Here is a 129,062-nt window from a genome sequence, read left to right as displayed (position 1 = left end):
CACGCAAGGAGTTCTATGGCTCATATAAAATATACATACTTTTTAACTTCTTCCACTTTTTATTACTTGTCTTTCTCTGCACTTTCATATTCATTCTCCTGCCTGCTATTCACACCTGGTTGCTAGGGTAAAATGGACAATCACAGCCAGATATCAGCTGTTTGCCCACCATCATCTGTATACATTTTTTGCGGCAATAACCCTAATTTATTGTATTTTATTGTAGTATGAAATATTTTCAGACAACTGGTGGGTAGACAGCCATAAATGAAATTTGTCCCTTAAAACTTAAAAGGACGGTATACACCTAAAATACCTTTGTTAAAAATGAGCACAGTATATAAAACTTGTATTAAAAATGCATTCTTCTTTTAATAAAAAGTAATCCATCTAAAGCACTATAACGAAAGTTGTTTTATTCACCAAACACTTTCCCCCTTCCCTTTATAAGGGGCAATTTGTTCAGAGCTCCCTATCCACCTTTAAACAAACAAACCAAGCAACCAATGAGATGTTTGTTCTATCAGTACATGCTGCCTACTTATTGGTTGCTATGGAAATTGCACCTGGGCAAACTTAATAGTAGTCTGTCAAGTGCAGCAGAAGGTGCAAAGGGGAAAATATTGGCATAATCCAATGTTTTATGCACTTTAAAGAAATTGCACTTCAAAATGGAGTATAGACCCCCCTTGAATACAGTAGCTGCCTGCTATGTAAAGCATTAATGGGACTCGCACGGCAGCCCCAATAGCTGTACAATAACTTATTTATAGAAACTATATAAAAGCTTCAAATACAAGCTCAGGGTAATGAAATTCTATTTATGTGTGCACAAAACCCATTCATTCTTTTATTTTCTGTTGTGGTGTTGCTGGATCTTTAACCCTGTAAGGATCACTGTCACCTTAAAGAAACTGAAATAGTTACTTGCACAGTGCATAATGCTTGCCGGTATGGTGCTTTCTGTCTCAAAGTAGGTGTAGAGATTTGATGTTTAGCATCTGTTCTTCAGTTAATGTGCTGATCGTCCCTAAGTAACCATCTATTGATAAGGTGTCCAGACGGAGAGTTAGTAAGACAGTAAATCAGCCCATTGATCCCTGTTAAATCAATTGAGTTACAGAGCTGATCAGCACAATGAGCAATTAACAACCTCTCTGATCGGTTACGTTCATGTAACATCAAACGCCTCACTGGACAAATCCAATAGCCAGATTGATCGCTACCGTTGTTATTCTGTACATGCCATATAACACATTCAGCCATGTGACAATCTACATTAGATTTATTCACTATATAAAAGAATAAAAGCACCTGATTTTATCCATGCCTTTTGGGTGCAAATGGTGGGGGGCACATGCAAATAAACATGGCAGCATTTTCTACTCCCAGTACAGTTTCAGTAGCAGGGATAACCAGTGTAACTGCAGCAGTTGCTTCACTACAACTCCCAGCATCCCTTGGCAGACAAAGGCTGTAGCAGAGTGCTGGGAACTGTAGACCAACAACAAGAAGATGAACCTAGAATCTGAACAATGACTAAGAGGTTAAAGGGAATATAGAGCAAAAAACAAATCTATTTTTATAAAATGACCTTATGAAATATCAGATTAGGGTGATTGAAATTTACAGCAGAAGATCTCGATTTCTGGCATAAAGCAACTTAAAAGGTTGCCATGTTGCTAACTGGTTATTTGTTCGTTTTAATGCGTAATTTTCAGAGGGTATTTTGCCCCTGGAGGCAGACCAAACTCTATGGGAGTGCATGTAACGTGAAAATATTGGTAATTATTTTCTATCCCAGGCAGCAATTTGTTAGCTACCGAGAAACTCTTCGCTGTGTGGAATCTCATTTATTGCTGTGTAATGAATGGCAATTATTTATCAGCAACAGATACCAAAGCAGATTTATGGCTGTCACATCTCTCTGTTATACTTCAGTTCAGACTGGCTGTGCCCATCAGTGATATTAGGCTCAGAAAGGAAGAACTAACAGCTCCACTTACTATCAAACACCCAGCCTCTTATAAGTAAAAGGTTTTATGTGATGTGAAGTCAAATAAGGTAGGTGTAGGACCCCAGGCCCAGATCTAACTACCTCTATACTCACAGTCTGACTATAGCAACTGTCCTTAAGTAATGAGGATTCTCTCAAATACCCTATAGAACACTGCCATACCCTACCCTACAATGCCCAAAAAAATAAGGCTTCAATTAATTTTCCAACCTGCCATTCACAACCTGGTTGCTAGGGGAAAATGGACAAAAAAAACCAGCTGATATTCCACAAAGTGCTTTTTACAAATAACTGTTTGCCCATCATTTTCATACCTTTTTGCAGCAAAAATCCATATTTCCCTATTTTTTGCTGTTCTAAAGCACTAATATGAAAGTTGATCAATGCTCCCTACCTACCTTCAAACAAACAAATCAAGCAACCAATGAGATGTTTGCTTGATGAGTAAACTGCTGATTATTGGTTGCTGTGGGTTGCTGTGCTACATTTCTTTATAGAGCATAAGTCTTTAATGTTGTTTAAGCTATAAATATGTATTGCAAGCACTTTTATGCTATAGGGATATTATGGGCAGGATGTTCAAGGATGATGGGGTACACTGACAAACTGGCCATATGGGGCATAAGAGGCAGATGAGATTCATTGTCAATAGATTTATTCACTTTGGATTTCAAACTAAAATATTTCATGTACTTTTTAAATTTGTCTCTATTCACCCTGCACCTACATATAGACTATTTCTTGGCAACAAATGTCCTATTTTAGATTTTAAAGAGTTCAGTCTATACAGAACCATGAGTGGCATTAAACCCCTTTCTATCTTCATATGTAAGAACTAAACTAATTGTATAGTGTATTTTGTGGCTTTTTTGCCACATTCAAATGAATGGTTGCCCCCATGGCTACACAACAGCTTATTTATCTAAACTGTAGTAGTGTTTCTAATGTAAGTACAGTTTTGTTTTATCAATGCAAGTTAAGAGTACATTATATTAAAGTGCATATAACAATTACATTTTTTTGTATTACTGTTTTGTTTTAAAGGTAGACCTAAATTCTCATGTGGAAAGGGAGTTCTTACTCCCTCTTTACAAAGTCACATCTAGAATCTGGAGTGCAATTTTGCTGTCTAGTATTTACAGGGATTATTGAAGAGGAATGAGTTCAGGTAAGAGCAGCTAAGAAGAAAGAAGGTTTCATCTTAAGGCTGGGAAAAGGATTTTTACAGTGAGAGCTGGGAAGTGGATGTATCCAGAGAATACATTAGCTAGTTTTAAGAAATGGGTAAATCATTTTAAAGCAAGCAAATTAAGGTTATTGATATTATTACTTTCCTCTGGATCAATTAGAAGGTTTATTAACCTCAACTACTATGTAAAACTATATACTATATACTCACTGTGCAGTTGCATTTTAGAGGGACTGTGCACTCCTGAGATAATAGGAAGGTAAACCAAAGAAATGGGTGGAGTTTGGCCTGTGAGTGGCAGCTGCTGAGCCTATATCTTGGGTGCAGCCTGGGGCTCTTTACTTGACTACAATGTTCAAGGTTATTCACTAATCTTCAAGGAACAAGTTCCCTAAAAATAGATTATGGAATTAGATGTTACTTTATGTGCAGATTGACTTGTACTGCTTCAGTTTAGCAGAACTCATTCAGTAGGAATCAAGCTTGAATCAGCCATAAATCAGAACTACTCAGGTTTGAATCAGCCATAAATGAGTGCCATTCTGCCTCTAAGGTGATTGACGGTGATTGAGATTCATAGATGTATGCCAATTCTTTTGGCTGTTCGCCCATGGGCATAATTATAATACCGTGTAAAATATTTAATGCCAAAGATTCATGTGAACTACATTGTGTTTTTCTAAAGCTCATTTGTTGTCATTTGTTGTAAATTAACGCTATGCATTGTTATTGCTGAAATAATCCGAGCAAAGTGCTGGCTGCCGTGTTAATATTGTATGTATAGTTGTACACTAAATTAATGCCAATTGTTATACCAGAATGTTAAACCACCTCAGACTTGGCGTAATCCACTGAAGTTAATGGGAAAACGTAACTCTGGGTAATATTAAGCTAACACCTAATATTATGCTCGATATAGTCACACATAAAACATAATCCATTACACAGCTTTAAATTGCGCAGCATACCAATCATACCATTTAAGCAGCCATATGTGGTGCATTAAAATGCCACTTTTCAAAATAACTTTATAATAAGACCCCTGTGTAATAGGAAAGTTCCAGCTGATTTACTAACATAGCTCCTAAACTGCACCATTGCTGTTACCAGCCACAACCAATCAGATCTTTTGTTTAAGGACCCACGAGGCGGATTGCCAGACTGCGTATAAGCGCTGGATGAGACTTTACATTTGTTGGCGGATATGGGCTGCGTGTTCCTGCACCCAGGCAGGCACAATTAGAAGGTTTTTCAAGCATACGAGCATACGCATATGCAAAGGCTTACCCTTACAGTAGGCTGTTCAAAATGAATTGCTATTTAGATTAATAATTAATTGCCCTGGTGGATTTAGAATTTGTGTTATCCCTGGTATTTTTAAACCGATTGCTAAAATGATGAATCATTTAAAATGCATCGCTTAGTGGTCATTCAGCAAGCTCTTCTTCCCCTAGTCTTGCTGCAGTCTGCAACTCCTCCTGGATAAAAAAAAAACTTGAGACGTGAGATGCAGATGCATCAGGAAGTGGGGACAGGGCCCTTGTTGCGGCCTGCACCCTCTGCATCCATGTCTGAATGATGTGCAAGTTAGGAAATAGCAACAACAGAGGAAGGGTGCAAAGTGCAAAAAATAATCCTGCATTTTCAAACTGCCTGTGGTTCAGTAAATGACCCCTTTAATTTCACTTTCTCTAGGACACTTCAAAGACTTTTTTCCTGCACAATAGGATTCTGGGAAAGCTGGACCTTTAATATATCTTTGCAAGCACTATATTCACCCCTTCAGATATATAATTAAAGCATAAATCCAAATTAGATTCCCTTTGAGCATGACTGTCCCTGGAAGTAAGATAACAGAAAAACAAGAAACTTGGCACATGTGGAATTCTTTATACATATAGAATTTAGAAAAGGTTTAGGAGCACAATTAGGGGCTACTGAGTCTGTGCTGAATTACGGCCTACTGTACTGCTGCTAATAAGCAGTAACTGGCATTAGTAATATATGCGAATTAACGTTAAGCTAAAAGAACTTGTAATACAGATTGTGGGCACTAGATGTCACAAGTGCTCTCTATGTTCCTGATCTGCCAGCTTCCCTGGGGAAGTACTACTCTACCAATAAACCTTCTCTTCACATATCACATCTCTCAGAAATCAATATGCCCAACAGGTCCTTCAACAAGTATCAGTCTGTGAGGGATATAATGGAAGCAAAGGTCTTACTAACAACACACAGGGAGATATGAGGACACACGCTGCTCATCTAATACAAAGACACCGGGGCACAAGCTGCTCATCATCTCCTAGTACCCAGGCATAAAATCACATACCGCTTCAAATTTGCATTTCCTTTTTTTTCTAAAATACAGACACAACTATTTATACTGTCAATGTATAATAATACTCTTACACAAGTCATTATGCCAGTCGCCTTACAGTAATATGCAAGCGTAAGAGCTTATATTCTTCCCCTATCCTGCTGCACAGGCGCAAGTGACATAATGACACACAGTGTAAACACAGATAAGGGCAAGTAGGCACAAGTATTATGGAACTGTGTTTTGACTGGTGCAATTCTGCACTAATAATAGCACCTAGTGCTGCTCTTTGTGATCATAATGAGAATTATAATGAGTAGTACATACTGCTACCCTTTATGAACACATTCTGCTGCATTTCTCCTAACATAATAGAAAACTGCTCATGACCCCCATCCCTTCCTTTATCAAGCATACTGCAAGATACTTTCAGACATATTGTAAAACATTTATGTAATGCATTTATATTAAGTTTAATTTGTTTTTAAACATGTGACCATTAAATTGGTTGCTATTGGTTACTAGACTGCAACTTTAATTACATTAATAACGATGCCTAAATCTATACACAACATTTCTAAAAACACTAAACAAAAATGTTGCTCTCGTTTTCTTTCATTTACACCACGGAAGGCAGTGTGCAAAGTGCAAAAAGGCCACAATATTATGTATACAGTTACACTCCCCTTCTTGTACACAGACTGCTGGGCCCGTAATACTAATACATAGATTTTAGGTTCTCAACTTCTCACCTCAGCTATCAAGCTTGTTGCACCCTTTTGCTGCACCAGTTCCCATAAGTCCCAGTCTGCCATTGAAAGTCTTTTCTTGTGCGGCATCACCAGTTTCAGCCTGACAAGTCCTCTTTAAGCAATGCTTTCTCCTTGTCTCTCATACCTACGCCAGCCCATCCAGTACTGTTCTAAAGCTGCCGATTCTGCAGTTGTTCCATGTTGTTTAACATGTGACCTCAGGGCTCAACCTAAAGGGTAAGTTTAGGGCTACAGGGATAAAAGTGTGGGACAAGACTTTGGCCAATGCTTTATGGCAGGGCTGTCTGAAAGGTCGGCTGTGATCTACCAGTAGAACTTTATCACAGAAACTCAGAACTGTCCCGGAAAAGCTACATTTGATCACCCTCCAGGGTACTTCCCATTATTCAGGTTATTGAGGCAATGCCTGTTTCTCAGTGTAATGCTATGAAGTCTTAACACTTGCAGTAATAGACACTGATGTTATAACTTCACTAAACATAGACCCACCACACAAACCGCTCCAGAACAGCTTGGCAAGACAACACTGGGCGGATAGACCAGGAAGAATGGGAAGAAGCCCTAGAATCCCCCAAATATGCCTCCCCATATACAAGGGAACGAACAATCCAGACCTATATACTGCATAGAGCATATCTGACACCTCTAACTCTCAAACACTTTCGCCAAAACACAAATGCAACATGCCCCAGATGTCACTCAGATGACCCCCACTTCTACCACTTAATATGGTCTTGCCCAATCCTCATAGACTACTGGAAACAAATAACACAATTCATTCATGACGTGATGGGATCCCCAGTACCACTGGACCCTAAGGTGTGCCTACTGGCCATCCTTGAACACCTTTATCCAAACACATACAAAAGAACAGCAATAACTGAACTCCTCCACATAGCCCGCAAACACATAACGAGTAAATGGCTATCAACTGAATCCCCAACCCTAAACGGCTGGAGGACACTCGTAAACCAAGCACTCCCCTATAGAGAAATTACCTACAAAAATAGAGGACACCCAGACAAGTACGACAAAGTCTGGGGCCCATGGCTCGAAAACCCCCGAACAACAACACACTGAGAACTACCATGCACAAACACCCACTATATAGAAGCCAAACCTCTCCGAACGACCACGGTGTCTTGCATTACCAACCTATGTTACATTACATGACCCTTTTTATGAAACATGTATAAAATTTTGTGCAAATACAAAAAACATAGCAATGTGCCTTGAAAATATGGAAAAGTTTTTACATTGTATAAACAGAACAAACTCAGATGTCAACCCAGTTTATGTTGTTTTTATTTGTAAACTCAATAAAGTATTGAATCAAAAAAAAACATAGACCCACAAGTCGCAAACATCTGTGCCCCACTGTTCTGTGGGGTTAAGGACACAAAGGGGGTCAAAGTTAACTATTTGCTGCATTTAGAAGCATATGTTCAATCTGCCATGTGCCAACCCCCCTCACTAAGCCCACTGGCTCTGTAGTACAGAACTTACTGAGCACAAAAGTGACTCCCCTCAGGATTCAGGACATATATTTTCCAGTAACCGTACTTCTTTATCATCCGTACACAAGCTTCAGCAACACACTTTCAATAGATAATGATTCACAAAGATCAAAACAAATATTATACTCCCGTTGAGACATCAAGTACTTGTAGATTTGCACTGGATTTTAACTGGATCAGTGTGGAACAGATTCAATCAAAAGCAACACACAAGACTCCAACTGTGAAGAATCTTAATGCAGTCATCACTGCCCCTTAGAGCTTTTTCCTTTCTGTGTTCATCATAGCTACACTGCACCAACTTATATATATATTTAACCATCTGCACTACTCAATCACTACGGCCCCATCTTTACATATCTCCTATTTATTGTTCCTTTGATTTCAATCTCTCATTACAGCGCTGCATGTTGGGCTCCCTCTTTGCATTTGATAGCACAGTTCCTATACAGTATATAGCATTCAGCTAAAGCACAGGGATACACGTTACACTACAGCATTTGTACTAATAGCGTTTATTCAATATTTTTTAGTTGCCTAAACAAGTGTTAGGACAAAGGTAGCGAGTTCCAAAAACTTGGTATTTTGTGCAATTAATTTCAGCATATAAAGTACAGGTATCGGACCCCTTATCCGGAAACCCGTTATCCAGAAAGCTCCGAATTACGGAATGCCCGTCTCCCATAGACTCCATTTTAATCAAATAATTCAGAATTTTAAAACGGATTTCCTTTTTCTATGTAGAAATAAAACAGTACCTTGTAATTGATTCCAATCAAGATATAATTAATCCTTATTGGATGCAAAACAATCCTATTTGGTTTAATTAATGTTTTATTAATTTTTTAGTAGACTTAAGGTATTGAGATCCAAATTACGGAAAGACCCCTTATCCGGAATACCCTTGGTCCCGAGCATTCTGGATAATTGGTCCTATACCTGTACCATTTATTTTGGTCTTGGCACCAAACACACAGGTTATGCAATCAAAAGACCAAATAAAAGCAGTTACTGTGTATTTAGATTGTAAGTTCTTTTGGGAAGGGCCATCTTTACCTCTTGTATTAATTATTGGTTGCATTGTATGCTATCTCTGTGTTTAGTGTATGTGCCCATTTATTGTACAGCACTGCAGAATATGTTGGTGCTCTATAAATATGTCATAATAATGACAATACATGAGTGCGGATCTAGCTCTTTTAGGGTTAAAGGAGTAGTTCACCTTTAAGTCAACTTTTAGTATGTTTAGAATAGTTCTAAATAACTTTTCAATTGGTCTTCATTTTTTTTATAGTTTCTGAATTGTTTGCCTTCTTTTTCTGACTCACTTCCACTTTGAAATGGGGGCCACCGACCACAGCAGCCTCTCTGTGAGGCTACAATTTTATTGTTATTGCTTCTATTTATTAATTATTTTTCTATTTAGTTTCTCTTCTATTCATATACCAGTCTCTCATTCAAACCACTCCTTGGTTGCTAAGGTAATTTGAACCCTACCAACCTGATAACTGCTGCAATTACAAACTGGTGAGTTGTTGAACAAAAAGTGAAATAATTAAAACTAAAGTCCAACTGGAAATTGTATTAGAATACATCATACCAAATGTTAATTCTAAGGTAAACAACCCCTTTAAGGGTTAAGCTTCATTGCATTGATCACTGTGTTAATCATTTTGTGAGACACACTATGCCTTATATAATATATAGGCAATATACAAAGTCAAAAAAATAATAAAATGGCCCATGTTTTACACAAAATGCATTGCTTTTTCTCAGATTCCATCATTTTTGCATTCACTGCAACATTTTGTACATATGCTAGATACAGTCATGCACAAAGTACATAAACATTAATGGGGCATCATATTGGTATGCCATGGGGATTCTATTGTTACAGCTTCCATTTAGTGCTATTAAGTTATATAACAGCTGAGGTTCAAAAAAGAAATGTCTATCAAATTCATGAGAGGAAGGTATCTGAAGCTGACTCAATTGGCTCAATTGGCCTCAGAAGATAAAGTTATCTGTTCCAGACTCCAAAAGGGACTCCCATGGACCAATGTATCAACATTGCATTAGTATTATGTATTACCATCAATAACCTTATATATTATTACTTGCTGAGAAAATCAACTTTTCAGCTATAGGCAGAACAGCTCAAAGGGACTTTGATGCCCTTTTTGCTGAATACTGAAGACTGTCCTTCTATTACATTTGCATTTAGTTTTGGTGTCCAGAACACAATCATGGCCAGATTAGCTCCCACTGATCCACCTGTAGATACAATTTAATAGCAAAGGTATATAGAGAGCACTTTGCCCAAAAATCCTATTGACATAGTAGTAAGGAAATGGCTGTGAATTTGAATCTTTATTTATAATTACAATTTTATGGAGAATGTGTTTGATTTTTATAGCATAATTAAATTATTGAAATAATAAACTGGCTAGAATCATGTGAATTTGTAATATATTTGCCTGCCAACAGCATTACAGAGGCAACTCATCAGCTCATGAAACATCAAGATTGTGTAACCCATGAACTGCACCCATCTCAGTGAAGGAAAGAGAACACAGCATGTATCAGCACAGCAGTTTTAGATGAAGCCTTATGGGGAAACAAGAAGATCAAGGCCAATTTGTTGTTTTCCATTATTTGAAATGTAATTTGAATGTGTATGATATTATAATAAGCCTCTGGTATTTTCTCCATTCAAAGTGCAACAGGCAACGCCAAAATTGTGTTTATAAACATCAAAGCATTTCTTTCATATCAGACTGGTAAAAGTCAGCTGAGTGAGGATTTGTTCACAGTGCATTAGAAAGGGACCAACTATGCCAGAAGTTGTATAGCAAAAACAACATGCTATGTACAGGGAAACCATTGCACAAACTCTATATTACTTCCCAGACATCATGTTTTATAGTGAAAGTGTGTTCAGAGTTGGTGCTCTGGCTATAGTAAATAGGTTCCCCATTCAGTAAATTCTAATATCTGGAAGTGATATGTCTTTATAGAAAAGTTGAGTCCTAGCCAATGGCTCATTGCTGTAACATGGACAAGTATAGTATATTGTTGCTCTTTACTTATCTTGACATGTCATCGGTGGTTTACCTATATATAACCAGGCTGCCATGCAAAAAAAACTGCCTTGATTCTTCACCCACCCCCTTTCAGTTTCCGTATGCAACAAGCTTTCATGCCACTACAATATACGCTGGGCTAACAGAGCCCCAAGCACACAAAACAGTTCATTAATTATCTTTATCATGGACAAGAAAGGAAAACATTCTATTTTTGAACAGATCGTTACCCATAGAATAGTAGCTAATAAATGATTTGTAAGTTATATAAAATAGGTGTACTTCAGCAGCCCTTAAACGAATGAGGATGGTGTTTTTCAAGTTATCCATAGAAAGGAAAGATACATAGCCTATTCATAGTAATGATTTTAATACTTTCCTATTTGAAGGCAGTAGGTTACTGATGTTGTAAAGGCCATTGAGTTGTGAAACCTAGGCCTCTTCTGTGATAAAATCAGGTGACATAAGCAGCCTTTGACATACAGTTTAACTCATTATAGAGGGATTATCCGTGGACTAGTAATTTATTTTACTACCTGCATCTCTGGAAACAGTGACTCAAAAGAACCAGGAAGTTAGAAAGTGATTGTGGTTTCATTTTTTTGTTTACTTAAAGAAATAACAAAAAAACACAGATTTCTCCTAATTATGAATAGGCAAAGAGTATTTTTATGTATTCATTAAGCTCATGTTGAAAAAAACATGTATACTGCTCCTTTAACCTATTTGTTAACACAAATCTTATCCCATGTGGAAAGAAGCTGAGAGGGTTAGGAACACATGATTATCTGTGTTTCATATATACTGTAGGCATAACTTTTAGAACCAAAGCAGGCTCATTCTGCCAAAAAACTGTTTTTATATCAGACCACCAATACTGCTATATCTGCTATTGCCTCTGGACTGGTCTGTGTTGCACGTTAGCATGGCACAGTAGGAAGGTTTGCAGACTGTGGCTATTAATGGGCGTGCACGTAGACTAAGGATCAGTAAAATGTATGAAGACAAAGTTTGTCCAGGAGCAGCTACCCATAGCAACCAATAAGGTGTTTACTTTTAAACAGATGACCAGAGAATTGTACCTGCTGATTGGTTGCTAGGGTTTACTGCTCCTGGGCAAACTTAGTGCTGTTTATTGCGTTATTACACCTCTCCACTGCCAATGGTAGTAGTAATAAAAATAGTATGCCAGAGGTTCTTTACAAATAACTGGAACTTGATTTATTTGTGAACAACAGTACATTTGCAGGGTGAATACTCACAGCAATGAGGTAGTACAGCAAAATATCTGTAGCAGTGGAGACTGATGTGAGAAAGTAGACTAAAGTCCCAAGGGTGTCCACCCTAAATGAATCAGGGAGCTTAGCTAGGCCTGAATTCCCTGTCACTACTGCAGTCCCTTAAGGCAACAGAGCCTCAGGAGAACTACTGCCACTAATTTCTCCTGGTTGGAGCATGCAGCTGCTTTTTCTAAATAATCCTGAACCAACTCTTGGAACCTGCCCTCACAAATAATCTACACACTGACGTATCCTCAATCATACAGTAACAGCAAACTAGAAAGTGGTAGGGAATAAGACCATAGGTACTGTTATCCCTATGGGTCCTTAAAATGGTACGAAAATCAAATGTCTCTTTAATTTCAAGAAGACAGAAGTATACATGTATGTATACAGCCAGGCTAGAGACTAATCTAGAATTAAACTAAACCCAAAGATGAAAATGTAATATGCTTGTTATGATAATTCCATGTTGGCTTTTATGCCACTCCAACCTTATGCAAACATTGTTAATACATGGTGTTTCTGTGTAGATCACTGCAGTGCTGCTAGGCTTGTGTTATTAAGTAGTTACTGCTCTTCACCTTATATGTCACTGGAGCTCCACTAAGATCCATCTTTAAATTGTAAGCTCTTGTGAGCAGGGCTCTTTTATCCTATTTAATTCTGTAACCTTTGTTTGTAAAAATTATAACCAACCCCAACATTGAAATGAATATAGAGTGCTGCATAACTTGCTGACTCTGTATAAATAAATGATGATGATAACCTAGCGGAAATGTCATTTCTTTTATGCAACTTGCAATGATTTGGCTAATCATTTTTAAAAAAGCAGCAAACCGGTGATAATATCTCACTTATTTAGACAAAGGACACTATTTAAGCACCCACAGGAAATGATGATTTCCATCAGGTGCAGAAAACATTTTAAAAAGAACATTTCTGTCAAAATTCTTATAACTCCCGCCAGTTCTATGAGATATGCAACTCCCATTACATATGAATGGAGAGATGTATGGAAATATAGTTATTAAAATGATGCTCCTTTAATAATGTTCCATGTAACTGTGCAGAAAAAGCTGCTGGCAGTGTGCTACAGTACATGTGGTGTGGTGTGAGGATGAGAGTGATGCGGGAAGACTTGTTCTTTAACTTCCCAGCATTAAACAGCAGACCGGCACTGCACTGAGCCAGCAGAACACTTTTTTAGCTCAGTCATGGGGCTCCATGCTGTTTCCATCACACAGGGAGCTTCAGCATGTCTTGGCTTAGTTCCTTATCATGTCTAAATCCAGTCCTCTGTTTACAAGATGATCTATGTAAAGCTAATAATATTGTCACACAGTTAAGCACCATTACACAACTTATCATGCTTATTTTCTGAAAGTGTGGGTAAAATAAGAGATTCACAGTATGGTAACAGAACCCCATTAAATCACATGTGCCACTTTAAATGTCTTCCTCTTTGCCAAGTCACACTAAGCAGCTACCAGAGCTGAATGAACGCCAGACCTACAATTAAGCAGTGTTGCAAGGGGCCTGTTCTGCTGACGTGGAGCAGCACAAAGTGAGGACAATCCCGTATCAGACCGTAATCTGTAGGAAACTTAATTACACCACTCTCATAGCAGTTTAATTAGTGCCACTTAATATGAAGTGTTAAACCATGTTTTAATATAATGCCAAGCTCTGTGGGAAGGCACCACTGGGGTGAAGGAGGAGGACCATGTATATTTTTATCTTTACACTGCTGTATTTCTTTTGTCTTTTGACATTGGGTGTTCTGTTGGCAAAGCAGAGGTGTTACAACAACCCTTTTGTGCCCGGAGAGGAGCAAGTCCCAGCAATCTGGCCTTCACATCAGGGAGTCCTTGTGTCAAAAAATATAACCATTATCATCACCAGGAAAGAATTCTGTCACACTGTTCTGTAAATCTATAAAACGCAGAGCTTTAAAACCTCAAAGCATTACTGGTGCTTTTGGAAATCAGGCAAGTATTTCATTTTTTAGGCAGGGCAGGATTTAAGGATACAGAATGAGGTATATGCCTTGAGTCACCAAACGAGTGAATCTTTCCCCTGTTATGCCCACCTTGGGTGGGTGATATTGTGCTAATGTAATTGTTTGACCCGAGGGCCAAACAATTGCATAACAATGAAGGGGATACAAAAAGTTGAAGCGAGGACCACATCAATGAGCCAATGAGGTCCTCGATTCAACAAAAAAATCAAGCCTGTCCAATGAACACCTGACCAATTTTCATTCAGTCAGTGGGCCCCATACACAGGAAGATAAGCTTCCAAATCAGTCTGAAGGACTTGAATCAGAAGCTTAAATCTGCCTGTGTACGGCCGCCTTAATTGTGCTTAAGGGAAGGACCAGATCTGCAAGGGGTGTTCATTACTTGAGTAATAGTCACATGTATATTGCTTGTCTAAGCTCAGAAGTAAATCTTTTAAAATTACACTTTATGCTTATAAAAACCTATAAACACACACACATTTATGCTATTCCTTTGTGCAGGCTTTAAGACAGCATATGGAATTGTCCCACCTGTAAGCAGTGCAATTTACAACCTCAGCAATGTTATGTCCCCACCTTCTGGTTTAATGTGATGACGTCACACAAGTTAGAGAGTTAGAATCTGGGCAAGTTGGGTGATTCCTTCAGAAAAGCATGAGCATACTAAAAGGAAAACTAATACACATTTAGCTTTTCAAATTTAATGCACTGGGAAAATAAAAATTAGCAGACAATATACAAGCATAGTAACCAGTTCCTTACAGTAGAAAAGAGAGGAAAGAGAGAGTAATTACAGGCAGAAACATCAAGTAAAGCTATACCTTGGCAAAAAGAATTAGTCACCTTCCCCAACACACGGGAGTATTGCTTTCTGAAACAAACAGCATTTCCACACAAGAGAATCTGACAGGAGAATCCAAACTTATAAAGTGGCCACTAAATTTTATATTTCACTCAATACTTCAGTCTCTAATATGTTCCCACGATCACTGCTTGACTACAGCCCATACTCTGTGCCCATGATCACTGATTAGCTGCAGTCCATACTCTGTGCCCATGATTACTGCTTGACTACAGCCCATACTCTGTGCCCATGATCACTGCTTGACTACAGTCCATACTCTGTGCCCATGATCACTGCTTGACTACAGTCCATACTCTGTGCCCATGATCACTGATTAGCTACAGTCCATACTCTGTGCCCATGATCACTGCTTGACTACAGTCCATACCCTGTGCTGATGATCACTATTTGGCTACATTCCATACTCTGTGCCCATGATCACTGCTTGACTACAGTCCATACCCTGTGCTGATGATCACTATTTGGCTACATTCCATACTCTGTGCCCATGATCACTGCTTGACTACAGTCCATAGTCTGTGCTGATGATAACCACCTGGCTACAGTCCATACTCTCTGCCCATGATAACCACCTGAATAGAGTCTATACTTTGTGCCCATGATCACCATCTGTCTACAGTCCATACTCTGTGCCCATGATAACCACCTGACTATAGTCTGTACTTTGTGCCCATGATAACCACCTGACTACAGTCTGTACTTAGTACCCATGATCACCATCTGTCTACAGTCCATGATCAGTGAAAGGAAATATTTGTTTACTGTTGGCTGCTGCACTACAGCACATTTTATACTATTTTACTACAAAGGCTCAACCCCTATTGATATTATCAAAAGTACAAAAGATAGAAACAGTTAGGCTCACAATCACAACATTATTTTAATGTGTGATGTCATCACATTAAACCAGAAGGTGGAGATGTAACATTGCTAAGGTTGTAAATTGCACTGCTTATAGGTGGGACTATAAAAGCTGCCTGTGTGTGCCATACCCTGCCTGCGCTATGATGCCTGTGTGTGACATACTCTGCCTGCCCTACGATGCCTGTGTGTGACATACTCTGCCTGCCCTATGATGCCTGTGTGTGACATACTCTGCCTGTCCTATGCTGCCTATGTGCCATATTCTGCATGCCCTACCCTGACTATGTGTGCGCCATACTCTCCCTGCCCTATGCTGCCTGTGTGTATGTATCATACTCTGCCTGCCCTATGCTGCCTGTGTGTGTGTCTTACTCTGCCTGCCCTATGCTGCCTGTGTGTGCCATACTCGTCCTGCCCTATGCTGCCTCTATGTGGCAGGCAGCATAGGGCAGGCAATACACAGTGAGAGAGTTACACAAGTTGAAAATGCAATATGAAAACAGAGACACCACGATGTGATACTGTGAGGACAGGTTTAACCATAGACATATATGTAAGCAGTAATTACCCTTTAATCACGTCACCTACACAAGGAAACAGGAAGGGTGCTGGGAGTTGTAACAATCAACACTTTCTTTCTTCAACAAGGTTGTTCTTCAACCACAGGCACACAGATCATAACACAACAGGATATAGTTTACAGTTACCCATGCCAGATTAGTGTACCAGTCAGGTTGAAAAATCTTTTCCCCAGGCAAGTTCACTTCCTGGTCCCTCCAGTGTTCCCTTCCACTCTTACCATCAGCCTCCAGTGCCTTCCTAGGCATCCAGACAGCACTCCCCCCTTTACAGGGCTTAGCCCAAAACACCAGCCTTGCCAGGTGCTCTGCAGTGGAAGTCCAACACTGTTCGCCACTACTTGCCGAATTCCAGAAGGCCTTAATACACCCTCACTATCCACTTCAACCCTGACTGGTGGGGTACCTGCTGGGAAGCTACTCCCACTCACTCCTTGGTGGGGCTGTTTAGCTGCCCATTCTTACTAACCTGGGCTTCCTCACACCAATACAGTGTGCTATAACACAAGCTAGGCCCTCACTAGCTAGTTTGCCTACCTCTTCCTGTTTCAGGCCCTTCTGCCGGTCACATGACTTCCTGCATGTGCCTGTTTCCCATGACGCATTTCCCATGCTCTGCCACTCCCCTCCTTTTATACCCTTTTCAACTCCTCCCTCTGGGACTTTCCCAACACTCGCTAACTCCCTCTAGCTCCCTCTAGAGGCCCCTATATTGTAATTACAACTAGAACTTTTTTACATGACCCACTAGCTACACCTTGTGGCCACAGCTAGAAATTGCCCTAAAATTAAACTAACACCCTTTTAGAGCTTTAGACTTTAGGCCTACTGGTATATTTAAGGCCTAAAACAAGCAAGAAGTTGTAGAAGCATTTTGAACATTTAATGTCGTTTACAGTTGTTTACCGATAAGGAATGATTAACTGCTACATGCTGAATCATACATCGTCACCCCACGCTATCGAAGGACCCCAGATGTCACATGATGTTTTGGAAAGTCCAGAACTTCTGTTATCACAAGTGGTCAAGCGTCAGGAGAAGCTTCACGAAAGATGGACAGATAAAAAAAGGGAATATTGGACTCTGATTGGACAAGATATGGGGGCAGTGGGGGCTTTTGGAAATCCCACACTGAAGTGTATAAAAAGGCATGATAGAATGTAAACAACTTGAAATTTAATGTACAATATTGTATCGTATATTGTTTCCCCATCGATGTAAATTAAATCTTATCTGATTTCCTTTGAGCAGAATCTAGATGGTGTTCTAGCGTTATTCAACCCAATTTTGGGCCTGACAGTTTTGGTCCTTGGAGACGGAGGAAAGATGAGATTGTGGCAGTGCCCCGCAGAGAGACTAGGAACCCACACTTGCAAAATTTACTGAGCAGGTAAGAACTCTTTTTGTTCTGATATATTTTGCTTGTAGTGGTGACCTCTGTCAGTCAGGGTGCTATCAAGACTGACTTTCTAGAACAGGTAACAACATCTGGAATAGACTTAATGACTGTACCTTTTACCTAGAGCCTTTGCCAGTATTTTGTGTATTTCTGATAGCCGTAATTCAAATTCTTTTAGTTTGCTGCCACTAACGCTTGCATTTAAAACTAATATTTCCTGAAAGGAAGTGTGTGAGGGCGGAGAGGAGAAACAAAAAGAATTTGAATTCAAAACAACTTATATTAAATGATTAATCATTTTCTACAACTTCTTGCTAGTTTTAGGCCTTAAATATACCAGTAGGCCTAAAGCCTATATGTCTATGGTTAAACCTGTCCTCATAGCACCATTTGGAGACAGCTTAGGGAATTTAAGGTTCACCTTCTAGGGTTTCAAGGCCTCACGTGGTCCAGACCCCATACAGATGAAAATGGATCAGGGGAAGACTATGTCTAATTCCTTCATCAGTGCTGCAGTCCCTTCACTTCCTCCTATCAATCCTTGTTTCAGCACAGACTGCAATAATTACCTGTCACTGGCTAAAGCCTTATTCACGGGGATTATGTAACTCGTAAACACCCAATGGCACAAAACATTTTATAAAGATCGTTGTTTGCCTATATTCGGGACCTTTAGCAGAGATCTACTAAAACAGACAACTTTATGCTTTAGGTGTACCTTTTCCTCACAGGTAGCCATAATAAAGATTTTACCAGGGGATGAATAGGTATCCTCTTAGGAGAGTGCAGAAGGATTCTAGTTGCAGAGTTTAAAATTGATTGCAGGAAAGAGGTTTGAGATCACTTTGTATGAGGTTGCATAAGTCTAAGCAGGACAAGATAAAGGCATGGGTAAGTTTTAGCTGTTGCTAAACCTGTCCTGTCTTCCCAAGACAGAGTGTATGAGAGGTATGAGGGGGACTCCAAGTAGCAGTGGGTGAGTAGGTTCAGCCAATGCCCCATGACAAAATGGGCAGGACCATTGCTCTATATACCATCACAGTCCAACTAGGTTATTGATCTCTAGGTTCCTGTGCAATATGCACCCCCACCAATTCTTGGACGGGAGACAGGAGAACAGGCCTCTGTATTGTAATTGTGCAGCTGTACAAGAATAATATTTTCCCTGAACTGGCCCCACTGTATTACAGATGTAAAACAATACATTTTGTTTCTATATACTAACCTAAACAAAATAAATCATACAGTAGGATATATTGAAGATACAAGTTTAAAAAGTATGCACCTTTTTACAAAACATGCCTTGCTCTTTAAAATCAACAAGAACTATAATTAATAATAACCGCGTGCTGCGTTTTAACCTTCATTTTCCTTTAGCATTGCACAGTTTGTTGTATATGAGGCAGATGAGAGCAGGGGAGGCGCCTCAGTTAATGTAGTCAGTAAATAAATAACGAAAGCCTTAAACTTAGTGTACTGCAATCAGCTGGAACTATGGGATAATTAACACAGCAGGGGTTCAAAGTGCTCCGTACTCAGGTTTAAATGAGCAAGTTCACTCTGAATGGAAGAGCCGCTAGCTCAGCTTCTCTGGGGGAGATTACTGTCTTACAAATTAAACAACCCCGAACTACAGCTTCTGTATAAGGGTGTGAGATCACAGTATTGCAGCAGCAGATTCATGGCAGTTCTGTTTTCTTCCACCTTTTGCCTAAACGGATACACAACATAATGGCTTATATATATATATATATATATAGTATGCCAGCACTCAATATTCTGTGAGGTGCACTACTAAAATACATGTAGTTAATCGCAATGGATCAGCACTCTTATAATTAAAAAAATATATATTTTATTACAACGTGGCCAACGTTTCAGTTCCACCTGGGGACCATTCTCAAGGATATACCTGTATATATTTATATTAGATATTTCATGACACATTTATCAAAGGGTGACCTCTCATTTTATAGAAATACCCCTTAGTTCTTTTATACAGTGGTCATTCTAAGGCAAAGATGCCCGGTTCAGGGGTGGTTTCAGAATGATAACTTTGGCTATGCCCCTGACAGCAACATTTTCTTGAAGGATTCTGGTGGTTGAAGAGGGCCACGCAGCATCCTTGTAAGTACCTACAGTATTTGCTTGGGCAGTTTTACCCGCAGGGAGTCCATCTTATGGTTGAAGGTATGTTGGGTGATTTGCTGCTTTAGTCACGTGCAAGTCCCACTTTCTATTCCTGGAGCCTTTCCACCTAGAGGCTTTTTCATTCAGAATTTATTATGTACTCGCCATTCTCTATAGGCTCAGCCTATAGATTTCTATAGGTTATTGCTATGATATTTGACAGCAAGCAATCCCTGGAACAGGGTTCTGCAACCTGTGGCTCTCCTGATGTTGTTGCAATACTAGCTAGAGTAGGGAGGGTGTAAGGGCTATTACCATGTCCCTGTTTATTACACATTCATTAGAATATGATAATAAATTCAAATTAGGTTCTCCCTAAAAAAAGTAATATCCACAACCACCGTTTTATGTGTATTGTTGCAGGAATTATTACATTTTCTACTTTTATGGGATAACACTTACAAAGCTGAACTTGTTCTCCTGTTCCCGATTTATACAAAGGCTTCACAGGCCATTTCTTTTTCTACAAATGCTACATATTATAATAATAATAATTAAAGTGGGGGTTTCCATGTTTTCTTTAATAAAGAGAGCTTATCAGTTTTAGAGCAAAATGTGCCCTCTGGTCACTATATTGTTATAGAAAATTAAAATTTTTTCAAAACCATACATAACAGTTGCTGTACCCTTTAAAAGAATGGGCAAACAAATATAGACTATTTGATAGCCCGATGATAAGGTGGCTATCTGCTAAGGGTCCTTCTGACATGGCCACCTGTGCTCCTATGGGAATATTAGGAAACTAGTTGGTCTGGCTATTCGGATATAAATGTGTGTGTTTCCTTGATCAACCTTTTTCCTTTTCTAGCCTTACGGTTTGTCAGGAGTGCATTGCAAATTGGTTACCTATGTTGTAATCAGCCAGTTAGAGCAGGTAAAAATTTGTCAGTGGCTGAGTTGTTCGTAGCTGGGAAAAATTAGGTTGCAAAACACCAAAATAAATATATATTACACAAAAGCCATGAATATCTTGTAAGATATCCTTATAATCAGTGCTTAGTAATGTCATTTTTTTTCCATGACTTACTGAAACTTGTGTATCATAATAAAGTACCCCCTGTACTCAGCCATTGGCCTTATGCTTTTATACGGTCATGGAACTCCTCTGTGACTTATAAGATTCTTATATTTTACAATAGGGGGTATTATTCTCTATATAAACAGTCTTAAGGAAGAGTGTGAAACACATTTATACTATAGTTTAGCGGACATTTTATAGTGGTGATAGTTCTCCTTTAAAGGATGATTTGGTCACATTTTCCAGTCTATGGAGGGCATAATGAACTTTATCATGCTATAGGATATTGCCTAGATGTTTTATCAGATAAAAATTGTAGATGTCATTATTATCCACTGCTAGCCTTCCCCATCCAACAATGGGATTGGAGGCTTCCCCAGCCCCTCCCCTGTCTGTTGAAGGAGCTGTGTGGGTGCCATGTTAGAAGAAATTGACAACACAGGTGCTTTTATTACCTATTAAACAGTTGTAGCATAGTGGAAAGGAGCTTCTCAAACAATGTAGGGTCCTGTCAAGGACCGAAACGTTGGACTACTTTTGTGCAATGTGTTCACAATAAAGTTGTAATTTTTTACATAGGGTGTGCCAGTCGTGAAACAATTTTGGTGTGTATATATATATATATATATATATATATATAAATATATATTGCAGAGCTAAAAACACTTTTTACTGCAATGTAATGTTGCCTGCCCTTTGACTCCAATAAATTTCAGTAAAATGTTGTGGTTTGTACACGCTGCGAGTTCACTCATCACTGGTGGAGGACTTATGATGAATTGCACCACACAAGGCCATATTTAGATCAGTGCAGATTCACAATGGTTTTTTCTTAATCCCCCATTTTGCCACTTTAATGACCAGGGTTCTACAAATGAAGGTTCCACATCAGATAATCCAAGATCTTTGGTGTTACAAGCCATTCAGACTTAATGCAGACATCACATATTTGGCAATGACTTAAAACATAATGCAGGCATTAGAGATTCTGAATAATTGTTTCCAAGATCTTACATTTTGGATAACATTTTATCTGTATGTTTTCCTTTATGGTGACTCCTCTGAGCCAATATACTATAATGCATTCTGTACAGTTTTTTTTTTTTTGTTAAAGTCAACAAGACATTTCCCACAGGGTCAGCATGGTTCATTGATTCCTAAGGGTCTATACACACAAATGAAGGCACCTTTGTTAGTGTAGGATAAATGGGAGATGATGACTTTTCTGCAGAAGACCTTTATGGGCATCCAAACAATACAATATGCACAGAAGACAGGATCACCCCCCTTGTGCGAGGTCACTAAAGCTTTAAAGCTGAAGGCATGGATGCAATAGGTGTACAGTCACATACAGCAAGTGTACATGTATTGCTACTTGTCTTTTCCCAACAGGTTATAGCCACAAACGCTACATGTTTTATTGTGTCTCCATAGCTAATATTAATCACAGATACTGTTTTTGGAATGATGCAGCGCTGTCTCATGTCTAAACCCAAAGCTTGAGTTTTTCTGTTATGTGACAACATTTTTAGGCAATACTTTATGACACCAATTTCCACTTCTTTGGTGTCCAAAGACAATGGCCTGTATGAATTACTAACTAAAGATATTTCGGCCTGCAGAAAAACAGGTCAAGAATTAGCCCCTATACCAGCACCAGCCTCCTAACTAGCCTGCACCGGGAAGCACTGTCTCCATCCAGGTGCAAGCAGAGACAGTAAATATTGTCAAACACAAGAGTTCGCATTTCACAGCCAATATCTGCCATTTCTGCCTGTACCTAGGCGGAGACAATGCTTCCAGGTGTAGGCAAGGTAGTAGGTTGGAGCCAAGTAGGGGCTGATTCTCGGCCTGCGGTAAAATGCGGGCCATGTGACACTAGCCTAAATGGTTTTAAAGTTATTATTAAATGTAATTGAGGTTAAAAAAGCATTGTTTGTTTATCTTTCTGGGTCTGACTCCTAAAACAATGCAATAGAAGTCAGTTCTCTAGGTCTTTTCATCAGCTGGCATGCAACATCATTTCAGCCAGAGCCAGGAGTGCAGAGAATATAAAACAGACAGACTGATATTGCATTTTCAAATAGCTTTAAAATGGCAAAAAAAAATAATGAACGGATTGCAGAAGTGTAAAAGATGCATTGGAATGTTGCTTAGAATTTCATTTTCTTTAGCAATGCAAACAATAGTTTTTGGTGGAGTAATAAAAGCCAGCATAACCCAGTGTAAAAGAGGGAGCATAAAAATGCTTTAAAATTAAAGCACATGCTCTCAAGTAGGTGTAGAGCTTTGTATTTGCTATTCTATTAACATAATAGACAATATTTATTAACAGTACAGACTGGACAAAGTCATGGCACTGCCAAGCTGTCATTTTTTGTGACCAAGTTACTAAATAACATGCCCAGTCACACCCAGTTTGCTGAAATGGTGCCTGGTACTGCTGTTACTACCATTTGTCAGATGTAGGTAGTAGTAACATATCCAACAAAAAGCTATATTATGGCCTTGTGGCTTCTGAATAAGGTGCAGGCCGACATAACTATGCAGCACCCCAGGATGTTGCCCTTGTAGCCAAGGATTCAGCTTATTGCATAGGCTACCAAACATGATGATAAAACTGCCTGGCATGCTTTGGGAAGCAATGTGGCAATGTTCCAAAGTAATGGGGTAATGTCCAGAAAATAAATGAAGTTTTTGCTCTTACACATTTAACCTATGTTAAGGCAAACTTAAAGCTGATTTTAGCACAGTCTGCAAGAGGACAATGTGCAAAGGTTATTTAAAGGAACAGTAACACCAAAAAATGAAAGTGTATAAAAGTAACTAAAATATAATGTGCTGCTGCCCTGCACTGGTAAAAGTTGTGTGTTTACTTCATAAAGTCTACTATAATTTATATAAATAAGCTGCTATGTAGCCATGGACGCAGCCATTCAAAGGAGAAAAGGCACAGGTTACATAGCAGATAACAGATAAAACACTATTGTATTCTACAGAACTTATCTGTTATCTGCTATGTAACCTGTGCCTTTTCTCCTTTTTTCCAGCTTGAATGGCTGCCCCCATGGCTACACAGCAGCTTATTATATAAATTATAGTAGTGTTACTGTAGCAAACACACCAGTTTTACCAGTGCAGGGCAACAGTGCATTATATTTGTATTACTGTAAAGCTCTTTCATTTTTTGGTGTTATTGTTCCTTTAAGGTGAGGGGGCATACCTAGCCAGATCCAAAGGCAGCTCCCAAATACTTTTTTTTTATAAATATTTAATGTAGTGCTTGCTTTTCATGGTGCATGGGAACAAACTAGTAACTTGGTGCGCACCAGCTTTAGATATATATTTTTTCCCTTGCATGCATCAAACCACTTAGCTATATATATTTCCACTCTAGCAACAACATCAAAAAGGAATAAATGTATCAATTTTTAGATAAAAACATGTCATAGCAGAGTGAAAACATTTCCCCAACTGCATGGAGTGCCCATCCCCCTCTACATCCCATGCTGTCTAAATACAACATAATAAAGGGCATAGAGGCATTGTTTGGCTTTGAAAACTTCTCTGTGAGAAGACCCCTTCCCATCCAGAAGATTATATCTGGGTCAGAGAGCAAGCACAGATACAAGCCCCTGGACTCCTGACAAAGGCCTTTCATACATTAGCAGGTCATCCCCCACTATGACCTTTCTAGCTCTTCAAGCCTTTTCCTTTCACATCCATCCAAAGGCAGAACCTGTCTTGCACAGCTTTGGTGAAAGCCTCTGATCTCTTCCATCCCAGCTTATACCCTACCTGAAATTGTGAGTCTCTGTCCGACAGAACCAGTATGAGACAGGTGGACAGATTCCTACCTCTCATTAAAATGACTTGTGATGGATATCTGCTATGTCCAGAGAAATCTAAAGGCCATGCTTTCAACAGACAGGGCTATGGGGAATGTTAGCCCCCCTACACATGCTTTGTTATGGTAGAACAGTGTATGTATTCAGTGTGTAAATGGCTGCTATTAGTTTTTGGCATCTGTGAATGGCCCAAGGTATGCATTTTGTTGGCAGACAGGCATCTCAGTATTGCAAAGGAATTTCTGCAGCTGATATCTACAGTCATCGAATGGTTAAGCATGTTCCAGTTGGTCATGATGCTTTTGGGTGGGCATAAAAAAAAAAAAAAGGTTAGTCTGGGTTACCAGATGTTAAATTTACTAAAGTGATGCCTGGTTTAGTGCTTCTACATTAAACAAAGAATATCATTATTTTCGGGTGTAGCAGTTTTAAAAATGCATCTTTTTCCAGATCGCAGTTAAAACTCTCTCCTCAGAATACCATCTGTTGAAGAGGTCCATGATATTATCCTTTATTATTGTGATGCCCATGTAGCATCTGCCCAAAGAATTATCTGAACTGGCACATATTATGGGCCTGGGGTATACAAAAGCACAGAAAATTGCACAGTTTATCAAATATTTGATTAGAAAATTGTATTATTTATTTATATTTTGAGGCATGGAGAAGAAATGCATACCACAGCAAAAAAAAAAAAAAATATCACATGGGTGACATTTACTAACAGTCACTGGACTAAGCACTCAGTGCATACAGAACAGATCCCAGCAGGATTTAGCAATGTAACATAGTAATCTGGGTTGAATTAAGACACACATCCATTGAGTTCAACATTATTATCTAATTGAAACCTGCCTAACTGCTATATGATACACTGTTCAGGATGTTAACTGACATGGGGTTAAGATTATTTCCCTTGCAAATAATCTCTTTAGATGTATTATTTTTTTTTTTAAATAGTGGAAGGTGTGAGAATACTCAGAAGGTATTGATAAAGCATGGGATTCCTATGTGTGTCAAAAGTTATTTTGTACGAATATCCAGCAACAAGTTCTCATTGGTCACGGGGTGGGGGGCACTCTTTCATTATAGCGTTTAAAGTTACTTTGTTAGATTAGCCATGGCTCCCACTCATATAAATATGAGTGGGTGCCCCACAAGGGTAAATTGAACCACATCACAATGTTTCACTTCACTTTTTACACAGCATGATAAATATGCCCGAGTGTTGATGTGCTCGTAGTTTGGCCTACATTTGCAGCAATTATAATGCAATAGTTTGCCTGAGAGCCAAATGATCAGATCAGTGTGATATTGGCCACCTCGAGGTGAAAGATCCACTTGTTTGGCAACTGGATCTTTGCATGCATTGTAGGTGCTGTACAGATTCTACCTGGGTATTTAGTGTATTAGGAAAGTTAGGAAATAGTTTTAATCAGTGCCGCCCATCCCCACAGCCTACCCCTGGTTCTGGCCCTGGATCCTTTAAGTATCGTGGTTTCCTGTCAATATGTGGAAACACATATAAATGTATTTTGTTTTTATACAGGTATAACTATTAGTGTTTATGCACTTTTTCAATATAAGCCTACCTGGAGGAGCTCATGTCAAAAAGGGGGGGGGGGGTATATTTTTCTTTAAAGATATGTTAACATGCTTAAAAGGAGAAGGAAAGGCTAGTAAAGAGTTCATCTCAAGCTGCAGGCATACCTTCAGTTCTCTCAATAGTGCCCTTAAGTCTCCTCATATTTCTCCCGTTCAGAAGATCTGAAGCCAAACAGGAAGAAAAAATGCTGAGCTGTGTAAAAAAAAGTTCCCATAATGCCTCACTCCTGCACAGACACCCAGACCAAACTGAGCGTGCTCAGTTAGTAAGACTGTGAGTCAGCTTCCTGCTGATTGGCTCAGATCCACATTTGTAAGGGGGGGGTGAGTTCTTAGCATTCTTTAGGGAGGGGGGAGCAGGAAAGAGCAGAGAACAGAGAGCTGTGTGTCTCTGGCACAGGAATTACAGACACAACTAATCTTTTTTCAGAGAAGTCAGTGCATCGTTTCTGTGAGTGCTTATGGCTGTATTTACATAGACCTTTCTGATAAAGCTTACTTAGTTTTTACCATTCTTTCTCCTTTAAAGAAAGACCCCGTATCCGCCAAGCATTCTGGATAATAGATCACATACTTATACCTCTTTTAAAGGACTTTTTTTTTTTTTTAAATAAACACGCCATACTACTAAAACGACAATGGAATTAACTTTATTCTAACTGCAGATTTAAAGTATACAACCGAACATTGCTATTTTTAATTTTATTTTTTCCTTATGAGACTTATAAATAAAAATACAAAAAATGTCCACTACAAAAAAATTTATTTTACTGTTAGTAGGATGTAAAAAATATTTTCTTTGCTATACAAGGCACAAACTTCACTTAGTGACAATGTAGAGAGAAAAAAAATCCTGCAGCATTTTATTCAAATTTTTTTTCTCTGGCAAAGGGAAAGATAATAAAACAAGCAAAAAAAAAAAAAACCACAAGAAATATTGAGAATGGGAAACACTGTAGTCACAAAGAAATGCATTTCTACACAGAATGGAGAGGGTGGCACAGAAAGGAGAGAAGGACAGAAATGTAGCTTTGCCCTCTTGAGATTACTGCTTCTTGTTTCTTTTAGGACAAAATAAAAATTTCAAAAGGAAGCGCTCTTGCACATAGGGTAACAAAACAGAAGATAAAGCAGCGGTGCTCATTAAGGTAAATATCAGAATTAAGGAGGGGATAATATATTTCTCAATGATTTTCTTAAACTAGAAACAACTAAGGAAGTTTCCAGACATGCAATTGCTATTTAGATATGTCTCTATTAACTGCGTTTGCTTTTGTCTAACCTGAATCATATCATTGCATTAAAGCACTGGCTCTCCTCACCTATTCATTTACTTTTTAATTAATGTTTTCGTAAAAAAATAGAAATATTTTGCAGTTCTATAGGTTGAAAATTTGCTCTTCAAGAATTTTTCTTCACAACTAAATGAATAATGTAAAGGGACACCATACTCCCTTTTCCAACACTGGGTCATTAGTTATTAGGTAATTAATAGGGCTTCTGCTGACTATCATTTTTGGCATCTTTTTAATCTAATTTCTTGCTGTAAACAGGGCAATTTTTGAAAATAAAACTAAAGCCACATTCTACTTTCTGACCCCAAAAAGTCAAACAAACCAGCAGCCCACTAAGGAATAAACTTGTCCCTTTAACCATCTTCAAAACGCTTCTGAGAATCCTGGGTATAGAAGTTTGGATCTAGAAAAGCTACATCATTATCACTACAGGTTAAATTGTCAGCTTTGGCCTTGTGTCACCAAACTGGGTTTATGAAAGGAACTATGTGAGAATGGTCATCCAAATTAAGATAGGATGAAGCCATCTGAAGATTATCCTCAGAATAATGTTTTGGGAACTGGACTTGGAAACTGCTAATTTAGGAGCTGACAGATCACATAGTAAATAGTGCGCAAGAACAATGCAATTTGCATCACAGAATAAGGACAGCACTTATAAACATTCGCTCACATGAGCCGCTGCTTTAATTAAGAAACAAAAAATCTAAAAAGAATGTAACAGAAAGACCATAATGAAAAATAATATAAAAAGAAAATTAGGCAACAAAACCAGTGGGCACCCCTTTTAACATAGTCAGTGGGTGCTGAGGTAGACTTAAAAAGTAACCACTATAGTGCTGGAGGATTCATCAAAGCAATTGCTGCAAACTCCAGCAGAAAAGGGGTTAACATCCATTCATTAAACACTATATTCTTTATTATTCATTTCTTCGTTTTATGACAGCGCCTGCGACTGGCACTTGTGCTGTTACGACATGAAGGCTAGCAGAATAAACTGGGGAGAACAGAAAAATAAATCCAAAACAAAACAAAAACAGAGAAAAATAAATTACAAAAGAGACAGGGGAAATAAACTGTAAAGTAAGTGATTATTTGCTAGGTCCCTTGGGGCAGTTGGTCCGCAATGCTACAATATGTATACACTTATATAAAGACAGATTATGATGTTTAACCGGGTCTCTTTCAGAGCACATGCATAACACTACATGAGAAGTACAACTAAGACTATGGAGCAGACTGACTGCTTTGGATTGCAGTCCAGTGATGGCCAGTTATCAGTAATGAACATTCTGTCATCGTCCCAAATTTGGTAGGAAATCTGTAGAACCAGTAAAAGTAATATGGAACCAGGGCTTCATTTTTCATTCAAAATAAGAAATTTAAAAGGAATCCAAGTTTAAAGGCAAAACACGTTGAAAATATCTTGTGTCCCATATACCTGTAGGTAGCTCTAACACTAGTCTTGCCTTCTTGATGTGACATCAAATAACATTAACAGTCTCCAATTAGATGTTGAAACTTGATAAAAAATGGGGTTTTCTAACAATGACAACATTCAGGCACTGAGAATTGGCAGGGAATCTGGGAAACATTTAAGCAATGGGATAGAAGGGCTGCAGCATAAAGAACTGAAGGCCACGAACGTAAGATAAGCACAGCTCCCATCCACTGGCTTCGCTTATTTAGCATTGAGCCAAAAGGAATTGTGGTTCAACCAACAAAATAAACTGACAATCAGCCTGTTAATTATAAGCAGACATTTTTTATATATCAGATTTATAAAGTAAATAAATTGGTCCAATAATTGTTTCCAATTTCATAACCTAATATCAATTTGCACTTTCAGCTCTATTCAAACTAAACAAACAAATGTAGAGCTTATAAGTGCATACATACCTTATCATTTGCCAATTAAAGGGCAGCCGATCTCTAATAACTTTTGGTTCAGTGTAATAAGGGATGTTAAAGGAAGTAAAGTGACTGAATTACTTGCAGTATTGTCCATCCCTGGTGCTACATCCAAAGCACGCTGCTCAGTTACAGTCGGAACAATTGCGTGAGAAACTGCAGAAATTTATACATACGTTTTGTAGCTGGATGCAGTTTTCCTGCATTGTTTATTTTTTTTTATTTTTGTTGATTTCAATACAAAAACAAACAAAACAAAAAATATTCAGGCACAGAGATTTAACAAGCCTTTTCTCTGACAACGTACAGTGGGTATGGCACAAGAATGAGAGATATTGAATTATGGTTTGAGGGATTGGCAAGTTTTATGGTGTTCTCTGCAGAGTAATCCATTTTGTTTTGGGTGTGGGGGGGAATGATCCCAATTGTGATGGCACATCTAATTTTTCTATTATAAACAGAACATTTTAATGAAACTTTTGAGGCAGTTTAGAATACTTTTAAAACTACTCAGTTTGGATATGGATAAGAATTAGAGGACATAAATTTGGATTATGTCATAATCAGGACTTTCCCCCCAAACCATTAACAATTTTCTTATTCCAATGCCAGGCAGAAGCAACTCTTCCGATTAAGCACAATACTGTATGAGTTTTGTTAAACTTGAACACGCAAGGTACAGCTGGACCATACGTGTGAAGCACACACCCGACCTTACACACAGACACACATACACACAGTCCTGTTCACATTACAAAAGAAAAAATTATTTAGGCCCAAACTGACAAAAAAGACTAACAAATATTACAAAAATATCACAACTTTTGCAAAAATCTTGTTTCATTCATTTCCAATATATTGTCTACCCATTCCAATGTCCAAGTAATCAAGAGTGAGAAGGCTGGGCTGGGAATGGGGAGAAAAAAAACTTAGGTTTTTCTGGAAATACCAATTTACATTCTTCTATTCCTAAACCTAGTGCGTTTGATATTGCCCAACCAGAAACATAAAAAGAACTTGCTTTGTTTCATTGCAAACTTGTTAGCCAGCTTTGTTAATGCAAAAAACTGCATTGGGGTGGACTGTGGAACACAAAAAAAATAAACATTTTTTCTACCGAAAGATTTAATACTTTTATCACCTTCACATTATGAATAAAACAAAAACCCTATACTTTCTATTAACAAATTCAAGTTTCAATCACAGTTCCTTCACTTGCCCTCCCACCCTTCCCTCAGACCTACATAAAAAAAACTCTCTAATTTGGGGAGCTGTTTTGTTTCCGTATCAGGATCACTGTGTGGGATTAAAATGGCAGAAGCAAACAGTCTCTTAACCAGTTAAACAGCAGAAAGGCCTGCAAAGCAGATCCATTCGTTATATGCATGGTTTGCAGCTCTAGCTTCCCCTTCAAGGTTATCTACAAAATTATCCCCTAGACCTGTTATATTTTGCTATAAATGCAGCTTACTTACAAGAAAAAAAATAAACACCACAACAAAATTGCATGTAAAATATGAGATGAAAATATTAAGCATAACGTAAGATTAACACGAAACCGTGCTTTTACAACTGAAAACATCATAAGTAACCCTTACACTGCCAGAGGAGCCTATGATATATTGCTTTGCAATATGGTGTATGCCCCTCTGGTAGTAAACGGGTTTAGAGGTAGCTTTTATGAACATTGATAGAAAAAAAACAAAAAAAAAACAGCTCTAGCAATAATGCACATGAGCCATGTCAACCCAAAACAAAAATACCACATTTGGTACAGGAAAAAAAAAAAAAAAAAGATTATTAAACATGACACAATAATGTCTAATCTTGCTCATTTTCATTTGGCACATTCCTTTCCTCCAATGTGTCAGAAAAAAACAGAAAAAAATGCCATTTATTAGGCAGCGGCAAAAATATGCTTATGAGGTCATAAAAAATTAATTCAAGTACAATGTGCTAAACATAGTAACAAAATATGAACACATGAAATAATACGAAGAAGCAGCCCCCTATTGTATTCTAGGCCTCTGTGAATATATTATGATGCGGTCACAAGAGGGATTGGTTTGTGCGGATGGGTGACAAGCAAACGAACCAAACACATCCATGAAGGGACTCAAATATGGGAAGATCTGAGTCCAATGTGTACAGAATACACAAAAATACCATCAACCACAGACTTGCTAGGCCTCACACTGATAAGGCCTAGATAAATACAGCATGCCACAGGGAGCGTGGCCTAACTATACACATCCTACTCTGGCCTAAATCAGGCCTACTGTCTCCATTTGTACCCTAACTAGGTCTACATCAGCTGTCATTATCTATAGTGCCAAGTGTCTCGGACTGATCTCCAGGCTTGCTTTAGCAGGTGCAGCCTTCTTATCCATAAGCGAAGAAGACATCTTCAAATAGAACAAAAATGTGTTCAACATAGAAATCACTTAAGCAGAAGTGGCAGGCAGCATGTTACTCTCCGGAAAACTTTGATCCAGAGAGAGGAAAATTTGGGGCAGAGATGAAAGATAACCATATACATACACATAGAGCCTTTATGTACAAACAAAACTATAAATGATTATCAGTGGATATAAAGGATATTGAAAGCAAATTTCATTTTGCGAGGTTACAAACCTCCTTCAGTGCTACAAAAATAGGGAAATTATTGAATCAATGTACAAATATAAAATTTATGTATCGTACAACTAATGATTATGGCCTAATGTGGTAAATATTCATTTGGGTCAGAAGACCTTCTTTTCAGTGTCCTTTCTGTGGAGATGAAGTGTAAACTTAGTTAAACTCAATACTGTGCTGGAATTATCATTCAGATAGTATAAGTATTTGCTTTAATTTAAACCTTCTTGGTTCTTACACAAGCTTTTCAAGATATGGGGCCATAGCCATCTTGGAAACAGTCTGCCAAAATATGCACTTTATTATTTGAAGCACCAGTGTTTCTCCTACTTTTAATAAAGTTGGCCACTAACTTTTGACACTCAAATGCTGAAGAAATTGAAAACCATTGGCATCCATGGGGTGAGGAGCACATTTAGATAACAATGTGAATTTCGAGAGCAATATCACCGAATCCTCTCAGGAAACCGGCTGCCGTGTATCATCTCTATCTACTGAGACGGAATCAGGCAATCAAAATAGTCTATCAAGATAAATGAGAGAAATATTGTTCCTCTAAACAACAGTAGCTTCTGGTATTCCAAACAAAGGCTGAAAATTGTGGATGTGTTTGATTTTTTTGCCCTTCAATGGGTTTTTTCAAACTCTTTATATTGCTCAGTGTTTCAAACACCTTCAACCTCACCCCCAACACAATCTTGGCTTGTCCTTTTACACATAACATAAGTATAGGTAGGTTTTCTCAATTCTCCAGTCAGCAGGTATGTCCTCAGGCTTGTGGCTTTTCATGTGTTTCTGCATGGCAGACAAGCTTGGGCAGTACTCCAGGCAGATGGTACACTGATAAGGGGACGCCCCATTGTGGGTTCGGAGATGTTTTATCATGGCCGAGTAGTCTCGGGAACGCTGGTGGCACAGTTTGCACTCAAAGGGCTTCTCACCTGTAGGTGCCAAAGAAAGAAGAATATTAGGTAGTGCAAAGGAAAACTCTGCATCAGTTGAAGTAAAATGACTAAAAATCTCTCATAGCATTTAGCTATGTGGTTATTAAGCAAAATGTTGAGCTATAGGCTAAAGATAACTAAAACCACAATGTGAGTGGCTTAAAAAGAGATGACCCCTACACAGTCACAGTTTCCCTACAAGTCCCTCTCATTTGACTTTGCCAATTTCTGCATCGTATTGTTATTATCAATTAGTTAAGCATCCCCATTACTACTTCTAGCCTTATTTCTCTTACAAAGAGAGCTGAATTCTCTAATATCAGAGCACTGGCTCATCAATAGTAGCTGTACATAACACAAGTGGTAAGCATGGGTGTTTGTCATCATTGTGAGCAACACAGCACTTGGGTCTCAGTTCTCACGACAGCATATTTGTTTAAATAGCAACACAGCAACAAAGATTGGAAGTGACTGTTACAAGAATTATTTGTTTAAAAAAAAATTAAAAAGTGGCCCCTGCAATCCCCATTTAATTCTTAAGCGTATCAAAATAATTAAAATATAATGTACTGTTGCCCTGCACTGGTACAAGTTGTGTGTTTGCTTATATAAACAAGATGCTGTGTAGCTATGGGGGCTATGGAGAAAAGGCACATGTTATGCAGCAAATAACAAAGACCTGTGAAGAGTCCCATTGTATTATACAGAGCATATCTGTTATCTTCTATGTGACCTGTGCCTTCTCTCCTTTTCTCCCCAACTTGATTGGCTGCCCCAATTGCTACACAGCAGCTTATTTATATAAACAGAAACTATTGCAGTATTTCTGAAACAAACAAATGTTTTTACCAGTACATTTTAATTACTTTAAAACACTTTTTTGTTGTTACTGTTCCTTTAACACTCTTTTTGGAACCTCATTGCTTTTACGGCTTGGCCAAATTATTTTATTGAGTTATTCCCAGCCACTAAAGAGACAATATGCACTTAACTTGATACATTTCACAACAGTAAAGAACTTTTGGGCATCAGAAATGTATCTATGTATTGGAATAAATGCATCAACACCTTTAATAGTGTAACTTAAGGGACCTTCCTTTCAACCTCATAACATGCATTTAAAGGAGAACCAAACCAGCTGGCTGAGCTGACAAAAGAGGAGCTAAAGCAGCTAGGGATAGCACCTGCCAACCCAACTGTTCAATGCTGCATTTTTAGGAACACTTTTATTAGTAATAGGTAGCAGGTGTAGTATCTTTTAACAAGATATCGTGCATGAAAAGAACATACGGTAATTTTGCATCAGGCATGATCAGTTCATATGCAGTTTATTTTTAAAGTACTAGTTTTGCAGGCTGCAATGTGGTCACTGCCAATGTTGGGAATTTTAATGGATGAAGACCTGCATAGCTGAAAGAAAATATTCCGGAAGGTTAATGAGGTTACCTGTGTGAACCCTGTAGTGCGTTTCTAATTGGTGTTTGAGGCTGAATTTCTTCCCGCAGCCATTACACTCATAAGGCTTCTCTCCTGTGTGGATGCGCTTGTGTCCCTTTAATGTGCTCTCATCCCGAAAGCAGCTGCCACAGAACTCACACTCATAAGGGTGATCACCTGGAACATAAAGAGAGATTCTTTGTAGGTTTGGTTCCTTACATCATGACTTACATATTTGGAAAAAAGCTGAATGGATTAGTATTGCCAAGTGTTACTTGCTTGTACCACAGAATTGCAAAGGATACTTGCTTGTGCCACAGAATTGCCATGGGATACTTGCTTGTGCCACAGAATTGCCAAGGGATACTTGCTTGTGCCACAGAATTGCCAAGGGATACTTGCTTGTGCCACAGAATTGCCAAGGGATACTTGCTTGTGCCACAGAATTGCCAAGGGATACTTGCTTGTGCCACAGAATTGCCAAGGGATACTTGCTTGTGCCACAGAATTGCCAAGGGATACTTGCTTGTGCCACAGAATTGCCAAGGGATACTTGCTTGTGCCACAGTATTGCCAAGGGATACTTGCTTGTGCCACAGAATTGTCAAGGGCTACTTGCTTGTGCCACAGTATTGCCAAGTGTTACTTGCTTGTGCCACAAATACAAACATATATAATGCACCACTTCGTACAGGACCAATGTGACGCTGTGTAAATAACCAGCATATAAAATAAATTTATATCACTGTGTTGAAAAATGCTTAGAAACTATAAAATAACAAAGTCACTGATAATGGCCAGGATAGAGGGCTTGTATAAATGCGGGTGTGTGTGCATACACATTCATACAGACATAGAAATGGCACACTTCCTTCCCAGCAGCAGTCACCAACTCTACAAGACAGAAAATATAATAAAGAGGGTGACAGGCCTGTGGCTCCTTATTTATGTCAGAAGGCAGAGCAAGGACAATAAAAGCAGATTGATCACCACAGCCCCAGCTCATGAATATTTAAAATATTACTGATTCCACTTGTCACTGTAATTGCAATTTTCTGCGGGCTGCGGATCGGAGGCCCTCGCGTTTACAGCGGGGGAACAGGGGTGCCTGTATTTTTTCCTTGGCCGACCTGCCAAGCGTGTAATGTTCTCGCCGCTTCATACATTTTCCCCGACTCCCGGAGACTTTAAGTCATCCGCAATGACCTACGTTTTTTCATTATCCTGGTGTCAGGCCGCGGCTGTGCCTCTGCATAAATTGTCCTCCTAGTTACACGCGCTCTATCTACTTGTATTCTTTTATTAGGCTCTTTATTTCCAGCTGCAAACTATAAACACTTGATTAAAAAAATAAAATTCACAGCTACTTTCCTGGTTACTGTAACCCTTGGGCTTCCAGGGAGAGTTGGCAAAACAGCAGTTATTCCACTAACACCACCACCCTGAAGTGCAAAAAACACTGCTTTCCAAAGAGCGGTGGCGAAAAAAAATTGAATAAATAAAATATTTGTGTAATGAATTACCAACATAAACCAATAGGATGCCAAAGCACATTTATTTAAAAGCACAGCCTTGAATGATATATCATCTTTAGTTTCATAACTGACTGTTCATATTTCCTATATGTTTTCTTAATAAACTGTGCCTGTTTTTATAAGAGTTCACAATACATAATGCAGTGAATTCCCTCAACCTTGGCTAGTTATGTTTTACAAAAGAATTACAGTGCATGGAAAGACGTAATAAAAATACTATAGGGCTAACGTAAGAGTGGGAGTGCAGTTTGCAAAGTGCAATATTAGGTGAACAGGTTGGCATGTTTTTTACATACAATGGAGTGTTTTTTCCCATAAGGCACACAGTGTCTTCCAGGGGGAGTTGTGCCTTGGACAACTGCTTCTCTGATGGTTTAAAATGCACTAATGTGAAGTAGAAATAATGGTGCTAAAAACCTTTGGTGTTGTGATGTCATCCTTTCTGGACCTTGGCATCAAAACAACATCTGTGCATGATTCTTTAAGTGCAAGCTGCTGTAGGAACCCTGGAGCTATCTCCACCTTATGTTTTTGCTGCAGGCAGCAACTTTTGACAAAATGCCCCCACTGGATGAAGTCAAATGATAAAGTTGTTTGAAAGGCAGTTTTAGTGACACACCAAACACTTAAGAAAACATAATCAGTCAGTAGAAGACATTACTTGTGCTTACAGGGAGGTCTTGGCCCTACCTCAAACCTTTATATTTAGCACTACTAGACAGCAAAGTAGTTGATCAGTCCTGGTCGAAGCTTGTAGGCAATGGCTTGATTTAAGTTTATCATTTCACATATAGTCTGTTGAAGGAAAGAGCCCATAGGGAAGTATGGCCAAAGCATTCTGGTGCAAATGGTAAGCAGCTAAAATGTGATAAACTGGCATCAAGGCAGTAAGGCACATAGGCAAGTGAACATAGAACCAAATAATGTTTTATACATTTGTGTTTTTTCAATATTCTACACATGGACAGATTTAAAGCATGTATATTTGCACAAGGTCGTCTACTCAGTGGACCACTTGGCTTCAAGATGTCCTTTGTATAGCATACATTACATGTCATCAAACAATGCAATAACTGCTAAATTAAATAGGCAATTCAACTCCTCGCTTTTATTAACTGATGCTCGCTAGGTTGCCACACTGAATGCATTTGCAGAGCACATCCAAATAATCCACTCGCCTACCAATTAGCAAATATTCTGTAGGGATGATAAGAGCAGCCTTGTCAATACAGTAGACAGTCTTATGGCAGTGTATGCTGATAACTACCAACTGTGCAGTTTCTCACATCATGTGGAATAGGGGTTTTCGAGTATAGAAAGGTTGATTGGTAGGACCAGGGTAGACCAAGTTTATAGACACCAAGCACTGATACATAAGTGGGAATGTGTGTGTGTTGAGTTAGGATTTGATGGTGGCAGCAAATGAGCTGCAAAGAACCTACAAACGGAGAAACATCATATTTATTTTGTACAGAACTAAAGCAGGAATTCGCAAGCAGCCAAACTACAATGTTTAGCATCTTTAGCCAGTCTATAGACACCTAAAGCATTCTAGATTAATTATGAGAAAAAGATAATCAGTCATAACTGACAACACTTTCAGTAACTCAAGAGTGCATTACTAAGCTTGCTGCTGCCCAACATTTGGAGTGGTGGTCAATCTGCTGGGTCCAGACTAACTAAACAAGCCGACTTCTGCTGTCCATGTGCAGCAGGTCAAAAATTGAAAGCCAGACCATTTAGTGTGAATGAGTGGGGGACCCAAAGGTTTACTGTAATATGTGTTTGCAGTTATGCCATGGCCAGACTTAAGACTGACAGCAGCAATTGTGCTTTATAGAGTAACATCTGTCACAAAAGGAAAATCTCTCAAAGAAATTCAATCTATTTGGTATGCAGTATATTAGAAAAATTGCTAAGGCCAGTGCCACACACAGCACTTTTATCTGCTTCCAGCCTCCTGGTCTTGTGTGTGTACCGACACGCATGAATTCAACATGTATTCTTATTCAAAAGCCAGGAAGGCTGGAAAAGGGCACAAACCCTCAGTGGTGGGATGGTTATGCCATCACTGTCCGTTTCTGTACATTTAAATCTGTTCCTTTAAATGTGCACATCTTTATAGCTGAAGTTTTCATTCTTTTGAATAGACAACAATTCTATTGTGAGATATTGGGACTTCCCATGTGGCTAACTGCTGTCTCACCCCAATTCAACAGCTGAGAGTATGGTACACTAAGAGTCCCCTTTAAATCAATGCCAAGAGGCTGACAGCGGCTTTGCTATCAAACACAGCTGCTGATGTTAAGCACACAGACTGGGCACGCATGCTGAAGACACCTTCTGCATTATTAATGAAAGCACGCGCCGCTCTGCAGCACAAGACAAGGGGGGATCAATTGTCTTCCTATTACACCTCCTACCATCCTCACCAGACTAATGTGTCCTCCACTGGCCAATGGTGATTATAAAAAAAAAAAAAGAAGCTTGATTGATCCAGGAATAACTTACATGTATTTAACATCAGTGCTGTGTTTGTAGCGAATAACTGAAGGGGGTGTGGATGAGAACAGAAAATAATAAAGGTCCCTGCAGACACATCTACATGCTACAGGTAGGGTTATATTAAAATAGATTGCCCTGTATCACAAGCACACAACACACTGTTATTCTTCGGCAGAAGCCTTATTATGAATCATAAATAACAACCTGATACTGGGGCTGAGATTGCCAACACAACCTGGAGAAAGAATCTAAAAAAAACTTCTTGCTATCATCTTTTGTTTTAGTTGAACACTTTATAAAGGGATTTTAGTCACATTATATTGTCTGAAAATAAATAGGAAATGCAGTAAACCATTGCTTAAGTTCTCCTGTGTCTATGTACAGCATCCCTATGCTGCCACCCAACTTCAATATACAGGTTTCCAGGTGATCTGGCCAGCATCCTCATCTGTGTCCCAATCAAAACCTTTCACAGTTCTGCCAAAGGATGAGCAGCACCCAAGTGCATATTCACTATTACCCCAAGTGTGATAACAGGACATATTAGGTTAAATTTGAAACACTACACTGTGTTCTCTAGCTGAATCTCATCCTTGTTCATGTTAATATTTATATATAAGGATGGGGGCTTCATGCCTTATATATGGCAACAGAATCAGCAACATAGTGTTGTTCAGTATGGCTGCCACATTTGAACTACTGTTAAAACTGTTTTACCCTGTATTTCAAGAGCAGACACTGCTGTCCTTGGTGCCGATATTCTTAGGGCCTCCTTACCTGTGTGTGAGCGTAGGTGGCGTTTGAGTGCAGTGTGGCTGGGGAAAGTCCTGTTGCACTCACTGCAGATATAGCTTCTCACTCCTGCATGGACCTCCATGTGCTGCTGCAGGGCAGTCTGAGTCTGAAAGCGCTTTCCACAAAGTAGACAGAACACAGCCATGTCTGAGCCTGAAATGCACAAGGAAAAAAAACATTATGGCTGTGTCTGCTTAGGTCCCTCCATTGTCCATGTCCAAGTTATATATTCAAATACATCTATACAGCCAAAGCAGCTTGCATGACATTTCTTACTGATTAAACCAGATTTCTTCTCTCTGCTCAGTAAAACTAAGCAAGTATTATACATTTTTGGGATACAAAAAAAAAATAGATAGAGAGCTGAGGATTTTCTATACAAATAAATGTCAGAAGGTATGGGAGGGGGGTATCAGGAGTTTCTCTGCTAAAATACCCCAGCAAAGAAATGCTACATATCCCATAAGCCATAGGGGAGTAATAGGAATGTGGCTGGTTTTAGTGATGTCTGGGGCTTTTGATTATAACAGAAAATTTATTTTTGACTACAAGGCCCACCTAGTGGCAAATGGTAAAATTATTAGTTAATATGTTATGATTTGGGTGAATAGGCATTTGGGTATAAGGCATAGTCATATCGCAACCCTCCCGCCCCCCCACTGCTTACTGTGGTACTCGCCTAAGATCAATTGTACAATGGATAGTCAATGGATAGTCAAAAGCTCACAGCCATGTTTTCAAGTGACAATGACTTTTCAGCTTATTGCCATTGCAGGCAACAGAAGGGGACTCATTCACCTTGTGGGTTTTTGCCCTTCATATGTGGAAGGCATGCACATAATGTCCCCTTTTGGCACACTTCTTTATATGGCAAAAGGCACACCAACACAGTGTTCAAGGAAAATATTTTCAAATGAATAATAATAATGATAATAATAACACGTAATTATAATAAAGAGTAAGAGAATGCCACATCAGCAAGATAGCATTTTGAAAATTTGGTATCATGCAGAGTGACCCAAGACAAACTGCACACATTTAATAGACTAATAAAAGCCCTGTTCTCTTGTAACACTTGTACAATAAGTCATTTTTCAATTATTTTATGATAATATTCTTCTCTATTTGCCAAGAAATGGCACAATGGTGCAATCAGATTTAACAGAGAATCACAATAATTAAAGAAAATACTCTGTACAGTAGCACTAAGTCTTAACGTCTGGGAATAATGATGATAGCCTGCTGTTTATTATTACAGATAACTGTACCTCATTTACTTTATTATAGACTAAGCAGCAATAATGGTAAAATACAGGTAAATGGAGAAGCAAATAATGAAATGTTGTGTATTTATTATTTATACATAGTTATAAGAGAACACAAGAAAACTATAAATATGGGCTCTTTTTCAAACCTTTCAAATTTGTGCTTTTAGGTTTCATTAAGGTCCCTGCATTGAACCAAAATTACACTGCAAAACTGTCCTGCTAGTTACCCTTTCATAATGAAAATCCAGATAAACAGAGGGCAATGTCATTACCTGAGACCATGGAGAAGATAAATAAAGTGGATTTCACAGTATAACCACAGTGGATAATAGTTTTAAGGTGGGACTGTAATAAAGGAAAGCCTTTTGGAATAAACTAGCTGGAATTTAATAAACCCAGAGAAAAGAAATAGAGCTTTTATGTCATGAATTAAACATTCATTTTTAAAGAGGTGCTATTTTAAAGGGAATGTATTAAAGGGGGTCACTTACAATGAACCTAGTCACTAGTGCAAGAACACTTAAGGGCACAAAAGCTCAGGGGCTCATCCAGCCAATGGGACTCTCTGATCCACTTGCATGTATTCTTTCTCTCCAGCTGTTCACCTACGTTACCTTGGTAAACTGCTACTTTTCTTTACAAGACAAAACTACTTCCCAAATTTATCACCAAGAAAAAAAACACCCCCTCAAAATTAGTATTCATTAAATGAAACAAACATATAAACGAACCCCAGGCTTATTTATAGAACTGACGACTTAATGTCTTTTTTGGTCTTCTAAAAGAAGATTACAAATTAAGCAGCATTTAAAGACATTTTACGGGGAGGGGATACAAGGGGCGGCCTGGATAGCTGCCTGCTATTCATTTCCACGGTAACCAAGATGTGTGTGTATGAGAGGCCTATACTGTACACTCACACAATAGGCCACATGGCCACAAGAATGGGGACTAAGGAGAGAGAAGTGTATACCATTAATTTTGTAAGACATGAAACTAAGTTAATTAGAATATAAAAAGCCATCTGTACAATGCTGAGGATGACCTGAGAATTTACACTGTCCGTGTCACAAAAGGTGCTATGTAGCACAGAACAAAAGTGTGATAAGCTAACAGAAATGGATTTGTTTGTTCACAAACTGGTTTAGTGATATATTAAATACACCACTGAATACTATGCTTTTTGTAAGTAATAAATGATTTTTAGAATGACTGTGATTCAGTTTAATAAAGAATAGCAGTTTAATAGCTGTAGCAATACAGAACCAAAACAGGAGGTAAAACAACTGCTCTTTGGAGCTTACAATCTAAGAATCAGTGGGCAGTCTCAAATTGCTTGCCTTAGGATGCAAAAAGCACCCTTATTCTGAATATAGGGAAGCTCATACAGTAGAAGCCCCATTTTGCATTTTATAAAATCAAGGAAATGCATAATGTATTGGTGGGACCAAAAAAGCATTGTAAAATCTTGGAAAATATAAAATCAGGAAATCAGGTGAAATGTAGGAAAACTTAGGGGAACATCAGTGGATGGAAAATCGAGGTTTTACTATAGTTGATTCCTGTGGCACCACTATAATTATTGAGGTTTGGTAAGAAAATGAATCTGTAGGTCTGCAAGTGTTTAATCTATACAAAAATACATATTCTATATATACATATTCTATATAAATATTTTATTTTATAGTTTATAATACAGCAGGTAAAAAAGTTGTGTCCTTAATAACTGCAAAAGTAAACACTTTTTGAACACTAAAGATTTACATTTCATTTTATTGCTGGGTCTTGTCTCCAGCTAAACCAATGTACTGTGCTAGAAGTCTGGGTGTGAAGTCAGAGTGGGTAATTAGTAAACATGGCGTTTCTTTGCTAGCTCATTGGCATGCGAGCCGGACGGAGGGAGCCTCGTTTAAAATGCAGCCTGACGGAGCTTTGCGGGCTGCAAACCATTTGTTAGCTCCTATTGAAGAGGCTTCGGGGCCAGTGGCAATTAAACTGGAATTAGTGTTTGGAATGAGATACAGCAGATTCATACCAAAGAGGGGAGAGGGAATGGGTGGTGTTGGGAGGAGGGGGGCACACCGACTTCTGCCGAGTACCTTTTCTTTTTAGCAGCCTTTGCTTTCTATTCTCCTCCTCTCGCAGAGCTGTAGATCTGTATGTTAGGTGAGAAATGGGGATTAGCCAATGTGTCTTACACCATATCACACTGGTTTTCTTGCAATCAGATCGCCATAAGCAGCAAATCATTTTAAGCTATTTGCATTAAGGAAAGGGCCTCACCTTTAGTAAAAGGGTTAATTTTGCTATCTAAAGTTAAATAGGGCTAAATCTGACAAAAGCATTGCTTCGATATTCCAAAGTTGTGCAAAGTTTCATCCTGCAGGCAAAGCAATGCGAAGGGCTATCCACTGGCGACTCCCTTTGTTGCCAGTGGAAAGGCATTTCAGAGCAGTTAGTCGCCTGTGGTAGATCTGTCACAGGTGACTAAAGCACTCTGTGGGACTTCAGCCTAAAGTTTGTGAACATAACTCTTTCTAGTAAGGTGATATGAGGATAACATGATTAAACTATTCCCATATACCTTCAGTACCATGGCTTTATGCCAAGAAAGTTCTGAGCTTCAGCTTCACTACCTTTATTTACAAAAGAGAAGCAATTTGCTCTGCCTAGAAAAAGTACAGGCACACTGGCACATTAGTGTAGCACCTTCATAAAAGTAAAAATCTCTCCTGAGGTCCCACTGCATTGCTGAATTACCCAGACTGCAGTTTTCTGCATCAGCTCTACCAGTAGTGAGGCCACACCTGAACCTTCATTTCACTTTTGGCACTCTCCCTGTTTATAAGTAGCAGCAGTTATTTCTGGACAATAACACCCAAATATAATAATAACATTATTATATAAAACTAGTGTGAAATTAGATATAACCAGATCATGCCATTCCTCCCTGTGGCATTTTATTCTGTCCTTTTCTGGTTTCAGCATCATGGCTGAATGGTGCAAGACAAAGCAGAAATGGCCATTCTACTGTACGCTGCCTGGGCCTCCATGCAAATCATTGTTTTACATTTTGATTATCTATGGTAAATGTTTAGCAGGGGTTTTATGACCTTCTATTAACCTCCCATGAGAAGTGAATGTTCAAAATAAATTGGTTAGAACTATTTAAGCATTTAATCAGCTACAATCAACCTGTTAACTGCTATCCTTTCTGTAGTCAGAATGGAGCCACCTATTCATTCATTAATTTCTTTTTTTGCTTTGCGTTTTGATTTCACACACATTAATGAAAGAAGAGGTAGAAATTATCATACAGCGTATTTGAAAATATGTAGGCACCACGGCAGCTCTAGCCATGCAATGCACTCAGCGGATTACATATCACATCCTTAATTTGCACATGAATCAGTCTGCCAATGTGTTGTATGGAGGGGTGGTACTGCTGCACCATATTTCCTCTCATCTGCATTGTTACCTAATATCCACGGTATATAATCATTTACTACACGGAAATACTGTTTTTTGGTTGTTTGCATAACAGTAGTAACTGCACAAATGCTGCAGTGTCCCAGCGGATTGTATATGTCTAATTGCCCATAATACCCCATCCATAATACAGAATTCCACCTTGCATGCATATTCCAGGTTTTTAGTTGTCATAATCTGCTCTTAGTGTACACAGCATAATTGGGATCACTTGCATTTTATAATCTACTTAGTTAGCCAATAAAAGTTATCACCTACTCTATATTTTCTTGTTCTGATCTATGACTAACACGTTACAACACTTTGCTATCATGAATGGATTAAAGATTTGCAGTTATCAAATGGAACAGAACTACGAGGATAGTGGTCCCGTGAAATTTGGGTTTGCTCAAGACACCATAGATACAGTGGATAATAAGGCAATGATCCGTGTAGTTTCCCTGTTGGCTGGTTAACTAGAGTGCAATTTATGGGACAAATTGCTCATTCGGATCCCCTCTGCCATGACGGGTGGTCCTAAAAGCCCAAGACCAACTTTAAATCTTGGAATCTTGGCTATCTGCAGTTAAATTAAAGCACAATGGAATTTCACTGTAAGTTAAACTTTCAGTTAAGATATAGAGAATGTGAATTTACATGCTATTTTAAATGCATAGCAGTGGTGCAGAGAATTCTTTCCATACAAGAAAAGTGTTTTGTGCCATGTTTGTGGTAATATTCTGTCATGGATATCAAGGAGGCAGTAGCGCCAACACTTGGCCATCATGTTAATAGTGTTGAAACTTGTCAGAACAAAGAGTTAACTCTATATGAAAAGTGCAGGTGGTTAGATATGTGAGACTGTAGATTTTGATTACAACATAAAGCATGCTGGGAAGTATTTAGGGGAAATGGAAGAAATGTAATGGGGTGGGACAGAGTAATAGATCTCGGTGTCAGTGTTTTCCATTAGATGCTAAAACGTATGAGGGCCACTGCATGATTTGCATAGCGTGTCAGCAGATGGGTAGAGTTGTAGCATAATAGAAGCAATCCTGAAAGACAAAACGAGAGGGAAAAAAAAAGGGACTGCCAACAGGAGAACATCAATATAATAAAAATAGATATTAGGTAAGAAAAAAAAGAGACTAAGCTGGATGTTTTCGGTATGTTTAAATCCTTACGGATCTAAAGATATTTATTTTGCAAACTAATGGCCAGGCTGGCAAACCCAGTGATACAACCAATCTGGGGTCTGCAGATATTATTAGTCTCACACCCTTACAGGCAGGACCTCCCACAGCTGCAGGCTCCGTATGGCATCCATGAAGCGTGGCTAACCCACAACACATTAAAGTAAATAAAACGTGTATAAAGAAGGGTATATATCAGATTTGAGGTATACGTTGTAGTTAAGCCTATATATATCTCTATATACCTATCAGAGTTTCTCTTCTGTTCACTTGTCTGCGCTAAACATAACAGCTTTCTGTGCGCAATGGACTGCTAAGCACACAGCAATTGTAGAACCCAGTTTTTTTGTATTGTGTATTGGGTTCAGTCTAATCTATACTGATACGATTGGAATTTAATATACCCGGTGATGGTAAATTCATTTGAATTTCATTTTGAATTTTCAACAGCTCATTTAGTGGAAAGTTCAGCAGTTTTTCAGAAATAATACTATTTCTACTAGGGAACTACTTCTGTGACTGCAGAAACAAAGGGTTACTATTTATCACAACCTCAGTCACTGATGTTATGCTTCCCAAACTAGACAGACAGTATAACTTTTATACAGGGTGATAGAAGGATGATTATAGCAAAGGGTATGAGAGGGATAAGAATGGCAAATTGAAAAAGCAGGGGAAATGAAAAGTCACTTCTTACCTTCAAAGATGAAATAACACATATTGTTGACCACCACCCCCTCTCCCAGTTGTGTCTTAGTGGTAGACTTTTGCCAGATTTAATTTATTCCAGAGGCCATCTGGACAGCACAAGTACAAAGACCTGTCCCCAGTGAATAAGAGGCCATATTTGTCACACCCCCTTCACCCTGACCCCTCTGTCCCAAGTCTTTTCAAGCAGGGACATGCCAAGGTTCATTCTTCCTCCCTTGCCCATTGTTTGCATCCCCAATGGTTTCTGACAAGAGGGGCCGCCACTAACATTCATGGGGATGTCCCTATGGACGGATGAATTCAAGCTGGTGACTGTGAGAAGTTAAAGCCTTTGACACCAGCGGAGCACACAACTTACTGTAATAAACAGAATTAACTGCTTCTTTCCCAGATAATTGGATTAGGGAGCCAATCAATCATAGAACTGGTACAAGTTTATAAGATTTGTGTTTCTACTACTTTTAATATGTATAATCCAGATTACATTGAGAAATAAAGAATATACACCACATAAAAGGAATACAGGTTATATGTAAAGATAAGAGTGGGTGGTTTATTCCCCTGCAAGACAGCACAACATTCTAATAGATTCAGGCTAGGGGCACACAACGTATTTTCTCTGCCGAAAATTTCACCCCAGGGCTGCAGCTGCACTGACTGGTACAGAATCAGCCTGTCAGCACACAGGATGGATTTTGGAGCATGCATTTCCATGTCAGTTTCTGCCTGGTGTGGAAATGTATGCACCAAAATACATCCTGTGTGTGCTGACAGGCCAATGTTGTGCCTGTCAGTGCAGTTGCAAGCATGGAGTGCAAGGCAGCAGATTGGGTTTTCTCCGCTGGTGGAGATATGCCTTGAAAACATGAGATTGACATTAAGAAACCAAGAATGGTAAGTGCGGAGGAATATAGAGCAGTTCCAGTTCCTGGCAGTCAGGTGTTTTATGAATCAATACATATATCAAAGCAGATGACATTTGTCATAATGTGTTCCCCTGCCAACATCATTCTCTTGTATGGGATGTTGAAGGTCAGGCCTGAGCTCAAATACCTATCCAAATCATTTATCCTATTTGTAAACTACCAATTTTAATTGCAATATTTTCCTAAAAAAAATTAAGTCCGGGAATTGACTCCAGCTATTCTCTGCTATACTGTTTGATGACTTTGAACCAGCAATATAGAGAAATACTACTTTAACTGTACTTATACTTCAAGTAGCTAAAAAGGCATTTAAAAAATCAAGTTACTAAACATAAGGGAGTTATTTAGAATCATATTTTCTTTCATTATGCAAAAAAAACAGCAACAGTTCTAGACTAGCACCTTAGTTATGGAAGACTTAACAGAGCAAGGGGCATTAGGCAGCTTTATTCCAAAGCAATGCTGTTGTTAAAATGATCCCCTTACATTAGCCCCAGAGTCCTGGCTTTCCAGGGAAAAACAGGAGGGAGGATTAGGAGGGGGAAGGGTGAGATTTCATCTTTCATCCCAACATACAAAGAAATAGAGGTTTCAGGTCAGGCCATTAATGTTCTTGTCCCTAAAAAAAATCATATGGTAGCTCCAAGTGAATGTATAAAATAAGATGTATAATTTAAAGTAAATACAGTTCTTTTCCACAAATCTAAAAAATTGTGAATCCAATTAAAAGGAGCATTGAGGTATTTGTCAAAAGTGTTTCATGCAAAACCTGTTGCAGTTCTCTGCTTCTTGCAGTTACACTTCTCTCCAGTTGAGTCAAAACAGCTGCAACTCCCACAAATGGCAGTACTGTACCCTCATTTTATTTAGCAGCAATAGTTCCACATGTGATTCTTCTCCAGAAGAAAAAAAGTATTAGTTCCCTGAAAAGTTCTTTTAACAGAGGCAGCATTTTTAATGTACAACTGGTCTGTGTTGTTTAGCAATGATCTATTTTGTTTTTTGTAATAGAAAAGGGTGGTATAAGGAAAGCAACAAAGCAAGACAAGTGGTGACAATTAAGGACATGGAGTCAATATTTTGACTCCCTTGTAGTATTCAGATTTTTCTATTTATTATTATATTAGGTGATAGCATCTTTATAAAGTCGCTTAGGGTTTTAGTAAGGGACTGCAGTGTTTTACAGATCTGAAACGTTCCTTATATCTAAAACTTTTGTTTTCATAGACAACGCTCATCAAAAAGTGATACCCTCAAAATATTTGCTGCCTCAAATACATCAACCTAAAGCACCTCTAACTTCAATATAAGTTATATTAGATATACATTATATTAGAAGCCACCTTGGACTTCCATGACTAGAAATTGTTGGACATATGTCTTATATAATATTGTCACAATTATAGGAGGAGGGGGCATATTTATTATATACCCATCCACTTAAAACTGTAAGCCCTGTTGGGCCCAGACCTCCTTCTTCTTGTCTCTTTAAACACCAACCACTTAAACGTAAATATTTTTTGTATTGATCTTTTTATTTTATTATTGTATTGACCCCTGTTTGCAAGATTTGCCCTAGTGCAGCATCCCATGGCAACCAGTCAACTATTGGCTTTGATCAGTCTAACAAAATCATAATTATGAAAGTAAATGTCTCACTGGTTGCTATGGTTTTTGCACTGGAGCCAAAAAGAGATGAGATTAAGAATACATTACATGACCCCCTTTTTAAAAAAAAAAAAGTTACAGCATGGTGTAAATTTTAGAGTAAAGTATTAAAATACTGCAGGACCCTAAAACACATTTGGGCCTTCATTCCAGCATTTCTGTTCCTAAATATCACCAGCTGAGCTGGCCTTAGAGCTTTAGGACTACAAATATACAGTAGGTCTGTATACTTTTGGTGATACCTGCTGATATTACAGGTAAACCAAACAGAACAACAGTTGAGATCTTCTCACTGACCCGACAACCTATTTTTGGCTATGTCTCAGAGATGCCTTTAGAAAGCCACTGGCTCCTCTGAGAAACCGCAAGCTTCTTATAGACACAAACATATTCAAGGTCATCGATAGGGAATTGTAACTGGGGCACAGAATCCTAGCCTTCTACCTTGAAAATAGGGATGGATACTAAAACATAGGTAACTATCAACCATAAAAAAAGATAGTTGAAATCATAATAAATATAGCAAGTTAAAATTTAGTTAAGTTTGATAAATTCCAAGATAAAAAGTATAATATTACAGTGACAGATGTTCTACTGGGAAAATCGGAAATATATATTAAGCTTATATAAACCACGACAATCTGCATGGAGAGGCTAGATTATTATGTATTTTATTTATTATCTTTAATTTAGGCCCTTCCTGTTCATCTTCTAATTGGCTATTCACATTTCTGCCTGGTTGCTAGGGTATGTGGAACCCTAGCAACCACATAACAGTATAAATTCAAAACTGAAAAAAGCTCCCACTTACTCCAAGCTCCAATTATAACTTTCTTTATGGACTTTAAGTCATGATCCATATCCACTTTGAAATGTTACTGCCACTGTATGGTTGTAGAAAATCTATTAATTACAGATGGTACAAACACTTAGGATATTTTTGCAGGGAAATTAAGAGGATTTTGGATAGGAAAAGTGATCCCTTAAGCTAGTCATACATGTAAAGATTTGCTGTTGCCTTAGGCAATGTATTTTTTTTTTTTTTTTTTAAAGATCTCTGTAGAAATAATGTAGGAAAATAGGATGTTATTACCTAATCCCAAAAGGAAATTTTCTACTAACCTGTATGTGTCCTCCGGTGAGCCTCATAAGCATCTTCTTTAGAGAACTGTGCTCCGCACTGCTCACACACAAATGCCTTTGCCCCAGCTGCTGATAGAAACATACCAGTTATTCCTGAACCAAAAAACAACAGTGTATACTTTACCAGAGAGACAGGTGGGTAAAATGCACAGATTGGTACCTTTTACAGGCTACAATTCTACGAAACATATCCAACATACAAAATGAATTTAAAAAAAAAAAAATCTAGAAATCCAAATGCTAAAAATCATCTTTGTTAAATATACTAAATGTTATGACATAAGAACAAATTATAATTTGTCATTTTGTAACAAGTGTGCATGCTTTAATTACCACCATAAATAACCGCAATTATGCTCCATTTTTTGTGAATTATGCTAAAAGCATTAACAGTCGCATAAAACAAAGAGGGCTTTCCAAATAAGCAGAAATAATTTAGTACAAGAACAAATATTCCCCACCAATAGGTATAGCTGCAAGAATAAACATTTCTCTACAATAGGTATAGCTGCAAGAATAAAGAAACATTCCTCTACAATAGGTATAGCTGCAAGAATAGATATTAAAATAATAAAGAGATCACAAAATTATGTAAAGTTACAATATTTTACAATAAAAGGATTATTTTTTATTTAGCCTTCTAAATTCAGTTTTGTGAACTTGCAGTATTCTATTGGACCACAAGAGGCCCACGGATAACTTTAGGTACCACAGTGCATTCTCTATAAAATTTTAGCTAGATCAGTCTCAAAAATACAATATTTTATGCAGATTTAGTCATGCACATAAGATTTGCTGCTAAACTGCCCTTTTCATTTTTATACCTCTTTACCTTTAACTGCATTTCTACTTCTTGTTTGTAAAAATTCTGACCCAGTTCTGGCACTTTCCATCAATTTGTTACCTACCTACTTAGATTGTAAACTCTATGGGGCAGGGACCTTCTTCCTCTCGTCTTTGACACTTAGCTCTTAATCTTTAATATAACCGTGCTTTGTGTTTATTTCTATTTAATATTGTAATGCTTGTTCTATTAATGTATTGTTCTGCTGTACAGCACTATGTACATGAGTTGTGCTATATAAATAAGAACATACACACATACAAGTTACTTAGATGTTAAACCAGCCTGTGAAATAGGTGATGTTTCACCAATACAACATGCAGATACAAAAAAAATGCTGCAGATATAACTCCTCTCTTGCAGTTTATGCTGACAAGGGTGGTAGTAGATAATGCTCATTACCCATCTGCTGTAGTATTTGCTTCTTAGTGATCATAAATATTACTTTATGCTGGTAGTAGGTATATTAATAAACACCATACAGTATTTATATTGTCACTTAATTAAGGGTTTTATACTCAATAGACTTGTAAGCTGTAAATGTAAAACTAGGGGAAACCCCAAAGGGATCTTTTGCAGGGTCTCTATTTGCCTTTAAAGAATCATGTAAGTAAGATACCTTTTCCATCAGTATCCAAAAGTTGGACTGCAACTGCAATAGGGTAAAAAAAAAAAAAAAAAAAAAAGCAGTACCAGAATATACACTAAATATTGTGCTCAGCTTGTGTGGCATCTGGTTATGACTCAATAAACCTTCTTTTACCAGTGAAAAATTAAACTTATTCATTACACTTGCAGTCTATACCGATTTGGGAGGTGATAAGTGTGCTTCTGTGATTCCAGGACTTTATAATTTGTTTATGTTTGTTATTTGATAAAATGTAAACTTATTCTGAAATAAAAACATCTTCTACAAGCAATCCACAACTTCAATATTCATGTCATAAAAATTCCAGGGGATTTCAAAAATAAACACGCAAGCTTTCTGTTAACAAGCTCTGCATGTTCAGTCAGATGGGGAAGAACATAGTGTTCCAGAACAGCTCTTCCAAAAAAATGAATTAAAAAAAAATTAAAAAATAAAAACATTCAACTAACCACGCCAGTGGAGAGAGAACAATGAGTACAGACTGCGCTTGCTTTATGGCAGGCTCTTTGTACAGTGTTATTTACAGTACTTCTTATCAGTACAGGAACAGCCCCTGCCTGCCAAATTCAAATAGCTAGTACTGTGTGTTCCCTGCTCCTCTCTTTTTATATCATTGTCAACAAAACAGGAGAGGAAAAAAAAATCTTCAATTAGAGAAGAGGATGTGTGTTTCCGGAAACTGTTCAAGGTTATTTTATTTATTTGTGTTTTTTTTTGTTTTTTTTTTGCAGAGTGGCAGTGAAGAGATGCCAGTTTCCCATCAGAGTGTCAGTTTTTTTGACCGTACCTATTTAGTCCACTCACTCAGTTATGTCTACATTCTTTTTTTGTTTTTCTATTTGTAGTAAATTGTACTGGCATTCTCTGGAAATTGTACTGGCATTCTCTGGAAAAGCAAGAGGATACTGAGTGGACATGAAAAATAGTAATAAATGCTAGGAATAAGAAAGCATGCTGGGGATTTCATAGGCAGCAGTGACAACACTGATAAGAAAATCAGCAAATCCAGGCTGGAACTGTAAACAAATTTTGAGAAAGGGTATTTTTTCTTTTTCTTAGCAGTAAAAACACAAATGACTTGGAAGTTTCCTTATCGCTTATGTAAGAACCTAAAATGTATATGGTGTATGGCCTAAAACAGTGCTGTCTAACTGGAGGGATGAAGGCCAGAGGAGGCACTCTACAAAAGTATAGTGTAACACTGATTATTTTACTATTAAGTATCTCAACTGGTTTGCTGTAATCTTAGATTGTAAGCTCTATGGTGCACTCTCCCTCTACCAGAAAAATACTGCATATGTTACTGTATAGAATATGAATAATGTTGGAATGTGCTATTAATGGTTACAGGTATGGAAACGTTTACATTCAACTTGGAAATCCATTTCATTAAAAGTGATACTGACACTCATAAAGGCACGGTAAATTAAACAATGCCTTTTAGTGACACTGAAACCTCCCAGCTGTGTGACTGGCATGCCTAGTTGGTACACTCCCTTGGCTCCATTTCTACCCATCATGCATGAATGCCCATACGTGCAATTCATTGGCACAATAAAAATGCTTTATGTAGTATTTCTAGGTGGATGGCATTATGCATTACACTAGTGCACAGCAATATAAACAAAATGTAACCCCTTCACAAATGCCAGCTAACCAAATACACTCTAGAATGTGCTGCACCCATTTTCAATACTAAAATAGTTGCAGTGGCAAAGGTTCAACATACTGGCTTCTTTTCTCAGAAACCTCATATACAACTTATAATATCTGTTCTGTTCTATGAAGAGCCAGATAATTATATTTCTGTATTTTACAAAGTACATAATAAAATCACATATATCACTTAAGGACAGCTTGAACCTTCACCATCAGATGTTATAGCAAGTCTTTATGGTACTTGAAATTGCAAATTGCCTTTAGTATAACAGGGAAACTGGAAAGAAAGGTTGAGCAAAGAAGGGGAGACCAATGAGAGGAGCAACTCAATTAGAAGGGGTAGGTCAAAATACAAGATAAATTGAAAAAAAATAATAAGAAATATTAAGTTCATTACTTATTTTGTGCATTCAAGCTGGGAAAAAAAGGAGAAAAGGCACAGGTTACTTAGCAGATAACAGATAAACCCCCATTATATGGGGCTTATCTACTAGTTATCTGCTATGTAACCTGTGCCTTTTCTCCTTTTTTTCCCAGCTTGAATGGCTGCCCCCATGGCTACACAGCAGCTTATTTATATTGTAGCTTTTCTGTAGCAAAAACACCAGTTTTTTTGCAGAGCAACAGCACATTATATTTTAATTACCGTATATACTCCAGTATAAGCCGAGTTTTTCAGCCCCCAAAATGTGCTGAAAAAGACGGCCTCGGCTTATACTCGAGTATATACAGCAGCACCAGCCCCCGTGACCGGACGGGTCCCCCCTTCTTCTGCTGCCGTATATAGTCGCGAGTAAATACGGGCGCGCTGGGAGTGTATACGGCAGCAGCACCCCCCTCCCCTGTGACCGGACGGGTCCCCCCTTCTGCTGCCGTATATACTCCCGAGTAAATACGGCAGCAGCAGCCTGTGGACTGACCAGTCCCGTGCCGGCTGGCGTGCTGTAATTAAGTACGGCAGTGCACTCGCGCGTATATAAGGCAGCACTTCAGACCCTGCCAACCTCTAATGCGAAACTGAAGCCACGCCACATGGCATGAGAGAAAGGAGACAATAACCTAAAGGGCGCTGTGTTCAGAGCAGCTGGCGCAGGCTTTCAGAGTTTTGCATTCAGCCTTGGTTTACCTGCTGCAGAATTAGACTGATGATGGTGGAAATACGAGTGCTTAGCGCACTCCCAAAGGCAGAGCATAACGTCAGCCCAGTCTCACATATAAGTTTGGCCACATCTGTGACTCCAGACCCCCCTCCCCCCAGACAAGCGGGTCCCGCTGCACGGCCCACGGCTTGGCGCTGGGGAACATGAGGAGCGCGGGGAACTTGTGGCACCTATATGTGAGTACTAGTATATACTACTACTAGTAGTAGTATATAGTTTACACGCCTTGTATGTGAGGAGCATGGGGAACTTTCAGGTTACTCAATTGATGGTTGCACCTCCTGAAATGTTATCCCTAGGTGCAAAGAGCTCTAGGGAAGGGTGCAGGGAAAGTATAAAGGTATAAGTTAACTGTTATAGCCATGTTATATGTTGTTATATAGCCCCTACATGGTGCTCATTTGTTCTCAAACTTTGGTTGGTGAAACATAATCCACTGCACCCTACAACCAATTGGCAGTGCATGGGAACGCACACAGCAGGATGGGAGCGTATACAGCAGGATGACAAGTACTTGATACTTAGTATGGCAGCTTCCTTAGCCTTCCCAAACTTGCCTGACAGTTAAAAAAAAAAAAAAAACACCCTAGGCTTATACTCTAGTCAATAAGTTTTTCCAGTATTCTTAGGTAAAATTAGGTACCTCGGCTTATATTCGGATCGGCTTATACTTGAGTATATACGGTACTTTAAAACACTTTAATTTTTTGATGTTACTGTTCCTTTAAGGGAAAACAGGTGATGCAATACAGGAAGATAGCTGTAGAATATTCAGACATGTGAGTCCTAGCAGCTACATGGCATTCTGGGACAAGTGTCATTTTGTTTCAATGCACAGGTCATCAATTATTATTATATAGTGACAAAACATTCTTATTATGTTATCCAAAGTAAGCAACCCCAAACATACTAAAGAGAAAATATACAATATGTATTGTATAAACTGCTCAATTACATTATCATCTTTAGTGATCAGCTAGTTTAAAGGTAACTTTAGGAAAGCCAATGCAGCAGGTTATCTGGTAGTCAAGGCCCACCTCACTTAGCAGCCAATCAGAGATTAAAGTGGCAGTCTGGAAGAATAAGAAGGACACGTACAGGTAAATAAAAATCTAACCCAGCAACCATACAGAAAAAGAGAGAGAGAAAAGAAGAGTGAATAAACAAAAACCCATTAATAAGATAACACAAATTACAAACTCTCAGTATCACTATGTATATAATGCTAAAAGTTAATTCTAAAATGCCCCTTTAATGGTTTAAGATTAATATATTTAACAAAAGTAGTTTGGAAAAAATGTAAGAGTGGTTTTTGGTGGGGCAGGGGCATAACTATAAAGGAAAACGACTCTGTGAATGGAGAGGTGCCCAGGAGGTATAGTGGCAAAGAAATTGTGATTTTTACATAGAATGCAAGGCTGGAAGATTGCAGCAAGTGTGAAAAGATTCAACATATACCATTTCAGTGTAGGAGGGAAAAAAAAGAAAAGGCTGATTTCAAGTAGGCCAGCTCTGCGGATTGCATGCCACACACATATGGGGGAATCTCAGCTACATTACAAGTGTTGGGGAATTCCCTTGTTACAGAGCTGAGCTTTCTAATATAAATGTGCCAAAAATTGTCATTTGCACTAGGAAATGACTTCCAGGTGCACTGGCTGCACACCTAGACAAGTAGGAATGGGGCAGGCAAGTAGCATATGGTACACTGACTGCCAAGTGTGCAACATGCGAGCAACAGCCCATTCTCCCCCACTGTATTTACATATGCTCTGGGGTGATATACAAGCCAGTCTCCACAGTAAAGTCAGAAAGTAAGAAAAACAGCAAGCTGAACTAAATAGTTATGTTGAGTACTGTTTGTGTATCATTTTTGTAACTGTATAACAGTAACTGTGTAAGTTTTTGCTTTTTCAGATGAAACTGTGGTTCGTGTATGCACATGCAGCGCTATTCACTGGGCATTTATCAGAAAATATATATTGTGCCATAGAAGTCTGCTTCTAAGGGTACAGACATTGAATCTTTCTCAGAGTATAATTCTGACCTTTGCATCAGCTTTAGTTAGTTTGTATGTTGCCTTGTGTCTATATGCCCCCCCAAACAGGCAAGTTAAATGGCTTTTTCTAAATCTGACCCTAGTTGTGAATGTTAGTGAACATGATAGGGAACTTATACTGTAAGTTTCATTGGGGCCAAGACTTACAACAGTAAGGAAGAAGGGCTTATTTTGTGATCTATGAAGAATATTTTTGTTTTCCAGAGCATAATCCATTTCAGACTGCCTTCCATAAAATGGTCCATCCCATGAACAAGGTTAAACGTGGAGAGATGCTGTTCTGAGTATTTTAATGCTAATATGCTCCCTGAATAGGGCAGCACTAAAGTGTAAGGAAACAGACAGGAAAACACAACAGAAGAGCTCTCACACAGATGATTAAGTGATGGAAGATTAATTAAAATCTAACATTTATTAATTAATGATCTAAGAGAAAAACACAGGTAGTATAAGAAATGAGTGCTCCTTAGATCTAAATGTCTACAATATAAGTTTATGCAGGAACTTTAAGGGGGATGTCATATGTTTATTTTTTCAGAATGGGTGAATATGAATGCTCTTTTGCCTTGCTTTACAAATTGAGTATCATGGCAGTACATTTCATTATGTTAAAATACATATTTTTTGTACACACTGCATTAATGCCCCAGAACTAGTAATAATTGTGATTAAACATATTTCCTGAAGCTAAAGACTAGACCATTGACCATGAGAAGAAGTCTAGCGTTTGGCCTCCATAAGCCTATCTAGGGAACCAGAATCTCTTTGGGCATAACCCTTGTTTCCGGTGCCTCAGAGAACATTCATGAGGGCTACCGGTAAACTTTTGGTACATTTCAATAGGCTGACATTAGTGCCCATCTGCTACATCTTTTGCTACTGCCTGGAAAGCACGCCCAGTCTGACAAATACACAGACACCTATCAAAACTCTATAGCAGCTTAAGATTCAGCTGCTAGTACTGGAATAATAAATGATATCTACCCCAGAGCTGCCTTTTAAAAGGAAAGGTTTAACATTTACCCCACTTCCCACAGACTTAATGTGAAATCTTTCTTTTGCTATTTGCTCCATGGAGCATCCTTCTCCAGCACATGACTGGTTAACTGTGCATCTGGAGCCAGTCATATACATGACTAAAAACAAAGGAAAGGAGTGATCTTGAAGATTTCATGTCACTTGAGTAATGAATCACTTATAATGAAAGAGATCCTTTCTATATCCTTCTTTTCTTTGAAGTAAGTGTCTGCTTCATGATTACAAATAATATTGCAGTAAGTAGCGGCACATTTAGTTTAGTTCAGTTATGGCTAACCTGTGACACTCCAGCTGCCGAGGAACTCCCATCCCCAGTACAGCTGTTAGTAAAAGGTTGGGAATTCTAGTTCAGCAGGCAAAGTTCAGCAGGTTACCTCTGGGAATGGAAATGAGGTGGCAAGGAATTTAGTTAAAGAACTATACACAGACAAGACACAATGATCAATGCACCCCCCACCCCTTACACTTTTAATGCTGCCAGGGACTCAGCTCTTTCTTAAAACACAATATATTTAGCAGATACCTGCAAAATCTGATTAATATTTAGATTCTCCCATTTCTAAAATCCTACTTATTTTCAAGTGTGTCGGCTTGTATTGCCGATACATATGAAAATATGTCCCTCTCACGCACACAAGCGTCTGTACAACAAAGGCTGTCAAACACACACAGAAATCCATAATGGCCCCCGGCTTTGTTCCAATCTATTTTCTGCTCAGCTGGCTTTAAATGAAGTTATTATGACTCATTAAAAGAGCCGCAAGCCTGTGGAAGTCAGCCAATTACAATTTTAAATTTATCTTGTTCTTTGGGGTTTAGGACAGAAACACCCTATCCCTCCCTGAAATTTCAGAGCACATCCCAAATAAATGTGTACCTGTCTGTTTTGTACTGTATGTCATTTTAGTTTTGCCACAAAGAACTACTGCCCCCTGGCAGGTAAGAGATTCAGGATGGATACAGGTTAAACAGAGCAGTGTATAAACATTGTTATTTCGCTTTAGTTACAATTCTGTAACCTGTTGTTGTATAAGGGCAATCTTTGTTATTATTCTCCTTGAAATCCTAACAGTAACAATGTCAATTGCAGAACTATATGCAGCGTGATAACCTCTGAACTTAAGAGGCCATTATTTCTATATAAATCAGATCTCCTACCCCTAAGGACAGTGGTTGATGGGTTGTTTTTTCTTGACTGGTGTATTGACACCAGCACCTCCTGTGAATTCACAGACAGGCACCAGATCTGCCTACCTGTTAGCAAATACACAGAGCAGATATCAGCGCAGAAACACCAATGCATTTTGTACCAATATTCACTTTGGTGAATAGTGTTCACTAACAGGCCAATGCTGTGTCAATAAACACACTTAGGAAGGGCAGAAGGCAGCAGATTAGCTTTTCTCTGTGGTGTTAACGTGCCAGTGAACAAAAGGACCCGTCTGCCATTGGCCTATGGCACATGTAGCTTATGGCAAGCACAGGTCACTTCCAGTGGAAAGTGCTGCAAGTAGCAGTATTTTCTGTCAGTCTCCTGTGCTTCCCATTGTACAACAGGAACTCAACTACTCTAGTCCTGTAAGTTTTTAATCAGTGATTCTAAATATAAAAAATAAGAAGTTAATGAATGTCACTCAAGCTAGGGGAAATTTCAGGAGGTGCCCAAGTGCCACCCACCTCCCACCCATTCTATTTCATTTTGAGCTCCATACTAGTAGAGCAAAATGCCTTAGGATGCACCTGCAAATTCAGCAGGACATGATACAAAGGGCAAAATACAATTAGCCATCCGCCTGTACTCTTCACTTTGCTGCATTTTTAATAAATGAAGCCATGTGTGTGACATAGCCCTGAGTTTCCTGAAATGCCAACTCCTATTAAGACAGCCCAGAATCTCGTACCCAAAACACAGGTGGGTGTTACCTTAAAAGAAAAGTAAGAAGGGTAGAAAAGGTGTTTGAGTGTACCTGGCCATGGCCAGGGCAGTTTAAAATGTGGGCCTCTCCTTAGATGTCTGATAATAGATATTGGCTCAGAATGAAGTAGCCCAGAATAAACGTAATGTTAAAATACCAATGTCAAGGGCTGCGATTGGGCAAAATATTGTACAGACATTGGTTAAAGTTACAAAATGTACTTTTATACGGAATCAAATTGTACTTTAGCGTTAGTAACCCTTTAAAAATTCTCAAAATGTGCTTTTAGTATAAGGACATACAACAAGAACGTTTAGAGAAAGGAAGATGGCGATGAAAAGATGGTGCTATAATGACTGATGATTAAATGCAGCTTTTATATTATCTTCAACAAAACATTGAACAGAGCTTTTTCCTTTTCACTGAAAAGCTTTGAATTGTGTTTGTGCTACACTACATTACATGGAATGATAATCATTAAGCTAATGCAGTGTACAAATACTCTTTATTACAAGAGCTAACATATAGAGGCATATTTATCAAGGGAGAAAGACAGAGGAGAACACAAAAAAGTCTGTACAAATAAGAGAGCTGTGGAATAGTGATGCACAAGTTGGTCACTTCGCTAAGCCACGTGAACCCAGACCATACCTGTACAAACAGATACTACTTTCAGTACCAGTTACATTTACAAATGTTTTTAATATAATTGGAATAACATTTCTGCATTAGTGTGTGTTTAAAGGAAATTTAATTCTAAAGGAATTCGGCAATTTCTATAGTGAATACATTATTTCTGGTTCATAGCAATGTTACATTACTTTCCTAAATTTTGGTATGAACCCAAATATGAGTGGTACAACCAAGGAGAATAAGACACTGCCTACTGGATTTCTCTTTAAAGGAAAAGGAATGGCTACATCATAGGGGGGTGCCAAAATGTTAGGCACCCCCAAGGGACTTAAATTGCTTGCCCGAAACCCCTGGCTGGTGCTCTTGTTAGGAGAAAACTGCACCGGGTATCGGGTAAGAAATTACAATTACATGGGGGTGACTAACAGAATAATTTAGTCTTTCCCTCTCCTTTAACAGCTGAAGCACAACATTATCCCACAAGGGAACAGGAGAGTTGAATTATCTCACTGTAATACAGTTACCGTATGATGTCAGTGTAATAAGAGCACTGTATTATCTCACTGTAATGGAGAAGCAAGAATAATAGTATTGCATTAAGTCACATGTTCATACAAATGATTAAAAGAATGGTTGAAGGTGCAGCCTGGGGGTCCACAGCTCCGTAGAGACCTAAAGCAAGCAGAGGGCCACAAATACCAATTTATTTAATGTTTTAGGCAATTGTAATAAACTGTCTACACTAGTATGTAGTTATTTAACACATTCAGTGGCTTAACTATAGAGGAAGCAGTCACAAGAGGGAGGGCCCTGGGGACAGACCGCAGGGTCTGCTTCCTCTATAGCCACGGAAAGATTGTGCCCCCAGTGTTAGCAGATGCGCATGCACACTCACTTGCCTGTACATCTGTCCTATTCAGTTTATTTAATGTTGCAATGATTAAGCAGACTTAAGGTGTCATCCAAATTACGGATCCCATTTCCAGAAAACCGGAGGTCCCAAGCATTTAAGATATATGAACATATTTATGATTTTAGTGATTTCACAAAGTATATGGATATGTCAAGATACTGGAGGTTAATTAAACAAAATGCTATCTAATGCTTTATACTTATATAGAGGTAATATAGTAACACATATAGCTGGGCTACTCTTGTCTTCTGGAAGTTCTGACATGTAAATTGGATTCCAGCTTTACAGATTCCATAAGAGTGTAATATACCAGTGTAATACTCCCTGCTATTTAACCCCCCCTAATAAAAGGGTGAAAATTTGCAAATAACAAATTACCTTTGTACCACTGCCTACTACGAAAACATTCCCACTGCTTACATTATTATAAAACAAGCAGCTGTATAGTATTAAAGGCAAACATGTAGCGCACCTGCATAATTTAATCTAAAACAAGCAGTGCTACTGTACTATCTCAGTGTAGGCACTAACTGCTGGATGTTCTCATCGGAGAGGAAAGGAACAATGCGGGATTGAACAGCCTGTGTTCTGCTCAGAAAGCACAGTGTGTACTGTACATGGCATAAAAACTCCAAACAGCCTCTAGACACAGGCTGCTTCCATCCGCCATCAAAACACTTTGTCTTGCATACAAAAATAAGACCCAGAGCTGTATGGAATACAAAATAAGCCCATTACAGTATGGGAGGGAGGAGAATGGGGGAAAGAAGAGCCGCTACTTAGCAACAACGCAGAGCTTTAAAACTAGCTGCCTGTTGGGCATGGGATAAACATTAGTAGTGGAGAGGCTTTAACCGTACCTGAGACCACTCGTGCATTAACCCCTTAAATGTTTTCATGTACAGCAATCCTATGTAACTGAACAAATAAAACTCTACTGCCATTTATAGTGAATGCAAATTGTCAGTTCTTTACAATGATAATAACAAAGTGTAGATTTGTGATGAAACACTTAATTGGATTATGGCTTCTTTGTCATGTCTAAAAGCTAAGATACAGTATATGATTACTAAAACCTATATTGCATAGCTTTATTTGAATTAGATTTCCAATGTACTTCTAGTCCAACGAAAATGAAGAGGGTTCATATGCTATTTCTGCATAGTGGGATAACATATCAAATGTTTAATTTTATCTTATCTTATACCTACAATGCTAATTTACAATTCCATTTAAAAAATACAGACATGTATGAGATTAGTTATCTGAAAACCCATTATCCAGAAAGTTCCGATTTAAGGAAAGGCCATATCTATTAGACTCTATTAGAAGTGAATAATTCAAATTTTGCTTTTTCTCTGTAATAATAAAACAGTACCTTGTACTTGATCCCAACTAAGATATAATTAATGCTTATTGGATTGCAAAACAATCCTATTGGGTTTTATTATTGTTTAAATTATTTATCGTATGGAGATCCATATTGTGGAAAGACCCTCTATCCAGAAAACCCCAGGCCCTGAGCACTCTGCATAACTGTTCAGATACCTCTATAAAAACCCAAGAGTGGTATCTGATGAAACTGAACAATGCCGAGTTGCTGGTCTACAGCTCAATAGGTACTTGTAGACCATGATCTACACTTCCCAAATGAGTAAATAATATGTTCAATGAAAGATCTGACAATTTTCTCTGTGTGCCGCTATATTCTCCAGAGTCTGCAAGGGGTTACCACCGAACACCCAGGCTTTCCCCCACACTTATAGAGGAAGGTTAACATGCTCCAGATGAATCTGACCTTAGTGTGTGTTGTATTTATGTGATAGGGACCTTAAATTGTAAGGCTCCACTGGGGCAGGGACTGATAGGCACTACCTCTGTAGGCACTGCTTTAATGCATGTTTGCTATATAAATAAAGCTTAATAATTATTATAAATCTACAGCATTATACCTAATGTTTATGTGTTCAGTTCTTTGTCTCAGTCCTATCTGGGGTCAAAGCCATTCTTTGAATTGTCAAAAATAACGCCAAAAAATGAAATGGCAGAGAGAACAAACAAGTGCCACTTTGATGAGGAAAGGAAATTAAAAAGGGAAAAAGCAAGTAGCATAAGGGAAATTTGAGCAGAGAACAAGATAAAGAGATGGCTTATTAACATATTCACTGTGCTGCTCTATTTGTGTGTTTAAAGAAAGCTGAATTCTTTCCTTGCACTTTCTTTTAAACCAAACAAGTATCATAGCTTTTGTCAATAGCAAACTTCTAAAAACACAAGCAAATGATAGGGAGTGAGAGATCTCCATCTCAATTTCTCTCAGCAGGTTAAGATGCCCTCCTTCCCCAATATAAGTGTATGAAATATGTCTTGAGTGATCCGTGCCAGAACAGGAGCTCAAACCACACTGAGCCTCGCTCCGGCTGTCAGGGCACGAATAAAATAATACAAGGCAGGGAGGAGGAGGAGATGGGGGAGAAGGATGTATTTTTCATCAGGCGGTGTATAATTTATAAACAGCATTAAATAGTTTGCGCTGTCATCCCCTCCTCCCATAGCGAGTTCCTCCTCTGTATCAGGGTTGGACAGCACTCAAGCCTGCATTAATTTCGGCTTTGGGTACAGTGTGTTCTTGGATTCACATCTGCGAGTGATCATAAACGCTGTGGAATGCTGGCAGAACATCCAGACCTGCCAGTGCGCCCATGACATCACTCTGGGAAAGGGCTGGGGGTGCCGGCCAAGAGCCAGGCTCCAGCCTTAAGATGTTTACAAATGACAAGTGCCGCAACAACAACAACAACAACAAAATAAATATAAACACACACACCTCTATGTATAAGTGCGTGAGTCATGTTTCCTATATTTGTCTCAATAGGCACATGCAAAACTTACGGATGCCAAAACAAAAAAGTATATATCAGTGACCCTGTCTATGTACTCCCTGACTGACAATGACAAGATGAACAACTCAGGGCTTGAAGAATAAAACATATAACAAGCAGTACCACCAGGAGGAAAAGAGTCTTGTTTTAGAAGAACCTACATGCACTGGTATCGACATACTCTTCAGACTTAAACAGATTCAGCCTACCATTCCCAGTATCCCCTGCAAGCCAGTAGATGCAGTGAGATTTAGTCTGCAACAGCTTGATTGTTGTTAGTTTCATACACATGGGATAGAGGGATAAGTTGAAAACATGCTAAGCAAATGAGTATAGGCTTCTTTATTTTCTGATGGAGGAGTTAATAGATAATTATTCTGCTTACAGAAAACTGCATGGTCTGAAACAGTTCTTCCTAGATATTCTTTGCCTAATAAAAGATTCCATTCCTTTATCTTCTCTTTTTGTACATAAGAAGAAGAGTTAGACAGGGGAAGAGTTAAAGCATCACTAAATCCACATGCAAACAAAACATACACGTAATGTCCTTGTGGCCAGCGCACAGGAATACAATGTACCCAGTGCTGTGCTGAAAAAACTGGGACAATCAGTACATTATCCTGGTAGCAAACGGGTGCCAAGGAAGAGTAAAAGAGTAACACAACGTACTGAGTGTGGTCAACTAAAAAAAAAAAAAGAAACGAGGGGGAAGAGTGTGCGGTAACAGAGAGCTATTTTCTATGTGGCATAGCTGAATAGTGATTAGTGATGAATGGTTGCTCATAAACACCACATTACCTGAAAGAACGGCATCTAAAACTGCTGGCTATAATGTAAGCAACCCAAAAAGCAGGGTATGGCTAAGTTTCTGCCCTCCAAATGCTGAATTAAAACTTACTTGTGAAAGTTTTGAGAGTTACAGTTAAACATCAAATAGTAATGATCCACATGTTGGCCCTCATGGTTCTACAACCCAGACAAACTGAGGAACCTTTACATCATTGCTTTCAATCCTTAGGTAGGTTCTGAACCTATTTTGGAGATATCCTATACAGGAAATATCACTAGAGAACAGATAATGTGCAATTGGATCTGTTGTTGAATTACAAAACCCACATACTTGCTTCTCACTGAATTCTGGGAGTTGTTGTTCACAAACACCTGGACGTTCCTGACACCAAAACAACACATCTAGTCTAGTTTGTATCCTGTGTAATAACTTAAAAATTCTTTATTTTCCAAAGGCACTGATCCTTGGGGCTCCTGTAAGGCTTTCTGCCCTTTTTCTAAAGAAATCCCAGCTTAGTACCTAAAGCATTTCTTGGATAGTAGTCTAGTTGTTTGTGTTCTGTGGCTTAAGTATATAGAGCATATGACTGCCTGTTCTAAAACGTCACTTAAAAGTTAAAAGAAGAAAAAAATATAAACTGAAATAAACAGAAATCCCACTGATAAATTGCAGCTATCCAGTACAGAAAGTGGACTGTAGGTTTGTGCCCAGGGGCAGCAGGCTGAACGGGCACTTTAAATCACTGTCCTGGTTGAGCTCCTACTTTACTCCACCCCCTGGTTACATTAGAGCAGGAGGAAACTAAAAAAGCATGCATCTGTAATCTTGCATGATGATACACTTGGCTCTCAGCACTGTACATACTGTACCAGAGCTCTGGCTGGATCCCAAGGCGGGCACAGAGCCAGCAGCACAATAACAAACCCAAACCACCAACGTAAAAAAAAAAAAAAAAAAGAAAGAAAGACACAAATATTAAAAAGAAGATACTGAAGCAGAGAGAGTGAACAAGGCAGAGACAAAGTGACATCAAGAGACACAAAGACCACCAGGAAGAGGGATTAACAGCACAGACTGGCAGAGAGATGCAAAAGACAGAAGGAAAGAGAGATATAAAGAATAAAATGGGAGAACTATATGAGAGACACAGAAAGAAAAGAGCTAACAGATAAGTGATTAAACATAATAAGTGTAAAAGACATACAGTAAATTAGAAAACTGAAGGGGATGACCCAAGGATGGAGATTTTGGGAGATACACTACCCATACCCCTAATCTGAGAAAGGTGAAAAGCAAGCCTTAATGTGCCAAAGGGAACAGGGCAAATATTAAATTTCAAGGTCCAAAAATCTCACAAAAGTTATATATATGCAAATATTGCAAGAAAAGATCCCATGCTAAAAGCACACAAGCAGCAAAATAAATAAATATTTAATATTTTTTCTCTTTATAGCACTAATATATACATACATACATACATATATACAGGAACAAATGATGGAGCACACCCTATAAAAGATCAAAAGCCCTGGGTGCTGGCAAAAGTAATAATAAAGAAGCAGAGAGCCGCACACACTGGGACTTTATAAAAAAAAAATAAAGTCTTTACTGAAAAAGATCCGATGTTTCAAGCTCTTCTTCTCAGGGACAAACCCAGAAGAGCACTGTTAGTGCTCGAAACGTCAGATCTTTTCAATAGAGACTTGATTTTTTTTTTTATAAAGTCCCAGTGTGTGCGGCTCTCTGCTTCTCTCCCTGTGTTATTTTATATATATATATATATATATACATATACACATACACACACACATATATACACACACACACACACACAGTATATATTATTATTATATATTTGGGCGGGGACCGCGTGGGCTTGTTGATGAGGTCCTCACTCCGACTTTTCCTGTCTACTTCATTGCAATGCGATATCAATGCATATCGGGGTAAAGATTTGCTCCTTTGGCGACTTCGCCATCTTACGGTGTATGGCCACCTTAAGGCCTATGGCACATTTGACCATTTTGACTGCTTTCCTTATTTGAGCATTAAAACATAGAGATTCAATTCTCAGCACTTCATGTGTTTTCAAGCTAAAAAGTGTTAGTGCTAGTGCTGTCAGACTGGCCCACATTCGGCACTGCCACGTCAGCAAATTCTGAATGGCAAAAAAATATTTTTTTGAAAACTGCTGCTTCCTTCATCAACAGGACAGTACTTCCAAAGTACAAATATATTTCATAGCACTGTATAATAGAAGAGCGTATACATTGAACGTATAGATTACATACAAAACACATAACAAATACAAGAGGTAAAGAAGTCCTGCTCATTAGATCTTATAATCTAGGAAAAGGGGGTATGAGATACAAGGTGTGAGGATGGGCAAGATGAGGAGTCAGCTGAGTAAAGATATAGCAATAAGAATTACATTTAGCAGGTGGTGGTAGCATATAGAGAGACTGAGAGAAAGTCTGATTGAATGTGGAGGGAAATTGCCCTAGCAAAGTTTTGAATACATGTATGTGAAGAGGCAATAGGTCATTTGTTTAAAAATTTATTCTGAAAGCTAGCAGAGCCAATGTAGACACTAGCAGAGTGACATGGCAGAGGAAGAGCAGTTTCTAAGGTGCACAAGGCTGGCAGTATCAGTTAATATGGACTAGAGAGGTGACAGTCAGAGCAAGGTCAAAAAACAGTAGTCAGTACATGATATGTATGTTTGGAAATAATAGGAGGAAACAAGGTTTCGTACGATATTATCGGTGCGTGTATGGCCAGCTTAAGAAATGCATTATACAGTGAGTTCTTCAGTATAGAAGTTTATCTAAGAAATAAGATATGGTTAAATAATGGACCTGGACGATGAGTAAAACGAGAGACTTACCTGAATGAGCCAACAAGTGCATTCGCAGTCTCAGACTATCCAGGAATCTCTTCCCACAGAGCTCACACCCATAGGTCTTCATACCACTGTGCAGTTTCCTAAAAGATATAGTAACAAAATCATGGTTTTATGAAAGAAGAAGCCAGAAATCCCTAGCATTCAACCATTCATCTTAACTGTCTATTCCCCAGTTGTCCCTAAACCCTCTGCTTTGGCATAATTCATCTTTGAAACAGTTCTTGCAGCAGTAAAACTATGATCTATGTGAGATTTTATAAAAAATTAATTTAGCTAATTTAAAGTTTTCAAGCAAAAATCATCTGTTTTTCACTCTTGAAGAGATACATTTAGTACGGAGACTACAGGAATCATCGTGCAATTGTATAACACAAACTCTACATAGATGTGTGATTTTCATAGTCAAGATTATTGTTTTGTGTTTTGGAATTGTTCTTAGGATTCTGATTCCAAAAGATTACCTTACTGCTAGTATCATAATTATTCTAATGTTCTTTCTATTGTTCCACTCTAGGATTTGGCAAGAACCCCACATCCAAGTAGAAGCCAAATAGCAGTCATTTATGGAGTTTCAGCAGAAGGTGAATTAAAAACTGGATAACAATGTACATCCCTGTGTGTCACTAAACGGTTTCCTCCACTGTTTTTGTGTGACCAAGTAAAATCCAAGCCCAAAAAGAAACCTGTCTTTACACACAAACTAACACAAAGGCAAAGACAATTGAAAAAGCCTTAACTTCCACTATAGAAAAAAAAAAAAAAATCAGTTCTGCCATACAACACAGCACGCTCCACATGTTTTGTCAGTCTTGGCATGAAGTGTAGGCTAATGTCCCTTGAAGCGAGTTAGCTGTCCACGATAGAGCTCCGAAATGCCTTTCCACCGGCAACAATAGGTGGAAAGGCCTATGCATTGCTTTGCAGCGCAAAGTTTCCTCCTGCAGGCAACTTTGTGCCAGTGAAAAGGCATCTTGGAGCAGTTAGTCGCCTGTGGTAGCAGAGATCTATCACGGGAGACTAACTCACTCCATGGGACATTAACCATAGACATTGTTGTTGTTCAAAAATAGTCATCTCTTAAACTTGTGTGTTTTTTGCTTCAATCCTATCCAATTTAAGTTCATTTAACTCAATAATGCAATGTAGCAGAGGAGATGCACACAAGCTCATTGCTGCTCCCACTTATCAACAGATTTCAAAGGCACCCTATCAAAATTTGCCAACTGGCCCAATCAATGAGATGACCGATATCCAAGGCCTTTGCTGATATTGGTCTCCTCGTCAACCGCCTTATACTTAGAAGTATACTTATAGTACAAAACAAAGTACATCTCAATGCAATTCCATCACGCTTACTATATTAATATCTCTGTTAGTCCAAAAACATTGTTTAGTTTAACATCCAAAGGGATGCTGGGGAAGTTTGGTTGATAATTACCACCATTTTAAATGGCAACTAAAGCTTCTCACTCATACAGTGAAATGACAGCCAATACACCGTGAAGCACAAAGCACACCACACTGCAAACATATCTGCTCATTGATCCATTTCTACTGGGGATATACTAACAATCAGTTGTATAAATTCCTGCGTATTTGCCAGACAATACTAAAACTTTTGAACAGTGTTCATGGAATTAGTATGAGCAAGAGGCAAATGAGCCACTTAACCTTGACTTCTGTAGAAAATATTCTACAAATCTTTGGTCCTGTGTTATAAATATTAATCTTGATTAAACTCTGACCTTCCATGAAATTTTAAATGCAGTATAAGAGTTGGAGGTGGGGATGCAGTTTCGGGGACACTGTGAGTAATGCCATTTTACTGCATACATCCTGATTAAGTGCATAACAAAATGTGCAGAGTTCTCCAGGGTAAGTTTTGGGATCTTTGCAATACCACAGCCTGCAGTTCCTCACCTCAATGACTAAGTAACGTAGGGGACATAGACACAACTGGTTATAGTCCAAAATGTCAGGGGCTCAAATAAAGCACAGTCAATTTTGTTTTGTTTTTCTTTTTATACCCCATTCTGTATACTCCCTATGAAGATAAGGGTGCTCATTTGGATGTATCCTATCCAGATATGATTGAAAATCATAAGGTCCCAACACTGTTAACAATGTTTATGGTATGCTGCACTGGGGGTGTTTCACCAGCCACAAGATGCCCTTAGATTAGAGGGCTCACTACCACAGACAATGGCACATGCGTAATTACTAAATATAGTCCGACTGGGCAGTGCTAAGTAACCTGATCCAATCACTATGGGGGTACAGCCATGGTGTAGCTTTGCATGCCATACACCTTAATCAGCCCCTGTAAGTCTAGTATTTGTCTTATGGTAATGAGGCAAATGGTGTTCTACAACAAGTATCGCGCCACTGACAGTGGTTCTAAAGGTTACAATAGCTGCTGTTAAAATACCCTCTTTATGTCCTGTCAAACAACCTGTCCTGTACAGGCATGCACAGCCTGCCCTTTGAGAGTGATTGCGTTAATAGAATATTCTACTGGCAAAAGATTCAAGGGTTTATAGGGTGAAGCAGCCATAACCAAATTAATGTGTTGCATATTATGGCTTATTATGCCCACAGGAATGGTCTCTGTCTATCTGAAGCACTGAGTTTGGACCACATTCATGTCATCCACATGACCTTATCCAGACCAAAATGTGTCAGCTTGACTCAAAAAATTTTCCTATGGGTTAAGGTGGCCATACACGCACCGATAATATTGTATGAAACCTCGTTTCGTACGATATTCGGTGCGTGTATGGTATGTCGGCGAGTCGACCGATATCGCAGGAAGCTGCTGATATCGCCCAACTCGCCGATCGGACCAGTTTGAAAATTTTGATCGGGCGCCATAGAAGGCGCTTGACCAAAATCTCCCTTCAGCGCTGAATTGGCAGAAGGAGGTAGAAATCCTATTGTTTCTACCTCTTTACCTGCCGATTCAGCCCTGAATGGTGTGTGGCGGATCTGACGATGTTTCGTGTGACCGATGGTCGCACGAAACATCGTCAGATCGCCACGTGTATGGCCAGCTTTACTATCAGAGATAAATATACCTTGTTATTATGTAAACAGTAATGTATACCTATACAAAATGAAAGGTTGCAGACTCAAGCATCTTTGGGGGGAGACTGAACACAATAGCTACCGAGTGAATGCACTACAGAAGGTAGGCTGCATGACACTAGAGTCCAAAAGGCCTTATGTGCTACCCTTACACAGGAGAAGCCTCTGTTATCTTGAAATTGTTGAATTTTTGACTTTTTTTTTTTTTAACTATCTTGCACTGCCTGTGTCAATCTGCATGTAGTTCCATGTTTATAAATGTGCCCTGGTGACTTAAAAAGACTATGCAGCAGCCTGAGTGTTAAGAAGTAGGCCTGTTCTCTAACCCTGTAATGCAAAAGATTATAAAGGGGTTTTCACACAGGCATGCGTTATCTGTACAATAAAAGGAAACAAATAACAGTACACTGGGATCTACTCGTCTCAATTAACTGATAAGACTCGCAGATTACAGTGACAGATTTGACTGATCTATCTGAAAAGGCAGCAAGGCCATGAATAATAAGCAAGGATTAGGATCTGGAACACCCTACTGGGGAAAATCAGAGAACACTAATGATTAAGTAAGCACATGGAAGGGGAAGAAACAAAGTAATAGAAAAAACAGCAGCATTAATGTATTGCAGAGCTGTCAAACAGACATCCAAAACTTGGGAGCTACACTATGGGGCCCATTTACTTACTCACGAACGGGCCGAATGCGTCCGATTGCGTCTTTTTCGTAATGATCGGTATTTTGCGATTTTTCGGATAATTGTCGCAACTTTTTCGGTGCCATTCCGAATGTTGCGCAAAATCTGGCGATTTTTTCGTAGCGTTAATACTTGCGCGAAAAGTCGCAACTTTTTTCGCGCAAATCGTATTGGTAATGAAAAAGTCGCGACAATTTCCGCAAAGTCGTAAAGGCGCCGAAAATTCACAAAAAATACGAAAAAGTCGCAAAATGTTCATTTTCCAATCGGAATTTTCCCAATTCGGATTCGAATTCGTGTCTTAGTAAATGTGCCCCTATGAATTGGTAGCTGGAAATAGTAGGATAGAACAGCTGAAGGCTAGCAATGTTTACAGATGCTGTACACTAGGGTTCCCTAAAGCTGCCCTACCACGGGCGACTAATCTTCTGCAAATGCTTTCCCACTGGCAATAATGTAAACTGGTGGTGGGAAAATATACAAGAGGGGAAACTTCAGGCCACTCCAGAAACATAAAGCAACATGTATATTTTTCCACCAGCAGTGGGAAGATTAGTTGCCCACTGTAGAGCAGATTTATCGCAGGTTACTAATCTTAACATGTGCCATAGACCTTAAGTGGGGTTCGCATTTAATCTAATGGAAAAAATGGATTTATCCTTGTAATTACATTTTTAAGTGAAAACTACACAGATGCAAAAATGCATAGAGAAGAAAATGCATTAGCATAACAATAGAGGCCACTAAAAAAAGCAACCTATATAAACCAAAATAACCAAGCTCCAGCAATGGACCCCTTTATGTTGCGTTTCCATATACATTTTATTCTATATTAGATTTGAAGGAATATCAAACTTTTGTAGAAGTTGGTTATACACAAAAAAAGCTTGCTTTTAGCTTATCATAAGAAACAGGAGTTCAGAGCCTCCAATAAAAAGGGCAATAGATAAGGCAAATAAAGTCCAAACTCCTTCACTACAAGGTGCACAAACATTTTCTAGACAAGGTCAGTCAATGAATAATTCTGAAATGACACAACAGGTCTTCAAAGGCCAATGATTAACTTTTCTCACAGGTTTAAACTTTTAAGACTCAATGGGATAGCACAGACATGGGGGTGCTTGGTATGTTCTATTGTTAGATAAAATATGACCGTTTGGACCGAAGGAAAAAAAGGCAAAACATTTCTCCTTCCAACACACTGCTCCAAGAAAATATACAATATCAGAGGCCTAACTTGTTCTGTGGTGTGGTTATATTGGTTCTTGAATATATCAGCCTACCTAGCGTAGTTTGCATTACCGGGTAGCTGCCAAGTTCAAATAGTTAGAACTGACCCATTAAAGGGGTGGTTCACCTTCAAGAAAAAACTTTTAGAATGTTATAGAATGGCCTATTCTTAACAAGTTTTCAATTGATTTTAATTTTTTTTTCTTATAGTTTTTGAATTATTTGCTGTTCTCTTATATTTCCAGTTTTCAAATGGGGGTCACTGACCTCAGCAGCCAACAAAAAAACCCCCAAAAAACTATTGCTTTGTAAGGCTACAGTTTTATTGTTACTTTGTATTATTTATCCTTCTCTTTAGAACCTCCTCTATTCATATCTCTGTCTCTCTTTCAAACCACTGTCTGGTTGCTAGGTTAAATTGGGACCCTAGCAAACAAACAGTTACTAAAATTCGAAACTGAAGACCTGCTGAACAAAAAGTTAAATAATCTTAAAACTGCAAATAATAAAAAGTAATAAAAAGACCAATTTCATACTAAAAGTTAACTTGAAGGAGAACAACCCCTTTAATAAACACACATTACTTGAAAATTTACTTGCTTTAAATGGCTTGAATAGGTGCGCTCAAGACAACCCTTCATCTGCTGCCCAGATTAGGCAGACTGCGCAGGTGAACATGACAGAAGCAAGTGAGATACAGCAGCTGAAGACAGGAGGTCAGAAGGTAATGTGCTAATCAATATCTAGTCACGCTTCAGTCTGTAAGCTTGGGCAGGTGACACATGCTAGGATAAATTTTATTCTGTAGGAATTCAGGCTGCGGGCAGGTGACCTACACCAATGGAGTCGAAAATGCCCTACAAGATGAAAACAATTTCTCCTCATTTTCACATAACATACACAAGTGTGTCGATAGCAGTTAACATAAATTCTCTTGTACACAACAAGGGACGCCTGCCTTCATAAAGCACAAAACACACAACAAAGCACCACTTTAATGCAACATTCATTGCTTGGGATGGGAATAGAAGAGAGGTGTATGTGTATGCACGTGGAACTTTTGCTAAGGCTGTTTTCTGTTCACAGTTCCTTTTCTTATACAGTTTAAGCATGGTACGGATTAAATCCATCTGAACTAGTACTAAGTGAAATTTCTCCTTCCAACACACTGCCTGCTCAGTGCTTAAGAAGCCTGACAGAAACCTATTTAAGGTCATTTATTGCCTTAATAAGCACCTTTGTCCAACAGGCAGTTTTTGACAACAGTGATAAATTCCAAATTTATGTCAAACATAGCATATGTTTAACAGCTCATTTCTAAGCAGAAGCAGCAGGCTACCCTATAAATCACAGCTCCGTTTGAAATGAAAGCAGATTATAGGGCTGAGGCTATTGAGAGAAATATAAATCAGGACAGTTTAACTCTTTAACGCAGCACAAATTAACTAGGTATGGGGGGGGGAAACTGCTCCAAAAAACGAACTGGCATTCCATTTTATAGTGATATTAAGATGGTTAACAGATTTAAAAAGAAAACAAAAAACACTATCTATAGGTGAATGATATATATATCTGCAGTAAAATCAGTGATGCCCCTTTATGCTGGTACCACTTTGCACTCAAATACATGACTTCTACATAATGCATGATTTATTTTTGCTAGATTTGAATCTGCCTGATTTTTACTTATGTGATTTCACCCCTCAAGGCCTGCACGAGATTATGCAGATGTACAAGTGATGGATCAGTTTAATTCATTTGTATACATTGAAGAGCAAGCTATACTCACTATAAAGAACTGAAGCTTAAATCGAGTATCAGTCCAGAGTATTGTGGGTCGAAAGGTGTTGCTGTTAGAAATCACCTGCTGCTCTACAAGATGCTCCCCGAAAATGAGGTGCTACCTCCCTTCTTTTGCTATGTCATTAACCCTGCACCCCAGGCTCCTTGATTTACATACAGAAAATTACGTATTCATATTGTTTTAAATTATCATTCTTTTTTAAAATTGTGTAGCATCAGGTTTAGTAGCATAGTGTTGATTCTTTGAATGCCATCTGTAGGAGTTTGACTGTGCCGTTTCCCTGTGCAGAGCTGGAAGGTTAGCAGTGTTATGAGAGGCCAGACTATAAAAAGGCTCGCAGTGTAAGTATTTCCTTTCCTATAAAATATTCATTACCCCGTGTGTGAGCCAAGTAACTGAGACCTCAAACATTTCTAACTTTGTACTACAGCAATAACAGGCTTTTATAGAATCTTTCTCTTTTTATTTATACCTGCCTATAAATGTAAGGTTTATATGGATGCTCATCAACGTATACACATATGTATAATCTATAAAACACTGCTGGATTATAGCAGATGGGTAAAAAGATTGTTTTAATGTATTATTGTTATATCTTTTAAAATGTACTATTTCTTAGGACGTGAGATCTGGTAAAAGGTAAAAAAAAAATATATTAACCACGTAAAAACCAGAATTGTTTTAGCTTTTATTAAAGCCCACTATATTTAAAGGGCCAGGATGTGAAAATAAAATAATTCAATGGGACACATATATAAAAACGATTTTCATCCTGTAGGTGTGTAGGGCACCGTGAATGTCATCTGGCACATTTATGTCACTATTTAGAAGCCAATTGATGCCATAAAGTTAAATATTTTATTTACATGCAAGGGAGAGATGGCACACAGGGCAATTTGTCATCCATGTGAAATCATGAAGAACGTAAAAACACTGGGATGAATGCCTGTCCCCAGCTTATATAAATGGATATATAAAGTTAGAGATCTTAAAGATGAACCTTTACTTTGTCAATATAGCCTTGTTTATTTTGGAATATAGAACATTTTCAATATATAATAAAATAGAAAAAAAATCCCTGGGATGATTAACTTGCTGAGGGCTTGATTTGTTTTACCTGCAGTGATTAACATTGATGAGAAAAGCAAGGCATTTTTGGGGTGAATTATATCTGACTATGATTTAAAATTATTGCATTCTGAACAGTTTCTCTCTCACCTGCTTTGCAAATATTGGCCCTAAAGCCCTTCTGGAACTTGAATGTCAGGCTCCTATAGCTAAATAAAAAGTTATGTATAAACCCAGTGCTGTCTAACCACATTTGTATTGTTAGGCCATAATATGATAGAAGACATGTTTGAGGGACAAATTAAATTACAAAAAGTGAGGTCTATTGAGCCTTTGTGCATACTGAGGGACATATGAGGGACTATAAGGGGCTGATTCATCAAAGTAAGAGTTTAAATCCTTAAATGGGTAAAATTCGGCTTTATTATGATCGTAAATATCACGAAAATGCTTACAAAAAATTTGCGTTATTCACGATAATATTGTATTGGCGATCCGAAAGTCACTAAATTTTTGTATCCGAACAATCATAAACGGCGAGAAAACCTTTCTAACTTTGATCCTTCTGTGCATGTTTTTGGAAGCCTCCCATAGGACTCAATGGCACTGAAACTTTTGTACTCGCGCGACAAATACGATTTTGTCACACATATTGTTGCGCTTTTTGTTGCAAAGTGAAAATTTTTGCAAATTAACAAAAAAGTCGCAAACAATACGCACAGTATGAAAGCTTAAAAAAAATTGTGATTTTTTTTTTTTTTTTTTGTATTTAGAAGCTATCGTACTTTGATAAATGAGCCCCCAAGTGTTAATACTGTATTATAAATAGCTTACTCTGTTGCCTGCAGTTAAAAAAAAAAAAAAGCGGACATAAGTGGCATTATAGCTTCTGAAGCAAGCATGCAGTTTTTCTTTAGGCGGGGTAACTACACAGTAAAATTACATTTATAAGAAGCCCTCTACATGTCTTTATCTTAATGGTTTTCAACCATATAATAAGTAAAACAACACTCAAAAAAAATATTCCTGTGAAAAAAATGGCAGAAAGTTATGTTTTGTTGCCCATGCTTAATCTCCTCCAGTGTAGGCAACAAAACATCCAAAAATAATACAATATGAATGTTTTACTGCCAGCAATTCAAACTGACACCAGTGAAAAGTTATTCTCAGATGTTTCGTTATGCATAATCTCCTTGAGGTGGGTGACCAGAGGCACCATGTGCCATTACCCTTAAAGTGATACTGACACGAAAAAACTACTTTTTAAAATATGAATGTACATTAAAAGTTATCTATAAGTCATGTTGATCATTTTTTGCCGATAGGGCTGCTTTTGTATGTAATTGTTACTTGAACTCCCTAAACCTGCCCATTCTCAGCCTGTCAGTTATAGTTTCTAATGCTAACAGACTCCTGCTGCACAAATATGGCAGCCCCCTCATAAAGGAACAATGAGGTAATGTTAGGTAATGTTAAAGCTTCGGGCAAATACTTTTATGGCAAAATTTTAAAGCTCATGTAAAGACATTTTTACGGATATACCCAGGTGTATCTCTTTAAGAGTTTTGTGCAGCTTATAATGTAAAGTAATTCAGGAACTACTGAAAGCTCTATTAAGCAGTGGCCTATTTACCTATTTGATGTAAACAGGTCTCTATTGTACAGTGCTTAAACAAGTGTTAATGAGAACTATGGACAGTCTCGTATTCTCCTAGACAACACAAATACAGTGCTCACTGTTTTACTACCTCTTATAGTGCCATATCAAGCTTAAATTATATATGTGCACACAAGATTTTTTTTATGTTGCTATATCTTCTAAAATGTAGTTATGGCAAGTGAATTTAGTGTTTAACAGTTCCCTTTTGTATTCAAATGTCAACACAAGTGTTACGAAAAATATGCATTTGACATATTTGTTAAGTGAATTGGCAATGTCAGCCATTTTTATCTCCCCAAAAATGGCTTCTAAAATAGGTGACTAGCCCTTTTTAGCATTCTTCTCCCTTGGGCATTTATAAACAAGGACTAAAGAAAAAAAAATCAGTCCTAAGCTCTTGCAGCAGATAACAGAGGTGTATTTTCCTGCACCCAAGGAAGCCGCCACAAATCAATAGGAGAAATCAATTCATCTGGGAGCAAGAATTTTATCAGAATCTGCACGCACCAAGTCCACAGCTTATTTACTGCACAACAAGGTCACCTCAGCACATAGGATCCCTAGACACACACACACCCAAAATCACACCAAAATAAACAGTGCATTACCTGCAAATAGGAAAGTATAAAGAACCAGAGGGGACACAGAAAAGGAGACAGATATACAGGCTAGAAAAGAAAGCAATTATAGTATTCGTAGCTGGCAGCTGGATTCTTACCCATTGCCAAGATGGTTTAAAACTGATAAAAAAGTACCTGACAGATGCCACCCAAGTCAACAGTGAATACACAATCAGTTCAATGGACTAAGCTTTGTTTGTTCACTTCACTTTTTATACACAAACACAAAAGAATGAATGGAATAAAAAATGCAAGTAAATAAAGAGAATCTTGTAAAGATTATTTTCTGTTTTTATTTTGGAAGCATTGGAATCTTAACACATGCTCTATTCTTTTAAACCTACACTTTAATTAATGCAAGCTTCAGGGGCCACATAAAGCTAAAGATGAATGGCACTGAATTGCAGATCTACTCATGCAATCCTCCTTAAATAGCATCACAGTGATCATTAAGGGTCAGCAGGCTGGTGCAATGGTTAGCACTACCATTCGGGCCAGGGCCACAACTGCCATAACTTGTATGCTTTTGTGTTTTGTGCTTGCTTGAGTTTTTTGGCCAGTGCTAGTATCGCCATTCTAAGTATAAGTTTATTCTTGTATTTTTTATTACACTTACCCCATTGAGCAATAATCTGAGCGTTTCCTGTTAATTATGATATGAAACATCCCTCGGCAACCCCTTCCACCAGAGTAGTCTCATTCTTCTCTTGATACTACAGTACAATGTGCCATAACACTAACTGCCAATATGAAAATGATTGCATAACCACTCAGCACTAGTAGACTGAAAACTTGTATAATTTTTTTCTTTACCTGTAATATTCTGTCATAATAAAACAATAAGCAAAACTGGAAAGAATATCTGTATATATAAATACAATATATGGGAGATTGCATTGGTTAATCTTAAAACTTTCTTTCCACGTGGAGATCCCCTACCTGCATTAACACAACAAAAAACACATAAAATGACAAAAAAAAACCTTGTTAATTGTGAGGAAGAAATAGAAAAAAAAAATGTTGTCACAATAGAATTATAATATTTTTATGCAATTTTTTTCATTTGTTATGAGCAAAAGTAAAACAAAAATGAGCAATAAAATGATGTCCTAAAGCACTGATGCATGAGTATATGCAAAGAAAAAAAAAAAACACAATTAGTATAATTTCTTGATGCAGCTTAACGGATAACACTGCTGATTGAGAGAACACAGCAGTTATTGGTTTAAACCAGTTCCTTTCACTTACGCACCAGCAGAGAAAAACAATTTTATCAGCAACATCCCCCTAATTACATGCACCGGCTTTACACTGAAATACTGGGGTTTTACATGATGACGAGCACTCAAATTCATGTGAGCTAATTCTCTGTTCCTGCAGGCTCCCAGACCTTCTGTGAGTGTAGACAATGATATAGTTTCCCTGGACCCATTCCTTTCCTTCACCCAACCATTTCATTCGATCTGCCATGGCTGTCCACTAGGATGCAGACATTGCCTTGCTTGCAGTAGAAAGCAACCTTCTGGCAGCAACTCAGTTTTTTTGTTTTTTCAGGAACAGCCACCATTATATCTTCTTCTGCACAGTATCTATTGTCAGTGATCTTCTAACTATTCATTCCAGCCATTAAACTAGAAAAGTGCTTATGAGCTAGAAATATCAGATGGAATATTTAATACTTTAAATCAGGTTCTTGGGTGAATGGCATTATGGTAAAATATATTTTTATGGTAAACGGTGGCTCTTTTTCTCACAAACATCTGATTTTAAGACTAAAAAGTAGCCGACATGGTAAGTGACCATTATGGCGCCCCCCCCCCTCCCCCTTCTATTTTCTTTTTTTTTTTTTGGGCAGCGCCAACCTCACTCAAAAATCAGCCCTTTAGTTGTAGTCTGCTAATACTATAACTGTATCTCTAGGTGGTCAAGTTGTCCTATGAATACTACTCTTTCAATGAGATTCACAGGCTTAAGGCCACCTGCACATTAAAAAAAAAAAAAAAAATAGATTATACCCTATAGGTGCACTGAACTATATGTATATCTACGTACATATTTTTTTTTTTGTATTTCAACATATCTTTATTGAATTACTCACAGTATAGTTACAACATTGTTGTCTTATAAATTAGAGCAGATGCTTACAATCAGATGTCCTTAGTTATAAACAATGAGTGATATAGGGTAATAAAAAAGCAGGAGAGAAGTAAACCGGTGAAGAAGGGGAGAAGAAGGAACCGAAGACCATCAGGAGGCCAAGTTCGGGATGGTTCGAAGAGAGGAGAGAGGGGAGGGAGAAGAAAGAAAAGGGAGCCAGAGAGAACTACACGGCATTTTCAAGGTAAGTAACAATATGATAATCTTACATTAACTCGGTAAGGCATGGCGCTAAGTACAATAATATTCATAGGCTATTGTGAGAGCTTAGGTAAGAGAGCCAAGGCTGCCAACACAACACAAACTCCTGTTGTTTCTCATGGATGGAGGATGTGATTTCTTCCATTGTGTATATTTCATTCATGACTGCAAACCATTCCTCTACGGTAGGAATCTACGTACATATTTATACAATGTGAAATCAAATCTGACTCAGAATCAAGTTTGCTTTAGATATTGTGTCACTACGCACTTGCATGAATCCATAAAGACAAAAGGTATTTGAGGGTCTAGTTGGATGGATTGGAGGTGTACAGTCTTACTTCATGGTGTGTATGGGTTTATGGTCGTATAAATAAAGGACTAACTTATAATACACACAAATAGTTTATTCAACAAAGTTAGTCTTGTGTTTGTTGGCGGAGATCAGTTGAGTGTGCCTGCACCCAGGTGGAATCAGTGTTTCCAGATGCAGGAACAACAAGATTTTAGGGGCAGATTGTTAGCCTGCATTTATCCACAGACTGAAAATATGCCCCATGTGCCCTTGCCCTAAATTTCTACAGCAAGCACAAAGCTGTATGGAAAATGTATACACGCTGGAGAGTTGAAGGGGCTGAAATTGATGGACACAGTGTTAACTGTGCAAACATAAAAATACTTCTGAACACAGAATGTGCCAATGGAAAATGTCCAAACAATGACCATTACTAAGGAAGTATAATACACCTAATACACTCCCATAAAAAATGAGCACTGGTGTGGAAGATAGAGTGAGGAAATGACTCATGTGAGTGGCTGAAAGACATGAGCCTCATTACTAGAACTCTGCCCTGCTAATGAGAAAGAGAAAATGCACAGCTATGCAACAGCTCTGCTGACATGTGTCACTGGTTTCACATGCAAATCAAACAAAAAAAAAAAATAAAATGTTATCAAGAGATCCCACACTAAATGCTAAATAATCACCTTTTGCAACCACATTGTCTGAAATGGAATACAAGGTATTTGTAGTATGGGTTACAGTAATCGGACACACAATGAGGAGTAGTAAAGGCTATGGCTTAACTGCAGTCTGCAACCAGCAAATGTCACTCTTAAATATGGTGCTCAGGGATGTCACTTTTAAAAAATATTCTACTCCCCTATAATTTATGAGGATACCTGAAGGTATGGGATCCCTTATCCGGAAACCCGTTATCCAGAAAGCTCTGAATTACGGAAAGCCCATCTCCCATAGACTCAATTTTAATCAAATAATTCAGAATTTTACAACTGATTTCCTTTTTCTCTATAATAATAAAACAGTACCTGTACTTGATCCCAACTGATATAATTAATCCTTATTGGATGCAAAACAATCCTATTGCCTTTAATTAATGTTTTATTACTTTTTTAGTAGACTTAAGGTATGGAGATCCAAATTACGGAAAGACCCCTTATCTGGAATACCCTTGGTCCCGAGCATTCTGGATAATGGGTCCTATACCTGTACAGAGTTTCATCAAGGACTACTATATCACTGCATATTCTAGAGTGAAGGGAAGGAAAAGAAAAGTGCCAAATACAAATTTCAATATGTAAAAGTGAGTAGGAACAATTTCCAGCTAGAATTTGTTTCTCCTGCAAGCAGTAAATAAGGAGCACTGATATCAACAGGTATGTAGAGAAAGTAGGGGAGACAAGCTCATGCTGTCACATAGATTGTTGCACAGGGCACAGACCATCTTCTAAGTGCATCAAGACATATCTAAGCTAAGCAAAATTCTAAAACATGTAGCTATACAGGTATGGGACCTGTGTATACCTGTATAACACAGGTAAGTGTAATGTGTGGCCTCTAAATCCATTAAGGTTAACCATGTTGGCTATCTATGCCTAGAACGTAAGCAGGCACACACAAAAAGGAACAGTTTGGTTGGCCTGTAGTACAGTAAAATTGAATGTCAAGCAACGAATGCCAATAACTTAAAAAATGATTTTCATTAACTAGACTAATAATATTTCCTAGGGAAAATATGTTTATAATAGAATTAAGAGAACAAATACATTTGGAGTGCTCCTCTAAATTCTGTGACAGCCAGTAGTACCGGTGAGTCACAAATGATTTTGCCTCTCGCCCCGGGTAAATCATGAGGTGCCATGCAAATTACCCTGCTTTTAAATTACACTCTTAATGAATGCAAACAAAGTGCAGTTAAAAGTCAATTTGCTCTATTGGAGTCAAATATTAAAACACAGCAGGTCTTAAAAACCTAAAACTGTACCATTAGAAAGACCCAAAAGCTTAGAAATAAATATCAATGTGCACATCTACCTAGGGCACAACTTCAAGTATTATCATGCAGAAAAGGGCATATTTAAAGTAGAACTAAAAGTCCTTAATTAAATTTACACTACCATTATTATAAGCAAAGTTATGTTTCATGGCTGCTATGCCGTAGTCCATGGCCAACAGCAGTATGTGTCTTAAGACAGAGCCTCCTGTTCAGTTTTGCTACCAGATTCCCCAGTGCTATCCCCCTTTCATCTGGTTCTTCCAGGGAGGAACGTATGTACGTGTGTGTGTGTGTATACCACTGTACATGAATCACAAAAATTTATGCCAAGGCAAAGCACCATCATATGTATGCTAGTAAAGCTGGAACAGGAGGGCAGTGTCAGAATAACTGAGAAAGGATGTTATGGATGCACAGGGAGCTCTACCATACTTAGGTACTCTAATGGAATAGCATGCCTAGGTCCTAAACTAACTCTAAACAAAGATAAATTTAAGCTATAGTTTCTGCTTACAGCTGTTAAGTATGTAATCTATGCTACATTTATTTTTTTCTGCAGAAAACGAATTCTGCATATTAATAATAATAATAATAATAATAACAACAAATTCTAATATTAACCTTCTTGCAAACATACAAAATGAACGTCAATATCTGTTAGGTTCTTTACATTATCACTATGCTGCCATGAGACCATACACCCCATTTTTGACCCATTTTTCTTGCTACTGATTAAAGAAATAACTAAAGCATATATGCAAAGGATATAATATCTCTCCCCTTTCTGATGCCTGGTATCACTCTGAGCCATCTCCTTATAGTCACTCAAAAGCTGTAGCATCCACTATAGGTGACTTAAGGTGCAGGCTACATGTTTTACATCAGCCATCTAATGTAAAGTAGTGTGCTTCAATAAGCACAGTCTCATAGCAAGCAATTAATATATTATAATAATTAACCAATGGGATAATCATCTGGGGAGCACAAAGCAGAAGGACATACTAAAGGGGCTTGCTTGGCAGAATATTGTTCTTAGTGAATAGGGGGTGGTTTCAGGGTACAATGAGTTTGCAGAAACTGGCCATTATTAAGAATTAAATTCAGCCCTGGAAGCTGGCCATACACAGGCCGGTATAGGCTCCAGACCAAGTAGGTATCTTATTGGCCTGGGGGTATGGGGCCTCCCCAATCGTTATTTGGCCAACGCAGGGCAACTTTCAGTTCCATCTATTACAGGCATAGTGTCAGCGCCGGGCAGCAAGTAACAGGCTGCAAGTGTTTTTGCCCCTGATGGCAGCAAGGTTAAAGACGCACACATATACACAAACACTTAAGCCTGTTGTGTAAATTTAAGAACCACTTTTATTTTAAACGCTATCATGTGTAAACGCATTAGTGTTTTGAAATTGCATTCTAGAGTTAATTAAATGGACAGTCTTTTATCCATAAAAGAGAAAGAAAGCAATTAAAAGCTAAATGAAGAAAAACTGCTATAGCGTGCTGCCTAGCTGAGCCCGTGAAGATTTGTATTAGTGGAGAGGACAGGCAGGAATATCAATAGAGTTTGTGTCCAAATCTCTTTTATGATACCCTGGGTAACAGTAGCTGGAGGATTTGCCATCCTTCTGAGGCAGGCAAACGCCGATCAGTGGAACAAAAATCTCACTAGGGCCCAGTTTGTAAGCAAACAAGGAAAAAAAAAAAAAAACCACATTGGAAAAAAAAAAAAATAAGCGGTAAGATTTTACAGCAAGGAAGTTGTGAATTAGTGACTAGTGTCTGAGGAAGATGCAGAGCAGTAAAGGGAAAATGGTGGTCCGACTAATGTTGCTGAACTACAACTCTCAGAAACAGCTGGGACACACAAAGAAGCTAAAACAGAAGTTTATAAAGAACTTAAAGGGTCACGTGATTGTGAAAGCAAGCATACATACACACATACATACATGTGGAAAAATGTATATTATATAAAAGCAAATAATTCTAAGCAAATAAAACTTGCACACATACATACACACAAGCTTGCATTTGAGCTAGGGTATAAAATACAGACGACAGACGAACACTAAATAAAATAGCAGGGAATTCCCGCAGCCTTGGGTGACCTTTAGCTACTATTAAAATGCAGGTTTCCCTAGTTTGCTTGAATTGGTAGAAAACACTAAATGTTCCAAAGGCCTGTGTGTACTTGGCAAGCCTCCAAACAACACATCATTACAGAGATGGGAACGCGGAATAATGATCACACACATAGATTTACAGTATATTCATAGATTATTTATAGACAAGTCAATTCTACATCATCTGCGTATTCACATAGCAGAATTACACACACAAACCTGGATCACAAAGAATTCAGGTTAACAATTGGTTATTGTGCTTTGTAATCCCTTTCAGATGGGGGGAGGAAGGAATCTTATTTGACTTTTGTACACATAGAAGAAAAATCTGAAAAAAAACCAAAACAAAACAAAAAAACAGACAAGCCCTTAAAAATATTTTTTCTAAACAAATGAAATACTGGAAAATGTGGGATGATGAAGATTTTTTAATCTGATACTAACTTTTTTCAAACATTAAACTACCAGGAAAATAAATGCCAGATCACACTGAGGGATAAGTAGTAAAAACGTGGAGGCTGGCTATATACTCGGCTGTTACAATACTTTTAAAAAGACTTTAAAGACACCAAATAACATGTAACCAGTTCAAAAGATGAATGAATTTCTCTGGCCAAGAATGGGTTACCTAGTCACATTTTTGGAGGAGGGTTAAGGGGGGAAAAAGGCTTTTCTAGATGTAATGGAAAGGAATTTGGCCAGAGGTGAGAGGTCAGCTTTACCTCTCATCATGTTCCTTAAAATGAGCTGATAAGCATTGAAAACATCCTGTGTGCAGTTTATATGGCTCTAGGCTCATGTCAACAGTTCCCCCTTCCATCTCCTTCATTGTAACTCTTATCCTTGGGTTGAAGATTGTACAAACAGGCCAAGGATACCCATTAACAACCTGACAAGTGTTGTGGATTGTTAAAGAGACTTAAAATTGGGCAAAGGGGTGAGAATGAGATAAGGGCTTATGAAATCCACCCTCACTTTACCTTTCTCAACAAGTGCCAATTGAGTTTATAAATGGAAAAATAATAATATGTATATAATTAATCTAAAGAAATCAGTTATAAAACAAAAAAAAAATCACTATAAAAGTAATAAAACAGTCCTTGCTAAATAGCTATTGTAAAAGGTATGTGTATTTTCTGTGGAGCATGGGCTTAAGAGATACTAAGAGATACCAGTATTTTAACAAAAGAATTATATGGTAAAAATAATATAAATCTAGATAGTACTAGCCCGCATCATTATCCTTAATCAACAAGTAGCTTAATATCATCATTATCCTTTATTTTTATTGTGCCAGTGGAGCTTAGAGATTGTTCATCAATCACTGCTCCAGTAAAGCTTACTACTTAAAATACATGCTATTCTAGAGTATATTGAATCAACTTTTTCCAGGAGTCTTCTAACCTGTCTGTTTTAGTGTTGGAGTGTGGGAGGGAGCAGGAGTACTCAGAGGTAATCCACAAGAGTTGCAATTTGCACACATAGGAAGGTAGCTTAGTACACCTGATACCATTACTATTAAATAACAAAAGGAATACATTCTAAAGCCACGAATCTTATACAGTAGATGGTGCATATTCATGGAAAATACTACCAGAGTCTATAAATAAACTAGGATATTTCTTTAAAATACAGCAAATATGTAGTGTAAAGAGACCTATGCTAAGACTTAGGGGCACATTTATCAATGTACGATTGTGTCCGAATGCTAAAAACTCGTGTTTTTCCTAAGTTTTACAACTTTGCGTATTTTCCATGACTTTTTCGTTCTTTGTGACAATCTGTGCAACAATATCACATTAGTCGCAACAAGTACGAAAGTTTCGGAATTCATTCAAGCTTCGGTATCGTGATGTTACTTTGGCCAGGTAGGAGCTGCAGAGTGCCATTGAGTCCTATGGGAGGCTTCCAAAATTATGCACTGAAGGTTCAAAGTTAGAAAGGTTTTTGCGCCGTTTACGATCATTCGGATATGTATTTAGTTTTAATTGTCGCAAATCATTAAAGTGCACCCGCACTTTAATGAATCGGCCCCTAAATGTGAAATTCCTTTGGAGCAAAATAATTTTTATAAGCTCGAATTTACATGGCATTAGCACTTAATAAGTAACCAATAAGTGTAAAGAGAATAAGAATATGCAAGAAGGCATCTTATAGATATAATATTTCTAGGTTTGCTACATTAGCCAAACAATTTTTCCGTGCCATTAGGGAAAGTCTTCAGACATGTTTCCCAATATAGATTTGTCACTCTATTTTATTTAAACCAAAACAGCAGAAAAGGGGAGAGCAAAGAGGACAAGTTTATCAAGGCAAATTATTTGCTTAGGATGAAGTCTATGGAAGATTGCCTTCCCATATTTCGGAACTTTCACGATAATGGGTTTCCAGATATTGGATCCCAAAACTGTACAGGTATAGGACTTTTGATCCAGAATGCTCAGGACCTAGGGTTTTCCCGTCTTTCCGTAATTTGGATCTTCATGCCTTAAGTTTACTAAAAAAAAAAATCATTTAAACATGAAATCAACCAAATGAGAGTGGTTTGCCTCCAATAAGGATTAATTGTTTGATTAGTTTGGATCAAGTACAGGGTACTGTTTAATTTTTACAGAGAAATAGGAAATCATTTTTTAAAATATGAATTATTTGCTTATAATGGAGTCTATAGTAGATGGCCTTTCTGTAATTTGGAACTTTCAGCATAGTAGGTTTTCGTATAACGGATCCCATACCTGTACCAAAAAGTGACCTTGAAATGTTGCTTTCCAACCATAGTTTTGTAACTATCAGGCTTTATGCAATGTTCTCCACATCACAAAAACAAACAAAAAAAAAAAAAAAGATTCTTAGTATTGTAGAACAATGCTCAGCTGCATTATAGAACCAGAGATTAAGGTTACAAAGAATCAATAACCTTCATAATTAAGAAGGCATATTTTACAGCACTAAACTTGCATAAAACAGTTGTGGAGGGTAGGCTAGAGATTTAAGAGCATCAAAAGGCCACAGCAAGCCAAGACAAAGTTAAAGGAGCTGTGAACTTTAAAACACATTTCCACCCCTACCCACCCAAACAGAAAACAGAAACATTAACGCATTCTACACCTAAACACCCATTCATGCTCACAAAAAGCTGTAAGAGTTCTCTCTCTCTCTCTCTCTCTCTCTCACTGCTTCATTAATCTGCAATATATTACAAGACTGTCTTTCAAATAAAGGGTTACATTAAAATTTAGCAGGGCTCAGTCAGTCAGTTGGGCATAAGGAAATGGGGCTTCCTATGGAGGCTGGTCTCGGCACGTGCCAGTAGCCCTGCAGCATGCAGCGCGAGGTATTCCAGCTGCCAGGGGTCCCACTGAGACAACCCTGGCCTCATGCCCAGAAAATCATGTTAACCCCATTGCAACTGCAGCCACCACCAGAGGAGTGACAAGGAGCTTAGACTTTAAACATCACATCAACAAGATCCCCTCTTATAGAAGGCTTGTATTCTCTGTAGACAAGTCCCTAAGCATAATTTTAAAACAGTTATTTAGATTTTTCACAACCATGAAAAAAAACATTCGTAACACTGTTTTGTTCTAAAGCTTTCAACACACACACATTGTTATGTTACAATAACACATGCACAAGAAAAACATACCTCTGTAGATCACCCCAAATTCCACTTTCCTGGTCCATTTTCAAACATTAATAAACCCACCCTCTGTAGTGTGTTTTTAAAAAAAAAAAAAATGTATATATAAATTTTAATAAGTGCAGCTATCTTGATCCTCACCCTGCCTCGATTCACTTCCCTATTAAACTTTTTCATTTGTAATTTCTTCATTAAAGCATTTAGTACTGGTTTCTGTTTAATAACTCCCTCGCCTAGTATAAAAACTATTTTACATCACTGCTTTTTAGCATTATTATATATTCTGCTACACTGTCACTTTAATTTTATTTTGCTGCAGTCAGGCAGATAGTATAGTCTTATCTATAGACCAATGTCAGATAGGAGAATTTTTTGTAATTTTATAGCAGTATAGCAGAATGTGATCATTCTTCACAGAAGATAACAGGAAAAGAAATGAACATCTTCTTGTACTAGGCCTATGGGTCAACTGGGTAGGCAGAAGCTGATATATGTCAGCCAGTGATAGTCTGACAGGGAAACCTACATGAAAAACACTGCCAGGTTTGGCCAGTGACTTGACCTTTTGGTCAATTGAAGAAACTGTACTGTACTGGACAAAGTGGCTGTCCATACATGTAGCACTGTGAGTCAATTGCTCTCTAACCAGGTCAATATGCTGGAGCAGAAAAGAGCAAAGGCTCACAGAACAAACTCTTGAAAGAGTGAAACGGCCTTGAATTAGTATATATTTACAACTTTATTTAAATAGTGCTAGTAGTATACATGATGCTGAAGTGTACAAACCATAAGAAAAAAATAGCTATAAACAAATATACAAAGAATAAACATCTTGTGCTCAAATACATCTCTGTCCTCTAGAGCAGTGTTCCCCAACCAGTGGCTTGTGAGCAACATGTTGCTCACCAACCCCTTGGATGTTGCTCCCAGTGGCCACAAAGTAGCTGCTTATTTTTGAATTTCTGGTAAGAAGGCAGGTTTTGGTTGCATAAAAACCAAATATAATGCTAAACAGAGCCTTCTGTAGGCTGCCAGTCCACAAAAGGGATATTAAGTAGCCAAATATAGCTTTTATCGACACCCCCAGGAACCCTTTTAATGCTTGTGTTGCTCCCCAACACTTTTTCCTTTTAAATGTGGCTCACTTATATAAAAGGTTGGGGATCTCTGCTCTAGAGTTTACAATCTAAGTATTACTTTGCAGATTACCATAGAGTAAGGAACAGGAAAAACAAAAACACTACAAAAAAATGGTTCAAACACTGATAATCGCGTGCTAAGCATAGGATTCCTTTTTCTGTACAAAATGGTTCAACCTGTGTCAGGAAAAACATTTACCTGATGAGGCACCTTTTTCCTCAACACAAGAAAATGTAATGTGATGTGTCACTTTACTGTGATGTGCCACAAAGCACAGTGTCAGGCCCAGAGGAAAATGTTACAGTGGGTTCATTTCCCTTTTAGTTCATATGGAAACACCCCTAATGTAACATTAACCTAAACAAAGCATGATGTCAAACTGTATTGCTGACCAGCAAAAACTAAATATGAAATGCAATGGTTAAAATGGGTAGTTATTATAGGTGAAGCCACCTTGTGGTTTAACACTCGGAGTACCTAAGGGTCACCCTAACTTCATCATTCCATTAGCCCTTAAATTTTTTCCGAAATATTTAGATATAGAATACATCATCAGTTTTTAAGTATCATCTTCCCCACCTTTTTTCACATGCAGCTCCTAACCTCAACTAAAATTACGCCGCTCTGTTCAGACTGTACCCTAGTAAGAATATTTTCTATATGCATATACTTAAAATTACTTATATGGTATAACCAGTGAAAGTGACACATTCCAAATTTCACATTCACTGTGAGCCTACAAAGTAGCAGAAAAAAAATACGAATTTTACCAAGAGCAACCTAAAGAAATCTAAAGAGCCACTCAGCACTTAACATTTAATGTAATTGTACAATGTATTTTTTTTTTTTCATTGTAATGACCCCTGTTAGTTCAATTAATTATTTTTTTTCTGCTGTACAGTGCTGCATACCTAAATAGCACATTATAAATATACATATATACCTAAAGACCCATCTGTTTAGGTAAGCATATTCAATGTATCTCAATTGATCAGACATGTATTTAATGTATCATAAATCATCAATCTGTTTCCATATTCCTTTTGTTTCACTTAACCCTTTTAAAAATTGTAAGCTCTTGCAAGTAGACCCCTCTGATCCTATTTTTACTCTGTAAACCCTTTCTTGTTAAATTACTGTTAGAACCTAGTTCGTTAGAAATTAATATAAATCACTGCATAATTTGCTGGCGCTATATAAATAAATGATGATTATACATATAATAGCTGTAGTATTTTCTCTTCCAACTATGCAATGTGATAATTCTACCAAGAGCGGGTACATAGTACAATACTGTCTGGATGGGGCTGAACATAGAACCTCAATGTTTTTGTAGCGTAATAGGGTCATAAAACCACTGCAGGGGAAAGAGGTGAAAGATGTTTACACTATTAAAAGATATGCACTGTGTTTTATGTTTTTATGTCTCTAAAGCACTTGTTCGCATGTCCCCTAGATGTCTAATGGTTTCAGAAAATAAAACACTCAATTGAACATGGCTGTAGGCTACTCGATTTTTTAAATGTATATTAGTTAACAATTCTTAAAGAGAGAGTGTCACAGAAATAGTATTTACTTTTGCTAAAAAAAAACAATGGGGTTTATTTATCCAAAATCAAACTTGTAATGCTATATGATACTGGACAAAACATGCTTGTGTTATTTAAAAATCAGGCCTTTATCTTTCCATCACTTCTTGCAAATAATGTTGACTTAAGCTATGCATTTGCAGACACAAGGAGCAAATACAAACCATTTGCACATAGTGCCCCGGTCTATTTCAAACTTAAAACTGCTGCCTTTGAGTGCCAAGGTCCTAGCCAATAAGCCATCGGATTGTATAAAATTCTACACATCTGCAATGCATGAACTGCATCGGCCAATAAAACACCTGGGCACAAAGGCTTCAGTGCAGCTACAGGAGGGACGAACAGTTGATGCACAGACATCACCTGGCACAGCTTGTGTGAAGTTTAGATGAACATGCAAGCCAGGAGATCTGGGGCCTCAAGGAGGAGGTAGGGACTTACAGAGCCCTGTACTTACCACAACAGTAATTTGAATTAGGCACAAAACTTTAAGTGCAGCAGCACAAAGAATGAGCAGGGGTGTAAGTGGTATATATTATGTATAATTATATATATTTTATAGACTCTAGGGTGTACAGCTTTGGGTCCCTTAGAAATCTAGCACTTCACCTCCTGCATAAATGAGCTCATGCATTTCAGCAGAACAAATAAAGTGTTTCAGGGGAAAAAAGGTTTCCCTTGATAATTGCGGGATCATTAATACAGAAATTTGAAAACATAAACCATAAATGTGCTACTCATTTTCAGGGGTTACACATTCTTTAAAAAGAGCATAAATTTGGTTAATGGTCACTAGGATACAATAGTGTTAAAATGATGTCTCGTAAGAACTTTTCTCTGCACTTCTCACTGTAAAATGGTATTGCCCCCAATAAATAGCAGTGCAGGAAGGTAAGCCTAAATCAAAGGCAGTGGCCCAAATAAAGCAGGCTCCTGAACGGCTGTAAGTTTACACACCTATCGCTATATAATCCTTTGTAGTACAGTACAACTCTTCCCACTTCTCTCTTTGTCTTAAAAAGAAAAGGAAAAAATGCTTTGAATCTGTCACACTAGGTAAATGCTCAGAGTTTTTGACTTTTCTTAAAAGAGTTCCAGAAGAAAAACTTCTTATAATCAGTGAATATGAGCCCTCTATGTTCATTGCAATTAAAGGAAATTCATAACTACATAAACAACATACAACAACATGTATAAAAATATTTTCAGTCTTGCCATTCAGTTTTCACAAAATGTAGTCTATGGCATCTGTGATTAGTACTAGAAAATATTATTTTTAAACCCTCAAGAACAAAAGCAGAAACGTTATGTGGCTACAAACCCTTTGCTTTATGGCAGCTCAATATACTTGGGAAAGCACTTCAGTCTTGCATTCCAAATGCATTATGAGCCATGGAGGATTTCAAGACCATCAAATCAAACCATGACTAATGCTCTTGAATGGGTTTGACTTGTCATTGGCCAGAGAATATTGCTTAACTAGACTCATGTCATACTTCCCATACTATCAAACAATGATCACATTAGAAGATTAAGGACAAATACAGGCTTCTCTTACAGAGGGATGTACTAGAAAAAGGACTAACTAAACACCAGATAGTTGTACATGTTACCTTAAATTCAGAATCAATAAACCTCAGCAGTTACATGTGACTCGCCTCCCTGTCATATGGCATAGAATGGTAAAGGGGCTCTCCTTATTAGAGCTGTGAATAAAGGTCTTTGGTTTAACAATAAAAAAAAGGTTATTTAACCCCAATTTTAGGTTTGCAAGAGGGCCACATAAAAAAATTAGTACAGTTCATTAAAATGTAGAATTCAGGAATGAAAAAAAAAAAAAAAACCTCAGAAAAATCACTCTCAATTCTGGTAAAGCATAAAAGGGGTACACAATAGAGCACATGAAAACAAGTTTTAATAGTTCAGCAATATTATATATCAATCTAATATGAACATTTCAGTATACTGTGAAAACACACACATTGTCATTTGCAGTATGCATGTTAATAGCTTTTTTTAATAGGAGAAGGCTTTTACAATAGGATGTACAGTTGCAGGCATTTGTTTTTATTTTGTTACTGTTAAAGGACCTCTGCAGATAAACGGTTAATGTTTTAATTAATGCTATATCCCAGGAACCATTTCCCCACCCCCCACAAGTCCTTCTAACAAAATTACCCCATCCACTTTCTAGATCCAGTCAAGCCCATCAAAGTTACAATAAGCTTCTTTGGCCCAGTGGAAAGCCCCCTCCCCAGCATTGTACACAGTCCAGCCTATGATGGCCTGAATGAGCAAACATAGTGTCCTTTCTAAAAGCCCTTCTTATCGGCCGCCCCTTTCACGGTGGTCAATGAAAGACCTACTGTAAATAGTAGGTCTGGGGTGTGGAAGCTTTGCTTGACCTATTGATATTGTTTCAAGGAATTAATAGATAAAAAAAGTATGTGTTGCTGCAATGTGACTATTTTGAACATTCCCAAATATATTTCTATGCTTTCAATGTAATTATACATTTTTTCCACATAGTTTTCAACTATGTGCTGGTTTTTAAAGTTCAAACTAGTTATTTTTTGTTGTGTACTTTACATTGGTAACAAAAGCAAAATAACCTTACAATGCCAAAATAGGCATCACTGTGTTAAGCAGAAGAGAAGTAACTAAAAGTCGCTTTGATTTTACAGCTCTAGTTGTTGCCATATGGTTTTCAGCTTTAGAAAAGTAAATGTGATTTCAATGTGACACTGTACAGTTTGTGTGTGGAGGGTGTACTGATGGGCTTTGGTCCAGCAGAAGCCATACAGAATCTCAGTAATTACAGTAACAGTGCTGTCCAGTCCGCACTTTTCAATGCTGCCAAAGAAATCCAACTCAAGTCATCATACTAAAGCTTATTATGTCCGATCACATAATCAGTGGATGCTAGTCAGTTTATAAAGTATATGGACCCTAGTCAGACAACAGATAAATGGTCTAACTACAAAAGGACCAAGAGATAGTAGTGTGATGGAGTCCTTTATGAAACAAGGAGTCACTGGTGTGAATCAGCCCTTAGGCTAATGTTGTAATGGGAGCCTTTTAAGCAGCAATTAAATGCAGAAGAAATCTGCCAAAATTGAAACCAATTGGTCTCTATGGAGCAAATCACATGTGGATAAAGTTAACCATGGTAAATGCTCATAATTACCCTTACGCAAAAGTTATAAGCGTCAATAAATACAGATAAAAAAACCCAAAAAACACATGAGCAGTAGGTGAGATAAAGTGCTCAAAGGCCAATCAAAGGCAAGGATTATTCCTGCACATCACTAGTAGTATCTTTGGGATACCCTGTCAGCCTATCAAGATCACACAAAGACTTTAATCTCTGCCTAGTACAATGGAGTTTGCATCTTACCTGATCTTTAATTTTGCACCTGTAAAGTAGGCTGTTTATAATGGATGTTAATATAGCCAAATATTTAAGAGAGAATATCTTATCGGTTGCTATGGATTACTGCACCTGGGCATAATGGATGTTAATGTAGCCAAACATTTCTCAGAGAGGAATTTGGCCTGGCGGAAGTACTAATGAATTGCATGCGATCTGGTCATGATGCACTGATTTAGTAAAGCAGACAGGAAGTGGACATCTATCACTTCTGGGTCAGATGAGGACACCACATTTGTGCAGACAAGGTTCCTTAAACTAATTCTTTTTGGTGACAATAATCTGGTTAAGTTATATGTACATTGCTGTGAACAGCTTTAGGGCTGTGGCACACGGGGAGATTAGTCACCGCGCAACAAATCTCCCTTGTCGTGGGCGACTAATCTCCCCGAAATGCCATCCCACCGGCGAAAATGTAAATCGCTGGTAGGATGGCATATGTGGCTGCGCAATCGCCGAAACTGCCTCTCAAGGCAACTTCGGAGATTTCCGCAAATCACTGTGCATGCAATCCCACCGGCGATTTACATTTTAGCCGGTGGGATGGCATACTGGGGAGATGAGTCCCCCGCAACAAGGGAGATTTGTCGCAGGCGACTAATGTCCCCGTCTGTCACGGCCCTTAAGGGTACAATAAATACAGATGAATATTTGGCAAATTTAGCTAAAAACATCCAAACAGTTACTGGTTATAGGGCCCAGCAAATAAAGTGCATTCAGCATAGCTCATAAATACTGGCAGCCAACAGCTTTTAGCCAACATACATAAAGTCATTTTTGTGGTTAGGGGTAATTCTAACTAATTGTTAATTGCTTTGGTTAAACAGTCCTGAGTGATGTGTGGTGAAGTGGTAAATGTGTTTGACACAAACGTTATGTCTAATGATGTCTTGTTATTGATAATGGTAATCTTTTCTAGGAAACATTTTGAAAAGGTAAAACTTTGCATTAAGTTTCTGAGAAAGAACAGGTACCCATTACTTAATATACATTAGAAGCCACAAGAAAAGAACTACAGCCGTTAGGTAGAAGATAGATAAAGTATGTTAAATGAAGAAGAAACAGACCCTTTTCTCCTAGACTATAGTACTTCCTACTGCTCCCTTTGTAGCGCATCTCACCGATTTCCTCTCTTAACCACAACTATACATAGTAGGGGGGGTGACTGTCAAAAGACTCTAGGCTTACGCTGAGGTTTAGCAGTTTAAGAAGCGTCGAGTACAATATGAGGGGGAGGCTTGGTACACACATAGCCCATATTACCTAACGATACATTGTTTGCTCTATCCTACGCACTACTCCCTCAACAATTCTATGCAATATGCGTCGACCACAGTTTTATCTCAGTGTAACCGCCCAAGACAGTTAACCTCGATTAAGTGCAGGCCAAAATAATCCATCAGCAAAAAGACAGATTTAATAGGTTAAAAGTTTTCAGGCTGGTAGGGGCAGAATATATAACCTCTATTTTTAAATCAGATAAAGATAACTGACAAATTAAAACCAAAATAAGTCTCTGCTATGAAAATAGATATTTGAGCACAGTTACTCATTAGTAGTCCACCATTGGAAAGAGGATGTTAAAAGGAGGTTATATACATATCCCCACATAAATAGATAAATGCAATAAAAGGTACAAAGTTTCTGGTCTAGTTATCTATAGCAACCAATCAACAGAAAGCATTTACTGGTCACATATTTAAAAGCCTCCACCTAATATTATACTCAATACTTCTTAACCTGCTGAAACTTTTGATAGTCACCCCCTACTAAGTAGAGTTGTGGTTAAGAGAGGATATCTTATTGGTTGCTATGGGTTACTGCACCTGGGCAAACTTAGTGCCTTTTAATACATGGGGTAACTATTTTTGGAACTACTATAAGCAGAGCTCCCAACCAGCAGCCTAAACTGTGAGATTTTATTTACAGAAGCTGAAATTCTGCAAGTTTGCCAGCTCTCCTATATATAAAGCACCAAACACAATGTTTCATTCATTAAAGATTCATCATAAATTAAACAATCCTCCATATATACCTGGTTGATCAGCGTTGATCCTTTCCAGCTCAGCAAACCTCTCATTCTCCTACCCATCATGCATTATTTATAATGAGCCAAATTAGAAGGAACGTGTTAATGAATCATCCTCCTCTTCTCATTAAGAACCGAAAGACTGCAACATTAATACAGTTCAGCTATTCTGATGTGTTACACATGTAAAGATAGCGTGTACTAAATTAAGAAGCGTTAGACTGTGGGAGAGCAGAACCTACAAAGTGCTGGTGTTGTCTGAATCAATCCTGTTCGGTAAAACATTTTGAACGTGTAAGAAATATTACAAGCATAATACAGTCATTACATTTAGAATACTAGAAATATATACATAGATACAGTATTATCTCAAACATATGGAAATACACTTAATAGAAGAATTTTATGTAAGTGCCAGTTTAACTGTTTTGGCTCATTTACAAGGTACAAACCTTAAGGCAGGGCTGTCAAACTGAAAATCAAGGGGTCATATTTAAGGTTGACAACTAATAAAAAAAATAGACCAGCATTTTTATGAATTACATTGCCCTTAAGGATTATTTTTACAGATTAGGTAAATAAATTCTAGTCAGGTGGCAATCCTAGCCAGATTACCTGTTTTTTTACCTGCTTTCCTGACTACCACATGCATGTCAACATTTACAAAAACAAAAAACCTAGAAAATGGAAAAATATTTAACAGTGTTGGGATTAAACAAAAACAATGCATTTATTTGGTAAAGGGGACGTACAGTCTTAAAAAGGGTGGTGATTTTGTTAGCACAGAGCAAAATAGAACCATGCCACTTTTTAATATATTATAAAATAAAAATCCTTCTCCCACATATTAAACAAGAAGGAGCTTCAATCTTCTTCCTGGGGGGCAGTAGTCCTGTATACTGGAAAGAGTAGCAGCCAATGGGAAGAGAGTGGGTGTTTTAGTTATTGCAGAGCAGTTCCTATAATTATTGGCATATTTTCACTACTTTCTTTACTTCTGCAAAAGAAGATACTTTTGTTTTGCCATGTACATTGGACAGATTTTTTAATTAGAAACTGTAACAAACAAAGGAAATGTGTGCTCTCACATCAAAACCCAAATGCATGTGGATGGAAAGAACATAATTACACAATCTGTTTAATCAGAAAGGCGTTGCCCAAGTGGGGTTGATGGTCATTGGCAGAACATCATGTTCAGTGGAATAGGGCAGGACTTACAAAATCTGCCTTTAATATAAAAAGCCTCAGTTATCACACAGTGGGGGAAAAAACTAGAAAAGATGCAACCTATATTGCCACTCACTCCCACTCTCTTTCTACAACAGAATCACAGCATGGAAAATCATGGCCTCCTCATTATATTCTATTACATATGTGGTAATGGGCCATGCCCAAACCCACCTCATTATAGGCAGGTAATCTTTTTTTCAGTAATTTTAGTTGTTAGGGTCCCACTTACCCTATCAACCAGGCAGTGATTTAAAGTATAAGAGCGGGCATAGGAAGTAATAAAATATCAAAACGATAAAAATCTATCCTCAGTATTAATCTGCTTTCTGGTGCATTTTACATTTCTAAAATAGCAGTATTGAAAGGCAAACAGATCATAACCCACAAAAAAGAACCACCCGCTGCAGACTGTTTTAGTTCATTCTGAAGTGAACTGCCCCTTAATTATAACAGATAAAAGATCATCCAGAAATTAAAAGTAAATTAAAAATGGTTATACAGCTTGAGTAAAATTACATGATTGACTTATATAGCATATTGCAAAAAGCAGCTTGCTATCCATCTTTGAGTGACAAAATACATTACACGAATAAAGCATGTAGATCACTCACAGGAAGTTTAAGATACACATAAGGTGATGACAAAGGGGTCTGCTAATTAGCCACATAACCCTAGACTCTTATTTACAGATTAACAACTTCCCTGCATTGAACCTGGACAACAGTGCTTTGCTATGGCATCTGAGAGAGGGGATGGCTTATTACCTAAGGTTACTAAACAAACTAAGAAAAGCCTAAGTCAAGGTATTTGTACTGTCCTGCATAAACACAAAAAAAATGCACTTACACCAGGAGTTCAGGCATGAGTGGCACTGCATTTAAGCAACTCAAAACTCATCTACTAAATATTAAACAGAAATGGGACTCCCCCTTGAAATGGATACACAAATATTAATACCACAAATTAAGTTAAAAATCCCAAAAGAGCTTACATTTTAAAAGTTTTGAACATGCTAAATGACAAAGGTATTCATGATTAGGATTGCACAGAACCCAGGATTTGGTTCAGTTTTTGGCCAAGATTCTGCCTTTTTCAGCAGGATTCACATTTGGCTAAATTCTTTTTCCTGGCGGAACCAAATCTTTAAAATCACATGACTTGTCAATAAACATGGAAGTTGAAATTTTTTCCTCCATGGTTTTATTTGCATATGAAAATTAGGATTCTGATTCATTTAGTATTCAACCAAATCTTTCACAAAGTATCAGGGTTCAGCCAAACCCCAAAATAGTGGATTCAGTGCATCCCTACCATGCCACAGAAATTAGGATACTTTATTGTTTAGCAGAGTTTGGCTTTAAGACTTCACAGAAATTAATCCTATGAAGTGTCAATTTGTAAAATATTCCCATGTGTTTAGGCCTTTTTATAAGGGATCTCACTGACTGATCCGATTACTATTGAAAGTGAGACTAGGCTTGAGCATAGCTTGAAATATTTTTGATGCTCCCACTGGTTTCACACACTTCAGGCCACTCAGGCTAAACCCCTCCACAACCATGTCCTGTATAGTTCTAATATTTAAAAAAAAAAAAAAAAAAAAAGATTAAAAGATACATTTAATCATTTTGTGCACGGGTGACAAAAGCAACCACTGGATGGCTGCATTTTTTTTTCTAAACAATAACTTTAATAGAAAAAATAATCTTTTGTTTCTTTTTTTGTGAAAAGGCATTTAAAAATGTATGTGCAGCAGATTAGTCGATATGGCAGACCACAGCAATATCAGCTGAACCGATTAAACAGCATGCTATATGAAAGATGCACGCTTTATTAGTTATCATCTATATAGATATATACGTATGTGTAAGAATATACGTGTGTGTGTGTGTGTGCGCGCATGTATGTATGTATGTATGTATGTATGTATGTACAAAGTTAACATTTCAACAATGAAACCAAAATTGAAACTGTTTCATTGACTTTGTAATTAATCTACAATTAAAACTGGGTTAGTCAAAAAGAATAAAAATAAATGTCATTCTTTTCAACATGATTTAAACCAACCTATTTAGTGCTGAAAATATATTCCCTAGAACAAATCTGACAAAGACAATCCCTACCAACCTAGAGATGTCAATTATACCCTAAAAACACCTAAGAAAATTAATTCTGTTAAGTTGTATGGTGTAAATATATATTATGTATGTATGTATGTATGTATATATCACTAAAAAGAGGGGTTAGAGGGAGGGGAAAAAAAAACTTGTGAAGTGAAGACAGGGTGACACAATCCAGGACCAGGGAATGAGTGAATGTACAGAGTGCAAGTTGTGCAGGAAGAGGTTTACCAGCACCTTTATTCACACAAACACACACATACAAAAGACATCCCCCCTTCTTCCAGATCTGGAAGCAATTACAGACAGTTAATGTGACCTGCCTGCCACTAAATTTAACCCCGAGTACCAATTCTGCCACTTATAGGAGGAAGAAATTAGCCTCCTCCACAGGCACGCCACTGCCGAGAAATATGTGACTAACAGCACTAGGCAAGCTAAAGTCAAGAAAGCGAAAAGAAAAAGAAAAGAAAAGAATTAGCAATAATATATCTAATTAGTTTTGTGTTATTCTTCAGGAAACAGAGTCTGATATTGCCACCAAGACTGCTTCAAGATAAACTTGTCCCACTCAACAATTTGTATTGTTAGGGTGAAAGTCTTAATAGAGTCTGATTTACTGTTTTTCTGGATGCTGAAATCAGATTCAGATAGATACCCTGCGATTATCTATGCCTGTTTTAGGTCACGCACCCACCCAATGATGGTGTACGTGATACAGTCTTGCCAATGATATAATTGTTGTGAACAATCATACAAAACAGGGCCTTAACTGCAAATTATAAATCCATTGCATCCCAAAGAGTAAGGCAACAATGCACACACATCAAAGGTTGTTACAAAGCAAATTTCCTCATTCTTATCCTTAAAAAAAAAAAGTACACATTTTAACACAAGTATTTACACAAAACTTAATGATGCTAAAATATAGAACTTTGTAATTTTATCAGTAAAAACATATTGATTGACATTTTACTTGCATTTAAAATAAGTTGTTACAGTAAAGCTACTGTTATATATGGGCTTCACAGAAATGTACATACCAAACACATTAAATAAATGCACATATAAACACTCAGATCAAGTCAGTCTGGGATGTAAGCAGTTAATGCTTGTCACCCCATTCTGACACCCTATAAATAAGTCACCTCAGCCTATTCCTGCTAACTGCTCACCTTTCATGCAAGAGGCTCAGCCCCACACCCCAGGAGTCTCTGACAGGGCACTGGCAAAGGTTACAAAGCTCAGGTCAGCTGGGAGGGGAACCTTCATTTCCTGAGCCAGGCCAAAGGCAGGGGGAGAAAGATGGAAACTAATCAGGACTTTCCTTTACAAAGGAATTCTGGGCCAGGGAGCTGGGTTCCATTAGGGCGTTCTTATACCAGGTGCCACTAATAAAAATGACCATTCCAGCACTGACATTAATCAGTTTTCCACTACGCAAAAACACAAATGGTGCAAAATGAACCCTGTAAATAATTATGACATCGAGAAACTAGGTGTAATATATCTACTGATTAATAATCACAAGAAAAATAATATTTAATAATTTCTAGCAAATGTAGATGCAAAAGTAATTAAACTTTTATGCTTTATTAGCATACGTATAGCTGAACTGGGAATGCTCTGCATTGCTCCTTTTTGTCCTGCCCATTACCCATCCTAACTAATCAATAGATTATTAACATTATTATTATTATTAACATTTATTTATAAAGCGCCAACATATTCCACAGCGCTGTACAATAAGTGGGTTTCATACATTGGACATACAGAGTAACATATAAAGCAATCAATAACCAATACAAGAGGTGAAGAGGGCCCTGCCCAAAAGATCTTACAATCTACAAGGAGTGAGATTGAGTGTAATCTCTTCTAAACTCTGATCAGTGCACCTCCACTAGGCAGCCTTTCTTATGGGCAGACTAGTCATACCAGAAATTTGTAGCAAAAGGTTGGTGGCATTATGGTGTAACAGTGCAAGGATATGTTAGATCATTTGTCAGGGCAGTGCTGCCAGATTTAGCCAGGGTGATTTTAATTGCAATGTATGATTAGCTTGAGTATTTACCCATCACACTCACTACAGGTGTTTCTGTGATATAGGCTATTTAAGGCTATCCATATGGTATTTAAGTAGTCACTGGCCCATAACAATAAATATGACAATTAAACTCAACCTTCGGAACATGCCGTAGAGTATGTAGAGGGCAAAAATAACCCAGCAGCAAGTCAATTGGCCATTAAACCTCACATATTTTCAAGACCACAAAATGCCAACATAAAGCAGATCAAAGAATCCTACGTTCAATTTGGAGCTACAAAACCCAAGACACAAGTGTGCAAATTAGGAAAAGGGCAATTGAGAAATAACTTGGCATACTGTATACAAAAGCACGATATTTAAAAGTTTAATGAGTTTTACACCCTTTGCAAAACACCATTTTGCAACATGTACCTACTACACTGATTTAAGCCACTCAGGTTCCCACTAAAATTCTGAATAGTCATTTTAAATGAGTAAATTAGAATTATGAAGAAAAAATCTTTAGAGTTAATTATTTGCATATTTGATGAAGTGCAGCACCAACAAGAAATGTACAAAAATATTTTACGTACTATTGTATACGTGTTATTATTAAAAGGATATATTAAGATGTATTCTTACCATTATTCTTTTTCCAGGTTGTATTCTATATATAACATACATTTAAATGCAAAAACTGTGATCAATGTGATTTAGTAAACAGAACAAAGTGCTTTTGTGTATCTACAACTAAAAAAAACATTTCAATGCCTACAAGTATCTTAATGGGCAGTTGGCTTTTATTAATGTACTAGATCCATCCTAACACAACTCATATGAATAACTCCGACAGATCTGCTGCTTGACACCCAAGACCTAAGAGGTTAATTTACTTCCTCTCTTATCTTATTATTTTTAACAATATGCTTGTAGTGTCGGAAACAGTAAGATACCTACAAATGAAAAAAGTTGCTTGTCTCAATGTGAACCACCGTTATAAGAGGACGGATTTGAGAAAAGTGACATTACTTCTCTCTGCCATCAACTCCAATGTTAGTGTTAGAGCACAGGACAAAAGTCCTACCCACCCTGTTTATTTTGTAGCTACAATTGCTGTCAATAATTCCATACATGTTCTTGCACTTGTCTTCTAAGCACACTAGGGTGGTACAATTCCAGTTCTATATATGTCTTGGGATCAACTGATAATTCATTTGTAAAAAAAAAAAATAATAAATTACAAGAATAACTGCTGAATATTTGTGGCATTAACAAATAATTAGCAAGATAAGGGTGCCAATTAGGTATATCTCCTTGTTAGGGATTTTAGTCATGCATGGATGCCGCAAAAAAAAAAATAAATAAAATCAATAAAAAAAGATTCAGCCAAATAAAGAACTTAAAGAAGTGGTTCACCTTGCAGTTAGTTCAATTTGCAGTTGGTCATCATTTTTTATAGTTTGTTTTTGTTTTGTTTTTTTTAACTTATTTGCCTTTATCTCCTACATCATTTAAGCTTTCAAATGGTGGTCACTGCATCTATTGTTCTGTGAGCTTACAAAATTATTACTAATATTTTATTTTATTCATTTTCTTTCTATTTAGACCCCCTCCTTTTTATATTCAAGTCTCTCATTCAAACCACGGCTTGGTAGCTAAGTTAAGCAAGACCCTAACAACCTGATAGCTGTTGAAATTATAGACTGAAGAGCTACTGAACAAAAAGCTGTGTAACAAAAAACCACAAATAAAAAAAATATAAAACCAGTTGCAAATTGTCTCAGAATATTATTGAAATTGTCTCAGACTATCATTGTCTATCATACTAAAAGTTTATTTAAAAGGTGAACCATACTTTTAATGCTGGATCTGGAGAATTCCGGGCATAAAAGATATTCAGCACCCATAGATACATAAAATAATGTTTACACATTCAACTGACAATTGAGTTCCTCTGCCCCATGGTTAGACCCATCACCTGCACCCACCATGGGCTTTCAGTTCTTGCAGTTGTGTAAATGTCCCAGATATGAGTACAGTTAGAAAAAAAAAATGACTCACAGTAAAGATATACTGTAGGCTACTGTATGGCAACATGTGCAATAAATTCCACATCTAAGCACACTGAAACACAGTAGCATGAGTAATACAAACCAGTTATGTGAAATCGTAAGGGCTTCTATTAAACCTGCAGAGGGAAATTCTAGTCTTTCCTTAAAGTATAACCTTTTATAGAAAATAGCTATTTTTAACTTCAGAGATGTAAGGGGCAGATTTATCAAAATGTGAGTTTACAGCTTAATACATAAAAACTCACCAAAGTTCTATATATACTTATATTTACTTTACATACTTTCCTTTTAGTCAATATGCTGTGCTTGTCATTGTACCTCAAAGCATCAGATATATAAACAAATACAGCTTGCTCACGCTTTGATTATTAAACACACACACACCTTACTACTACTAACTGACCCTTCCTATAAACTATGCATTTTGCTCACTGTCCCATGCTACTCTTGTGTCCTATCCTTATCTGTTGTCCAACTCTACTGCTGGTTATCCTTGTCTGCTGCCCAAATCCACTGCTGGTACACTGCATACATCAGACTTTTTGCTGTAAGGCGATTACATCCATTCCCTTTCCATATGTTTCTAGAAATGTTTCTCATGCTGTGCTGTCTGCAGAGCAGGCCACCAAATGGTAAATGTAAGTTATATATATTTTTTTTATTATTATTTATATGACTGAGGTAATGCCAGTAGTTCAGAAGAGAGGCCAATGCCTATTGCCCATATACATATCCTTTATCCCAAAGCATGGCAAACATCAAAAAACCGTTCTTACCTGCATCCACAATCCATTCCATTGTATTTACAGATGCAGCCAACACTAGACTTTTTCTAAGATGCTCCACTGCACCCTGTATTATCTTAAATTGCACACAAGAGCCTTTATTATCCTTAAAGGACAAGGAAAGGTTAATATAAATTAAAAGTAAGTCTAAAGTCTAATTCTTTTTAAGTACTTACTGCATATCTAAATTCCCAGATCCCTGCTTGCCTCTCTGAGATATGGTGCTGGCAGCCTACAGCATTGTGAAGACTACGGTGACATCACTGAAATCTCTCTCCCCTTCCTGTAGGCTGCCAGCAGCAGCCTTCCTATTCACTGAGCATGTGTGTAACTTGATCCTGTCTCCTGTTCTGAACTACACATGCCCACCAGCCAATCAGAAGCGGATCTGCCAGAGGGGGGGGGAGGGAATGAAACACATGTGCAGTATGAAGCAAGGAGGGAAAGGAAGGGAGAATACCTTTTTAAAGATGGCTGCCTGTTCAAGAAAACAGATAGAAAATGTGAAGTAAGTGTGGCGTTTTTACTAAACAATAGGAGGACTATTGGGCAGTATGCTTTTTAAATTTTGACTTTCATTCTCCTTTAAAAAACACTGGACTGGTGGATAAACAAAAAGTGCCCAAGCCAACACAGGGACATATTTATTATGCTGTGTAAAAAAAGAGAGAAAATTCATTACACATAGCCAGGCTTCACCGTTTAAAAACATTTTTTTAAATGATAGTCAGCAATTTTTAAAACATTCTAATAAAAATCAGAACAATGGGTAGTTCAAACAAGAGAACGCAAAATCTAATGGTGGATTATAACCTAACCGTTGCTCACCCCTGCAGTAAGGGAAATCTCAGGGGAAAAGGAAGTACTATTAAAGTAACTATTTTACAGAAAGTTCTTAGTATGATATCATGTAGAAAAGATACAGGTAGCAGTTTACCACCTCATTCTTGAAAACAGGATGTAAAAAAAAAAAAAAAAAAAAAAAAAAAAAAAAAAAAAAAAAAAGGTGGCAAGTATATTTTCTTTGTAAGGCTTCCTGCACAAGTACAGCCACAGAGGCAGCCCTAGTAAAGAGGGGCAATTCAGTTATGTAGCGTTGTGCTTGAGTTGAAAGCTAAGTGACCAGTGGCATGGTAGGTGGCTGAAGACATTTACAAATTCCTTGCTGCCATAAGAATACAAAATCCCTTTACATTGCCCAGTTACACAGGACAGAGGAATGCCAGGTTAAGCTTCGAACCAAAAGAAGGATCTTCCAGAGAAGGAAGGGGAAGGGACATGTGCACTGACTTCTACATTATCTTGACATGTTTTGCCGCACAGTAAAATGGCAACTTTTTTTCCTGCTACTTTTAGAGCTAAAAAAATCTGAATCAGAAAAAAAATCTGAGCATTAGTAAATGGCCCCAAAGCCTTTAAGATACCGTAATGCAAGCAGAACAGACGGTGTCTCTCTAATACATAATACATTGTGTATGAGGGTTTTTTCCATCTGTTTCTTAATCAGAGGCTGCTAATAAAGGTTGTGTAAAAGGAGGGGTGGGATCATTTTTTTTTTCACGTTTCAACAGAGTAACTCATTTGTATGTACAGTACAACTTGTATCTTTGTCTTGGGTACAGTTAATAACCGGGCAGTCAGTTTAACATAATGTACTTTTTGGGAAGGTTATAAAACAGGTGGGGAATAATGTTTCAAAGAAGCACACACCACGCCTAAATGTGTGTGTTCTTTCAAGGCACACCTAACCTCATCTCATTACAGTCATACATTGCTGCTACCTTCACACTGCTGAAGTGAGTAAGCAAGAACATCGTGTCCTTCTTTTAATAGGTCTCATTTCACAATAGCTAGAACTGTACACATGTTCATGCAAATGTCTTGTACTGTACAGGAAAGAAATGTCCTAACCAACCTTTTAATTATACATACATCCCACACTTGTGGGAGAAGGAGTTGTAAACTATTTTTAAAACAAAGAATTTCAATTCACCCATTTTCATTATTACAAAGAACAAATGGATGGAAACCTCAGCATTTGAATATAAGCCAACAAAGTTGATATGCCTTAAAAAAATTATTATAATATATTCTATACACTATATTTTTTCTTACAGGTTACCATATTACAGTTATCTTGTATAAATATGGTAACCTTTTAAGGATCTTTATTCAGAAACCCATTGTCCATTTTATGTAAAAAAACAATTAAATTTAATCATTTCCTTCTTCTTTATAATTCCCTTTTTCCTTGTACCTGCCAACTAAAGGTGGCCACACACGTGGCGATTTGCGATCTTTCGTGCGACCATCGGTCGCACAAAAGATCGTACAATCTGCCACAAACCGTTCAGGGCTGAAACGGCAGATAAGGAGGTAGAAACAAAAGGATTTCTACCTCCTTCTGCTGATTCAGTGCTGAAGGCAGATTTTGGTCAGGCGCTTTCTATGGCGCCCGGTCAAAATCTTTTAACTGGCCCAATTGGCGAGTCGACCGATATCAGCAGCTTCTTGCGATATCGGTCGACTCGCCGACTTGCCATACACGCACCAAATATCGTACGAAACAAGTTTTCGTACAATATTATCGGTGCATGTATGGCCAGCTTAACAGATCCCAGCCCTCTAATTAGTTTTGGTGGAACAGCTTATTTATTTTGATAGCTGCTACTTGTAGTACCACTCTAGATATTGGCCATGAATGTTTATCACTGACAAATTTGTGCCACAAGTTGCCCAGTCAGGGTGACCCACAATGATGTTAATGTAGAAGAGATCACAAGCAGGTAGCAGCAATACAAAATTCCAATGTAAAATATCACAAATAATATGAAAGGGATATGTTCATTTGTGACAGAAAACAATATGTGACGACAAGCTGTTCAACTTTATTGAAAAGTATTGGACAGTGTATGGTCACCTTAAAAGAGTAAACCCAAACATAAAATGTTGTTTAAATGCATTGTAAGCACCTTTCCAACTTGCATTAACTGAAAATATCAGTGCTTTTAAAGTTAACTGTAAATGTAATTGTTATATCTATCTGTCCCTTGCTATTCTGGTGGCAGCTCTTACTATTTAACAATGGAGCCGAAGTCAGCTAATTTGTAAAGAAGATTGCAAGGAACTGTCTGTACATTGTATCAATAGTCAAAATGAGATGTGTCAAAGAAACAGACAAATATCTCCAATTTCAGATGCAGTTCCATTTTTTAATAAACCGATGAAAAAAATGTAATATATTAGAAAGCTCCTTACCTTTTCTTCCATTAGGCAAAATGTTGTTTTTAGGTTTCATCAACTTTAATATCTGACTATGTACTCAGCAAATACAGGTATAGGACCCGTTATCCAGAAAGCTCGGGACCAAGGGTATTCCGGATAAGGGGTCTTTCCATAATTTGGATCTCCATACCTTAAGTCTACTAAAAAAATCGATAAAACATTAATTAAACCCAAAAGGATTGTTTTGCATCCAATAAGGATTATTTATTATCTAAATTGGGATCAATTACAAGGTACTGTCTTATTACTACAGAGAAAAAGGAAATCAGTTTTAAAATTCTGAATTATTTGATTAAAATGGAGTCTATGGGAGACTGGCTTTCCGTAATTCGGAGCTTTCTGGATAACGGGTTTCCGGATAAGGGATCCCATACCTGTACAAACTTCCACTTCTGGGGGGGAGAGAGGATAAAGGAAATGGGGACGACAATGATTTACCTGTGATGTTCCACTGAGTCATTATCAGGAAGATTTGCTCCACATACACTACAACGCTCACTAAGGTTGTTGCCTTCATTCTTCATACCAGCTGCAAGTTCTCCAAGCTTGTTGAACAACTCTCTCTGGATAAAACCTTGTGGGAGAAGTCCTCCATATGCACTAAAGTCCATGGAAACAGCCAGAGTTGGCTGCATATGAAGAGCAGTTGTCATTGAAGTTGGCACACTGATCATTGGTTCACCTTTGTGGTTAGGGAGTACAGAATAGACACTGAGATGTTTCTCTGCTTGGGATACTGCAAGCTCTTGACCAATATGAAAACCTTGACCCAACTCCACAGACTGATCGGGTGTATTCTCATCACGGCTAAAACTGAGGTCTCGTGCACTTGTGATTACACTACTGCGGGTTGGAGTTCCTGGACTGTCCTTGCTCTTGTCGTCAGATTTATCCCCACCAGAGGCACTGGACTCTGCTGTTGGGCTTTCTTGGTTGGAGGCCTCTTCAACTTGCATGACTTCTGTTTTCATCTCTGAGAGGCTCTGAAGCCTATTTGTGGAGTGCAAATCTAGTGCATTTTGTTGCAGTGCTCCTTGAAGTAAAGACTGGCCAATGGTCATTAAACTATCTACAGCAGTCTTGGTTGGGCTCATGCCCGAAAGTCCATAAGATGTGGACACTGATGGACTCTGATCCACTAGGTTCTGGTTTCTCATGCTAGTATAACTACTTTCTTCACTGGAATGCTTTGTGTTTAACATGTTTTTGATAAACCTTGCTTTTCTTTCATCCTCTTCTTCCGCAGCCCTCTCTCCTGTGCAGAGTTCACCATCATTCTCTTCAGAAGCTTGAATGGTTTCTAAGATCTTTAAGCACTGCTCCTCCAAATACTCTATTTCTAAGATTTCTGCAGCATACAGGAGGTCATCTAAATCTTCTACTTTAGCCTGCAGTGTAGCGGTGTAAGCATATTCTAAAATTTGCTGAAAAGTCTTTGGTGACAAAAAGTCTAATGTGTACTGTTGACTGCTTCGGTGAAAGAGGATCTCAAACATCTTGCTTGTACAAGCCAATACTGTCCTATGAGCATGAAATTCTTGAGTGTCCACCATTATCACCACATCACACAGGGTCCCTGCCAGCCTCATCTGGTTGGCTTTCAGCAGAAGACCTGTAGGGTGGTTGGGGTTCTGCAACTGTATCATACCCATATTAGTAAAATCCATTATGCACCTGAAGTCTAGTCATTAGGCTGATTGTTTCTTCTTATGATGGGCCAATCCTGGGAACCAGCTGACCTGTAGATAAATATAAACATTAACACAATTTAAAGCAGGTAGAGATCAGTAACTGATTACAGATCTAAAATTAGGCATGCAATAACATCAACAACTTAAGAAATTAAAAAAAAAAACACAGTAAACATCACACACTTTTTCACATTTCTTAAAAGCCCAAAAGGTCAGACCATATGTGGTCGACTTAAGACATTTTTATATTTCCATTTTAAAAGACAAAACAAGAAAATCAATTGTGCTCTAAGGGCTGATGTCTGATATTTTAAACCCACTTTATTTGACATTATTTGTTTGCAGCATGTGGTATTCTTTACAAAATTTTTGTATGAACTTTTATTTATTTTATCCACTGAACAGCACACCCAACAGATGCAAAAACTCAAACCTTGCTAACTCTAGGTCATGTGCCAAGCACGTGAGGTCATGTCATAAGCCTGCTTAGGAGATAATAAAGGGGATATTGGCACAACTGTAACAAAACTGCATGTGAACATTGTACGGCATTTTCATATAAACCATGCAGAAAATAAATTCCTATGCAAAACATAGGTGTGCAATTTTTTCCATATTGAATCATTTTAAAGCCCATTAGTTAAGACTTCAAGATCTTCAATAAGGCTTATCAATCCATAATTAGTAATCCAAAGTAAGAATGAAAGAATGTTTAAGAGATAAATCATATGGATGACTAATAATGGAGTGGTAAGTCTCATGCCTCATCTTGCGGGGAAATCGGACAGAAAGTGAAAAACAAAAATGCACAGCCACAAGCCTAAAGCAACATAGGCAACATAACAGAACTGGGCCAAAAGATCCTAGCCATTGAAATGAACCGAAATTGCATTTTTTTTTTTTTCACAAGTACCACACAGTTTTCCATAAGCCGGTCATTATTTCTAGATACAATGGAAAAACTTTGCATGTTAAATCAAGACATGTCCTCATTACATCACACACCCATTTACACGCATGCAACATTTTGTGAAAGCCAGCGTGTAAGCTTAGCTATAAACAAATCTGCCAAAAGGGAAAAAAAAAAAAAGAGCAAGACAAACAGGTGAATATGATGCTCAAAGAGAAAATCAGAAAATTACTCAAAAGCAAAATTGCATGCATATTTCACTTCTACAATGAGTAGCTATCTGATTGACTGGAAGTTTCTAAACAATTTCTAAACAGTACTGTTATTTAGGGCAAAAGTAGGGGATGCAAAAAGCAGTTTCCTGGAACACGCTGTATCAGGAAGTTTGCTCACAGAAAGTGAGGTACATAGCACTCTTGCCAACTTTCACGCTCAGTTTAAATTTATATTATAGTGCACTGCTGTCAGAAGGGAATTTTATATTGAACCCCATGTAATAAGCAATGTTTTGAATGACAGCTTATGGAGACTATATATGTATATTCACTTTGGTTTATACAGTAACACTTTTTAACAGACAACGCGCCTTAACCAGCTATAGAACTAGATAATGAAAATGTAAACATAAAAAAAACAAATTTGTTTCCACTTTGCAAATTAAACTTGCAGAAGGGGCTTTATTTCCTTATTTTTCCAACCTAGGTCATGTCACCTGATGACATTCCTGCTCCTGAGAAAAACACGTCTGGCAGAACGTTAGTACGTTTTGTTTGTGACTTTTAACTTTCCAGAATTCTCTGATTCCTCTTTTTCAATGGACAAAAACACAGAAAAAATAGTTATTTGTTCAAAATATCTAGTTGTTAAATTAGGACACACTTTCCCCAAGGCTCTGTACCCATGAGTGTGTTTAAATGCGTTTGCCTTTCAGTGTAGCTCAATGTGTTCCACTGCATGACAACGCATTTGTTAACTGATCTCACGCTTCCCTGCAGTTCTGTACCCATAGGGACCAAGACCAACATACGGACCAAGGGGTATAGGCAATGCTGTGGGATGCATACAGCTGAAAAGGCAGCGCTTTTAAAAAAAAAAAAAAAAAAAAAAAAAGGAGGGATCAGTGGTTAGGGTCTTAGACTTTTCCATGCCTAGTAAATCTTCAGGTGGCTGCATTTGAAACAATTTCTTTCAGTGAAGTTTGTTCATACAAGTTCATTGCCCTCATGCTAGGCTGACCAGATCATCCCTTTAAATGGAATGACTTCTTACTATTAGCCTATATATTGACATATTTATACTATATACTGACATATTTCATGCCCCTTTACAGACATTATATATGGCTCACGTCAGTCCCTGCCCCAGTGAAGATTTTACTATAAGGCCCCAATAACAATCATACACATAGGGTCAATTTGAAACTGAACAAAGGTTGTCTATATCATCATAGCACAGGCCATTTGGATGTACACCATTGCTAACCCATGCCAAGATATGTGTGTGACTATTAGCAGTGTCATATCCTGCTTCTCACATCATTTCCTGAAATGTAGCAAACAAAATGTAATTCTGAGGCGTGCAAAGAGTTCTAGACCTACATGCCATCCAAGGTCACTGACTAGGTGGACAAAGCCAAGGATGACATTTGCACACATACAAAGAAATAGCAAAGGTGTATTTGTAATTTTACGCCATGTTTTTCTTAAGACAGTGACTTTTATAGCCTCTTAAAGTACAGCAAACAACACACTCAGCAGTGTGAAAGCCACCTTCAGAAGTTGGGGAATAGTATTCCAGATTTTCACACTTGATGACGATGTAATTGAAATGCTGTACTTTTTCTCCACCAAAACAAATGCAGTTGGAATTTCAGCTGTAGATGCCATGTTTCCCTACCAATCTGATTAATGTTTAACCCCTACCTAACTGGAATAGTGATTCTCGCTTATTGCTCTGAAACTCACTAAAAAGACCCCTGGGAGGGATGAGAGCTTACAATAGCTTCTGTTCTCTTTTCTTCATCGCACCCCTAGGAGCTTCTTAGCATTACGTATAAGTATTAAAACTCAAAAAGTAGACTGAGTATTCATATTCTGTTTAAAACATACTTATAGATCTGTGACATATAAATATAGGTTTGTTTTAACTTGTAACAAAGGAAACATCCAAGCTTGAAGACAGCTTTATTACATCTGCAGATGATGAAAGCCTCTCCAATGAAATGTTTGTATGACACTAGTGTATAAACCAATTGATTTGCTCAGCCTGTCAATATGAAGTCTGGAATGACCCCTAATTTGCAGCTCATTAAATATGAGGAAAGCAATGCACTAAAATTAGAGACGTCAAACCCGTGGCCTTCTAAATGTTGTCAACTACAACTCCCAGAAGCCCCTAACAGCAAAAGCGTAAAAGCCAACCTTGCACTAATTTAGAAGAAAAAGATCAAAATGTCAGACGTGTATTTGATTCACATTATAGGAGTCAGTTCTGCAAACTTCCCGCTGCATGATAAAACTGCAACTCTTTGATATAATCTAGCTGAGAATGCTTGGAAGTTTCAGGCAAGATGTTTTTCAGATGTTAATTAACTACAATTTCCAGCACCCCCAAACAGCTTAAAGGAGTAAATGGAAACTAGACATTGTAGTCCAGCTCTTTTGGAGGGTAACAGGTTCCAACCTGTGATTTAAGGGATCACCCCATCCATATGCTTGCTCTTTCAACAAGCTTAAAAGCTTCTATGCTGGATGCAGGTACTTCTGTTATGAAGTCACTAAGATAAAGTTTAGGTGAAAAGAATAAAGACAATTATAAAAGTATATTTTCATTTCTAATAGAAAAAAAAGTCTAAATGAACTTGCCGCATGTTTTTTGTCACTGGGGAACAACTTATCTTGCGAGGAAAACTACTAGAAATCCATTAAACAACTTTAGAGATTACAAATGCAAACCAATGTTTTTATTTTTTGTTTTGTGCATTAATTTGCCATTAGCACTTTTTACCTATGAATATGAATTTAAAGGTACATTAACGTCAATGTGCAACAACAAACAGTTTAGTGAATACCCCTTCATATATTGCCCACTTAACACTTACTAGGGAAAAAACTAATAGCTCCCAGATGCACTGAAACTCAAACTACACTGCGCACAAGCAACATGCGATTCAGCAAAACTGGAAATAAAACTCATTTAATTTAGAAACTCTTATAAAAAAAAAAAAAAAAAAAGAAAAAGAAAGACAAACCCCAACCTCTGTGGAAGCTGAACACTAAGATCAACAAACATTATAAAGTCCACACTATTTAAAAGAATAAATTAATACACTTGTAGCAAAGCCAAAAAAAATTCTACAGCATGTGACCCACCAGGAATTAAGAGGTAAAGAACACATTTTTCTTCAATTATATACTGGCCAAATAAAAAAAAAAATAATTTCAAATGTTATTTTAAATGTTAAATGGAATGTTATGATTGGGTTTCATACACATTTGTTACACCTTGCCTAAGTACAGAAATAATTCCCCCCAGTGGACTTCTCTAGCTATGTATTACGGTATCTAGCTCTGTGAAGTATCAAAGCCAAGCACCCTTAAACCTTTTCATTACAATTAGCCGCATGAACAAACTAAAGCATACCAGAAAAGCATGTAGGTCTTCTTCATATCCCCCAACAAGTATCACATAGTAGCATGGCATCAAGAGATCTGTAAGAGTATTATAAAAAGTAGGGGAAATCATCTGTAGTTCAGATAACTGGCTTCATGAGTAACTATTTAAGTTAAATTAGCAAGAATGAGAACTGCCACATTATCTAGGCAACATTAAAACATATTTCCACCTTGTAATTGAAATGTTCCCAGCAGTTAACATTCAAAGTCAAAAACCTTTTTTAAAAGTGAAGAGTGTTATAACAGGCTTTCATATCACCAGAATAAAATAAAACACATTAATACTGGACACAACAAATAATAAATCAGGGTAAGAGAGCTAAGAAAACAGATCCCACAATAGTGGCTAGTACTATTGTGTGTGCAAATAGCAGGAATGTTTTTGTCTGTTGGGAAGTAGCAGGCAGTTATACAGTGTGAGGGTCACCGGGATAAATGCAGAGCCACACAAAGACCCATAAACCTCAGCTCTTAACTGTGATGTCACCCGGAAAAAGGCAAATATTTCCTCTACCACTTTAAAATACCTTGACAGAGGGCTAAAAGCAAACACCTGTGTGGCTTATCAATCAGGGCATAAGATAATACACACTAATTGATCACTGATTGTAAAAGGGAGCTGTCTACAATAACAGCTAAAGACAAAAAAAAGGGGGGGGGGAGATGGGTGGGATTGGGAAGCAGTGTTACACATAATTTATGAAGTGATAAAATATGGGCTACAGTTTACCTCTATCCATAAAAGAATTCTATTTCTGCAGACTTTTATGGGTGCGTAAGCGTTTTACAGAAGAAACTGCTAAGTCTCTGTTAAAAAACACGCAAATTTTCAAGAACAAGCAAAAAAAGCAATTGAGGCAGCAAGTTATGGTTTATGTACTGTATAAAGAATAAAGCAAAGCGAGCTCTGCCCATGACGATGCCCATGCAAATGCCCATACAGGAGAAGGTTTGTTACAAACAAGGACACCAGCCTGGAGGTTTGCAACAAGGACAAACAGATCTATTGGTTTCAGTTGTGAGTCTCCTGTTTGTTTTTCTTTGGACAGGGGATGGGAGGAAGGGTGGGGGGGTCGGAAAGACACCCTGTGACAGAACAAAGCTGCTTTTGATGAGCTGGAAGGGTTAATTAGTGAACTATTAAAAGTTCTTTATCAGTTGTGTATTGCCAAGATTTAGCCTATTTAAACCCCTGGCACATCAAGTTTTTGGAAATCATACATGTTGCATAAAAACCCATGATAGCATAAATAACATGAAGATTAGATCACACGGATATTAACCCTTGTTTGGAGGAAAGACGTTTTAATGGTGGGGGGGTTCAAAATAAGTAAAATATGAGGCAATGTGACAAGATGTCACTTAATAATAAGAGCAGCTCAGTTAGGGCAACCTGAGGTGAAGGGCCAACAAATCAGGGTTATCCAACCTGCAGCCCCTTCAGCTGCTGTGAAACAACAACTCCCAGCACCCTCCTACTGGTGATGCTACGAGTTGTAGTAGAGCAACAGCTAGAAGGTTGCAGGCTAAAATCAGTGAAATGTATACTGACAATATCCTGCAATTGTCCTCTCTGCCGTACCCCACCTCCAATATACAGTGACAGAAATGTAGAGAGCACCAAATACTGACGCGGGGCTTTTAGCGCACGGAGCCCGGTATCCAGCTCAAAGATTCGTATAGAATGGAATTAGCGGCCAGACCGATCCAGATAGATCGCACTGTACAGACAGATACAGCAGGGATACAGGGGCGGGGCAGTTTCATAACAAAATTCTGGATAGAATTGAGAACATGATGTTTTATGGGGAGAGAGGGAAGCAATGGAAAGCACACATATGAATGAAATCTACAGGAATAATACTAAAAATGCACAAAAATAAAAATATTCCACGAGAAAAGGGGAGCGGAGGGAAAAGCTCGGGTTTTCATTCAACAGATGAAATGCAAAGAGACAGTGGGAATGGCAAGATATTGATGTCACAATCCAAGGGTGATCAAACGCAATTTTCTATTGTTTATCTATATAAAACGCAATAAATCACAGTTTCTCTATAGAATCCCATCTCCCGAAAGAAAACCTGGACCAGCAGACACAAACAAGTGCAAACACCATGCCCGTCTCAGAGCAGCAGCAGGAAAGCGAAATCTCACTGTCTCCCTGCAGCGCACGGAATTTATTCTAAGAAATGATATTGTCTCCCTGCAGCGCACGGAGGAGTCTGCACCTTACAGCGAAATAGCGCCATGCCCCCTGCATTGCACAAAGCGCTTAAAGTTAATCCCAATGTGCGTGAGTTGCTCAATGGTAGGGCAGCGGGGCTCTCAGAATCAGTGTGCGACATTATGATAACACTAACAATAATCAATGTGCACCCACTGGGACAGCCTGCGCCTAGGATGGCAGGACAGCGCTGGGGCTAAGGGATGCCCTATTGTGCCTTGTAGAAAAGCGATCTGTATTAGTACCAGATGTGGATCTGTACGAATTCTAATCCAAGATGATGAACTGTATCGCAGCCTTTCCTGCAGTGCACAATAGAGCATCCCTCAAATCAGTATTCGCAAGCCATAGCTCTGTCAGTACTCAGTAAGTGTGCACCTCACCGGCTCTCTATCCTCACCTAATAATAGTGATCATAAGGATAATAACGGGGCTCCTGTGTGCCGGGAGTGTGGCGGCGCATACACAATTAGCGCTATCCTGCCAATAAGCAGCTAATTCGGGATTTCTGATGAACTTTTCCAGCGCTTTGTGCCATGCAGAGCGCACGGATCTCACACAGCAGCAGCTGAAGTTGACTTGGGATCACTATAAAAAGTGATGGAGGGAGAGCACTTAACGTGCACAACTAAACCCGTACAGGACAATAATATGCTTGCATTGTCAGTGTAAAGGGGAAACAGACAAACGTCATGAAGTATGCATGTACCCAGCGCAACTCCGACTTTCCGGAGCCTGAGCAATGCAAGCTCCCCTCAGTGTAAGTGCAAGCATGGCTATAGACACAGACGTGACCTACCCACCCTCGGCTAGGGTTACCTTTCCCACAATGTCCAGACAAGCGGAGGCTGCCGAGGTACAGTGAGAACTATAACGCAGCAAGGTCTCAGGTTGAGCATGCTTGTATCAGAACACTATAACCCAGCGTATTGTATTACTGTACTCAGCCACTCAATCCAATCACAGCCTCTTGTAGCCGCTATCAATAAGAAATGCCCTTATGATAAGTTTAGGGAGTAGCTCACTTTGTAGGAATAAAAGGCTCACTAGCTGCACTCACCTCAGATGGGCTTCTTCCTTTGCTAGCTCTCTCTGCAGGCATGTATGTGAGTAGAGATGCGCTGTTTAAAGCAGCAGCCTAATCCAAACAGTTCGCAGTGCCCGCTCTCATGCTCACTAACTCCTCTCTCCTTTAAGGTTAGCAAATCAACACAACGATGACGTCAGGCCGGCGCCTGGCCCACGTGACTCTCTCTCCCCATGCTGGAGCGGCCGGCCGCCATGCTTACTCCTGGCTAGGAAGGAATGGAAGGTTGGTGTCAGTCAAGAGTGGTTGGAAAGGGAGCATCAGGTGCTCTGAAGATTCAAGCGGCAGGGAATCGGCGGGTTTCAGTGTGGGTTAGACATAATAGTTCTCGGCAAGGCGGTAGTTTATGGAATTCTGTGGGTAGAGAATAACAGCGCAGCCTTGTCATGAGCCGAGACCTCGCAGCATTTCCATTCATTAAGTACTGAACCGTGAATGCTAATGTGTCTGTAGGGGTAACAACAGCGAGTGCTTCTATATACAGTAATAAATAGTCTGCGTTCTCTTGTTAAAGGAATACTATAATCACATAGGTCCCCTTACTTGTACCCGGTGTATTCTGTCTGCGCTTTCAGAAGTGTCCTTTAGACATTCCACTGTGGCTGCTTGGTTCCTTTACCATATTTAACTGTCTTATCTAAAGCCCATTGCTAATGAGGGTCTTTAAAAGAACAGTGGCGTTATACAATTCGTTTTGTGATTTTTTTCATTCTTATAAAGGAAGGTACAGTTGACCCAGGGACATGAATACTAGGAGACACATTCGATCCTACATTGTATATAGGGGATCAAATGGTGTGAGTGAGGCTTGGTGCCCACCTTCTCCTTAAATGAGGTTCATGTAAGGCAGGACAAATGAGAGATCAAGTATAGCATTAATGTGTATATTAAGGGCCCTTACACATGGTTTTTTTTTTTCTTACATGTTTGAGATGCTGGTTGGAACGCACTTAAAGGGGAACTCTGGCTTTGGAACCAACATTTTTAAAAGAGCCCCACATATCACTGAATAAATACCATTTTTATATGCTGAAATCAAGCTGCAAAACAGTTCTTCCCTTTCTGCATCATTTGCAGGGGAGGAGGGACTAAAACACATGTTAAAAAAAAAAAAAAAATTCTCCACAGCTTACAGACAGAATGCAGGAACTACATTACCCACAAAGCACTGTGATGTTCTTTTCCTTATTGACATCACGTGTGCAGGGAATTGTGAGATTTGGAGGATTCAGGCTGAGGACAGTCGACTACTGTTAAATTTTTATTTTTAATCTCAAAGTAGTCAGCCAGATCAGCAGGAGAACAGGGGGCCAGGCTTAGGTACCTGTTCCAAACCATATTATTACATTAAAAATCATCAAAAGATGCATATTTTTGAATTGATGTATATTGCAAAGTTGCTTGAAATTATGTTTATTTTTCAAAAAGCTTAATTTGTGTTTGGCGCGGAGTTCCCCTTTAAATGCATCAAATAATTGATTGCGTTACATACTGCTTGTTTGTATCTACGTGTGTTTAGATTTGTGTTTTATTGCAATTAAGATGTTCTGTGGTATTTTTTTTTTTTTTTTTTTTTTTTAAAACCCAACATCCTTTTGTTCAGAATAAAGAGATGTATTTTGGGCTTACATGGATTTAGTTCAATATATGACATTTTTATTATTGTATTCTTGTGATGTCCACAACTGTATTTCAGTTCTGTAGATCCTAGCAGGGATTATTAAGAGAATAATTGGGCTTTTCATATTATGTGGGTTTAGTCTTAGGCTTTATGCTATTACTTACTTCTTCGTCAACAAGACAGCAAAAGACTAGATATGCTTTTAGGAGGCTGGTTATGCATTGAGTGTCTGGAGATTCTTGGGAACTTCAGTGGCTTTTGCTGTAGCACTTTTAAATGTAAAATGTAATAATTTAAAGAAGCAGTAGGCTAAATGCAGCTCCTTCTGATATTGAACTAAAACCCCGATCATCCTCCGACAGTTAGTTGGAAGTCTATTAGATGTTCTTCCCTTGGGAGAAATATTGACACTTCTGTTAAGCTTTTTAGTTGAATATTATCCTTTGTCTTTATCACAGACTAATTTTACCAGAATCAATGTTAATATATTTAACATGTAATAATTACCTAATACAATACCAAGGGAATTAATATGAACAGTATGTATTCAACATTTTAAAATTACACAGTGTTGCTGGAAATATATGCTTCTTTAAAACTCTGTATATTAATAAAAAAAAAACACTCTTTATCTTAAAACTGAAAAAAAGATTTCCTGTGGAGCAACAGTCCTTTTTATAAATCCCTGCAACATTTGTTAAAAATGTCTAAGTTTAAAGAAATGATCAGTTAAGTATAATTTACTTGGTTCAGGTGACACTAAAATCTAAGCTGGATGAGGAGTTAGGTTTCACTGTTAGATGAGGGTTGCAGATTTAGATACTTTTATAAGTGTGTATTTGGTTACCTTATGAATTGTGGATTTTTATATATTTGCACCTGGGTTGTATTTACGCCAGTAGAGAAAACCAAATATGCTGCCTTTGACATGCTTGGGATCATCCTGTTAGGGCACACAGCAGATTTTGGTGCAAAAATGCATGCTTTTGCACTTATGCACCAAAATCCACTGTGTGTCCACTGACAGGTCTATCCTGCACCCACATATATATATATATATATATATATATAATTTGTAGAATAGAAATAGTGAAGGTTTGCTATGAAAAATACATTGTATAGTTAGCAGAACTCTTAGTCAGAATGTGTGGGATGTTTTATTAGAGATCTAGATTGTGTCAATTCTGTCATGGCAAACAATAACCACCAACAAGAATTGTTAAGAATTTTGCAAATTTGGGGGTCTGAGTACTTGGCAGCCCCCACCCACATATAACTTGTCTTGTTATTCTAGATGTTATTGTCCAGATGAACTCATGTGGACCATGAATCATAAGTCAGTGGGGAATTCAGAAAGATCAAAACAATGTCAGTTCTCATTTTTTTTTTTTCATTCTTCCATTCCCCCTTTAATCAACCCACATCTGACCTTTAGGTTCTAGTTTTTTGGGGTTTTTTTTAACCTTGCCATGGCAGCAGTTCTGATTCTAAGTTTGTAAAAAGTGTATTTCCACACTAAAATTGCCCTGTTTTATAATATTGTTTTATAGACTAAATTCTAATGCAACTTGTCAAGAGGAACAGCATATCATAACCCACGGAATTGCATAGAAAACCTTGAGCTAGTTGTGTTCAATACCCTTCATATTTACTTTGGCTTGAAAAGTCTTTCTGACTGTCACACCCATTGGAGAAATCCATATGAGACGTACAGATTCATATGAGCTGTATGGAAACGGTTATAGAGTGCCACATATTGGCTATCTGATATATTTTGTGTACATGTGGCTTCTGAGTTGATTGGACCCATGAATAGATAGTGTGAAATAGGTGGGACACCTAAATCATAAATGTAATTTACTCAAAATGAGTAGAGATGGTCTTTAACCTGTTAAGTGTTTGTTTTCATGCATGTAAAGGATAAGAGCAAACCTTAAGGTGGCCATACACGCACCGATATTATCGTACGAAACCTCGTTTCGTACGATAATCGGTGCGTGTATGGCATGTCGGCGAGTCGACCGATATCGCAGGAAGCTGCCAATATCGGACGACTCGCCGATCGGACAAGTTTGAAAATTTTGATCGGGCGCCATAGAAGGCGCCTGACCAAAATTCTCCCTTCAGAGCTGAATCGGCAGAAGGAGGTAGAAATCCTATTGTTTCTACCTCCTTACCTGCCGATTCAGCCCTGAATGGTGTGTGGCGGATCTTACGATGTTTCGTGCGACCGATGGTCGTACGAAACATCGTCAGATCGCCACGTGTATGGCCACCTTAAGGGTAGTGACACACGGGGAGATTAGTCGCCCGCTACAACAAAGATCTGTTGCGCAACGACTAATCTCCCCGCAATGCCATCCCACTGGCTAGAATGTAAATCGACCGCAATTTGCCGAAGTCACCCTAAGTTTCCTCTCAAGGCGGCTTCGGCAAATCGCGGCGCCGCGTATGCAATCCCACCGGCACTTTACATTCTAGCCGGTGAGATGGCATTGCGGGTAGATTAGCCGCCTGCAACAACTAATCTCCACGTGTGTCGCTGTCCTAAAGGTGAACGTGGTCTGTAAGTAGGGAAATCAGTTGACAGTGTTGGAAAATGAAGGAAAGGAAAAGTCACCTTGCACTTCTTTGCATTTCTACAGTATCTGTTCATTTGGTCATATACCATGAAGGATTGAACAGATCCTTACCTGGCTTAATTTATGTTAACAGCCCTTTCCTATACCTCACCTTTGGTCTGATATAAGAGGGACAGTTGCCATTTGCAGACCTGGAAAGGAACAAGGCTTACCAGAAATTTTTTTTTTTTTAGGGTTTGCTCAGGATATGACTTGGCTTTCTGGGGTATTTTGGGACAAAGCCTAAAATATTCCAGTTTTTCCAGTTAGAATTGTGGGAAGCAACATTCCATATTTTTGGTTTGGAGTATCTTGCAAATGTACTCATTTATCCATGTATCCACTCCCATGCTTTCCTGTGTGAGGGGCAATCCAAAATAATATATTAAAACAATGCATACATTTTAACACTGTGTGGGACTATTTTTTATTTATTTTGAACTTGTTGCCTTATCACATTGCTAAAACAATGGTACATATAGTTACATAGTTACATAGGGTTGAAAAAAGACCAGTGTCCATCAAGTTCAACCCATCCAAGTAAACCCAGCACACCTAACCCACACCTACCAATCTATACACTCATACATAAACTATATATACAACCACTAATACTAACTGTAGATATTAGTATCACAATAGCCTTGGATATTCTGCTTGTTCAAGAACTCATCCAGGCCCCTCTTAAAGGCATTAACTGAATCTGCCATTACCACATCACTAGGAAGGGCATTCCACAGCCTCACTGCCCTCACCGTGAAAAACCACCTACGCTGCTTCAAATGGAAGCTCCGTTCCTCTAATCTAAAGGGGTGCCCTCTGGTGCGTTGATTGTTTTTATGGGAAAAAAGAACATCCCCCAACTGCCTATAATCTGAGGTAATAATATGAGGTACAATAAAAAAAAGTAAATCTAATGCTGTACAACATTTTGGAATATAGATTTCTTTTAGTTTTCTTTGATGTAAGATTACATTCAGCCCATTGTCTGGATTTGAAAGAGTTTAAGGGAAAGCGCTGCAGTATTAATAAATTACTGCTTTACTGCACTGTTACTCACGTTCTGTTTATTCCTTTCCTAGGATGTACAATATTTGTGGCCACCGACAATCCATATAGCAATGTCTGCAGCTCTGTTTGTCCTATGGGCTTATTTGGGAAAGGACATTAAAAATAGTCATTTCTTTTATTTGTCTCATTTGCAAATCCAGATTGATAATCACCTGCAAATGTGTCACCGTCTCATTAAAATAATATTTCACGCTTCAAACCAGTACTGTGAAATACTTGTTTACCCTGCTGGCTATTGTTCTATAGCTAATTCCAAGCGCTGGTCGTTTCAAGCGTTCTTATAATGTGCAAATCTGCTACATGATTTGAAATGCTGATCAGCTTCTAGATCTGAAGAACTGATGTTTAGAGCTAATGGTGGCAGGTTTACTTTTTTTGCACATTCCCTATTTTTAAAAACATTTACAATGCTGTAGCTTTAGTGAGATGCCTTGAAATTTGATTAATATATAATGATATATAATTCAAATATTATGGTAAGAAAGCATTGCTACTAATGGGTAGTCATCTTACAAGAGTTATGATTTCCCTAAAGTTTGTGATAATGCAAAAATCGTTAAGGTGATTTTTTTTAGCTTTGGTGAAACTTAGATTTCCAGCATTCTCCGGCTGCTTCCCTAGGTAGACAGGTACTAGGAGGTGCAGTTCTGCAATAACTTAGGTGCCGTTGGCTACCATACTATGAAAGATAGCAGTGAGTGCAATGGCAAATGTTTCAGGTAATGTAATATTTATATTCACAAAACATCAAGATAAACCTTAGTTAGTATTAGTGTTTCCTTAATATCCTTTTAGGTGTGTTTTGCCAAAATCATGGGTTGCTTCTTGTGATTTCTTATGCCTATCTGTATGTTCTTAAAGGCAGGCTCACTTAATATGCATTACGTGTATATGGTATATTTAAAATTAGTTCAAAACTCACCTACATTCTAAAAGCATCCTTCTTACTACTTCCCACAACTCAGTGCCTTAGATGAGAAATACAGACAGAACTCAAAAGGGGCAAAAGAACAGTTTGTGCCTCGAAAAATGTTTAAACGAGTTGATTTTTTTTTTTTTTAACAGAAGTTTTAAAGGGGAACTATTGCAAAACATTACATTGTAACATAAGCTTTGTTTCATGGAAATATGAAACGTTCTCAATATTTTTTAAAACTATTTTTACAACTATTATTGGCCAGAATGAAAGCTAAAACAATCATGACTACTAGGAAATACACTTAGCATACATTCCAAAACTATGCTTCAATACACAATATTATAATAATATAATGATAACATGTTTTTGCAGGCATTAGTAATACTTTCAAATGTGACTACAGTAACCCTTTAAATGTAATTTATATTTTTTGAAAGGGATACTGTAACTTCTGAACACAAAAAGCATTTTTCTTCTACCCTGGAGCTGTTTTCATCTGATGGTTGGATAACCCTTTTTTAAAATATAAATTTACCAGTACTGAAGCTTTAATTTTAGGTCTGAAAACAATGTGTGGATTATATGTATCACTGATTCTATAGGAAAAATGCTGTAGTCTTTAGAACCAACTAGGGCAATGATATCAGGAGACTTTTTGCCATCGTTATCTTTGGCAGAAGTACCTTATTAAAGTCATGGAACTGAACAAAAAAACATGTTGCCCAATGTACAGTGATTCCCATTTAACAAAGTATTCCAATAGTTTTTTTTCGGCGAATTAGTTTTACACAGCATAATAAATACGCCCCTAAATAGTTGCTGTGCAGTTTTCTGTTGCATATTTGGTTGCTGTGATGTGTTACAAGGAATTTTGACCCTTTCAGTACTATGACAGTATGTCAATATTTCATATGATCTATATTAAACTGCAAGCTATGGAATTTTTTTCTGACATGTTTTTCTTGCATCCAATCACTGAAGAGATGAACCAAGTTGGAATTCCGAACTATGCTTGTGGGCACTCACAGCGGCGCGGGGTGTAAAGTGTAAAAAAAACATGTCGACTTGCTTATTTATTTTGCACTTTTCCACAATCAACTCTAAATAAGTTATCAATATCAATCTTTCTATGGTTTGAGCAGTCAGGGCTTTTATTTATAGTCTGGCAGAAGTTTCAGAGGGGGATATACCAGTTATTTTTAAGTGCAGTAGTAGACTGTGAGTTCTTTCCTGTATATTGGCAGTAACCTGTATATGTGCATTCAGCACAAGCAAAGAATATGGTTTATAAGCAAGAAGTCAGGCTATTTGTAGAAATATGACGTATAATACACAATTTCAATAGTAGTAGTATGTATTAATTTTTGCAAAGTTACTTGTGGTAGGAAAAAATGTCCATAATGAGAAATGTGTGTATATTTGGTATATTTTTCATCAAACACCACTGTTTACTACATTACCTAATGGAGGGTTTTCAGTAGGGCAAGGTACAGCATGACAGTTATATATTTAACTACATGCACTGTGGATGTTGTTTTGCCAGTTTGTAGAAAACTACAGTGTTCTAGGAAATATTGTATATGAAGCTCCCTGTTGACCTCCCTGCTCTCAGAATGACTTAGTTCCTCTTCCGTTTCCTCCTGGATATCCTTGCTCTAACTATAGCTCAGCCTATCCAAACATAATTGCTTAATGCTAAATGAACCAGATTTCTTTCCTATGTTCATCTTTGCCTCTGCTCTTTCCGTTTCTCCCTGCATCAATGTCCTTGCTAAATGTTGGCCCTTCCAGCAGCACAGTAATAGTATCTGAAGTTGGCAACATGGATGCCCAATTCATTATCATTTTTTACAAAGTGATATACAGAGAATGTTTAGTCACATCACAGTGTTTTATTCTGGTTGAATTTTAAAATTAGCTAATCATTAGCCACATGTGGGTGCTAAATATTGTCACCTGATCAACCCATTTTCCTTGCTCTTCTGTTGTTTTGTTTTTTTACCTAGTCCACCCCCCAAAAATGCACAGGTTTATCTGTATAAATTACTCCATCTACTTTCTTTTCCCTGTTATCTTTTCTCATTTTATTTTGTTTTCTTTTCTTTAACTTTTCTTTTCACCCTGCTAAGTCTTTCTTATCTGTTCGGTGCCTACGTCTATACCCCTCTTTATCTTGGACTGCTGGGTAACTGGGAGACATCCTAGTGGGCCTCACTGCCCCAGGTTTGCGTGGCAAATTGTTATGATCAATGGCTGTAAGATGGTCAGTGGCTGCAGGGGGCCCTTGATGTCCGTTTCTTCTGTAGGCCCAAGGATCCCCAGTCCAACACTACTATTTTGCTACCAAGTTTTGTCCTTGTTGTTAATTACACAATGCTCACTAATTTTGCTACATGTACAAAGCTGGCCCTCTCCACTCAGCAGTATTGTTTCTCAGAGTATGTTAACGTCAATGGGCATTTTTTCTCACCCCTACCACACAATTTTTTTTTTTACAAATGCCCAATTACCCACTAAGAGAACATTTTTTTTTATCCTTTGTAGTTACACTGCACTTTTCATAAGATTTTAGTCACATCAATCCCTGCACCTAACCACTGAGCCACCATGCACACTTACGAATTTGTCACCTACAGTAAATCTGCACTTCCGCAGACAACAAATTTCCCAAAAATGCCCTTTTCTTACATGCAGCAATCCAGCATTTTACCCTTCTGCTGTTTTTTAGTAATAAGGCCTGATTGTTGCATTTAAAGTGTTTTACATGTGGCAATCCACATGGTAGCAAGTGGAAAGGCATTTATGGGAGATTAATTGCCTGGGGGTAGAACAGATTTCCTATGGGTGACAAATCTCCTCTTGTGCTATAGCACAAACATTTGCTTTTAAGGAGGTTTGGAGGGAAGAATTACCTGAATTCCACATAGGTTTTCAGTGAAAACAAGCTTAGAAGGATGTAATCTTTAAAAAAAAAAATGAATAAAGCTTAAAAATTATGTATCTGCATAGGCCTTCTGTACCACACCAGTGGTAGAGCAATGAAAACCCATGACACCAGAAGCATCACCACTGAGCAAAAATAAAAAATATCAAGTGGGGCTTTGGCAGTTGAAGGTACATACTGGGTATGCTTTATGGCACCAATAAGAAAGTCTAGTGAGGAATAAAAAGTATTTACAGGTGGAAAGCGTGTTTAAAATTCAGTAACCTATAGTGATCTGATGTTCCCTTTTAAAAAGTTTGCCTGAAAAAGCTACATGCTGATTGATTGCTATGGTTTACTGAAAATAGAACAAATGTTTTAGCTGTCATTACATTACCTACTAAGGAGCTCCATGGGGCTAATAATAAAGGTTTAACCTTTATGAAAGGTACATGATTTCTAGTCTAATCCTCTAATGTAATCTCTCAGTTTATTAATAAATTATTCTGTATGCAATTTTCTAAGGTATTGCAGAATACAAAAATTTTAGGGTTGCTTTATTAAACAGGGACACTAGGCACCATGGTTCTTGACTACAGTATACCTTGCTGACCTGCATCTGTGGCCTTTACTGGCAAGTGCAAATCTTTGCTCATGACTAAATTATTTGTTTTTACTGGTTTACAAGACTTTATGTTATGACTGGGTTTGGGTGACACACAATTCCCCATGTAGCCAGTGATTATCGAATACCACATACTTGCAGTCTAGGTTATAGTGCAAAGATATACAAAAAACTTTGCAAAGCCCTTAGACAAGCACATGGTGGTGGGAAAGTGGATGAAATACCCTGGAGGGCCTCATACAGTCCCTGAGCCTCAAGTTTCTAAGCCCAGTGTTATGTCCAATAAAGAAGTTCACATCCTGCATCTGCCCAATTTCTTTTTGGAAACAGCATAACCATCCACTTGTTTATAGTTCCAAGTGATGTCCCTTGTATAATCTGCTGCTGTATAATCACCCTTCCGCAGTTCAAAATATTTACTCAGTTTGTTACTCCCTCCATCTACTCTAGAATCTTTTTTTTTTTTTTAGCTTTTCTCTCTTCTTTTTCCCCCACTCCCAGTTCATCCCACTCCCTCTCTTGGTCTCTTCCACTGTGCTTTCTGTGAGGCTAGAAGAATAGAGAGAGGCCAGCAATACAATAGATTGAGGCCAGGGAAAGGGGAGAGAGGGAGTCACTGAAAGGAGTGATAGAGGCCAGAGTAGGGAGAGAGTAAGTAGCCACATGAAGTAGCTAGTGACAAATGTAAACGGGAGAAATGAGAGGGGGAGAATCATATTCTTTATGTTATTGTTGTGCTATGTGGAGTGTAAATAGGTAATCTGTAAGAAAAAATGCTCTTTATTGCTGATCATTTTTTAAATTCCTAAATAATATTTCCATTAGCCAGTTTGCATATTTCTTATCCTACTTATTGTTCTATACACCTGTTCTTAATCATTCTACAGCATAACTTAGCACCACCTGCCTTTTATTTATAGTAACTGTTCCTGCAATAACTAATGTTTAGTATGGCTCTTTATACCAGAGATGCTAATTCTGTTTCTCTCGAGCAGTTGTCTGTTAGAGGATGCTGGGAAAAGTAGTTTAACAATAGCTATAAAAACTACAGTACTAAGAGCTAAACAAATCACATTTGTACAAGTATGCCAGTCTGTATGCAAGTAAATGTTGTCTGCAACCCTAAATTATTTATCTAGCAGAGGATTAAGAATTGTTTTATTCTTCCTTCTAAATGACAGGCCATCCAGATTAGGATTAAAATGATTACATTATTAGAGCAGTAAAAACATGTGTCCCCTCTTTCACTACAAGTCCCATTATCCCCTGTAACTTAGTGGGATCCATTTTAACACATTTTATTTTGATTTTGCCAACAGTTTTGTACATTTTCATTGTCAATGTAGAGCCCCAAATATAAAACTATACACTTTTTTTTCTTGTGAAACAGACACTTCCTACATAGAGCTTGCTATCAGATATTTAGACTACATCTTTATCAGTGCAGTATAGGTAGCATCCCGTATGTCCCTAGTAGCCTCAGAGGCAAGTAAAAGCAATAACATGCATTTATGGTGCACTAAGGATTAAGTGAAAATAATGGTGGTTCAGGTATTTTTTGGGGTGGAGGGAGTCATTGTGTCACAAGTACTATATTACCCAAAGAGTAAGTTGCTTGCTACACAAAACAACATTGAAGATGAACAACTTTGTCCTGTTTATAAGGAGGAAGTTACCTGATTACTGCAGGAAGTTTCAAAAAATGGAATCCTCTTTCTCCAAAATAACATCTTTACCCTATAGCTCTATAGCTCTTATACTCGGAAACATGCCAACAGCAATCACGTGACGGCTTTAGAGCCAAATATGATTGCCCTAGGCAGAGGGAAAAATCATAAATAATATACTGTTTAAAAAGTGTTGCTATAATAGTTTGGGAAAATTTTCAGCCTTATTTCTGCCAAATTAAGTAATTTGGTAGCATCCTTCACATGTATACATGCAAATATACAGGGAAGGAATGT

The 129,062-nt window shown here is 38.0% G+C and overlaps 1 protein-coding gene and 1 long non-coding RNA gene across 4 annotated transcripts; one reads left to right on the top strand and one right to left on the bottom strand.

Moving 5' to 3' along the window:
* Positions 1-27,203: 27,203 nt before the first annotated feature.
* On the bottom strand, positions 27,204-117,521 carry zbtb16 (zinc finger and BTB domain containing 16). 3 transcript variants are annotated; one of them, XM_004916096.4, is made up of 8 exons: positions 117,292-117,404; positions 113,976-114,043; positions 108,171-109,471; positions 67,436-67,533; positions 49,985-50,074; positions 39,611-39,781; positions 34,803-34,970; positions 27,204-33,353 (listed from the first exon to the last, which is right to left on the bottom strand). In XM_004916096.4, exons 3-8 carry the CDS (start codon positions 109,397-109,399, stop codon positions 33,124-33,126), a joined length of 1,986 nt encoding a protein of 661 aa, XP_004916153.1. In that variant the 5' UTR covers positions 109,400-109,471; positions 113,976-114,043; positions 117,292-117,404; the 3' UTR covers positions 27,204-33,123. The 3 variants fall into 3 exon arrangements, with proteins under 3 accessions (XP_004916153.1, XP_004916152.1, XP_004916154.1); XM_004916095.4 differs by lacking the exon at positions 113,976-114,043 and having other exon boundaries at positions 117,292-117,521; XM_004916097.4 differs by lacking the exon at positions 113,976-114,043 and having other exon boundaries at positions 49,985-50,071; positions 117,292-117,521.
* Positions 117,455-122,047, top strand: LOC116412331. The gene is made up of 2 exons (XR_004223671.1): positions 117,455-117,543; positions 121,755-122,047. It is a non-coding gene; the product is annotated as an uncharacterized LOC116412331 (long non-coding RNA).
* Positions 122,048-129,062: the final 7,015 nt, after the last annotated feature.

Source organism: Xenopus tropicalis, chromosome 7, assembly GCF_000004195.4.
Source record: "Xenopus tropicalis strain Nigerian chromosome 7, UCB_Xtro_10.0, whole genome shotgun sequence".
NCBI classification, from domain to species: domain Eukaryota; kingdom Metazoa; phylum Chordata; class Amphibia; order Anura; family Pipidae; genus Xenopus; species Xenopus tropicalis.
This window is presented reverse-complemented; position numbering and strand designations above follow the sequence as displayed.

Bases quoted from the DNA above. Each gene is read 5' to 3' on its own strand.
- zbtb16 (XM_004916095.4), bottom strand. From the start codon at position 109,399: ATGGATTTTACTAATATGGGTATGATACAGTTGCAGAACCCCAACCAC. The intron at 50,075-67,435 runs GTAAGTCTCTCG...TGTTTCTATCAG, and splicing joins GCACTTGTTGGCTCATTCAG to CAGCTGGGGCAAAGGCATTT. The intron at 39,782-49,984 runs GTTAGTAGAAAA...TGTGCATTTCAG, and splicing joins TCACCGGAGGACACATACAG to GCTCAGACATGGCTGTGTTC.